General features: G+C 36.2%; 11 protein-coding genes and 2 long non-coding RNA genes across 13 annotated transcripts; 7 read left to right on the top strand and 6 right to left on the bottom strand.

The window, feature by feature from the left end:
• The first annotated feature begins 15,837 nt into the window (after positions 1 to 15,837).
• LOC130720747 (kinesin-like protein KIN-14I) lies at positions 15,838 to 22,525 on the top strand. Its single transcript, XM_057571440.1, has 19 exons — positions 15,838 to 16,357; positions 16,880 to 17,046; positions 17,137 to 17,280; positions 17,467 to 17,703; positions 17,803 to 17,874; positions 18,143 to 18,211; positions 18,348 to 18,422; positions 18,512 to 18,643; positions 18,732 to 18,813; positions 18,945 to 19,040; positions 19,146 to 19,319; positions 19,401 to 19,507; positions 19,589 to 19,767; positions 19,895 to 20,056; positions 20,155 to 20,408; positions 20,510 to 20,673; positions 20,776 to 20,949; positions 21,544 to 22,106; positions 22,204 to 22,525. Exons 1-19 carry the CDS (start codon positions 16,252 to 16,254, stop codon positions 22,334 to 22,336), a joined length of 3,090 nt encoding a protein of 1,029 aa, XP_057427423.1. The 5' UTR covers positions 15,838 to 16,251; the 3' UTR covers positions 22,337 to 22,525.
• A 3,746-nt stretch (positions 22,526 to 26,271) lies between these two features.
• Positions 26,272 to 30,026, bottom strand: LOC130720748 (probable polygalacturonase). Its single transcript, XM_057571441.1, has 6 exons — positions 29,813 to 30,026; positions 28,644 to 28,955; positions 28,034 to 28,154; positions 27,752 to 27,926; positions 27,589 to 27,659; positions 26,272 to 27,259 (listed from the first exon to the last, which is right to left on the bottom strand). The coding sequence occupies exons 1-6, from the start codon at positions 29,822 to 29,824 to the stop codon at positions 26,577 to 26,579; spliced, it is 1,374 nt and encodes a 457-aa protein (XP_057427424.1). The 5' UTR covers positions 29,825 to 30,026; the 3' UTR covers positions 26,272 to 26,576.
• Positions 30,027 to 37,528: 7,502 nt separating this feature from the next.
• On the top strand, positions 37,529 to 43,530 carry LOC130716949 (fumarate hydratase 1, mitochondrial). Its single transcript, XM_057567011.1, has 17 exons — positions 37,529 to 37,825; positions 37,908 to 38,025; positions 38,100 to 38,249; positions 38,340 to 38,450; positions 38,611 to 38,694; positions 39,731 to 39,829; positions 39,945 to 39,995; positions 40,091 to 40,140; positions 40,563 to 40,644; positions 40,773 to 40,867; positions 40,963 to 41,029; positions 41,156 to 41,206; positions 41,366 to 41,461; positions 42,056 to 42,154; positions 42,254 to 42,283; positions 42,363 to 42,428; positions 43,208 to 43,530. Exons 1-17 carry the CDS (start codon positions 37,671 to 37,673, stop codon positions 43,295 to 43,297), a joined length of 1,494 nt encoding a protein of 497 aa, XP_057422994.1. The 5' UTR covers positions 37,529 to 37,670; the 3' UTR covers positions 43,298 to 43,530.
• A 5,267-nt stretch (positions 43,531 to 48,797) lies between these two features.
• LOC130716950 (60S ribosomal protein L19-1) lies at positions 48,798 to 50,834 on the bottom strand. The gene is made up of 5 exons (XM_057567013.1): positions 50,673 to 50,834; positions 50,159 to 50,281; positions 49,364 to 49,677; positions 49,154 to 49,212; positions 48,798 to 49,069 (listed from the first exon to the last, which is right to left on the bottom strand). Exons 1-5 carry the CDS (start codon positions 50,782 to 50,784, stop codon positions 49,045 to 49,047), a joined length of 633 nt encoding a protein of 210 aa, XP_057422996.1. The 5' UTR covers positions 50,785 to 50,834; the 3' UTR covers positions 48,798 to 49,044.
• Positions 50,835 to 56,063: 5,229 nt separating this feature from the next.
• On the bottom strand, positions 56,064 to 57,697 carry LOC130717248 (ethylene-responsive transcription factor ERF071-like). Its single transcript, XM_057567412.1, has 2 exons — positions 57,217 to 57,697; positions 56,064 to 57,127 (listed from the first exon to the last, which is right to left on the bottom strand). The coding sequence occupies exons 1-2, from the start codon at positions 57,398 to 57,400 to the stop codon at positions 56,358 to 56,360; spliced, it is 954 nt and encodes a 317-aa protein (XP_057423395.1). The 5' UTR covers positions 57,401 to 57,697; the 3' UTR covers positions 56,064 to 56,357.
• Positions 57,698 to 61,260: 3,563 nt separating this feature from the next.
• Positions 61,261 to 63,099, top strand: LOC130716765 (uncharacterized). Its single transcript, XR_009012147.1, has 2 exons — positions 61,261 to 61,350; positions 61,748 to 63,099. It is a non-coding gene; the product is annotated as an uncharacterized LOC130716765 (long non-coding RNA).
• Positions 63,100 to 65,514: 2,415 nt separating this feature from the next.
• On the top strand, positions 65,515 to 67,058 carry LOC130721318 (proline-rich protein 3-like). Its single transcript, XM_057572083.1, has 2 exons — positions 65,515 to 66,176; positions 66,458 to 67,058. Exons 1-2 carry the CDS (start codon positions 65,567 to 65,569, stop codon positions 66,790 to 66,792), a joined length of 945 nt encoding a protein of 314 aa, XP_057428066.1. The 5' UTR covers positions 65,515 to 65,566; the 3' UTR covers positions 66,793 to 67,058.
• Positions 67,059 to 68,749: 1,691 nt separating this feature from the next.
• Positions 68,750 to 69,573, top strand: LOC130718409 (protein SEED AND ROOT HAIR PROTECTIVE PROTEIN-like). Its single transcript, XM_057568992.1, has 2 exons — positions 68,750 to 69,001; positions 69,109 to 69,573. The coding sequence occupies exons 1-2, from the start codon at positions 68,788 to 68,790 to the stop codon at positions 69,420 to 69,422; spliced, it is 528 nt and encodes a 175-aa protein (XP_057424975.1). The 5' UTR covers positions 68,750 to 68,787; the 3' UTR covers positions 69,423 to 69,573.
• A 4,714-nt stretch (positions 69,574 to 74,287) lies between these two features.
• On the bottom strand, positions 74,288 to 76,590 carry LOC130721483 (polygalacturonase-like). The gene is made up of 4 exons (XM_057572285.1): positions 76,272 to 76,590; positions 75,587 to 75,907; positions 74,990 to 75,499; positions 74,288 to 74,886 (listed from the first exon to the last, which is right to left on the bottom strand). The coding sequence occupies exons 1-4, from the start codon at positions 76,449 to 76,451 to the stop codon at positions 74,653 to 74,655; spliced, it is 1,245 nt and encodes a 414-aa protein (XP_057428268.1). The 5' UTR covers positions 76,452 to 76,590; the 3' UTR covers positions 74,288 to 74,652.
• Positions 76,591 to 87,555: 10,965 nt separating this feature from the next.
• LOC130718314 (sucrose synthase 2-like) lies at positions 87,556 to 93,477 on the top strand. The gene is made up of 15 exons (XM_057568887.1): positions 87,556 to 87,678; positions 87,891 to 88,023; positions 88,812 to 88,957; positions 89,031 to 89,223; positions 89,453 to 89,571; positions 89,693 to 89,909; positions 90,051 to 90,146; positions 90,249 to 90,422; positions 90,570 to 90,686; positions 90,794 to 90,960; positions 91,557 to 91,781; positions 92,143 to 92,464; positions 92,544 to 92,788; positions 92,864 to 93,002; positions 93,182 to 93,477. The coding sequence occupies exons 1-15, from the start codon at positions 87,581 to 87,583 to the stop codon at positions 93,218 to 93,220; spliced, it is 2,430 nt and encodes an 809-aa protein (XP_057424870.1). The 5' UTR covers positions 87,556 to 87,580; the 3' UTR covers positions 93,221 to 93,477.
• Positions 93,478 to 94,517: 1,040 nt separating this feature from the next.
• LOC130718465 (endoglucanase 17-like) lies at positions 94,518 to 102,215 on the bottom strand. The gene is made up of 8 exons (XM_057569059.1): positions 101,866 to 102,215; positions 101,573 to 101,779; positions 101,272 to 101,472; positions 101,103 to 101,195; positions 100,834 to 100,995; positions 100,467 to 100,572; positions 100,213 to 100,376; positions 94,518 to 94,992 (listed from the first exon to the last, which is right to left on the bottom strand). The coding sequence occupies exons 1-8, from the start codon at positions 102,118 to 102,120 to the stop codon at positions 94,660 to 94,662; spliced, it is 1,521 nt and encodes a 506-aa protein (XP_057425042.1). The 5' UTR covers positions 102,121 to 102,215; the 3' UTR covers positions 94,518 to 94,659.
• Positions 102,216 to 116,133: 13,918 nt separating this feature from the next.
• Positions 116,134 to 118,403, top strand: LOC130719821 (protein FAR1-RELATED SEQUENCE 5-like). Its single transcript, XM_057570426.1, has 3 exons — positions 116,134 to 116,203; positions 116,485 to 117,212; positions 117,327 to 118,403. The coding sequence occupies exons 1-3, from the start codon at positions 116,134 to 116,136 to the stop codon at positions 118,401 to 118,403; spliced, it is 1,875 nt and encodes a 624-aa protein (XP_057426409.1).
• Positions 118,404 to 120,833: 2,430 nt separating this feature from the next.
• On the bottom strand, positions 120,834 to 121,593 carry LOC130717023 (uncharacterized). The gene is made up of 3 exons (XR_009012236.1): positions 121,465 to 121,593; positions 121,308 to 121,380; positions 120,834 to 121,219 (listed from the first exon to the last, which is right to left on the bottom strand). It is a non-coding gene; the product is annotated as an uncharacterized LOC130717023 (long non-coding RNA).
• Between the last annotated feature and the right edge of the window lie 3,805 nt (positions 121,594 to 125,398).

Consider the following 125,398-nt stretch of genomic DNA (forward strand, 5'->3'; position numbering starts at 1 on the left):
ATGATGTGTGGAGAATTGTTCGAGATGCGTTCGCTTCTGGAACTATTGATCCTTCTATTGCGGAGGCGTTACTGGTTCTGTTACCCAAGATAGATGTGCCAACCCAAATGAAAGAGTACCGACCCATAGGACTGTGTAATGTAATTTACAAAATCATTACTAAAGTCTTTGTGGGGCGCCTCCGTCCGTTTATGGAGAAGATTGTAGGCCCGCTACAATCTAGTTTTATTCCTGGAAGGGGTACTACTGATAACGCTATTCTTGCTCAGGAAGTTATTCATTATTTGGAGAATTCTAATGCAAAGAATGGCTCTTTAGCTATGAAGATTGACTTGGAAAAGGCGTATGACAAGCTTGATTGGACGTTTCTAGAAAACACCCTCAATGAATTTGGCTTTCCGCCATTAATTATTAATTTGGTTATGTGTTGTGTGAAGTCTTCTCGGGTATCTATATTATGGAACGGATCTCGCCTCCCTAGCTTCCATACGGAAAGAGGTCTTCGTCAAGGGGATCCAATGTCACCGTATTTATTTGTATTGTGTATGGAGCAATTATCAATCCGCATTCAGAGGGCAGTTGAAGAAAAAGTGTGGCAACCTATCGCTATCTCTCGTGGAGGACCAACTTTGTCGCATATTTTCTTCGCGGACGATGTGATGCTCTTCTGTAAGGCCAAGGAGAGCCAAATTCATGGGATTGCTCAGTTGCTGGAGGAGTTTGGACGTAGTTCTGGTCTTGTAGTTAATACTCAGAAGTCTAAAGCTGTTTGTTCCAAAGGAGTTCCGCGTGGGGTTCAGAGGAGGCTGAGGGATGTGTGTCCCATTCCTATGGTTCGTGAACTTGGCCGTTATTTGGGATTCCCTTTAAAAGGAGGGCGTGTCACTCATGGAAGGTTCCAATTCCTGCTCAATCAGATTACTCGTCGGCTCTCTTCTTGGAAGTCTCGGTTACTAAACAGGGCAGGGAAGGTGTGCTTGGCAAAGGCAGTGCTCACATCGATTCCTACATACGTTACTCAGACAGTATGGCTACCACGCAAGACAACTCAATTGATCAATCAGTCGGTGCGGAACTTCATATGGTCTTCTCGCACATCAGATAGAGGGTGGCATTTAGTGGCATGGGATAATGTTCGTAGAGCAAAGAAGGATGGCGGTCTTGGTGTGAGGGACGCGAGTTTAGCTAATACAGCAGTGCTTGGAAAGACAATTTGGTCCCTTCTTCACTCCCCCAGAAACTTTGGGTTCAAGTTCTGTCGCATAAGTACTTGTCTACTCACTCTGTCATGAGTGTTTCTACTACTCCCTCTGCGTCATCGTTGTGGAAGGGTATTCTGAAGGCCAGGGATGTGCTTCGCGACGGTTTTGTGTTTAAATTGGGTGCAGGGGAAACTTCGGTTTGGTTTACCGACTGGTGCGGGCGAGGTGCAATGGGTAGGGAGGTACCGTTTATTAATATTGCGGATACAGCGCTGCAGCTGAGGGATTTAATCCGGGATGGGCACTGGGATTTGAACGCGCTGTACACTCCCATGCCGCAGGAGTTCCAAGACGCGTTGCATGAGGTCCATCCGAGACTGAATCCAAACTTGCAAGATGTGTGGACTTGACAACCTTGTCCCACAGGAATGTACTCTGCTGCTTCAGCGTATTGGTGGCTTAATAAACCAGGTATGGGGCCTCACTTAGTCTATGATTGGAACCGGGTCTGGAAGTTACGGGTGCCGGAGAAAATAAGGATGTTCATGTGGCAGCTTCTACATGATGCGACTCAAGTTAATGCTCATCGTTATCGCTGTCATCTTTCGCTATCCCCGGCGTGTGTGCGCTGCTCTCATGGCATGGAGGATAATTTACATTGCTTGCGTGATTGTCCACATGCCAGGGAGGTGTGGCTTCGGTTTCAAGCTCCAGTTTGGCCAGGTTTCTTCTCTAACACGATTCAAACTTGGGTTCAACGTCAGTTGCAGGGTGCTCATGCAACGTTGTTCGCAGCTATCCTTTGGCGTCTTTGGAGATGGCGCAACGAAGCTGTCCTGGGTGACGGATTGTGGACGGTGCAGTCGGTGTATGAGGCAATAGTTCATGATATGAAGGATTATGCTTCATGGTTGGAGGGTCAGGTATTGCATAATCCGTTAACAACTGCCAGGGCTAAGTGGCGGAGACCGTCACCTGGTGCAGTTTCGTTAATGGTTGATGGCGCTTACAGCTTGGAACACAACCGAATGGGAATGGGAGGTTTAGTTCATGATGAGGATGGAGTGTGGATAGGCGGATTTTATGCTGGTGCAGGTGGTGGTGATTCTCTGTTGGCAGAAATCCAAGCGCTGCTCATGGGATTAAGGTTCAGTTGGAAGAAGAGTTGGAAGAAGGTGAGCTGTGGAGTGGACTGTCTTGAGTTGGTGCAGGCGTTAGGGAAGGATAAGTTCCAGTTTCATAAATATGGGAGTGCGTTGTTGGAAATTCAATTGATGATCTCAAGGGCTTGGGAGGTTTCGATTGCATATGTCCCTCGTGAGGGCAATGCGCCAGCAGATTGTCTAGCGGGTTTGGGTGCGTCTCTACAGTGTCCAGCTACTGAGCTTGCTGCTCCCCCTAGGGTGGTGTTGCCTCTCCTGTCTATGGACATGGAGGAGCCTTAGTTTTGTTGTTTAAATTTCATATGTACCAAAAAAAATAATATATTATTAAAAAATATTTAGATATTACCGCCCAACCACAGTTTAATCATGGTTGGACAAATATATTGTAAAATATTGGTAAAACTGTTGGTAATTTTTTCGTCAGATCTTGATGCCATTTATGCTTCCCGCCAACCATTCTCACCCCATTACCGATGGTGTAAGCGGTCCAACTTATATTTTTTCCACCAAAAACCCTTACCGACGACATGACTGTCGATAACTCATCCATTTACTAACGACTTTATGACCTTCGGTATTTGCCAATTTTCTTGAAGTGAGATTTACGTTGATTTCCAAAGAGGATTAACAATGAGAGTGTAAGAAGGTGAAATGAAGCTCAATCTCATGATTTAAATGCAATGAACTAGGGGGAAAGTGACCTCTCATTCCCCAAGTGTGGACAAAGACATCCTTTCACGCATCATCATTGTGTCACCTTTAGAGAATAATGTTGAATCAATCATCACCGGTCGAAATGTCAAACGCGTCCCCTTACTCCCATCAATGGTCAGATCGTGACAGACGCATCTCTTTCCACTCTAGGAAATCGCAGTCTCATATTTTAGCTAAAATCTATGACAGTGCAAACTCGGCTAAATCATTCGGGCACATGCCTTGAAGCTTTTAAGCTCATCCTACATCATGAGTATTCTATAGGATTTAAGCCAAGTACCTCATTGCTTTAGACCTGAGTCTATCTCAAATCTTAACATTTCACATATTCTAATGCCTCGAATACTTTGACTAACCAATACCTTGATCCAATAATTACGTCATATATATATATATATATATATATATATATATATGAGAATAATGATTCCTAATTGAGATAGTATCAACTATTACCGAATAATATATATTATACATCGATATTATATATATTCTCACATGATTTCCTCTAGGTTTGCTGCGCCCTTGTATATAAATACATGATAAATGGGCACTCCTTACTTACACATTATCTTCTAATTATAATCTTTATTGCTCCCTCGGCTCTACTAATTTAATTGCCCCTAATCGCGTTGGATATAAGAATATGAGAAAAGTAAGATCCTTCCAGGAAGGAACAATCTCACGAAGCAGCTCTTCAAATTGCCACATGTTATACTCCCTTACTCAAACGAATCTCTACTTCAAAAATAAATCGACCCTTGGAAAAAAATCTGCACCCTTTTATACTACTCCCTCCGTTCCTTATTAACTATCCACTTTAAAGAAAAAAATTTATTTCTATATATCTGTCCACTTAGAGTTTTAAAAGAGCATTAAATGATGTTTTTCCAAGAAATGCCCTTGTAGGAACAATAAATGAGTAAAGATAATATACATTTTAAAGGGTGAAATAGGAAATCAAATAATATTTTTATGAAAAGTAACAAAATTAATTGCACTTCTTAATATATGTGTTTTTTTCTCTTCCTAGACAGTTAAATAGGAACGGAGTGAGTATACTATAAGCACACATAATCATCAATTCTATTCTATTTCACTCCACTCAAGCTTTGGCATCAATTCACACAGTTGGACTTTCAAGACTCCCAAGGTTAGGTCCTATAGGGAGCCATGCCTACAATGTGGGAACTTAATTGTCTTGGATGAGAAGCCACAGTTGATCAGTTTCGTTGCACTTCAATTTTGGTTTTTAATTTTTCATCATCAAAACCAGAAACCCTACACATTAACATTTAACATTAACCAGTTGAGTTGCAGAGGCAACTGTTTTCCAACAACCACTTCACTAACCGACAGAGACGTTCTGTCTAACAAACGATGTACATTCATTCTTTAACCTTTTAAACTTGTTCAAGCCACAACATTGGTACGTGGTATATGTAGTTGTTTCACTAGTCCAACCATAATCCACTTTCGTGGCTTGGAAACTGGACTGGGCGGGACATAAAGAAGATTATGTCCCGCCCAAAATGAACAATAAACCATTGACGATAGCCAAGGCGGGAAAGGCAACATGACGAGCTTCATTGCCCTCCCTTAGGTGATGGACCCACAAGCCAGCTGGAAGATTCCTTTGGATTTGTCTTATGTGTACGGGGATTTGGGCCCTGATTGTCAGGCCCAAATATAGGAAAGATCCATATCATGACCACCCCCTCTATAAAAGGGGAGGTCATCCACTTGTACGAGACCAACTTTTTCAGCATTAATGAGAATATTCCTTTTATGGTAGTTTTGCTATTTTAGTGCTCTGCTAGGGTTTACCTTTTGTCTTTCTCTTACATAAGCTTGCCCTAGTACAGAACATTGGCGCCGTCTGTGGGGAAGACTCAGCTCTTCCGGTGACAGAAGGAGGAATCGCGAGCCATGGAGACTCGTTCATACGGCGTAGGTCGGCGCGATCATCGCCGGCGCGGTGGTGGTCGACACGGCGGTCGCGCCGGCGGACGAAACAACAACCGTCCCGTACTGGACGACCAAGAGCAGGAAGCTTCCTCGGAGGGGGTCCACTCAGTGGCGCCGTCGCCGGCGTCATTGGTGAATGCAGCTCCGGGAAGACCTTCAGATCTGATCGCTAAATCAGATCCAGGTGTCCGGCGGCGTTCAACGCCGCCTGACTACGTGAACTTGGAAGATCTTAAAACAACTGCTCCACGGAGAGTGCAAGAGGCAGTGACAGGTATCACGCCTGCGGCTTTGCAACAAATGTTAGATACCTTGCAGAAGGTGCAGTCCCAAAACGAGCAGTTGCAAGCCCAAGTTGAGTATCTTACTCAGCGGCAGAATTTTAAGCAAGAACAACGCCTGGAGGCGGAGGATGTAGTTGAATTCCAACCTTTTGTTCCAGCCATCACTAGGGTGGACATTCCAAAGCACCTGCAAACCATGGCATTAGACGCCTTTTCGGGCGAATCTGATCCTATGGAGCATCTTAGATACTTCAATACTAAAATGGTGATCGGCGGGGCGTCGGATGCGGTAAAATGTCGATTATTGCCTTCCACGTTCAAGGGCATGGCGATGCAGTGGTTCATTCGACAACCGCCCTTCTCCATTGATAATTTCACTGATCTGTCCACTAAGTTTCTGACTCAATTTTCCGCCAATAAAACCACAAAAGCAACAATGTTTGATCTTATCAGCATACATCAGCAACCAGGCGAGAAATTAAAAACCTACATGGCACGCTTCAGCAAGATGGCGGTGCAGTTGGAGGATGAAAATCCAGATGTCTGTTTGGCGTCATTCAAAAATGGCCTTCGGGCGGGAGATTTGAATAGAGACTTAACAAGGCGACCGGCGAAGGATATGATGGATCTTCGCGCTCGTGTTCAAGAGTTCATATTGATTGAGCAAGATGACCAGAAGAAACAAGAAAGAGAGGAAGGACGTAAGCAGTCTCAATCTGGCGGTGTTTCACAAGACAAATCTAAGGCGGGGAAGGAAACCAGGATAGCGCAAACCCCCCGCGTACCAAGACCGGGACCATACCACAACTCTAAACCTGGCTTTCAAAATACATGGCACAGAAATTCACAAGGTCCCGCTGCTGCCACAGCTGGTCAGCCTGGTGCTTCGCCAACGCCAATCCCACTTACTAAGTTGAATGCACCCTTAAGTACCATTTTAAGGGCGGTTGGACAGACCAACGTTGTGCAGTACCCACCACCCCCACGGCGACCGCCAGCTAACGTGGACACCAATAGGTGGTGCGAGTACCACAGAGCGTTGGGGCATACGACAGATAATTGCTGGAATTTAAGGCGGGAAATTGATCGCTTGATTAAAGCTGGCCATTTGGCAAACTTTGTCAAAGACACAGCAGCGCCGGAGGTAGCTAAAATCACTCAAGGGGACAAAGGTAAAGGTAAAGAGATAGTTGAAGAGTTGGGCGATCCTGCTGGGGAATGCTCATCTATTGCAGGAGGATTTGGCGGGGGTGCAATTTCAAGTAAGGCTAGAAAACGCTACGTAGCGGCAGTACACTCAGTACAGGAGTCGAACGAAGGCGAGTGTTGGGTGAATCATTCCCCTATTATATTCACCCCTCAGGATTTTGCGCATGTAATTCCCCATGACAACGATCCAATTGTGGTAACAATTAGGGTTAACAATTATGTGACAAAGAAAGTATTCTTAGACCAGGGATCTTCGGCAGACATCATCTATGGAGACGCCTTTGATCGCCTGGGACTAAAGGAATCAGATTTGAAACCATACAGGGGAACTTTGGTGGGATTCACAGGAGACCGTGTCAGTGTGCGGGGATACGTCGAAATTCCGACTGCCTTTGGAGAAGGAGAGTTTGTCAAGAAGTTTCAAGTAAAGTACTTAGTATTGGCGTGTAGAGCCAATTACAACGTACTCTTGGGGCGAGACACCCTCAATAAGGTCTGCGCGGTCATCTCAACTGCTCATTTAACTGTTAAATATCCCGCCTGCAACGGGAAGGTCGGGATATTGCGTGTAGACCAGAATGCAGCAAGGGAATGCTATTTGAGGAGCGTGGCGCTCTATGGGCGGAAGGCCGCCAAGGAGAGCCACCGAATTACAGAAATCTTCCCACAAGAAGGATTTAGCTTGGACCCAAGAGATGATGCTGATGATTTTCGCCCACAACCGCTGGAAGAAACCAAGCAGGTGCAAGTCAAGGACAAGTTTCTAAAGATTGGCAGTGGGTTGACAACAGAACAAGAGGACAGACTAATCACCCTTCTGGGTGATAATCTAGATCTCTTCGCATGGACCATCAATGATGTACCAGGGATTGATCCCAAGGTGATCACCCACAAGCTAGCCATACGACCAGGGGCGACCCCGGTCATCCAACCAAGGCGAAGAATGAGTGAAGAAAAGAACAAGGCTGTGCAAGTAGAGACTGAAAAATTGATCAAGGCCCGCTTCATCCGTGAGGTACAGTACCCAACGTGGCTCGCCAATGTTGTAATGGTCAAGAAGGCCAATGGGAAATGGCGAATGTGCACGGACTACACGAGCCTGAACAAAGTGTGTCCCAAAGATTCGTACCCACTTCCCAATGTTGACAAGCTTGTGGATGGAGCTTCAGGGAATGAACTTTTAAGTCTCATGGACGCTTATTCGGGCTATAATCAGATTATGATGCATCCCTCGGATGAGGAAAGTACAGCATTCATGACCAATCAGGCGAACTATTGTTACAAGACAATGCCTTTTGGTTTGAAGAATGCAGGAGCTACGTACCAACGGCTCATGGACAAAATTTTTTCAAAGCAAGTAGGCAGGAATATGGAGGTGTATGTGGATGACATGATTGTAAAATCCGCCAGGGCTAGTGATCATGGCGGCGACCTTAAAGAAGCGTTTGATCAGTTAAGAACATATCAAATGAAGTTAAACCCTGAGAAGTGTTCTTTTGGGATCCAGGGAGGAAAATTCTTGGGATTTATGTTAACATCAAGAGGAATAGAAGTAAACCCAGATAAGGGAAGGGCGATCTTGGAAATGAAAAGCCCAACAAGTATAAAGGAGGTTCAGCGTTTGACAGGGCGAATGGCCGCCTTGTCACGTTTCTTGCCAATGGCGGGTGACAAAGCGGCCCCGTTCTTCACATGTTTAAAAAAGAATTCAAAGTTTCAGTGGACAGAGGAATGCGAGCAAGCTTTTACCAAATTGAAAGAAACATTGGCCACATTACCGGTACTCTCCAAGCCAACACCAGGCGTTCCATTAGTGCTCTATTTGGCGGTTACTGACAAGGCGGTAAGTACGGTTTTGCTCCAGGAAGAAGGAAAAAAGCAGAAAGTTATATATTTCGTGAGCCATACTTTACAGGGGGCAGAATTGCGGTACCAAAAAATTGAAAAGGCGGCTTTGGCGATTCTGAAAACTGCAAGGCGCCTCAGACCTTACTTCCAAAGTTTCCAAGTCAAAATTAAAACTGATGTTCCCTTAAGGCAAGTACTTCAGAAGCCTGATTTATCAGGGCGATTGGTTAGCTGGTCGGTTGAGCTGTCCGAGTATGACTTACAATATGAGCCAAGGGGCCAAGTCACAGTCCAGAGTTTAATTGACTTCGTGGCGGAATTAACACCCACTGAAGGAGAGAAGATTCAAGGAGAATGGGTCCTGTCTGTGGATGGATCCTCTAATAACACTGGAAGTGGGGCGGGAATAACAATCGAAAGTCCAGATAAAATGATCATTGAACAGTCTCTCAAGTTCGAGTTCAAGGCGAGCAATAATCAATCTGAGTACGAGGCTCTAATTGCCGGCTTAAGGTTGGCCATTGAATTGGGAGTCCAGAAGTTATTTATCAAAGGAGATTCGCAGTTAGTGGTTAAACAAGTGAAAGGTGAGTACCAGGTGAAGGATCCGCAACTGTCCAAATATTTGGAAGTGGTGCGCAGATTGATGATGGAGGTCAAAGAAATCAAAATAGAACATGTCCCGAGGGGACAAAATGAGAGGGCTGATGTGTTGGCAAAGTTGGCAAGCACAGGGAAATTGGGCAACTACCAGACAGTCATTCAAGAAACCCTGCCTCGCCCGAGCATTGATTTGGTAGAAATAAAGTTGAAAGCTGTAAAGTCAGTCAGTGAGGGCGAGGTATCTTGGATGGAATCGATTAAAACCTTCTTAGAGAACCCACCAAAGGAGGATGATTTGAACACGAGAGCAAAACGAAGGGAAGCCAGTTTTTACACACTGGTGGATGGAGAGTTGTATCGGCGAGGAATCATGTCTCCTATGCTCAAATGTGTCGATATCAAGGACGCCCTCGGAATAATGGCGGAAGTCCACGAAGGCGTGTGTTCTAGTCATATTGGCGGGCGATCCTTGGCAGTTAAGGTGATAAGAGCAGGATTCTATTGGCCAACGATGAAGAAGGATTGTTTGGAGTATGTTAAGAAATGTGAAAAATGTCAAGTCTTTTCTGACCTACACAAGGCTCCACCAGAAGAATTAACAACCATGATGGCGCCTTGGCCGTTCGCCATGTGGGGGACCGATATTTTAGGACCATTCCCTGTGGCGAAGGCACAAATGAAGTACATCATCGTCGCGGTTGATTACTTCACTAAGTGGATAGAGGCTGAGGCAGTAGCAACTATCACGGCCGCTAAGGTCAGGAGCTTCTTATGGCGAAGGATTATTTGTAGATTTGGGGTTCCCAGGGCATTAGTAATGGACAACGGAACACAATTCACAAGTAGTGTTACCCGAGAATTTTGTACAGAAATGGGAATCGAGATGCGATTTGCCTCTGTAGAACATCCACAGACCAATGGGCAGGCTGAATCGGCTAACAAAGTTATCCTGAAGGGTTTAAAGAAGAAACTGGATGAGGCAAAAGGGCTTTGGGCGGAGGAACTACCAGGCGTTCTTTGGGCATACAACACCACGGAGCAGTCAAGCACAAAGGAAACCCCGTATCGTCTAACTTATGGAACTGACGCCATGCTCCCAGTGGAAATTGAAAATCAAAATTGGCGAGTGGCTCGGTTTAATGAAAATGACAACGGAGAAAACTTAATAGCAAATCTAATTATGCTGCCCGAGGAACAACGAGAGGCCCACATAAGAAATGAGGCGGGAAAAGTGAAGGTGGCAAGAAAATTCTCAACAAAAGTGGTGCCAAGAAAAATGAGGGTAGGAGACTTAGTGCTCCGAAAAAATACAATGCCCGATAAACACAACAAACTCTCACCCAACTGGGGCGGGCCTTACAGGATTATTGGCGATGTTGGAGGAGGAGCTTATAAGTTGGAACAACTAAGCGGTCAAAAGGTTCCACGAACATGGAACGCCTCTCATCTAAAGCAGTATTTTAGTTAGTAGAAACAACAAATGTGAACAAAGTCGCACTCTTTTTCCCTTTCTTTGGAAAGGTTTTTAATGAGGCGACAATTGTAATGAAGGGACAATTGTTCCCATACGAAAGAAAATTAATGAAAAGATCATTTCAACAGAATCATATATGTTTTGAATTTTTATTACGAGTTCATGCAATGCAAATCGTATCAAGGTATGCAATACCGCGAGTAAACCTTTCGGAATAAGAAAGTATCGCCTTCAAAAGTTAAAAGCCTTGGCAATTCTAGTGGCCACTAGAAACCAAGCCTCGTCGAAAAATCGGCTAAGGTATATAACAACGAAAGTTGGGAACAACTAAAAACAACGAATGAACTTAAGATGATATCCATTTAAAGTAGAAAAAAGGGGGCGATGCCCATACATGATTTGGAATAAAAATAAAACAGGGCAATGCCCAAAGAAAAATTTCAACTTCGTAAAATAAAAACAAATTCAAGCCAGGTTCTCGTTGTTGGCGTTGTTGCCCTGGCTTGTCCCAGCTTGAGGATCTTCCTTCCCTTGATCCTCATTCCTGTGCTGCTCATTCCCATCCTCGCCATCTTCCTCAGGCTCACTCTCATCATTGAATTGGGGAAGGAGATCGAGGCTAATGTCATCATCACCAACTACTTGACCATCCTTGATCTCCTTCAGCCACCCAATGCGGGAAAGATCAAAGCCCGGCTCAACTACACTGATCTGCTCTTTGGCCGCCAGAAAGCCTTGAGCATATTGGAGAGAAGCACGCCCTAGGATGGAAGCATTCAGGCGATCATGTTTCTTCTCCAACTTTTGATATTTGGCTTGAATGGCAGTGTGCTTGTCATTTATGGCTTCTTTAAGAGACTTGGTCTTTTGAAGAAGCAGGTCCGAAGCAGCCAAGTCTTCAGTTAATTTAGCACACTTCTCCTCAGCAGATTTCAGCTTGTTGTTGGCGGTCTCAGCATCAGTTTTAGCCCGTTCATAGGCTGTCTTGTAATCAGCTGCCTTCTTCTCAAAACGGTTTTTGGCTGAGATCAACTCTTTCACACACTGAGCCATTCCCGCTACAGTACTGGCGGCAGACAGTGCGTGATGGATCGCCATGGAAGCAATGTTGGGGGGACCCTGACCGGAAATGTCCTTGTGAATCCGGTTGTCAAAAGTACGGGTCATGAATTCCAGCCCATTGAAGTGAGGATCCGACAAGCTCAGCAAGGGGGGAGGAGCTTCGCCACCAATGGCTGAACTAGGCCCAGCCTGGCCAAATGGAGTTGATGGGCGGTTGATCAGCGTGCTTGAATCTTGTTGAGGGGGCGGGACATTGTCATGTCCCTTCTTTTTCTCAGCGGGACGACTTTTTGAATCAAGAGTTGATTGGTGGAGAGGCTTACCACCAGCAGCACCTGAAGTTTTTTGACGTTTAGGGTCCTTGACGTTGTCAGAACCCGAGGTACCTTCATTCTTCTTCTTCTGCTCAGTTTCGGCGGCCCTCTTTTTCGCCGCCGCAGCAGACTGGGCGAGGTACTCCTTCATCTTGAGTGGGTTCGCGTCAACCTTGCCTTTTCCCATCGTAGCTGTACGGAAAACATCAATTAGACGAGATACATGAACAAAAAGAAAAAGAAGTTACGTACAAAGATTATAAACTTACTAAAAAATTGATTTAAAGTGCCGGATTTCGACGCCTCAATCAAGTCGTGACCGGAAATTACTGGTAGTGTGCGGAGGTAATCGGCGACGCCTTGTTCAGATTCATCCAAGGCGTCGTATGAAACAGATATTTTTCGGCGAGGGTTCTTTGTCCAGTAAAAAGGGAAGAGGGGGTTATTGTCAGAATCTCGGAACAAGTTCTTTATTTCGGGCGACTCCACAACTTTAAAGTATTTCTTCTGCCATACTTTGTAATGGCTTTTAAGGGCGGTAAACCGACTCATGTTCTTACGGGCTAATAGTGGAACCCATTTCACAGAAGTAGGTTTAGTGGTGACTGATTTATAGAAAAGGAAGAACAAGGGATAGGTTGGAGTGAAACTCAAGTGTTCACAAAGAATTTCAAAGCAGCGGAGGAAACCCCAGGCGTTGGGCTGGAGTTGGCAAGGCGCCACATTCAGAAAAGAAAGAACGTGACATATAAACGGCGAGAAAGGAAGTTTAATGTTTAAATCTAAGAAGAAGTAGCCATAAACAAAGAAAAAATCGGGCGATCCATCGTCTGGTTCTTTACGCAACAGAACACAGTCATCTTCGCCACATGGGAGGACATTCAACAGATGATCTTCATTATTCGAGGTGGCGGGATCTATCTTCGTGAACCCTTGAGCAGAAATTCGAAGCGAACTAATGCTCCCAACGCTGCTCCAGATAGAATGCAACAGACATTTATCTTCAACTAAATGCACGTCAGAGCGCCATTCAGGTGAAGACAAATCTCCGTTAGAGGAGAGAATTGAGTCTACAGAGCCGGCGGGACCGGAATCATCATGGGTAGAAGGCGAGGAATGAATTTCAATTATAGAAGGGGCGACAACTTCCTCCTCCGTGGAGGGTGAAGAAAGTTCTAGGGAAGAAAGGCTAGCGTTTGGTAAAGACATGCGAGGCAGTTTCATAAAAAGAAGATGAACAGAGTTAAAAGTAAAAAGAAGATGAACAGAGTTAAAAGAAGAAAGAAGATGAACAGAGTCAGAAAAAAGAAGTAAACGAAGAGTCTCAAGAAAGAGAAAAACTAACCAGAGGGAGAAACGTGAATTTGAGAAAGGAGAACGTCGGCGATAGGGGAGCACCGCGCAATGACGACGGCCGGAGGAAGAAAAGGTTCACCGGAGTTCAAAGAAGAGAATGAAAGCTGCGGTGAAAAGGGTTTTCAGAGCAAAAGTGAAAAATGAAAAGTGAAAAGGGGATTTTATAGAGAGAAAGGAAGAGAGAGAATGAGTGGGGGAAGATCGTGGGATCGTGGGATTTGAAATTCGAAAAGTTAGGAAGCGAAAAGACATTACTCCTCGAGACGCGCAACTGAAGATTGCATTTATAACAAATGATGACGAAATCCCGGAAAATAAGGATACGTGCGTCAGTTGAAAAGACGTGGTTGACGGTTATGATTAATGGCGACATATCTTTGAAACGGCAACAAAGGTGGCGAAGCGTGAAAATGGCGATGTAACAACGAAGGTAAAATGGCGATGAACGAATAAACAATAGAGGCGAACTACTAGGTAACATGATGAAGACATTTCAACTCTTTACTCGAGTCTCATGTCTTGGGGGCATGTGGACTGGGCGGGACATAAAGAAGATTATGTCCCGCCCAAAATGAACAATAAACCATTGACGATAGCCAAGGCGGGAAAGGCAACATGACGAGCTTCATTGCCCTCCCTTAGGTGATGGACCCACAAGCCAGCTGGAAGATTCCTTTGGATTTGTCTTATGTGTACGGGGATTTGGGCCCTGATTGTCAGGCCCAAATATAGGAAAGATCCATATCATGACCACCCCCTCTATAAAAGGGGAGGTCATCCACTTGTACGAGACCAACTTTTTCAGCATTAATGAGAATATTCCTTTTATGGTAGTTTTGCTATTTTAGTGCTCTGCTAGGGTTTACCTTTTGTCTTTCTCTTACATAAGCTTGCCCTAGTACAGAACAGAAACTTAACCACCTTCACACCCATGATGTATCAAAATGTTGAATTGCACTCTTATGCACGTTCTGTCGTTGCTAATAACTTATTCACAAAAAAAAAAGACAACAATGACGTGACAAGCTGAACTGAACACATTGTCACAAAATTCTAATTCTAATCCATCAATATGTAGGAGCATCTAATCTAAGCATTACAAGTTCATCATCATCTTAGTAAATAATTGTAAAACCATGATTAATCTGAAATTCCAACGGCCAGAGAGGGACCTACTGAGGAATTCTTATATTTTGAATCAAGGAACAAACTAGTGCTTTTGAAATATAAAGTTGATTGACCAAATCAACGTGGTAGTTTGTGGATGAGCATTAGGGAAGTAGACAAACCCAACCACCTCCATCTTCTTAAAGAATTTTGAACATTTTTTAAACAACAAAGGCGGGGGATTTTATTCTAAGTTAAGTTAGGCAGGACATAGTACTTCATTTTCATTTTTCCCCCTTTGATTTTATTATTAATTTTCTGGGTTGGCAGCAGAATATAGAATAGGGGTGGGTTATGTATGGTCATGGGATTAAGTGACTGTAATCATATCATGGCTTAATTTATACACTTCAATTAGCTTAGAAGAAAAAAAATACAGATAAGGTTCTAGTAACAAAGGAACAACCAATTAAGCTAAAAGTGTGTTTGGAATCATTTCTCATCGAGTCCAAAACCACTTCTTCAAAAAACTAAAGTATGTGTAACATTAATGTACCATTAGCTTATTAAGTGAATGTTTGGAAATGATTATACAATTGATTTTAAACTCTAAATCAATTCTGAAGAGTATGAATGTCAAAATTAACTATGAGAAGTTGATATAAACATGTTATAAATCTCAATGCATGCTTAAATACACGTTGATTCAGTAAAAGCTAAAATGACGACGAATAAAAGTAACGTTCTTTAATTTTTATTATTGCCGACCATAATTTTAATCTCACCGTAATTTTATACCGTGTGTTCAAACATTCACAAAACAGAGTCAATGACAAGTCATGGATTGGTGGCCACTTAAGAATCAGCAAGATAAGCGTGTCCTATAAATGCATTCGTTCCATACATGGCATTCTGTGCAAAGTAATTTCATGATTTTAATTTAATTACAGTTACTATAATTGATAAAAAAAAACTTAATTGTATCTTTTTTGGTAGACAATGAGAAAGAAAACAAAAACTCCAGCCCCAAAATCTTTGTACCCATAGCATCCACCAGCAAAAGAGGAACAACGCCAAAAGGAGGCATATGCCAAACATCTATAGTCAAAGACGACGAAGTTGTCAAGTTTAGCAAAAAATAATCCGTCGAGGCGTTCCCTTCTTGAAGCAAGTAATGAAAATAAACCACCTAATTACACTTGAGCAAATTGACAACAATCAAAGTTTGTATCAAATTATTTATGAAAAGTTTCACTTAGGAGCAATAATAATAACTAATAAGTAATAAATAAATTAATGGAGCCCAAAATTTCCCACTTTCTCAAACGGTGTGATATTCACCAACAGGTAGTTCTGTCTACTTTCCCTAATAAAAAAAAGTAAAAATTCTCTGGAAACTGAAGTTCACGCGCCTTGAAGCGAAGATGAAGAGCACATTATAGAAGCTACGTGGTTAGGAAACAAAACAAAACATTAAAATCCACAAAAAACTATGTATTAAAGTTGACAAACACAGAGAGGTTTGGAAACAACAACGTGAGAGAGAGAGAGAGAGAGAGAGAGAGAGAGAGAGAGAGGTTCGGAGCTGAAGCAACAGAGTAGTGGGGGTGAGAGTATAAAGCGGTTAGAGAAAGGAAAAGGTTGAGGTATTTGTGCTACCACTCTGTATCTGTACAGTGAAAAGAGAAAAAGCGAACAAGAACAAGAATCTCTGTGTTTGAAATTGCTAAAACAAAGATAGAAAGAGAGAAACCTCAACAACACTCAACATCATCACCATCATCAATCATCAAATATAAAGATCAAACAGACAGAGAGGGACTCTCATTCTTCTGAAATTTAGCTCTCTCTGGTGAGGACTGAGGACAATGTTGATGAATTGAATTGTTGAATTGAGAGGTCAACTTTGCGGTTTGGATAGTAGTTTCTCTGGTGTCGTTTGTTATGGCGGCATTGTCGTTTTCAGTGGCGTCAGTGGTGGAGAATGTGCTTCAACAGCATGGTCGCCTCAAGGATCTTGATTTGGAATCTAGAAAAGCAGAAGAAGCTGGTAAATTCTCAATGCTTTTCTGGGTTTTTGGAAAAAATCAGTTTTGGATTGAGGGTTGGATGCAATTTTCATTGTGACAAGCCTCTCAGTTGTGTAGCTCTATCTTCCTCTTCATCCATGGTTTTAAATTGCCCTCCATAACTGCAATTTGTACTGTAGTATCAAAGGAATTTTGAGGTCTGCAACTGCTTTTGTGGTCTTTCCAGAAATTTTAGAGGATCATAGCCGCAATCTCAACCACGACCGACCGCGATTTAAAATTATGCAATCTAACATGTGAAAAAGCTATTTTTTGATTGTTGAATATGTTGGGGAAATTTTTGGAAACTGTTCTGGGGTCTAACTGTGATAATTTTCATGAATGTGTTTGATTACCATCTTTTTCTCTCTTATTGATTTTACTGAAGATTGATTGGCTATTTGGCTTGATGCATATCAATTTCTTGTGAAAAAAGCTATATGGAATTCTGGATTTTGTATCAATTATCCTGAGTCTGGTAAATGATAATCTTTGAAATGCAGCATTCAGAAGGTATGAAGCGGCAGGGTGGCTGAGAAAAATGGTTGGAGTTGTTGCTGCTAAAGATTTACCAGCAGAGCCCTCTGAGGAAGAGTTTAGGCTTGGTTTGAGGAGTGGGATCATTCTCTGCAATGTTCTAAACAAGGTTCAACCAGGTGCTGTACCCAAGGTGAGCTTGGTGGTTGGCCCTAATTTGATTAACTCTTGTTTTTTTTGGATATTGTTCATTTGTTAATGTAAACTCTATATGATGTTTAAGGTTGTGGAGAGTCCTGTTGATTCTGCACAAATCCCTGATGGAGCACCCTTATCGGCATTTCAGTATTTTGAAAATGTGAGGAACTTTCTGGATGCTATCCAGGAAATTGGAATTCCTACCTTTGAGGCTTCTGATCTGGAACAAGTATGTGAAGGACTAGATACTTATTATTATTTCAATTTTTCTGATTTAACAAATTTGTCATGGTGAATTGAATTGTTAATAACACAACAACAGATAATACCTTGGCACTTTAAAACATTACATGCTATGGAAGTTTAATAACATTTTATTTTTCTATTGTGTTTAATCATATGTTTATGTTTTCAGGGAGGAAAATCAGCCTGGGTTGTTAACAGTGTCATGGCCCTTAAATCCTATAGTGAATGGAAACAAACTGGTGCTGATGGTGTGTGGAAATTTGGTGGAACTATCAAGCCAACAATATCTTCAAAATCTTTTGTGAGAAAAAACTCAGAGCCATTTACTAATTCCTTGTCAAGGAACTCGTCCTGCAGTGAAAAATCTCTCACTGCTTTTACCTCTGATGTTGAGTCTAATAAAATGGTTGGTAACATTTAATCTTGATATTTATATGTGCTCTGGTTTTTTCTAGTTGATCAGAAAGAATAACTACATGGAATTTTTTCTTTTTTGTGGTTGCAGTCTGGTTCTTATTCTTTGGGTATGCTTGTTCGTGCAATACTGTTAGATAAGAAGCCAGAAGAAGTTCCAATGGTAAGGGGATATGTTCTTCTTTGTTTTACAAAAGAACTTCATTAAATTAGAGAAATGACTTTAAGTCTATTACATTGTTGTGTGTTAAGTATTTACTACATCTACATTATAATGCATCTGAAAATTGCACAGCTCAAACCATAATTTAATTTAATTGAAACACTAAAAACCACATCCTAAATGCAGAATTGATAGTCCTATCTAGCTCTACTGCACTAGCCTCTGATATTATTCGCCTAAAGTTAAATTGTTCTTCTGCGTGGAACAGTTAGTTGAATCTGTCTTAAATAAGGTTGTAGAGGAGTTTGAGCATCGCATAGCAAGCCAAGGTGAACAGGTACAACACTTTTAACCTCAAATTATATGCCTTCTATTTTACTCAATTTTTAGGATTAAAAAAGTAACTTGTCCTGGGTAAAATTGATTTTTATGACAAGCTGTATTCTTGGTTATATTTATCTCATTACTTACAGCCAAAAACAACTTCAAGGGCTCCTGTGTCCCAAAGCAATGGATCTATGTCAAAGTTTGTTATGGCAGATAAAAAGGTAACAGTACTTCCCTCACATTTAACAGATTCCTCCATGAAACTTGAAAATTCTTGTATTCCTAAAGTTACCTGGATTTTATTGGTTAGGCGAATAACAAGATTCCTGTGGTAACAAAGAAAGATGAATTCAGCCATAAAAAACATGTTGCTGACAAGGATTCGCAAAGACAACTTCTGAAGCAGAAAATGCTCTTTGATCAACACCAGAATGATATTCAAGTAGGGAGCAGCAAAGATATAATGAATCATTTTAGCTTCTCAATTTTCCAATTTATTATTAAAATATTACCAACTTGTGTTTCTGTAGGCACTAAAGCATACAATTCACACCACCAAAGCTGGAATGCAGTTCATGCAGATGAAATTTCATGAGGAGTTCTCCAATCTAGGTAATACTTTGCCTACGTTTTTTATCAATTTATTTTAAGTTCATTGCTATACTGTTTCTTTCCATTTATTTTTGCCTTATCAATGGCGCATGAGATGCTGCACTGTATTTGATCTCCATTTTTCTTCGCAGGCATGCACATTCATGGCTTAGCTCATGCTGCTTCTGGGTATCATAGAGTTCTTGAAGAAAATCGCAAACTATACAATCAAGTCCAGGATCTTAAGGGTAATATATAAGATTACTGTTTGACTGATTTGCTTATTATCCATTCATGTCTTGTAAGGGTTTCATGCCAAAACAAAACTAAGGTGGGCTATTTTGTGTGATTAGGAAGTATTAGGGTGTACTGTAGAGTAAGGCCCTTCTTATCTAGGCAATCAAATTATTTGAGCTCAGTGGATAGTATAGAAGATGGAACTATCACAATTAATGTTCCTTCAAAGAATGGGAAAGGGCGCAGATCCTTCAACTTCAACAAAGTCTTTGGACCATCTGCAGCTCAAGGTTGGTTTAGTTTTCTGTTTCATTTATCTTCAGGAACACCCAAATTTAGTATATATTGATTTTTTTTCTTCTTTTGTCCAGCGGAGGTCTTCTCCGATATGCAGCCACTCATTAGGTCCGTTCTTGATGGATTTAATGTTTGCATATTTGCTTATGGCCAAACAGGATCAGGAAAAACTTACACTATGGTAAGATACACTTCAAGTTGTCACCTGAGAAAACTTGCAATTTTTTATGACAATTTTCTTATTTATGTTTTTCTCATGTAGACCGGACCGAAAGAGATTACAGAAAAAAGCCAAGGTGTAAATTACAGGGCTCTGAGTGATTTGTTTCTTACAGCAGATCAAAGAAAGGGCACTTTTCGCTATGATGTGTCTGTTCAAATGATTGAGATTTATAATGAGCAAGTCAGGGATCTGTTGGTTTCTGATGGAACAAACAAAAGATATCCTTTTAGCTGTTACCTTAAAATTATAGAACATATTAGTTACTTCTGCTTTTTTTTTAAACATTGGTTAAGCTTTAGATGGAAACAGCTTTTACTGATGAATTTTTCCCTTAACCATTCATACATTAGAAATTCGTAGTAATTCTCATAAAGGACTCAGTGTACCAGATGCAAGCCTTGTCCCAGTATCATCAACACATGATGTTATTGAACTGATGAACCTGGGCCAAAGGAACCGTGCAGTTGGAGCAACAGCTCTTAATGACCGTAGTAGCCGATCTCACAGGTATTATATCCCGTGCATTGTTTATCCATTCTTTGTTTCTATGATGGTACTTTTTATGATACAGTTAACCATTGACCTCTTTACTTATCATATGGCAGTTGCTTGACTGTTCATGTTCAAGGAAGAGACTTGACATCCGGAGCGGTCCTACGAGGATGCATGCATCTGGTTGACTTGGCGGGAAGTGAGAGGGTTGATAAATCTGAGGCCACAGGAGATAGACTGAAAGAGGCACAGCATATTAACAAATCTCTTTCAGCTCTGGGTGATGTCATTGCTTCCCTTGCTCAGAAAAACAACCATGTCCCTTACAGAAATAGCAAACTCACACAACTACTTCAAGATTCACTTGGTAAGGTTTAAGAAATCGGTTTGGTATATTCCTCCCTATTCCTGAGTTATGCATTTCCCTCATATTTGAATTTCTCAATATGTTGGTTGGGTTCATTTCAGGAGGACAGGCCAAGACACTAATGTTTGTGCACATAAGTCCAGAGGTTGATGCTGTTGGAGAAACAATTAGCACCTTAAAATTTGCAGAAAGAGTTGCAACAGTTGAACTTGGTGCTGCTCGAGTAAACAAGGACGGGGCAGATGTCAAAGAGCTCAAAGAACAGGTTGATTTTTAGCATTTGACCTATGCCGTTCTTCTTAATAATCCTAGGAAGTCTTACTACTTCATTAGCTCATTTTAGTTAAATTTTTGAATTGTGTTTCAGATTGCCAACCTTAAGGCTGCATTGGCAAGAAAGGAAGAAGAATCAGAACATTCTTTGTCTGGCAGCTCTGGAAAATATGGGAGAACAGCTAGTGAGCTATCACCTTATCATGCAAACCAGTGGGGTGAGGATATTGGGTGCCAGCAACCTATGGTTGGTGTAGGCAACACAGAGGTATGTATGAGTTATCGTCCGGTTATTTTCTTATGTTGATTAAGAAAAAAAATAGTCTAACTTCCCATATTTAGCAAAATGTCTTTGATGTAGCAAAAATATAATCCCCTTTAATTTTCAGAAATTTTAGAATGGAAATTCTGATATTACTTTGGAGCAAAAATCATGGTGTACAGAAGCAACTTCTCTTGGCTTTTGTGGTTTTCCACCGTGATTTTGTCTTCACCGTGGTATCCAAACATGCAACTAATAGAATGGGATCCTCAAATGGAGTTTTATGTACTCAATTCCCTATCATGTTTAGGAAAAATTCAAGCTTACCAATAAAATCGATTGATCCTCAAAATTGTGGATTACTAGTTATATTTCAATGCTGAATGGTTTCAAAATTTTCCACCAACTGGCGCAGTGAACTAATTCATGCACGAATTAGAGACCTATAGCATTATTGCAGCCATTTTACTTACTGGTTGGAGAGCATAGTTAATAGCATTCACTGTTATGATATATTCAAGAAAAATAGATCATGCAAACTTGTGGATTATTCCTATAACTTGTAGAAACCTGATGGGATTTTGACCGTTGATCCTGCAGCTTCACCATAATACCCCATTAAGGAAAAAAAATCAGAGCTTTGATTTTGATGAGATGTCAACAAATTCAGAGATTCACAGTAATACCACCCCATTAAGGAAAAAAACTCAGAGCTTTGATTTTGATGAGATATCAACGAATTCACCACCCTGGCCCCCAGTGAAAAGTCCAGGACAAAACTCTGGGGAAGATGATAAAGAAACTGGTTCTGGAGACTGGGTTGATAAAGTCATGGTAAACAAGCAAGATGCAGGAAAAACCGCGAACATCTTAGGGTGTTGGGAAGAAGATAATGAGCAAATGTCCGAGGTCTTTTATCAGAAATATCTCCAAGATTCTTCCAAAACTTACTCGGAACGACCATACAACACGTTCATGGGTGGCAACAAGTTCAACATTGCGGGTTCAGATGACATGGATGATCTTGATGCTGCAACCAGTGATTCCTCAGAACCTGACTTACTTTGGCAATTTAATCATTCCAAACTTACCAGCATAGCCAATGGCAATGGATCAAAGGCTAGGAAACCTATCTCAAAGTCAGCAAAAAGCCCAGAATTGAGGTAATGCAAAATGCTCTTTTTTACAGCTTTTGTTTACTCATAGCTTCATTGCATTTTCCCCTTTCTGATATCAATAATCTTTTTGCAAAATTTGCAGCAAGAACAGTATTCATTCTTCTTCTCTTGGTCCTTCACCTTCACGCAAACAAACAAATGGTGGTGTCTCACATCGAACAGGAAGGCATCCAGCTCCAATTGACATGAAACGTAAGACTGGAAGTAGAAAGTAAAAATGCTTACTTGTCAGGCACGTAAAAAAGAGTGATTTTTTTTCTTTTTTCATTTTTTTCCCAATCTTTTAGATAGAGAACAGAGAGCTTGTGCAGTATCACTTTTTTTGGGTTATGTTTGTAAGTTTTGATACTTGTATTTACTATTTACACATATAATGGATGGAGCAATAAGGCCTGTTGCTTGTACCAGGTTTCCCTTTATTTTTTGTTCGATAATACCATGTGTGCATCACTCATCATGGGTGTTTAATTAAGATATTAGCACCTTCTGGATTATCTTCTCTTTTCTCAAAATCAGTTTTGAAACCCAATAGCTACTCACAAAAGTTTCTCCCATGAATTGATTATAATTTTAGAATCAACTGTTGAAGGATTTACAGACAAAAAAAGTCTAATTTGCAGCAAAAAAAAAAGTCATCCCAAAATGCAATCCAAACAGTCTAAAGCCTGCCTTCATTCATCAAAAAAAGAAAAACAACCGAACTTCTTTCAACACTTTGCTGCAAATTATTGATAAAGATAAAATTCTGGCATCAAAATTGATAGGATTTGCACCATGTGTGGCGAAAATAATTTGGCTATCGCCTTTTAAACAATTTGCAAAGGTGATTAAACAGTTTGTATTCTCTCACACCTGATGTCCAACTGCAATTTTTAGTATGTTTTGTTGAATCCATGGCCTCTTCTACCAGGCTTGCAACTGCTGTTAGTTAAAATAAATGGAAAGCTTATTGATTTCATTATTGAATCTCAGTTATATACACTCTTTAAATTTCTGAATTGGCTATAGTGGCTGAGATCACCATCGGAGAATTTTGGTTAGCCTCATCGTCTCGAATTCTTCATTTCTAAAGGTTTTCACTAAGTTGTCAGCATGATTCTTAAGATTTGAATTATAGACAACTTTGATCATTGCTTTCAAGTGCTTTTTCCGACCCTTCGTGGAATTTCCTCCACCAGCCAAGCAATAAAGTTAATATTCTGTTGAGATGACCGGATTTTCATCCATTTCAATGTATTGTGAAGCTCTAGCACAAAATTCCCACAGACTTTGTGGGAATGGTCTTGTTAATGAAGTATGAGAGTGTCTCACGCCTCATGCTTCATATAACAGTCACAAAATTGTCTTTGCATCTAAATTAAATATTGCTATAATTAACCTCATTGTGAAACCTAACAAGGAAATCACTAAACGTTTTGTCCTTGCCTTGCTCCAATGTCTTTTCCGACTGAGGATGGTCAAGAACAAAATGTTTGGCAAATTGTGTTGAAAACTCATTCCATCCTTGAATAGATGGAGGAGGAAGAGATTGGGACTAGGACTAGCATAAGGCTTTCTCTTTCAAGGTGAGCAGAAAGATTCTACAAGGCGTCATGGGCTCCAATAAACACAATAAATGAGTAAAAAAAGGGACAAATGTTCTTTTGGATCCGTTTCCCCAATATACGGTTCTATGTCGACAAAATTCAATAGCTTGAGAAAATGGAATTTTCTCCATGTTGATGGGAACTAATTTACAAATTCATCGCATATAACGCCAAATGTTCTTCTAGAGAGTATGAGGAATGTCCCTCAGGCCAAGAAATAGCGGTGCATGGTGGAGAGTGCGATGGTGAGCAAAGAGGAGTGATGTGTCCACGACAGTGGACGTACTTGCAAATAGCACTCCAACACTCAAGTCAATGAAGGCACCAAGAGAGAAAATTCTCTAAGAATGAAAGAATTATGTATGAGCACATGAATAATGCTCACTTACAGAATAATCAAACCTATATTTATAATGTATGAATAACGTAGTAATGAGAATTTCCAACCTTTGCTAGCTTGTATTGTAACTAGCTTTTGGTAACTTAGTCATTTATTTAGTCAGTTAGCCTTTGGCCGAGCGCTAGCTTTGCCTTTTGATTGTCTTGACCAACAAACACGATGCTCACACGTGCTTGTGTGCCTTTTGGGATGTCCAAGACGACTGTCGTCCGTGTGGCTGCTTGCGCCCGCCAAAACAAATAATGACACTATAAATTCTCTGTTGGAGAGTGTTATTTTGTCACTTGGCTAATAATTATTCTTTTCAGGCACCAGCTAACAATTCCAACTCGAACGAATTGAATTATTTGCTATCCTTTGTGGTCGCACATTATATGCTATCTACAATGTTGGTGAACTGAGTGACCATGAGGAAAGGAAACAGTTGGGCATGCTCCCTTGCCAATATCCCATAACAACAGTTAACAGTTGAGGTGATTAATATTTTGACATCTGCCATCTGATTTGGTGTGAGATGAACTCAGAAATATTTGTTGCTCATGTCAAGCAAACCTAACACTGGGTATACTTTTATTACAAGCAGAAGTATAGCTATGAATATGTAACATATGCAAAATTTGAAACTAGTATGGTGAAAGTTAAAGCAGGGGACATATTTATATGCATCTTAACATGCTGCCAAAACTTCTGACAGCAAATTGTTTGATTTTTTTTTGCATTACATAAGTTACTAGTTCAATAATAAATTCTTGGAGGCTGTATTTACTTTGGAAAAGAAAAATGTTCAGGTAGAGTTGCAGACAAATTGGGTGGCAATGTTTTTTATTGTTTTAACAAAATGGTTGGATCAATCATTCAATCCATCTTTGAAAGATTCTCTGAATAGCTCAACTTCGCTTAGATTCGCTTAAAGGATTGGCCACCTGTCTTGGCTGTGGTTGGGAGCTCACAATCATAACCCGTCATAGTTATATGATTATGATAAAGAATAAGAATGTCTTATCAGGGGTTGAGATTCCTTTCAAGTCACAAGATGTCTGAAAAATTTTGGTACCATAATATTAAATGTGATGGAACGTGTCACCAGCAGATTTGGTGATAATGATCAGTTGATCACCAAGTTTTGCATGCAAGTTTAGTGGTGATTCCATAACAAATTTGATGTGAGTTGTTATGGGGTTCCCCTAGCTGGGTGGGAGTGGAACAATGAACTGCCATTGATATAATTGGAGGTGACAAGGAAACAAGGAAATGCTTGGTTCTGTGAAGATGTTGAGTTAAGTTAGGAATAACTAGCTGTCTAGCAATAAGGAAATGCTTGAAATGGATCAACACCACTTACCCATTTGGACAGGAACATGGAGCACTCTACGATTCCTATCCTTGTTAATTTTAAGAATGGTTGTACTTCATCATGATAACAGAATAAACATCCTAGAATTCAATGCTAATAATTAGCATGTTTTGAAATCCTTCTGTAATTGATTCTAAAACCAAAAGAGGCTTATGGCTGTCAAAGTTGACACTAAGAAAAGATAAGTTGATCCAGTCATGCAAAATATGATCTAAATGTTTAGTTATGCAATGTCAAGAAAATCAGGAAAACCAATGAACAAAACAATTCAAAGGTAACAATGAGCATGTTCGGCAATTCTTCTGTAATTGATTTTAAAAGTAAAATCAATTCTGGGAAAAACTTTTGTAAGAAGCTTCTAACTGTCAAAATCGATTCTGAGAACAAATAAGTGCATGCAATAATGCTAAATATCATCCACATGTTTGGTTATGCAATATCAAGAAAATTAGGAAAACCAATGTACAAAAATTCAAAGTTAATAATAAGCATGTTTCATATTCTTCTTTTGTAATTGATTCTAAAGGCAAAATCAACTATGGGAAGAAACTTTTGTAAGAGGCTTGTAACTGTCAGAGTCAATTCGAGATAACTAGATCCATTCATACTAAATATCATCCACATGTATGGTTATGCAATATCAAGAAAATCAGGAAAACGAATAAACAAAACATAAAACCACATTATACATGATGGACAACCATAGCTAAGTCATTAATCGAACATAAAAACTATGCAAAGAAAACTTAGTTTTGTCAAAACCAGCACACTACACACCCTCTCAAAGCCAAGCCATATGGACAACCAAGCAACATAGAACTCCAAATTATACATTGAAAGCAAATAGTCTTAGGCTGTACACCAACATCAAAAATTTCTTGTACATGAATGAAGAAATTGAGGCTGTACACAAATGTACTATTTGGAATTGACACCACTCTAGACACTTTGCATAGACAGACAAAGGAAGGTTCATTGAAGAGAAAGAACAATTTTAAATCAAGAATTTCCTTTTATTTGGAAAATTGTAATGAAGTAGTTCTTGATGAAATATGAATTTTGTGTCACATGTACAGGTTGAATCAAAGGAATGACTAGACTTTGAGACGGTGATCTCACACGCTCGAGACATAACTAGATGACGGATGATGCTGGTAGGAATAGCAAGAGGGAATGTTTGTTGAATATGAGCTCTGCAGATCAGAACATGGCTTAGGAAACACCTCTTCAGAGAAACCCATTACATTAGAACAGAACCATGAAGGTGATGATGACTCAGAACTGATAGAAAAAGTCACATTTGATAGGCAGATAGGTGCGAATGGCGAATCAACTATCCCTGAAAAATTCCCAGCAATAGAAACATTTCCACCAACCACATTCTTAAAAGTAATGCTACCGACAACCGGCATTGCATTAGGATCATACTTGTCATCTGGATGGGAACCGTAGTCTCCTATCATGCCGATACCCAAGTGAATGTTTTCCAATTTTGTGTCGGAAATCAAAATGTCTTTCATGTAGCCACCTCTACCCTTAGTTGTCTTCAGTTCAATACCAATTTTTGAGTTGATAATATGAACCTGCTCTGCAATTATATTGGATATGCCTCCAGACATCTCGCTTCCGAATGCTAATCCAGCACCTGATGATGATTGTAGGTAAACGCTACTAATGTGGACATTCAAGGTTGGTTTGCCATATGCAACTCCATATTCATCCCAACCACTCTTCAACGCGATTGCATCATGACCGGTGCTAATATTGCTTTTGTCAATGCAAATGTACTCAGAAGAATCTGCAAATTGAAAATTGTAATGAGATGATTGAGATCCATAATGCACACAATGAAAAAAGAAAAAGAGCATCCTTGAAGCAAATCAATGTACATGAAACTATCACTACAAGACTAAACCACATGTTGATCATGAACACTTGAGTTTCAAAAAAATCAGAAGATTTGTGAAAGGGAACGAGAATTGAGAACGGTATTCTTTCTTTAATCATACTTAGAACCCTTAAAGCTTGCCAAATAAAAAATTCAGTTTGCTAAAAGGTTCACAGTTCAAAGATACAGATTGTGTTATAACAAACAGTAAAGTAGAAACTAACAACTTCTGAATTTACCTGGAACTATTCCGCTTGTGTGAGGGGATTCAGGCGGTGCATGCACTGTTATGTTATGAATTTGAACGTACCTGCATGGATTGTGTAAAGAGGATTCATATAAAGCAGAACACTTCCATTTTTAACAAGTTAGTCAGGAACCACAAACATGAGCTACATGTACCTGCAATATACTGGATGGATTCCCCAAGAAGGAGAGTTTAAAATTGTCAAATTTGAGATTGTGATATTATCAGAACCAATAAGTTCTATGATATGTGGTCTGCTATAATTTAGGTCACCAGTACTGATTAGGTCCCACCAGACAGAACCCTGGCCATCAATAGTTCCATCATAACCTGATGCATTAATTAAATACATGAATTTGAGTATGGAAACAAAGCAATGCGCATCCTATGAGAGAAACTTCAAATAAGAATCTATTGTAATGAAAGAATATCCTTGCCTGTAATTACCACATCAGTTAAGTTATTTACGTAAATCAAGCTACGATATCTCCCACCTGGGATATCAATTCCTCGGCCATAAGAAGGTAGGGGATCCGCTACACTCCAATGCGCATAATCCTAAAATTATATAAAACAAAAGGCATAAGTAAAAACTTTTCCATAGTGAGTAAAATTGGTGTTTCCATAAATATCTTCATAGATAGTTTTGCTTCTGTAGGTTGCAGAAAAATCACACAATTTTCATGCTCCAGAAGTGAGACAGGTGACTGATAGGCAGGATAACAAGAGTAGGCAAGGTTTAGAGACCAACAATAAAAGTTGATTCCATTTTCCCTTCTGCATTACTTGTATATACACGCTATTGGTTAGGATGCAGATATGATTAAGGCGAACCTTATCATTCCGCACAGTTTGTATGGCATAAATTTGATTGAAAGTAGTAAATGATGCCAAATAAATCGACTACATGAATTTCCCATCATGATTGAACTTCTCTTGACACAGTTGTGAAAGGGTGCAAGAAACAAATTTGTATGGTATTCCTTGGAGTTTCTTATAAGAAATAAGCAAGTTAATTGAAAGAGGACTAAAATTAAATATGAAAACCTGTGATGCAATGATGGTTGCGCCTTTCTCAAGGAAGAGAGTGAGGTGACTTGTAAGGTTAAAACTTCCAGTAAGCCATTTTCCAGATGGAACATACAGTTGAGCTCCACCTTTGTCAGCAAAGGACTTGGCATAAAAAACTGCATTCTGAAATGCAACTGTATTCAATGTTTTTCCATCCCCAACTGCCCCGAACTCCAATATTGACACGCTGTGAGGCCTAGGATCCAATGTAATTTTCTTACATGGTCCATGATCATCCCCATTGCTTTCCAGAGCAGTGCTGAATGCTATAAGTAAAAGCACAGTTACCTGAAAAGGAAAAAAGAAAAGGAAAAACTTTAAAGGACTTCATAAAAACTGCAAGACATGCAATCTGGAGACCAACACTGAGCATGTAATCAAATTTAAAATCAGGCAAATCATAAAAACTTCCAAACAATAAAAAAGTATAACAAATATTCCATTTCAGCCTTGGCTAGAAGAGATTTTACCTATGGCCCAGAGAACCAACTCATTGCTAGACTCTAGAGAGGAAAATAAAATAATTTACAAAAACAAACAGACAGAAGATGCAACTTGATATCAAAGGTGTGAAAACTTCACATTTTCCCAAAGGAGTAACCAGGAATACTATTGAAACAACATAACAGTTAACCAGCTATACTCAAAGCAAACTAATTAAGCTTGATATAATTTCCCAAAACATGTTCTAGAGATACTGAAGGATAAATACTAGAGTTACAAGAATCATAAACAGGATTATCAAAAACCAAAATTAACATGTAATTCAAACTAGCAACCCATTAATAGAAGATTTCCAGTTAGAAAGCCAGGAGAATGCAATAAATCATGAATGTTACTAAAAAGATCCATAGACCCATTTTGTGAGACAGGACAATGTCCCAATCAACTGGCCACAGCTTAATCCCTATCTAAATATGATCCTACAAAATTGTTTGCAAGATTTGATTTCAGGGAGGGTGATGCCATTCATTTATGATTAAATCTCAGACATTATAACACAATATAACTACAAAAACCACATCAACATCAATCAATTGTGAGGGTTGGAAAAAAAACTTTGCAGGCTACAACAGAATTTGAAAACAAAAGAACCCCACAGTGAAAAATTGTCTGAAAATTGTAGTAGAGAACGTACTACTTACTAGCCTCTTCATGGTATCTTACCCTCTTCTTCAGTCCCAGCAAGGTGAAAACAGCAACCTCGAGAAGAAGGGAAGGAACGAGGGGCGAGGAGGGAGTGAAGAAGAGGGAAGAGAACTGGGACTAGGAGTAGAAGAAGAACATGAGGACAGAGCAAAGAGAAAGAAGAGAAGCAGTGGTACTTGGTATAACAATGCCAACCAAACCAAGTACTAGAAAACAAGAACATAAACGGGGGAGGTAATTGAAAGCGACGGCTATAAAGGAAAAAGCCAGCTCGGCATTTACCTTACTAAGTTCCTAATCATGTCAACACACTCGATAAATACTCGAACTTCTTAAACATTTAGTTAAAAATTGCGTGTATAAAAAATAATTTGTTAGGTTTATCGGAAGAAATCTACCCACTTTAATATCGGAGAGAGATTAATCTTATCACTAACACTCCTGACGGTAATCCGATAATACCCTACCATGTGAAATCCAAGGCATAAAATAAGGACACATAAAATGTAAAATTAATGATAATCATAACAATAATTTAAACTCAAAAAATAATTCGAAATCTCAAATTTTATTAATTTGTTTGGTGCCGGGGTTGTCGTCGTTGCTCGCAGAGGCTCAGGGGCTGGCATTGGGCTATGGTTTTGGCCTGTGAGCTTGGTTTCCGAAGTACTTGCTTTGAAACTGATTGTCTTCAGCTCTTTAATGGCGGGAAGACTCCTTCCAATGACGCTTCTTATTTTTCATCTATTTTAGCGGACTGTCGCATTTTAGTTTCCCAGTTTAATAATGTTTTTGTTGCTTTTATTCGTCGTTCGGGTAATATGATCGCAGACTTTCTAGCCCTACATGCATCTTCTTTTCTAGGGTCTGCCTGGATTGAGGAGGTATTAAAGAAGGTTGTTTCGCTAGTGTCTACACATGTATTAGCGTTTATGTCTTCAACCGTTTAATCAATATATTTGGTCTTCTTAAAAAAAATGTAATTTTTAAATTTTTTGAAAACATCTAATAAACTAGTATTATAATTATGTACAAGTTTTCGACTTAAATTTAATTATTATCTATGAAGAATCCATGTGGTTGAAAAATAAATATGAACAGTTTTTTTCCATAAAAATCTCAATTTGAGGTTCCATCTGGACGTTGCCGACACATAACCCTCTATGGCTATCACATGGAGATTATGGGGGTCTATTATATGCTTTGGAGTATTGAGAGAAATAAGTCAATAACACTTGGTACTCATGATTTGGTTAAATATAAAAACCAATTAATTACGTAATCCACACTTAAGTGACATGTGAACAAGGACGGGTCTGGTCAATTCATCTCCTTCCCTCAATCATTGCTCTTATATTATTTTAGAAATGCTACTTGTGAGTTGTGAATATCACATTTGGTATAGAATTATTTTGGTTGGAAAATTTGACTTGACATTTCGCATTAAGCCATTAATGAAAGGAAACATTTATCTTGTGTAGTAGATGAGATTGAATATTTCATATTTATCTTGTGTTTTGTAGCTAGAGTAATTTTCCTTATAGTTTGAGATATTCTTTATTTTAAAAGTATAATAGTGCCTATCCTCATACCTTGTTTTAATAAAATGTTTTCACACATCCTCAAACCTGCAACGCATGGGTGGTATTCTTTGGAGATAGAGTTTAAAGTACTTCTGATTTATTTATTTACAGTTTTTTAAAATGGTTTTTTGTTTGTAAAAACTATTTGAGATAGATTGTTTTGTCAAAAACAGTTTTAAAAATAAATCATATTTTTAGTTTTTAAAACTTAAATTTGAAAAATATGTTAGAGGTGTTTTTTTTTGGTATTTTTAGTTTTTTAATTACAATTTTTTTAATGTTGCAAAATATCTAATTCAAACACTTTTTTCATGTTCGGGAGCAATTATAAATAGTAGTTTATCACTTTGTTGATAGTCATAAATTACTTTGTCTTATCACGACTCTTACAGTTTTTAAGGCTGCTATTGAATGATCTATTTCAACAATTAAAATAATCAAGACTACGTTAAGAAACAAAATAGAAGTTGATTTTCTAACCTACGGTACGATAGTTCAAAATTGAAAGGGTGATAGTTCTATTCACTTATTGATGATTTCAAGTCACTGAAAGCAAAGCAACACCTTGAAAATAATCAATACTAGGTTAAGAAACAAGATGAAAGTTGATTTTCTAGCAAACGGTTTAATAGTTCAAAATTGAAGTGGGGGATAGCTTTATTCGCTTATTTGATGATTTCAAGTCAATGAAGCAGAGCAACACTTTAATTGAAGGTAGCATTCAATATTTTTCTTTAATGTTATGGTCAATTTTATGTTAATATTGCACTTAAATTTTAAATATATAACATGATATTACAAATTTAAGCTCATGCATCAAAACCTTACTTTCAGCCCTTCAAATATTATGTTCTAGCTTCATCACTTGTAACTATAAACTTTTATCATAAATTAATATAAATAACTTATGAAAATAAATTTAAAATAGTTTATATATAAGTCATTTTTTTACAGCAGTTTATATATAAGTCTTAAATTATTTACAGAAGTTTTATTAAATATTGCACAAACTTATGTTAAATAGTTATTTCAAATGGGTCAAATTCTTTTTGTATGTATTTTCAAACATAATATATAGACGCGAATTTACATGTTCACTTCATTTCTAATTTTTCATATATGTCATTTTTACTTGTCAACTCATTATTGGGCTGTAGTTGGTATAGCTTTGTGTATTACTTAAAAAATGTGATATGGAAGCTTTCATAAGTAAAATCACAAATATTCATTTTCTTCATAATTACTAAAAAAATATTTACTACCTAGTACCAAAGAAATGAATCAAATGATGCTCGATGCCCGTATGGCATCAACCACAAAATAATTGAATGTTCTTTACATCACATTCTAAATAATCAGATTTCTTTTTATGTTTTAACGTTTTTAAAATCTGATATTCTGAAATATTTGTAATTATTTCTGACAATTTTTTTTCCATAAATAGCTTAAACAATTTAAAAATTCATTGATTATTGTAATTTTAAACTATCTTTTAGTGCATTATTCAACAATTACTTAAGAATATTAGCTTGGGACCCACAACAATAATGTGTTGAAAATGCTAGGCTGGCATTACTTGGCTTTCCAGATCAGAAGTACATGGGGTTTCCATTGGCGGCACCCACCAAACCCATTATTTATCATTCTTAATCTCTTATTTATACTCCAAAGTCCAAACTGTTACATATAAAATTGATACCCATAATTAATTTTCAAATATCTAAATAAAGTTTGATTAAAATAAAGTCTTAAGAAAATGTAATCACTGTCACGTTAAGTTCACTCTTGCTCTATATATCTTGCTTACTTTCTGTTTTTCACTTCGCCTACCTCTTAGCTAAGTATAATCAGGGGACAAAAAAGAACAAATCTATAGAGTTTACAATTTATTGAAAATAGGTTATAGGAGTGTCCAAATTAAACTCGGCCCAAACCATTAACACATTATGATCTATGTACATTCAGTACTAAACTAGCACATGATCAATTTCTTCAAGTTTAGAGATGATCCATTTTTTTAAAAGATAGTCCGAACAATATTTAAGGTTAATATTTAGGGTCGAGTAAAAAAGAGATTATGAAACTTTTATTTACAAGAAATGACTGTGCATGTTACATAACTTATATCCCTGAGGCTGAGGCAGGTGAAGCCAGAAGAAGAGACAGAGAGAAGAAGAAAATGAAGAAAGGAGAGTCCTTATGATAATTGACAGCTGATAACTGATAAGTGGGTGCGGTGATGATAATTTGGCAGAGCAGACAGAGGAAGTGAGTTTCGTTTATTTGAGGAGCAGCAAGTGTAGTACATCACATGTGCACCGTTTAAAATCTGGCAGTACACGGCAGCATTTAAAACACATTTCCTATTTATTTATGACGTGGTTTTTTAATTTGTCCTGTACTCTACTCACTCACTCATTTAAAGGTGCCATTGCATTTGCATCCAGCAGCAGTGTCCAGGACCAGATCAAACATGGAGCAGCAGCATCCAAGACACTGCATTTACTAAGGACAAATCACAAATGTGAGACACGCATTATTAACCGCATTTTTTATTTCATATATTATTGAGTAAATTACACTCCCCTCCCTTGAGGTTTGCCAATATGACACTCAGCCCCATTCTTAATTAAAATCTACACTCCACCCCACCTATTCTACCAAGTTAACTATATCTTAAAAGATGCTCACGGAATATTCTCTTTAATTCCAAACTAATAGATTTAAATTTTCAAATAATAAAAAAATCTTTTATTATTATTTTTATTTAAAAAAGTTTAAGAAATTTACGATTAATATTTTTATAATAATCTATTTTAAACTATTTACTGTATTATAGGTTGACGAAAGCTACAAATATTCTCACAATATAATTTATGATGTTATATGACTTTTTTCTTCATAAAATTCATCTTGGATTATATAATTTCAACATATATGAATTATATTTTAATTTTATATTGGTACATTGAAAAGATAAATTGCAACTGCCCATACCCAACTCATATATCCCCAAACTCTTACCACTTGAGCTATCATTGGAGGACATACAACATCATGTGATTGAGATTACTAAGAATTTAAATCCATTTTTATGAGATATGAAACTATACCTCATTCAGTTATTCTAGTAGACCAAGCACCTCACGTAATAATCATCTGTTATTTGTTGCATTTCGCATTTTATTTGCTAAGATAATATTGCATGTTGCAAGTGCAACCAATCTATGAAGCTAATAATATACTAATTGAGAAGGTGACTAGAACAATCATAAATTTGTTTTTGGGCTTTTCATTGGAATAAATATCATCTAATTAATCATGAAATTTTGTTAGTACAATTAATCATGAAAATAAGTTAAAAGAAAAATAGAAGTATTTGTTTAGTCTAAATTTATATTTGTAAACTTAAATGTTATTGATATTCCTATACAACATTGTAAAAATATTTAATTGTAAATATCCTAAACTTCTTGAAATAAAAAGTAATAAACGGAATTTTTTAATTTTATTATTATTTAAATATTTAAATTTATTAGTTTGGAATTAAAGAGAATATTCTGTTAGAATTTTTTAACATGTAGTTAACTTGTTAGATTGAGTGGGGTGGAGTGTAGATTTTGGTTAAGAATGGGGTTGAGTGTCATTTTGGCAAACCTCAAGGGAGGGGAGTGTATTTTACTCTATATTATTTTATCATAAATAAGATATAAGTAAAACAACTATCATAAATTTCGTGTTTACTATATACATACATTTTGTGCTCTCTTTTTTTCTCTATCATCCGTTTAGTACGTGATTTTCTCAATTGTTTAAATTTTATGAAATCATTTTTTTTTTCTGGCGTGTATGATGAAGCACCTCATTATGCAGGAATCTAATCTTTTAGATCATAGTATGGAGAAGGTGCTTTGAATTTTCCATCGTGTGTTGTTGAATTCTCCATTTTGGGAAGGATCGAGCAAGAATGACTACATCTCCTACAAGAATGCATGTTGGATTGGATAGGGTGTCGCGCTCTATGTTGGTATCTTAGCCAAGGGGACTAGTAGGAGGCAAGGTGAGACCTTTAGGGTTTAGGGTGAGTCGCCTGTGTCCGGACCGGAGGATATAAGGCCTATGTAATAATTGTAAGACGTACCCATGATGTTTGTTTTACCTACTTTTAATATTAATATTCACAATTAAATCCAACAATTATATCTACCAAAAAAAATCCAACAATTATAATTTATAAATGATTTATTTTTATTAAGAAATAGACTATTATCATATGATATATATATTGTAGCTGACTAGCTGGGTACAATAATGCTCACACTAGCCACTTCGACACTATCAATTTCAAGCATACGTACAGCAGGTAGCTAGCAATGAGTTGTGAGAGTTGAAACTCATCGAGTTATAGGTTTGGGCAAAAATGTGCAATAAGTGCAAAGAATCCTATATAAAGTATATCAAGCCAAGTCATGATAACTAGGCACGCCTTATATAGTCAAGTGTCTTGACGAACTGAATAGAATAGAATCCTATACAAATAAAGACAATTCATAAGACTACGCGTTTGCATAATTATGTGAAATTAACCAAAGCGACAACGACCGATCTAAGACAGAAAAGAGAGAGGGAAAAAAGGGAACATGAAGCATGGTAGGAACTGCAAAAGAATGAATGGCTGATGTGTTTCAGTGATACAAAGGTGATTTTTAATTTATCCCTGCAAGGTTGGCTAAAAATACCATGATGAATAAGAATACGTTCCTAAATTCCTAACTTTTAATTTATTACCACCTGAAGCCCTCAAACCACTACAATTACAGAAACACACATTATAACTTATTATCTTTTCATGTTTAGAAATTAGAAGAATTCCAAAATACAACTAAAATATGAGCTCCACTAAAATATGAGCTCCAAAATATCAATTATTTATGAGATTAATTTCTATGCACCGACGGTGTAAATAAGTTTTACACCATCATTTAATCACATCCCTCCATTTTGTTAGCTCACAATTAATTTTGTATTTAATAATATCTAAAATAGAAAATGAAAGGTTGTGATTGAATGATGGTGTAAAACTTTTTACACCGTCAGTGCATAGAAATTAATCTCATTATTTATTAGTGTCATAACAATGAAAAGTAGAAACTAGTAGTATTATTGAAGTGTATATATCTTAAAAGAGAATCAATATTTTTTTTACTGGTTTTAATTCATTTGTACCTCAATTTTCCTTTCATCTCATTTTCATTCATCTTTTCTATTTAATTACTTTTCTCATCAATTCACTTATATTTTTTTATTTCTCTTTCTTTTATTTTTCTCTCTCTTTAAGTGCAGGTGAGATTGAGATGCAAACAAACACTTTCCAGCTTCTTTGGCCTGTCAACTTTTGCTATTATTTGATATCATTGTGCACTCAATATTATTTAAGAGGTTTTCTTGAAGGTGTTTAAGTGTGAATGCCATGCATGATGAGAAATGAGAAAAGTGAGACATAACTTTAAGTTGCATCCCTCTTTTTTTTTCTATCTCATTTTCAATCTCTTTCCATTTTGGTTATCACTAACCATCCATATCTCTCATGTCTCACTCTTCTATTTCCATTTCAGTGTGAGTGTGGCATGGAATTGAGGTGTGTAATGTAAGTATATTTTCTTTTTTCTTGGACTCAGCCATGGGCTTATTTTGGCCACTCAACTCAAAATAAATAAAACTAGTCAAGATTCCCATGGGCTTGCTATCTATTTTATAAGCAATAATTATTTATTCACACCTCAAAATGAGGTGGAATGAGGTGGAGGAAGAGAGAGATAGGAAGAAAAGAAAAAGTAAGAGTGAGAAAGTATAAAATGTGATAGATGATAAGATGAGAGAGATAGAAATAAAAAGATGTGGAAATGAAGTGTATAAAAACAGAGGTGTGTATATATCATTACCCATTTTATAAGTAGTGAGCTTTTTTCAGCCATTGGTTGTTACTAGGTTGAACTAGCCTCAGAAAAATAAAACAAAAAACTTGTTGCCCATTCTCATGTTTTTCATTTGACCAAAAATCAATAATTTCATATTATTCATGGACATAATAGAAAAATGAGTAACCAAAAAAAATAATTTAACTCATGAGCTTAATGAATAGTAAGAAAAAGAATAAAATAGTCCTAGCTACAGGCACATCTTCCAAGAAGACTGCGGCGGCGCGTGTCATTGGCTACTTGAGCATATTTCACATTATTCTCGTGCTTCGTCTTCATCAGATTGATCAACAATGGCGTTGTACGTTTTGTCACGTCGTTTATCATCTGGATCAACCTCCACGACGGCGCTCGCCTTGCGTTTCGTCTCCGCTTCCAGATCCTACTCCTCCTCCTCCTTCCGGGAAGAACGAGATACCTTCGGACCCATCCAAGTTCCCTCCGACAAGTTCGTCTTCCTCCTTTTCCTTCATCTCCTCCTCCTTCTCCTCCCTCTTTCTTCTGACACTGTTCTATCCCTCTTTCATCAGATTATGGGGAGCACAGACTCAGCGATCGTTGCAGAACTTCGACATCGGCGGCCCCCGCGAACGCATGCCGGAGACAATCATTCGCGCCTTTGGCATCTTGAAGAAATGCGCTGCCAAGGTTGGATTTCAGCGTGAATTGCCTGTTCTGAAGTGAATTTCAATTTGAATTTGATTTTCGTTATTCAATTGCAGGTGAACATGGAGTACGGCCTTGATCCCACGATTGCGAAAGCGGTTATGCAAGCGGCGCAAGAAGTTGCTGAGGGAAAGCTCAATGATCATTTTCCGCTTGTTGTGTGGCAAACTGGCAGTGGCACTCAGAGTAACATGAATGCTAATGAGGTTGGTACTTTGTGCTGAACTGAACACTGTTAGTGTTAATCCATTTGATCACTGCAGTGAGTGAGTGAAGTTTTGTATTGAGTTTTTCAGGTTATTGCTAATAGAGCTGCAGAGATTCTTGGCCATAAGCGCGGGGAGAAGCATGTGCACCCCAATGATCATGTCAATAGATCTCAATCTTCAAATGATACTTTCCCAACTGTAAGACTTTTGTATATCTATAGCAATAGCAATAGCAATAGCAAGTTCATCTTCTGAAGTTTCTTGTTAAGTTGGTTCGCTATCTCGGGTAATTTCTTAGCAATTTAAACTTATCATGGGTCAATTTGTTTTTAATCTGTATTTGTTTCCATCTTTTCAGGTAATGCACATTGCAGCTGCTATGGAGATAAACTCAAGAGTGATCCCCAGCTTGAAAACCTTGCATTCGACACTAAACTCAAAGGTTAGGATTCTAATTCGTAAGTTTGATATAGCATGTTGGATAGATACAGTCCCTCTCCTGCTAATTAGGGGTTGGCATGGTTTGGGTTCGATTAAGAAAAACTGAACCAAGCCTTGTTTCTCCAGAAATATGGTTGTAAAAGCTTAGCCAAACTGTTTTTCTTTTGTTGTGTATGTGTGTTATCTTATCTGAACTGAAAAGGAAAAAGAAAAAAAAACTATACCAAACTCTCTCTACTACCATCTTCCATTGCTTGTGATACTATGTCAGTTTCAATTTTTAGCAAATTATTTTTTCTGTAGCTGCCCGAGGGTATAAGAGTGTTGACTTACGATGCTATGGTTGAAGGGATCTATGAATCTCTGATGTCTATAACTGGTTCAGCTAATTGCATTGTTTGTGCATCAGTTAGTAAACCATTTCAAAATACGAAAGTTGGACTAAGTATAAACTAGTTCTAATTGTTAATTTTATTTCAGTCTGATTAATTCAGTTTAGTAGTTCGGTTAAGTTTGTGACTTTTTTTGGTTTGCCCCTATTGCTAAGTCATGTCACATCTTGGTTAGAGGGGAATTTGAGTTATTTACATTATTAAACCTGACGTATTTTTTGCCATGCTTTATTAAAATATGAAGTTTGTGGCAGGTTAATATATGGTTCTGTTTTGCCGTTTATCTTATGGTTCTGGCCATTTAGCAAAACCGATACCAGTATTGTCAACGTAGGGTTCCCTTGGTTGCTTTCTTGCATGATAAGTTTTGAAGTCCTGTTACGAGCCTGCGGTTTTGTCTGGCTCTTTTTCTCAACTTTCTTTTTGGTCTATCATTACGCAATTTGCATTTTCAAATTACTGAAGAGTTATTGTGACAGGGAAACATGTTACAGACCTTTTAACTTTATTGAAACTGTTATTTTTGATGGCCTCTAATGTGGAATTTTAAACTCAAAACACCCATTTTGGTAATTGTTTTTCTTCTGCGAGCATTTATTTCATCAGTATTAACTTTTTTGTTTTTTGTTTTTAATTTTTTTACAGTCAATTGAATTCAAAGATATTGTCAAGATTGGACGCACACATACTCAAGATGCAACGCCGTTGACTCTTGGACAAGAGTTTAGTGGGTATACTACACAAGTAAGCTTGCTTTTGTTTGGCTTATGCAGTTGTGGATTCTGTTTTTCATTCGTATGTTGTAACATCCTGACAGTTGCGGGGAGTGATATCTCATTACTTATTCCTTCATTGGCAGGTGAAGTATGGTATTGATCGAGTGATTTCTACTTTGCCGCACATGTATCAGGTTAGACACTCAAGTGCAAATATTAACAGCTTGTTCATAAGTCTAAACTCACGTGCTTTAGGAGTTCTAACTGAGTAGAGTTGTTGCCTGAGCAGCTTGCCCAGGGTGGTACCGCTGTAGGGACTGGATTGAATACGAAGAAGGGGTATGTATGCTTTCTGAGAGCTAAGTTTTTCTTCTTTCATATTCTTTTTTAACCCATTGGTGTATTGTTTTATTTTTGTATCTTGCTATTTGACGGCTACTCATCATTCCTTTTGGCATTTTATTCCATATAATTTGAGCCTTTCATCAGGCATTTATTTCTTACTATCATACCAAAAAGTAATGGACATTGCATGGACAGATGTGCATACAAATTTTCCATCACTATCCTTTGATTTATTATGCAATTGTTGACAAATATGATGATATTGCACTAAAGATCTTATGGATATGGTATAGGTTTATTTGATTATAGAAATGAATACCCAAGGCCTGCCGCTTTAAATTGAAGAAAACACTTGTGGTTTAACTTTTGATGAAATAAATTTGATTCTAAGTGATAAATTTTTGGTTGATATTTAGGTTTGATGTTAAGATAGCAAATGCAGTAGCTGACGAAACACATCTGCCTTTTGTGACCGCAGAAAATAAGTTCGAGGCCTTGGTTTGTTACTGAAACTCATTTATTTTCCGTGTCTTTAATTTTTCATATGCTACTTTCATTATACTAGTTTCTTCCATGAATCTTGCATCAGCTTGCAGCGTGCTCATGGATGTGTTCTTCTTTTACAGGCTGCCCATGATGCTTTTGTTGAAACTAGTGGAGCCCTCAATACCGTTGCAACTTCTTTAATGAAGGTTGCTAATGATATACGGTTATTAGGAAGGTATACTGCTAGTTATATGACAGCGACTTATAAATTGCTCTCTTTTAATAGAAAATTATTATTTCATGGCTTTTCTTAATGATTTCCTATTATAGTGGTCCCCGTTGTGGTCTTGGTGAACTCATTCTACCTGAAAACGAACCAGGGAGCAGTATTATGCCTGTAAGATCATCATGCTAAGTGAATATATATTTGTTATAACCAGTTTCATTGTTACTTGCTTTAGTTTATTATTTTACTTGTCTCGCATCTGAGATTTGGCTCTGCCACAACCTTATTCTGTTTCAGGGGAAGGTTAATCCTACCCAGTGCGAGGCTTTGACAATGGTCTGTGCACAGGTAGACATCTTTCGCTTCATTTTGTTAAAATACTTCGATATTATGACTTATGGAGTACTGATTGGCAAACTGTTTCTATAACTTGTAATAAGGTCACGCACTTTGAATTTTATGGTGACTGGCTGTTTCTGAATTTGTATTATGATTCACGTCTTTCAGGTCATGGGAAACCATGTTGCAATCACAGTGGGTGGATCAAATGGTCATTTTGAGCTCAATGTGTTCAAGCCAATGATGGCCAGTTGTCTTCTGCATGTATGTCTTGCTATGTTATTTCTAATTTATAAATCACACAAATGTGGAGCTTCTGGCTAGCTTTTTATTTGGTTCAAAGATATCAGATAAGCTGAAAGCTCAGTTTGACTACTTTAGCTCTTCGGATAATATTATCGATAGGAAGTTAAATCCTTTTTTGTTAACCATTATTCGTACTTTTGAACTGGTCCAAGCACGCTGGTCATAGAAACAGAGAGTGTTGATGCAGCACTAAGCTTGGTGCATAGGAGCACTAAAAATAAAATTCTGTACTTTTCCTGTCAGTTTGGCGTAAAAAATAATAATTCTACAGGTCAGATGGACTTGGCTGAAAAGTTAGAAACTCTGCACTATGTCAGTAGAGTAGGATATTGGGATGAAAAATACTTTAGACACACTGTTCTTTTGTTTCTTTTAGGCTGCTTATGTATATCTTTGTGATAACGTATATGTCCCAAAAGAAGATAAAGGCTGGGGTGTGTGCACAACATGTTGACTTTTAATCTTGTTGATTCTATATTTATTGAATATGGAAAAATATATACATTACCTAAACGATGTACTAAATGCGAAATCCTTATTTGACTATGATAGTCACTGAGACTGCTTGGAGATGCATCCGCTTCCTTCGAAAAGAATTGTGTAAGAGGAATTCAAGCTAATAGGGAAAGAATTTCAAAATTACTGCATGAGGTGAGTTGATTACTTATTTGAAACATATCTCACATGATGCCAAATGTTAGATCCCTAACCTAATATACTCTGTTGTTTCATTTTGCATTCACCTTGCAGTCACTAATGCTTGTCACATCGTTGAACCCAGTAAGTTTCCGTCTGTCTAATTTTGCCACTCCTTAAATTTCCCATTCTTTTGAACCTGACATTAGTTTGTTCGTTCCAGAAAATCGGTTATGACAATGCAGCAGCAGTTGCCAAGAAAGCCCACAAAGAAGGGACTACTCTCAAGGTGATAATGCCTTCTTTATCTTGTTTTTCTGTTTGTATGTCTTGCATATGTTGTCCTCTCTCGTGTTAGAAGTATGATATAAACTATTCATGTGTCTTCAAAGTTTAAACCAAAAACTTAAAATTTTGGTTGGGATAATTAGTTCATGACTTGTATCAAACCCAGTGGTCAATAGTTCGATTATTATTGCCTCGCATTATTCTAATAGAGTTGAAACTTAGCACAAGATGACCGAGTCTGTGCATTGTTAACCTTCAAGCTCATTAGGCTTTTGCATGAGGGGGATGTGTGTTGTCTTCATCCCACAACTTTAGATTTTAGGATAGTTGTTCATGAAATCCGGAAAAAAATGATAGACTTGGACCCCATATTACTAAGGTTGTAGGGAATCAAATCCCATGTAGTTAGTTATAACTAACTAATTCAGTGGGCCAGTGTGTGTATCTATAACTAGACTGGTCGGCTTAGGGTAAGCATACTCAGTTGTAACAGTTTTGGGAAAGGACTGGCCTCTCGAAAGCCATTCCCATTTTCTGTGATTTTAGTTTCTGCCTTACTCTGTAATTCTCTTCTCCACATGTGAAGCAAGGGTATTCCAGTGTGATTCTCTTCTCCATAAGTTGCAGAATCCTTTCAACTTGCATTGGTTTATCTGTCATTGATATTTGATAGTGAACGTTTATATTAATAAATTAATATCTATTTAAGGATTTCCATGTGCTGTTCCTGAACTTCCAATAAAAGTAGTCTGAAATATCGAAATTGAAATGATTGTGTAGGAAGCTGCATTGAAGCTTGGAGTACTGAGCTCTGAAGATTTCGACAATCTTGTGGTGCCTGAAAAAATGATTGGCCCATCTGAGATCTGATTGACTAGCATGTGATGCTTAGTTCCTATTAATTCTTGGTTCATCCATCAGCTGCATTGAATTAGTATTTTTGAAGCGTGCCCTTTGATTAGATTGAGCAATGGCAATCCGAATAACCAATAATTTTGACTACCTCAATTGATATTTTGAGGGAAGAGCTCCTGCAATTTGTAACGAGACACTAAATTTACTGACCCAAAATCCCAAATAAGCGGAAAAGTTTTTGTTTATTACTTTATACTTCTCACTACTTTAAGAGTTTTTTTTTTGTTTCTATTTATCTACCACTTGTTTTTTTTATTTTAAGAGAGCGTTAATTAAATTTTATTAATAGAATTTAATGGTATATAATGCACCGTCACACAGACATTCAATGATAGGTTGTCAAGTCAGAAAATAAGCTTTTAATTTAATTAAAATAAAAATGATCATAAATGCATTTAAATACGTGTCATTCAGTTATTAGACGTTTGTGAAAAAAAATTTAACACTAGCAGTGCACAATCATTAAACTCTATTAGGAAGTTAGGAGTAATTTTAGAATAACAAAACATTAATATTATTTCTTAACACATGTTAAAATCTTAACAAGTGAGATATATATAACAACAGAATGCGTAATTCCTAGTTGTTGCCTAGTTCTTTCAACTATGAATTTGTGTCAGAGGTGAGGGAAAGGAGAGGTAGAAAGGGGAGTGTCTTTTTTCTCACCATAGGTGGACCTAGAATAATCTTGCTCACAATGTGTTGCTGACTTGCTGCCACTGGCCAAACTTTAACAACGCCAGAAATTGATATTGTGAACTCCATTTTTACCCAAAGTTGTCCTAATGCCCGCCTTATACTTTATCTGTCCCTATTTATAAGTCACGTCTACTTATTTACTAGATTTAAAACTTGTGCAACGCACGGGTGTTTTTACAATTTTATCAACATTATATAAAATTTATTATAGTTTAAATAAAAATATTAAATGTATATTAAATATTTTTTACTTATAAATTATAATAAAATAAAAATAATTGTGTTAAAACATTTCATTGTGAGTATTAGAGTTTTCTTTGTGTAAATAATTAATACTATTCAAATTTAATAATTAGCATTGAAATAATTTTAACAATTTAAAAATGTATTTATTTAGACGTACAATAAATTATAAAGTGCATTTCAAATATTTTAAATCAAGTAAAAGTTTTAATATATTTATTGCAAATGAAATTCTTTAATGTATTTTAATGTAGAGGTAGGAATTATTTGATGTATTTAATGTAAAACACTCAAGTGTCCTTTATTTATTTATTTATATATATATATAAAAGAAAAATTGTTGGGAAAAGAGCATTATAGTAATCAACTATGTCACCACTCACTACTAAGTAAAAGCACCTTTTTCGGCAATAAATACCTTCTTTAACGGTAATTAAAATAGTCGTCGTATATTTTACCTGCAACCACATTTCGGCTGGTGTAATGGGGTCGATAAAAGGTTTTCCAACGATTTTACAAGTCGCCAACAAACCTTTAGGAACAATAATTCATAACCAATGATAGCATAATTTTAAAACAAAAATGAAAATGAACCGAAAAAAAATTACTATTTTATATTATATCTTATGAAATAATGTAATTGCATTTATTATATTCTTCAATAGAGTTTACTATTTCTTTCGTTACATAACGCTTATGCAGGAATACGTGCAACACAATCTGTGAAAACTTTCTTACTTCTTTGTGAAATAAGAATCCTTTTGGTCATGATCTTTGGTGACATCAAAAGAAAATTGGTCAAGTCTTCATGGCAACGTGGTCCCATGTCATTCACGAGATCTAAACAGCAAGAAACACTAACAGTTTGATTACCATAAAAAACACTATTGAAAATCTGATGACCACACGTCTGGTTTATTTTTCCTGCACAATTTTTTATGTACTTTACGTAGGATGACAATGGCCCTGGTGCATAGTCGATTTCAGCTGAAAGCCCTGTTTGGACTACCAAAGCAAAACTTGTCATGAAAATCACCAATAAACTAAAAGTGTGGAATGAGGCCATGACTCAAAGTTTAAAGATTAACTATTGGTGATAACAAAAAAACTTTGCTTCTGATTTTTTTAGTGGTAAGCTACATTATATTTATATATTGGTAATATTAAACATTTGTAGTTACAACTTTTTAAAAACCGTAAAGTAATTAAAAACATATATATCATGGTAAAAGTTTCGATTAGACCATGGTTCAATTGAAATAACTATTATGTTTAATTATGATTATAAGTTTCTAATTAAATTATACTTCAGCTTTTTTAATGTATATGGAGTTACAATAGCTACAAATTTTTGTGTAATAAAAAAATAAACATGAAATTAAGTTATTTGTAATGTACATTTGAATGGAATTAAAGAATGTTTCATATAAGTTATAAATGAATTTCTTTATTATTGAAATCATTAATTGATAACTAAAGTAATTTGAGCCGCTATATTCTTTCTAAAATGAGTTGATTGTAATGTGAAATTAAATTAAATTCTTTTCAAATAGAAATGAGCTTTTCTATTTGTTACGTTTAATATATTCACGAAATGTAAGAATTGATTTTCAGCCAACCATATCACTTTGTTCGACACATAAAATTTGTTTGTTAGAATTCAAAGTATGAGTGGTTATTAATTAGGAAGTTATATATATATATATATATATATATATATATATATATATATATATATATATTTGTTTGTTTCGTCTTTTACTAAATACTAGATATAATACCCGTGTTTATTTACAATATTTTTTAACATTATATAAAAATTATTATACTTTAAAGGAATATTAAAACTAATTTTTAATTATAAGTATTATAAAAATCTTGAGACAATTTATAGTTTTCTTTGTGTAAAAAAATACATACTCAAATTTAATAATTTATTTTAATAATTTGCATTGAATTAGTTTTTTTTTTTTTGGAAAAACCAAATCAATATATTAATAATAGAGCACCAAGCCTGGAATACAAAAGATAGAAAAAAACAGTAAGGATACATACGAACAAGAAATAGAAGTTAAAACAATAACAAAAAGAAAGGAAAAGAAAGCAACAAGAGTAGCAGAACAACAAAGCTAGGCACTAAACAGCAACACAAGGAGGGTAAAGGCAAGCACAAAACAGCCTTCAACCAGCAGTAGAATTATCAAAACACACCCAGAGAAAATCTGCCCTGTTACAACCATCTTTGGAAGCTTATCGGCCTTTTCGTTCCCTTCCTGAAAGATGTGTTGAATACCACACAACATTGAGTTAGTTTTAATAATTTAATAATTCATTTATTTTTTTATATGAAAAATAATTATGTAAGTTTGAAATGTTTTATATGAAATAATAAATTTTTAATATTATCAAATAAGTTATAGTAATAACATAATTTGTGTGTTTTTCTCAAAAAGAAAATTTATTTTAAATTTTAAATTATAATAAATTGTTTTTTTTTGTTACATCGGAAAACTAACAACAACAAAAGAAAACTAAGGAATAGCCAAACGATCTCTCAAAATTATAATAAATTGTAGCTTTAATAGCTCTTTTAAAAAAATAAATAACGTAAATTTTTATGTTTTAAATTTAAATTTATTCACTTTTTTTGTAATTAGTTTCCTCCTTCTCAAGTCATTTTCACTAATATATAATAGATCAAAAAATATAAGTTTTTTTTCATATAATACACAAATACCTTTTTGCGAAAATTTTAATTTTAAATTTATTTTTTCTAAATTATTTATTAATAATTTAGATTTTATTAATAATTTTAATTCTTGATATTTGTTCATATATAAAAGCATTACCTAGTTTCATTTTATGAGTGCCTAATTTTTTTATATAGGCAAATTTGGTTTTTTATCATGTAGGATAGTGAGTAAGTAATATGGAAAATGAAAAGTCATGAGTTTGAATTTTTTTTTTCAATGAGATAAATAAGGGTCTTCATTTCTACTATTGTATTTAATGATATGGTTCAAGTCTCCTTTACATATGTATAAAGATATGATTAAGAAAAATACGTAAACATAATAATCTATGAAAAAAAAAATTATTATCCTTATTTGCATATTTAATTAAATTTTTTTTGATAATTGTAAGTGTCGTTTGGCTCATCATTAATCAATCTATTCTTTTGACGGCAAAATAAATAGCAAAGGCATTACAACACAACACTAAAAACACACTATAAATCAAGCTTGTTTGCTCATACATTAAACAACCGAATTGAAAGTTCCACTGGTAAAGCTTAACCAAAAAAAATCAACAAGTAAAATAATCGGATATATAAACATACATGATAGTAAAATTCCAACTCCAACACTTTTTATAGCTTGTAGAGAAACTCCAGCATTATAGTGTGTGCTACCATTTTTCTTGTTAGCATAAACCGTCAAGGCCTTCTTTAAGAGTTCTTTTGCAAAATTGCAGCTACTAGACTCTGCTCTCTGAATCAGTGAATCCCATAGGTAGCATCAGTCGGTAGCCCTAGTAATGGGTGGTACCGTGGTAGACTGGTAGTGGAGAAGATGTCAGGTGCTACGAGGGAGAAGGTAGAAGAAGAAAAGATACCCAAACAGAGATAATCCCCCCCCCCCCACCCCAATCTTTACAATCAGAGTGAAGTTTTTGGAGCTCATTGTTATGACGTTGGAGCTCAAAAATCTTACAATTGAGTTTAAGTTTTTAGATTAGTGAAAGTGTGTTGAAGGGTGAGAGTAAAGGAAATTAATAGAGGAAAAAGAGGTCTGATCATGCCCCAATCAACCAATCAGGTGAAAGAGGCCTAGATTATAGCGTGTATAAACACACCAAATCTAGGACATAACACATCAAGTTATTTGCAATGATCTACTCTATGTATATATCCATTTGATCCAGTATTCCAGTACCCAACAGCTGTGATGAAACTAAACTCTATTTTTTAGATAAACCCAAAACCCATGCTTGAGTATGCTTCATATCATCTCTAATTCTCCTTAAGGTGCAATTGTTCCTACGGAGAACACCAAACTAGTGCTCCTGGACAATAATACGTTGAAAGATGAAAATTTGACTCTTCGTGTACTTAGGTTAGGAAATCCATTAATTTTAGGTCTATTTTCAAGGGCAGATAATTTCTATATGCACAAAACAGTTAATCTGATAGCACAAAGGGTAGGTAGCAGTTGATAATTTAGGCAAGAGACCATGAATAGTGGGGAATATATAAGAATTAGATATTTAGATGTGACAGTACTCTTTCAAGAGTAAAGTACACAAAATTAGATGTGGCAGTAGTCTTTCAAGAGTAGAACTTCACAAGGGTGTTCGTGAGCATGCAGACAAGTTCTGCGAGAAATCCCTCATCTTAATGAAACCTCACCAGAAACTCAATATATATTACTGTCAGGATATTGCACATTAGGCATTTGCATCTCGTAAAATTTTATGGAGGAATTATTATGGGTTTTGCAGGGATGATTCAGAATTTAGACAAGAAACTTCATAGCTGAAATAAAAATAGCAAGTATTTCACAAAAACAGGTATAGCAAAATTACCAGGTATAGCAAAAACAAATTGCCAACATACAAGTTGTACATGTACAACTTAACATAAAGTTCAAAATTAAACTAACACGGTCTAAATCAAAAACTTTGTCAAAACTACATAAGCCCAGTAACTCAGGGTGCCAGCCTCATAAAAGATTCTACACCTTCAAATCTCCGGATGTGACTTACTTCTTGGATTTCTTAGTTGCTCTGCACAAAAAGATATTTATTTAGACCACAACATAGTGAAAATTTTAAACAAAAATGTGAAAAGTAAACCCAAATGTTACTCACTGGGCTGGCTGGGCTGCTGTTGCAGCTGGGGCAGCCGGTGCAGCCTTCTCTCCAGGACCCTACAAATTTTACAGAGGAAGGGTCAAATTCCTCAATCCAGACATAAGTTACAATTCTTCTTAGGGTTGTAAATTGCCAGGTGCAATTAAGAAAATGCAACAAAACCACTATATCAACATGTATATATTCTCAAAACATCCCCAAACTTACTTGGGCAAGGCGCTCTTCTCTCCTAGCATTTTTCCTTTCCCTGCTAGCCTTGTTCTTTGCTCTCTTAGCCTCAAACTGGTCAGATAAAGTCTTTTCTCTTGCCTTCTCAGCCTTGGACTTGTGAATACTCTCCATAAGGACTCTCTTGTTCTTAAACACATTACCCTTCACCTTCATGTACATATCATGGTACATGTGCCTGTCAATCTTCTTTGCCTCCCTGTACTTGCGAAGCAAACGCCTGAGGACACGCATCCTCCGCATCCAAAGGATCTTGGTGGGAAGCCTTGCCTCTCTGGTACCCTTGCGCTTACCTATTAAATGTAAGCAAAAATTATAGTCATCATATCATCATCTCCCACAACAACCACATCACAATACATGCCCTGACCATAAAGCAATATTTTGTGAACATTTTAGACTCCATAACAACTTGAGCAGTATTACAGTGGACTACTGTCTATTCCCATTGAAGTTACAGCTATCAAACCATCATTTCCCACAACAACCACAGCACAATACATGCCATGACAACATAAGCAATATTCTTCTGGACACATTTTTGACTTCTTAACAACCTGTGCAGCCTATACTATCTTCCATAATAATTACACTGGACTTTCCCATTAAAAGTGGACTTAGAAGAGTGACATAAATTCTTCGATGAGTAGTGAAAATAGAAAAAGCTAGCATAAAAGCATCAGCTTAGGAGCTAAGAGTTGTTTATGCAAACATCAAACAACTGCATATTCATCTCATACGAATATCCTTATAGGGTAAAAAATAGTCAAGTACCGTATCCAGAGTGACGTCCCTTCCTCTTAGCCTCCTTCATCCTCCTAGCTCGAGAGCGAGAGTGAATCTTAGTTGGCTTCCTGATAATGAAGCCATCCTTAACTAACTTCCTAATGTTCTGGCCTGCAAACCAAAATCCACAAAGCTAAGCAGTGCAATTGCAAAAAATCATATAAAGTGAACATGACTAGCCTTCTACCACAGTATGAGCAAAAATCATCAAATGATTCAACAGCAAATTCAGATATCACAAATAACCCAGAAATGATGAAAATTCAATCATTATTTACAGCATAATACAAAATCAGACCACAACCCCAAAAAACAATCATCAATCCTCGATCTAATGAAAAACCTTAAACATAGCTTAGAAACCAGAAATGAAACAAACATGTTTTTGCTAGAAAAAACATTTCATGATCTATCGAATACTATGAGCTCATGAATCAAACGGTTGCAAACATGTTGAACAGTAAAAATGAACATAGAGAGAGGGAGAGTGTTGAGTGCTTACGAGAATTGGCCATGGAGATTTCATTGACCTCATTAGGGTCAAGCCAGACCTTGCCCCTACCACACTTGAGAACGCTGGCGGAGAGCCGCTTCTGAAGCTTCAACGACACCATCGTTCTCCCTTACCTTACCTTCACTCCCTCCGGTTCGATACGCGTTCACTGGAACTTGGCGGCACCTTATATATCTCCCACTCAACAAACCCTAGGTTTTGTTTCTGTGTTTTTTTTTGTGTGCTTGCAGCCCAAGATAATTTGACTGTCTTGCTGGGCCTTTGGCTGCCTGGCCTACTTGTAAAGCCCAAAAAAACATTTTGATATATTAACATCTTTTGCTTTTTAACAAAAACAAAATAAGCTTTTGCTTTATGCATCAAACTATTAGATAAAAAATCGAAACAATAAACATCAATTGTTTTGAATACACTGGATTAAATGTTTAAGGAATCTACCTATTTATAGGTTGTGTTGAACAGTGTAGATCATAATTTGATATTTTCCAGTCTCATATAATTGCTTCATGATTGATGACAAATTTTTACCACGAGTCCACGATTCTTTTCTACAACGAAATTTTTTACAATGACCCTTTTCACAACGTATAGTTTAACAACGACTCTTTTCAAAATAGATATTTTTACATCAACAAATTTTACATTAGAGTAATAGGATGACAATATTGATATAGTATTAGAATAGTAAGATTACAATATTAATTTAGTACATTCGAATAATAGGATTACAATATTGATCTGGAACACAATGAAAATTTAGAATGATGACATTACAATGTTGATCAGTAAAAAAATTGTGTGAAAAAATTACAATGTATGTGTTATCTATAGTGTAAAAATAAACATTTTTTAAATTTATTTTGGTGCCAAAACATCCTTTAAAATTGAAAAAAATGGCCTCAATCTACCCATAAAAAAAGGCGAGGAAAAGTTCAAAATAGCTGAAAAAATATATACTTTTTGAGACTAAAAACAACGGTAAAAAACTCGACCATCATAACCGATCATTTTGAGCCTAAACAGTCTCGAAATCAGCTGAGCGAGTCGTAAGTCTATCTCTCGTTTAAAAGGACGACTTGTTGATCAAGTCATAATTCACCAACTCTATCTTCAATCTTCCTAAAATCTAACTCTCCCTTTTCTTTTCACTCTCTTCATCCTAAGACACACAAAAATCGTAGGAAAAGGGCGACGGTGGCTCACCCTCCCTTTTCTTTTAATTCTCTTCATCCTAATACACACAAAAACCCTAGGAAAGGAGCGGCGGTGCCTCACTCTCCCTCTCTGCAGTTGCCCCTTTCAGCCTCAGCCACCACCCTTTCCGCCTCTTTTCTCATTGTTTTTGCCTTCTTTTCATTGTTCCGGCCTTCCTCACCTCAAAGACTCTCCCTTTCTATCTTTTCCACTCATTCTCAACTTTCTCTCACATATCAGAGGTTCATAGCCTTCACTTAACGGTGGCCATAGCATGAGATCAGAGGTTCCAGCCAGATCAAATCATATTGTTGGCGAGCGATTCAAAGTATATCATAGCGCACAACCACCGGATCAGAGCTTCCAGCCTCTCGTGTCCTGATGTCTCCTTTTGTTTCACAGGAGAATTTGTAGGATGATAAATAGTTTGTTCATGATATCCCACAGTTGACAGTATGAGCTAATCGTCTCGAAACTCATCAAAGACCACATTAAATGATAGGTCTCTCCTAGTAAATCATTTTTCATAGCACCGTCCAAAAAATCACACTCTAAGCTAGGTGTTTAAAGAGTCATAGAGTGCAGATCCTAGGAATCAAACTTTCAACCTATGAGTGTTATATTTATTTATAATTCTCTTTTGTTATGTGGATTAACATTATCAATTAATTATAATATATTTTGTTTGGTTGTTAATATGTATTATTGTAACATCCCGATTCGGCGACTGACCTCACAGTCACATAAACAACACGAGTTTTTTCGGTGTACTTTGTCCTCACTCGCGCACTTCTTGGGAAAACTTCCCAGGAGGTCACCCATCATAATATTGTTGCAAGGCAAGCACACTTAACCTTGAAGTTTTTATGAGTTGGGCTCCCGAAAAGAAGATGCATCTTGTTGTTATGAGTAGTACCAATCAAATCTTTTATGCACTCCTCAACTGCATAGTCTCATACATATACAATTTCAGAATACCTCTTGTTCGGGAGCGAGATCGGCTCATTCATGTGTCCCTCCGCCTAGAAGCCTGCCAAGAACCGCTCCTTGTCAGTGTCTCACTGCACCGACGATTACTCCCCGCCCTCGTAGGCCCCGAGTGTCACAATTATGTTCATGAAAATCCTCATCCGAAGTTAGAGACTTCATTGCTTAAGGACTTTGTAGGAGTGCCTTAGTTTTCTTGCTTTCTTATGTGAATTATTAATTTAATTATTTTACATGTATTATGATGGATGATAAGTTAGACTTTTATTATTAACTAGACTATGATGGGTTGAACCAGTTAACCATGCTTAGTGAGAAGACTCTGGTCTCATCCGATGATATATAAATTGTTTTCATATTAGACAGTTTACCTGGACTACCATCCGATAGAGAGCAGTTTCACCCTTATTCCGTCGAATTAAGAGGTGAACCAAAATCATGAGTTCCTCAATACTTCCAGGTGCATAATTCTTTTTAGGGTTAAGCGTTATATTGGTCCCTGTCTTTGTCTCGCCGTCTGATCTAAGTCCATCGCCGGAAAATTTATTGCATTTGGTCCTCATCTTTGAAATATTTTTAGGGCAGATCCTCGCCGGAGGGCGGAGCTCCGGCGAGTGCTTAAATGGCATGATGACTGTGTTAATAATGCCTACGTGGAATTAAAAAAAATAAAAAATAAATAACACATCATAATATTAAATTAAATTTTCTTATTATAACCCTAATCTAATCAACTAAATTAAATCCCCCCAAACTTATCCCAATTTACCCCATCGCTGAGTTTCAAACCCAGAATCAAAATCTTATTCAAAACCTTGTTCTTTACAATCTTCTACTTCGTTCTATGAAACCCATAAATTTCCACCATGGTTCTCCAATTTTCCCTTTTTCCCCAATCAATTTCTCAACTTCACCACCAGAATTCTCCAACTCTTCTCCACCATGCTGTTGCTTAACAACCTTCACCCAAACTCCGCTCAACAACAACAATCCTCATTTCCAATCACCAATTTAAATCCCTCAAACCCAAATTTCCTGTATCAGATTTCCAATTTCTCACAGGTTCTCAACAAAGCAACCACCACCATCACCCATGAACCGGAGAAGAAGGTAATGGACCACCACCGACTACAGGAATTGGAAAAAATAGCTTCTGGAGGACAGTAATGATGAAGAAGGTGATTCGGTTTCTGTAATCACAAATTCTGAATGGTCTGATACCACCTCCTCTGGCACTCAGTAGGATGCTGCAACCTCACCCTACCCCCAAACCTCACCCTCACCTGCACCCCCTCAACCCCAACACCCAAAAATAAGCCAAATCAAAACACCCACAAATACTCAAAGATCAAAAACTTAGGAAGCTACTAAAACCTTCACCAAATCATCCATCATGCACTCGAAATCCACTCAATATTCTCCATCGCCAGACAAGATGTTAAGGGGGAATAGACTTCAGACAGAATCAGCAGCAACAACAACAATCATGGCATTTGTTCTGCTTTGCAGTGCCCATATTTGAACCTAATACTCATAACCCCCACCCACCTCACCGAGATCTAAAACAAGGTTAGGGTTTGCGTTGAAGATGGCGAAGGAATCGTCCTCAGTCGCACCCAGCCGTCGCACTCTAAAACCCGTGCTATCTCGCTCTCATTTTCTTCCTTCATCCTCCGTCGCACTCAGATCCAGATCTTCCTTCGAGTTCCGGTTGCAGGGGGTTGGGCCGTTGGGGTTTTGGTAGGGGTGGGCATTGGCTAGTGGTTGGTGGTGATGAGGAAGAAGCTGAAGTCGAAGGAGGAGGTGATGAGGAAGAAGCTGGATGGTTGGTTCAGATTTAGGGATTTTGGGAGTTGATTTTGATTTTTGGGTTTATTTTGATTAGGGAGATTATTTTCAGATTAAGGGAATTGTTAATTTAATTTTCTTAATCAAATTAATTTTTCTGATGTGTTATATTTTTTTATTTTTTATTTAATTCCACGTAGGCATTATTAACACAGTCATCATGCCATTTAAGCACTCGTTGGAGCTCCGCCCTCCGGCGAGGATCTGCCCCAAAAATATTTCAAAGATGAGGACCAAATGCAATAAATTTTCCGGCGAGGGACTTAGATCAGACGGCGAGACAAAGACAGAGACCAATATAACGCTTAACCCTTCTTTTTACACTATTAAATTACTATTAAATTACAACATGTTATAATATGTATACATGTCTATATAATCTATTGTTTATTTGAGTCAATCAAATTTATCAAAACAATTATTTTTTACCACTGCAAGACGGTCCGACCAAGTGACACTCGTTAGGTGGTATAAAATATAGATCATTACTCTTGTCCTAAAACAATCACGGGTTTTGACGTTATGTACTAGGATACATTCCAATCCCACCGCGTAAAACACCGATATCACAGTAGTACTACAACTAAGCAAGCATGAGTACAAAGTTTGTTCAACTCAAAATCCATATGCGCCCACTGTGTGCCGCGTCGGTTGTTTTGCTCATCTTCTAGAATTGAACACAAAACGTGCTTCATACTTGAAAACCAGAGCCAAAACCAGCTGCGCAGTACACTGGTTTCTTCTCACACTTCCCATTACGCTTCCGGCCACCCATCACCATCATGCATTCAATCATCCCAAGAACTACTTCGTTATCCACTTTAATATACCAACATATTCTCAAAAAAACAATATTTAACTTTTTAAATTAATAATAACGTCCTTGACCCCGTTTCATCATCTTATGAATAACTTCCTTAACAACTACACAAAGGGTTACATTATTTCATCTAAACCCTAATTTGATTTTTGACATTTGCAACAACTGGTTTGAGGCTTTGCTACATGAATTTCATCAAGTAAAAATTTAGTCAAATTGAAAATAAGAAAATTCTTAGGCTTGCTACATAGAATTTCATCAAGTAAAAATTTGGTCAAATTATAAATTAAGGAAATCCTAGATCCAATACTAAAATAAAAGTAGCCACCGCCACCACTCTTGCTGTATTCTGCAAATTAGAAATGACATAATTTAACGTATATTTGAATACACGATAAAAAACCTCAATAAACAAGGATAAGCAACCCTAAAAATTAAGGAAAATGAACGTGATTTCAGCTCATTGTGAGCTCGTCCCCTCGGGGTAAGTATCGAAAATTATTAAAGCTAAATCAATAAAATTCACCATAAGACCCTGCAAAATTAAAATTCATAAATTATTGGAATTCGAAATTGTTAACTTCATCCTGCAAAATTAAAATTACAATTCAACATAGCACCAAAAAGGAAATTGCAATTCAAAGAAACTAGATGATGATCCTAAGTTCTAAAAGCAAATAAACAAGAGAGTCGAAGCTCATAGCAACAATTATAACCAAGTACCCTATTTACAATTCAATCCATAAGGTAAAAAATGCAGTGAAAAAAATGCTCAGAAGCAAGTCATGTCATGGTGAGGATGAAGAGAAAATCCTTGAAAATTCTCACTCATCGAAGCTCCAAAGATCCCCTACCTCACTTTCCTGAACACTATTATTCTCTGCCACCGATTGTCCATCATAGTACGGAATCTGGTAGAATTTCATGTAATTCTCGTACGCCATCAGCTCATCCGACAGCTCCTGCACTTCGTTCTTCGCCGCCGCTTCAGCTTCTTCAACCACCTCTGTTTTCTGCTCTGTTTCTTTCTCCTTTTCCTTCTCCTTCAAACCACCGCCAAAGTAACCGTTCCCGATCTGCTCAGAGCCCATGAACTCCATTGGTGAGTAACCACCACCCTCTGAGCCTGTTCCGGATCCTAATCCAGACCCTGACCCTGAATTTTCATCAACAGATACCAGAACAGAGTCAGTGCTGATTCCACCCACGTGGGGAGGAAAAGACCCTGTTTGGTTCAGATCATAACCAAACTCAAAGTTCAGATTCTTATGGTTATGATTCTGATCGTGACGGTACTGTTGTTGAAACAGGGGAGGGATATTGGGTCGGAGTGGAACCGGTGGGTTGAAACGACGAGTTTGAACAGAGTAGCCATCATCGTCTTCGTTGGGGAAATTCACCTTAGCTTTCTTGCCACGGATTTTCCGAGCTTCTCGATCGTAGGCTCTAGCAGCTTCTTCAGCGGTGTTGAATGTGCCGAGCCAAACACGAACCCCTTTTCTCGGATCACGAATTTCTGCAGCCCATTTTCCCCATGGACGTTGCCGGATTCCTCTGTAGAGGTTTTTCCTCTGTCTTTTCATTGGTTTCTCAGCTGTGAATAGTAGAAAATGAAAATCTCATTCAGAAACAGAAAACAAAACAAAAATGGTGGAAAATGAGTGAGGAAATGAGTACACTGACCTATGTGAGGTTGAGATCTTTTGAAGGTGGATGGTTGTTGTTGTTGTTGTTGATGAGCAATGGGAGGTTTTTCGATTTGTGAGTCATTTTGCTTGCCGAATGAGTTTGGCCAGAGCTCGGAGGCGGTGAGGCGGCGGCCTCCACGGCGGGGGATGAAGTCAGCGATGATAGCACCGCCACACATGGTGGTTGTTGGTTACTTAACTCAGGTTGTAGGTGGTGGGTGATTGAGGGAAGAGAAGGAAATCAAAGGTTTAGTAGGAATAGGTTTAGACAAGTATGATGAAAAGTTTGTGAAGATTTCTGTGGGAGAGTTTTTGTTTGTGTTTGTGTTTGTGTTTGTGTGAGTGTGAGATTGACAGGACGTGAAGAATAAAATTGGAGGCCAGAGGGTTTATGTAGTTGGAAAATGTGGGAGGGAACTAGTGCATGGATAGAGACTCAGGAACCTTCCTGGTACACATCACCTACCCTATAAGTTATGACAATTCGATTTTGTTTTCTTTTACTTTGCTCACCATGTTGTAGCTTGCTTGGCTGGCAAGCAGCTGTCTAGACTCTAGAGTCTAGAGTATGGTATGGTTGAATTATGAGTAGATAACGTTATTGAGCTAAGAGTAACGATAGGTGAAGGGTCATGGTTCAAAACTGAAGAGAGATAATTTGTATTAATTTACAAATAACTAATATTTGTCAATAAAAAAAAGAGTATGGTTGAACCATTCTTTTTGGTGCACAACCAAAAGAAAAATGTGTTTTGTGATGAGTACAGGTCTTCTGTCTCTGAAGCCTGTCTTGCTCCCTGTCCCATCAATTAAAATTTGACACGTAGCTTAACATTACACATAAGCTTCTAATACTAACGTTTCCCTAACGTCTGAGATATTCACTTAGTCAGTAGCCACCCTCAGTTATATCACAACACCGCCGTGCAACCGTCGCTTGATGGCCTCATCGCTGGTCGCGTCGTCTGGGCTCACTACGTCGTCCCCACCCCCAACGCCACCCTCCTGGGCGCTGACAACCAAGGGACCCTCATCGTTTTTAACTTGGATGATTTTTGAACCTTTCTGTAAATTAAACCCCCAATTATCCTCCTCTTTCACCTATGTGAGATCTGAAAGCAGCGTGTTTCTTTTGCTGCGGCCAATTTCTTATATGTGTTTGATTCTAAAATAAATTTTCTCTATCTCATTCTTCTCTCTCTCTCACTCTCTATATTTTCTCTTCTGGTGATTTAATTTATAGGTCCAATGAAGGAGCTAAGAGATACACTATGGAAAAAGAAGCAGATCTTCGTTGAATTCTTTTACATGAGAGACACAGCAAAGACTTAACAGATGAATAGAATTCTCAGAGGCTCTCGGCCTTGTGCCACCGCTTACTCATTCACAGTGATTTGATTGTGCCACCGTTTTTTTGTTGACAAAAAAAAAATGAAGATAGACTGTGTTAAATAGTGACGTGGTCATTTAATTGACGTGTCTAAATTTGATTTGCAAGACAGAGAGGGAGACAGAGAATGGAGACAGATGATGAATTTTCGTTTTGTGATATGTTTTAGTGGCACATTTTGTAATGGTTTAAAAATGTTATTATTGTATAAAAATTGCTCTAAAATATTTTAGTATCGAGTAAAATCAATAATTCGGTATTTTAAAAGGATAAAATTAATAAAAATAGATTAAATCAATAATTCACTATTATATGAGAACAAGAACACAATTAACCTAAAAATATTTTTAAATTATAAGGGAAAATTGCACTCACATAATCTGAGATTTAACATTATTACACTAACCTCTCCTTTAATTTATAAAATGCATTGACCTTCCCTCCCTCATATATCATTTTAAATAATAAAGGGGTGTTAAGTAGGCATGGCATCTGGTAGGGTCTGTGCGAGTTTCACCATTCTCAAACCCGAACCCAAAATAGCAAACCCAAACCCACTTTGGATGCAAGACAATACCCACACCCGCACTCAAAGGGTTTCGGGTTTCCACACCCGAACGTGAAATTCGTTGAGAACATGTGCAACATTACATTAAACCACATTTATAACAAAGTTTTTGACAGTTAAAATTAGATAACTAATGTCCAATAGCAAATATCAACACAATTCATGGTTCACAAACACCTCAATTACATTAAAATTGGGATTGAAAGGAAAAAAAGGAAGAAGACAAGATTGAAGCTTGGACTTAAAACTTAATACATTTTCAAACTTTTATATATATATATATATATATATATATATTAAGGTATTTATGTAAATATAGGCATATAATAAGGTTTCGAGTAGGGTTTGAGTGCGAGTTTTTAACCAAACCCGAACTCGAACCTGAACAGAGGTTCTAGAATCGGGTGAAACCCGAACCCAGTCAACGCTGGTTTCACCCATCAAATCGGGGTGTGCCGAGTCAGGTGCCTGCGGGTTCGGGACCCACTGCCATGCCTAGTGTTAAGAGTTATAATGATAAAGTTTAAAAGGGAGGCTAGTGCAATAATAATAAACCTCAATAGAGGTTAGTGCAATATTTCCAATGAAATAAGGGAAGTTAGTGTTTTATTAAATAATAAAAAAATATCAATGTTACCATAATAACTTTTAGGTCCCCGAATGATAGCTTAAATGATAAGAGTTAAATGATATATGAGTTAGGTGAGAGAGATTTAGGGTTCAATCTCTGAAGGGTGCAATTTATCTTTTCAATAATGTAAATTTTTTTTTAAAGAAGGTTAGTACAATTTCTTCAAATTATAAAAGAGGAATTTCATTGATGATGATAATGGTCGAGAACAATTGTTACTACTGAATTAGCTCATGCTCATTTAATGATGATGCTATGCTCAATAATAAATGTTTATGTGCATTTTGGATATATAAAATTACAATGAAACCAATATTGTATTATTTTTTCTTTGTCTTGATCAAGGTATCTCCACAGCCGACAGCCGTGAGACTAGTCTCTCGCTCCACGGTCAGCGCACTAAGCGGTAGGGGGTTGACCAAGAAATTTTCTCTATTCGCAAGAGTTGGAATTTAAACCCCCAACCACTTACTTAAAAAATGAAGTGCTGAACCACTACACCAACCCACTTGGTTACCAATATTGTATTGTGATAACCTGTTAAATAAATTGCGATAAGCAATTTCAAAAGTCAAGAAAATTTATTATTCCTTGTGATGATTTGACTCACCGTTATTTTTAATTATGTAGCAAAAGCATGTTACTATATAGATGTGATGAGAAACGTCAAGCACATCGTATGGCCAACTCGTGGGCAAAACCGACACGCTGTAGCTAGCCCTACGACGAAGAAGAGAACAAGCAGCCTTTTGATTTTGAATGAGAAAGGTGACGAATCTATTTCTTTTAAATTTTTTTGGAAGGGGATAAGGGTTGCTAATCAATATATTAAGAGGGAATTATATTATCTTTTATTTCCTTTGGTAATATTAGTATTGCATCGAGTCGCAACGTAAGCATTGTACTAGCTAGCTAGCCAGTATATAATTCTCGTGTCATTGACTCATTGAATATTTCATTATTAGTATTTAAGTAAGAACATGTTGGCAGTCTCACAATAAAGATGACATAGCTAGCCTTTTGACTTTCAATTAGTAGAAAGGTTGCCATTGCATTCTTTTTTTTTTTGGTTTAATGGTTAGTAAGTTAAGCTTTGGTAAATCAATATACTTTAAGAAAAGAATACCCTAACTGGTGACGTGTCATGCTCTCCTTTTTTTAGATTATTTTAAGTTCTCTTCCCTCTCTTATTTTTTTGTCTTATTCATGTTGCTTTTCATTTCACAGTTTCTCTTTATTTTCAATTCAAACCAATTTGATGTACTCTGCACTTTAGAAAAAGAAATAATAAAAATATAGGAAAAATCTTATCTATTCCAGATTTCTCTCTCACTTTTTACTCTGGATTTTGCCATTTCATCATATCTCCTCTTATTTACATATTTCACCTTTTTCACAATCTATTCACTTCTCTCCTTTAAAGAACCGGTGAATGCATTTGTTCTTTTTGGTTCCCTCTACAAGCATACTCCTGCTGCTGATTGGAGCTTTGTTTGGGTTCGGTGAAGCTCCTTCGACAAACTCCTTTTCCCTCTGCAAGGTTAGTGTTGTTTTGGTTATTTTCCTGGGATGTTGGTGCTCCTGTTTGTAGCCTATAAAATCTTTGCCTTGATTCCAAGATTTTAAGTCAGACATATTTTTTTAATATGTTGATTTTCTTTCATTTTACTAGGTTTCCTTCAATATGTTTCCCCCTTTTTCTACTCTCTAAAGATTTGACTTTGCTTTGCTTTACACTTTTGAGCTGTGCACATTGTTCACCATTTCACTTCTTATATTTTAAAAAAAAATTCCCTTCACAAAACATTGTGCACACTTTTGAGTCAGATTTTGAAGATTGTGAAGATTTGAAGCCAAATATGATTTCCAAAAAATATTATTCTTTTATTTGGTTTTAGATTTAGAAGCCTTATTTGTGTTGTCATTCTCCCTGCAAGGTATGGCACGTAAGACTAGCTTGATTGCTGAAGTTGATGATTCAAAAGAAACATGGAAATTGGGAGTAAGAATAACTAATCTTTGGGTTGTTGAGAAGTCATCGAAAGTGAATGCTATGGAAATGATATTTATGGATCAAAAGGTAGTTTCCTTAACTGAGGCTTCATGTTCATTTTGAAATACTACACTTATTGACTATGAGATTTTTATGTTCCTACTAAGAGAGTCTTTAAGAAACTTTATTACTAAAATTTTCTCTCATGGAGCTAGAGCTCATTAAGTTTGTTTGAACTTTCCAAAGCAACATTATACAAGTTGCACTTTCCCTATTATTAATATTCATATTTGAATATGATATAGGCTTTTTGGTATGTTTACATATTGTGGAAGAAGTTTTTTTCTCATCTGGGAGTTCTCAACTTCCTCATCATGTAAGTGATTCTAAACCCATTATAAACTAGCATATTAATATTGAATGGCAAATTAATAACCACATTTCATATTATTTGCAGGGCCGATGCACCATGTTTTGTTGTCCAAATTTACAACTTGCTGAAGTGTTACTTTTTGGAGATTTGGTTTGTACTTTGGTCTCATTACAGCAAATGCTTTGTAATTTGGACTAATCAGTAAAATATTATTGCTAAAAAGTTTATAAATATGAGCTGACATTAAGTTTAAAGCTACTCCTTCTGACTTAAATAATTTATCTTATGTATTTAGCTTGCAATGGAAATACAAGTTTTAGCTCTTGATTCTACAAAGTCACAACAAATCATGTGAAATTCAAAATATTGTGAGTTATTTACTATTTCACTCATTACTTTATATCACTTCAAATCTTCTACTCTTTCTTTTGATCTTCTTATACTAGAAGTGTACTAAGTACTAACTCATTAAACCATAAAAGCATTTCTTTTGTTGTTGCTTAATCAATTCATGGTTGCTAGCATCAATTCTACTTTACAAGTATCACTTGACTTGGGAGATTTATGTTCTAACATTGTTCAATGTTATCCCTTAATTATCACCTGCTTTCTTGATATTGTTTTTACCTTAGTTTAATATTTCTTTGGTTATTGTAGGGGCTGTGGATGCTCCAATCATCTGCCAAGGTTCAACCTTTGTGTCGTCACTACTCGATTCAAGAAAGGTTCTTCTCAACGATTCAAGTGGCCACCGTATGCATATGGTGTTTGGATTTATCAAATCTAAATCAAAATTACAATTATTTGTTCTTTCACACATGTTTGCCTGGATTTTTAGTTTACATGGATATAACTGTTTGTAAGGTTATAATGTATTCTGTCATCAAATTTGGATAACTGACCTCATGGGTGTTGTGATTCAATCACTTTTGTTTCACGCAATATTTATAGTAGTAAGGCTGAATAGCATGCTTTTGCTTTAGAAGCAATGATTGTTAGTTAAACTATTCTAATTTATTATGCTCGCTTATATTCAAGAATATCATTAGAAATACATATTTGAACGTAAAATTTACTTATCTTTTACAAATAAATATTTTTACAAATAAATAAATTTATGTATATCAATAATTATTGTTGGTTAAAATCACAGTGATCGTCGTGCAGACCCGTGCAACGGCACGGGTACCTTACTAGTAACAAAGTATAAGTTTAGATTTTGTGAAAAATGTTTATTGGAAGAAACATGCAACTGTTTCTTAAATGGCGGAAGACTACCGCGAAACCCCTTTCTTGAGGCTCTAGTGTTGTAGTCGTTTTTGCTTTTCTTTTAGCAGCCTTGTACCAAAAAATGGACAGTGACATCCGTTAAAGCTTAAAAATATGCTTCAAGTTCAAATAATTTGTAGAGTCGAATTAAAATTTCTCTTTAAATTTTTTCACTTTTGATAAGTGATGTCACATAACTTACTTGACCCAATTTTACGTCCAATCACAATCCTCCATTTTTTTATAAGCCAATGAATTTTATTCAACCTTAGCACGTGCCAAACTCAAATACAAGAAATGAAGAAAAGAAAACAAATCTATTAGTTCAAAGACATGTAAATGACAAAGTCAATGACCACTCGCTAAAACACAACCAACAAATGAGGCCAAGACAAAAAAAACCACCAAACATGACCAAGCCCTATAAGATGCAAGACTTCACTAGCTCAAACTCCCCACCCAGCAAGCCACTAGATTTTTCTTCCATTCAAACAAAGAGTTTCGAAAACCTACTGCCTTTGCTTTAATCCAGTGCCAGGAGTGTGTCTGAATGAAATCCACAATATGATCCTTATCCCGTTCTCCATCTCTAAATATGGTAGCATTCCTCAGTAACCATAAAGAGCAAACAGCAGCCATCCACGCCACCACTTCACCCAATCTCCGAGATTTTCTGCCAAGTGAGGGAAATTGATTGAAATGCACATTTGTAGATGATGACAGAGCAATTAAGACACAAAACCAGCTGTAAACCTCACGCCACACATCCAAAGAAAAAGAGCAAGAAAATAAAAGATGGTTTCCACTTTCCTTAGCCTCAAGACAAAACATACAAGAGGAGTCTTCAAGACATAGAGCCACTTCGCGCCTCCGCAAATTGTCCCTCGTCTGGATGCGATCCAATAGCAGGCGCCATGCAAATGCCTGTTAGATATGGTTGTGGGAGCTTCTCATAACTTTTATACGGGTAGTCTAAGGTCTCTAATAAACATGTTTAGTATAAGCTCTAATCAGGGTTGTCAATAGCGCGCGATTGCACTGCAATCGTGGTAGAGCATGGCGGCACAAAGATTGGGTGCGAAAAACCCCAATTTGCCCCCAGATCAAAACATTCCTTTGAATATTTAAGGGTATTTTGGATTTTTTGCACCATTAATTGAAATTGTGCGTTTTGTCTTTCTTCCACCTTCAGCCTCATCAATCTCCTTTTTAAAATAAGCTAATATGGATCACCTGCAACTGGTTATTCTTGCATATTCCATGCTCCAGATATCCAGCTTTTGGCGTGATGAGAAGTCTCCCATCGACTAGTGAGATGACTAAAATAGTCATTACATAGGGTAGGGATATGTTCACATTGATCAGATTGGTTGGGTGCTCTGGATAATATTGATGAATGCACAGCAGAGATAGTTGGACAAATTCTGCAGGTTGTGGAGAGTTAGAATTGGAGACAGAAAGTTTGTCTGAATTTGTAGTAGAGATCTGAGATGGTATAGCTCATGGTCTAAACTCTAAATATTTCAAGGAAGGATAAGTGGTATAAAGGGTGTTGGAGGTAGACTGTTTGTTTTTAGCCGTGGTAGAAGGAGAAGAAGAGTAGGTGCATAGAGCTCAAGGAGAATTGTTACCATCTGATGAAATTAGAAAAAGAGAGAATCTGAGATGGGATTCACTAATTTGATGGATCAATAGCAGATACAACTGTTTTATATGAATACAACCAAATGGGGTACACTAACACAAAACTAATACCAATCAACTACATGGATGAGACATACATTACTCTTGAAAGAAAGCACTCTGCCAATGACACCTTATGCCTTGTACAATGTACAATATCTAAAGATGTGAAAAGCACGTTCAAGGACTCAAAGTAAAGGCTTCCCACGTTTTATTCAGTATTCACATACAATTATGTGGATTCTAACTCCATGACGTGCAACCAACTATATTTGCCAAATCATCCATATACTATATTTTTCTCCCCCAATTCCATAATTTATTATAAGCATATATAGTTAGACAATCATTTAAGATCTCTATAAATACCCAAGGCATTGGTGAATCAGTAGCTCACCACTACTTTGAAAGCCTTTCTTTATTACAAAGAAACTCACAATGGCTTTTCTTCAATCCACCTTTGCAACCTCCATCTTTCTTTTTGCATTACTAGCCATTGCTTCTGCAACTGATTATTATGGGGATGGTCAGACACAAAAGTTAGAGAAACCCAAACCTGAAACAGATTACAAACCACAGCCAACAAAACCAGACTATGAAGTCCCCAAACGAAAAGGAGAAGGTGAAAAGCCACACTTACCAGCAGCACCAAAGTTAGAGAAACCCAAACCCGAAACATATTACAAATTACCACACCCAACAAAACCAGACTATGTCATTCCCAAACCAAAAGGAGAAGTTGAAAAGCCACAGTTACCAGCACCCAAGTTAGAGAAGCCCAAACCAGAAACATATTACAAATTACCACACCCAGCAAAACCAGATTATGAAATTCCCAAACCAAAAGGAGAAGGTGAAAAGCCACAGTTACCAGCACCAAAGTTAGAGAAACCCAAATTCAAAACAGGTTACAAAGCATACCCAACAAAACCAGACTATGAAGCCCCCAAACCCAAAGGAGAAAGTGAAAAGCAATTTCTGCCAACAGTTATTGGTGTCCAAGGCATTGTTCTGTGCAAATCAGGCTCTAATTACTTCCCAATTCAAGGTAACTTTATTAAAAAGGCAGTATAGTCCACCTATGAATCATGTTATTACAACTAGCATTTGGTAAATCTTCTTTACAATATGCTTTTCTTATGTGCTAAAATTTATTTGCAGAGAAACTCTTTTAATCTGTGAACAATGTTTTTCTTGGTCTGATCATGAAATGATTCTTCCTATTTTTTTTTCAAAATTTCTCACAGCATGTGTTGTCACCTGTGAATAATGATCATTATAGTTTTAAATTGCGATTGCGATCCTTTAATAGCATTTAACATGTTACAGGAGCTGTGGTACGAGTTACATGTGGATGTGTTAGTGAACTTGGATATGAGTCAGGCCCTATATCAGTATGGAGTCATGTAACAGATAGTAAAGGCTATTTCCTAGCTAAATTGTCACTTGCTGAGCTTGGGTCTGAATTGAAGTTTACTGAATGCAAAGCATACCTAGAGAGTTCTCCATTAGAAAACTGTAAAGTTCCCACTGATGTGAACTATGGAATCAGTGGTGCTCGCCTTTCTTCTTATCGCCTCATTGACAATAAGACCAAGTTGTACTCCGTGAAACCTTTCTTCTACACATCTCAACCTAAAGTACCAGTCCCCAGTGGTTACTGAAACAGTTTCTATTGACATGAAATGGCTGCAAAGTTGAAGAATGCTGTTTTCTTGTTTTTGTTTTCATTTGTTGTGTTGTTTTTTTTTCTAATTCTTTGCTATGTATTGATTTCACAATTCGTTGGTTGGAGGAATTGGTGATGGCTTGAAGCCTCCTCCCCTTTAAGAGATTTACTATGTCATATTTTAATACATTGTTCTGATATTGATATCAGCATCAACATATATATATAAAGTAAGGTTCTGAGCCAACCGTTATTCCTTCAGATCATATGTAAATTTGATCTTAATTAGATTTATGTCAAGGTTCGGTAGGGTTTTAATGTTATATTTATTTAAATCAGAACTCTTACTTTTTTTTATTAGCAACTAGAATTCATATGTTCCATGATGAGTACAGTTGGTACTCAAACTCATTCATCGACTTACATCCCAATGGAATACAACACCACTACCTGTTAAGCCTTTTAAAGACAACAAACTCGCTATAAAAACTCAAGGCCAAAAAGGTCACATTGTTTCTACTTTCTACCAATCCAGGTTTCCCAAAAGACAGCAAAAGCAACATAAAGCTACACATAATCTAAACAAGGAGTGCCAAACATATATGTATTATTAAACCAGAACATGTGAACACAAGAACAGGGCAGAGGAGCACTTAAACCCTACCATTTGATGCATTCATACCAGATTCTTGAGGCCGTTGGGACAAATTAGAACTCTTAATACTAAGCAGAAAATGATAATCAACATGGAACTAAGAATAAATAAATCACAACGGCTATTTTATACAAAGGGGATTCTATAGTAAATACCAATATAAACAAAAAATACTCAAAATATTACTTGATGAATCACAACTTTCTTTGATAGATTTTGTGGTGAAAATATATAAGTTCAATGCGTTGCATAAATAGGTCTGGACTACTTAACAAAATTTAGCTCTATATCATAAACCTTTTTTTTATTAGGTTTTGACTTGTCTTCTTGAAAGTCTAGTTTTTTTTTGTTACACTTGAAAGTCTATAAGGAATGTAAACCCTCAAACAAAAAAATATAAGGAACTTAACAAAAAAAAATATAAGTATATCATCTCCAATAGTTCATATTGCTCATGCAAAATCTTAACCCTCAATTTATCTTTTAACAGCTAATATTATTTCATGATTATTAAACATATAATTAAAAGCATGTAGAGTTACTATTGCAGAGAGATGCAGAGAACATTCATATGCAGAGGATCCAAATTCTGATTCAATAAATGAATAAGGATCTTCTTCGGCAGTGCATCATTCTCTTGCAAAATCTTAACTTTAATAGCTAAGAATCTTAACTAAGGATCCAAATTCCGTTTCAACGAATAAGGATCCTCTTCAGCAGTGAGGATCCAAATTCCGATTCAACGAATAAGGATCTTCTTCAGTAGCGCATCTCTTTCATGCAAAATCTGAACACTCCATTTTATCCTTAATGGCTATGATTATTTTATGATTATTAAATGTATTTTGACAAATAATTAAAAACTTATAGAATTATTGTTGCATTGGGATGTAGACAACATTCAGCTGCAGAGAATTCAAATTCATAGTTCAATGCATGTAAGTGATTATGAATGTAAACAGAGGTTAGCATTTTTCATTTACTAAATGTATAGAAGCAATACTTAAAAAAGTATGAAAGTAATGAAACCACACTAATTAGCTAGAATTGGCAATCAACCAAAAATATGAAAGAGAGAGAGATTCTTCTCCATGCACTGCACCTTAATATCTTTATTGAATAATATATTGAAAATATGTTAAGCTGTCCTTGTAGCAGTAATATGTAATCCAATAATGTACCCGTCATGCAGTTCAAGTATTGATCGTGCATCCATGTCACATCCTACTTCCTATAAATATTTATTGTGACACATTATTGAGAATGACCTCTATATAAGGCCGTCTTCCTTTAATTTGAGAAATCAATCAACCTGTTTTCAACGTTACATTAGACATGAAAATGGCCTCTATCCATTTCTTCGTTCTGTCTTTCATGCTTTTCACATCCCTGTTTCTCACAGGTAGTTTTGCAACCGTTGGTGACTATGGCTCAGAAGAAAATGTCACCAAGAAACCAAAATTGGAAGATGGAAAACTTCTATCCAGCAACATTGCAATTCAAGGCCTTGTTTATTGCAAATCTGGCTCTAAACTCATCCCACTTGAAGGTAATTATTTTCTTAATTTGCATAGTGTGTTGTACCACATAATTAACGTAACATAGCCATAAACTAATAAACATGATTATTGGTGTGTTTGTTTGATATTCATATAGGGGCTTTGACGAGGATAACATGTGTGGCTGCTGACGAATATGGATTTGAAACGACACCATTGTCTTTCTTAAGTGAGGCAACCGATGCCAAGGGCTATTTCCTTGCAACGATGTGTCCATTGGATGTTGCAGAAAAACGGGTACTGAAGGAGTGCAGAGCTTTCCTTGAAGCCTCTCCTTGGAACAATTGCAGTGACCCCTCAGACATAAACAAAGGAATTAGTGGTGCTGTGCTTCATTCCTATCGCTTCCTCCATGACAAGAACATGAACTTGTACACCGTGGGGCCTTTCCTTTTCACCTCTTCCCCTTAATGAATCAATTTTAGGAAGAAAGCATATAAATATGTATTTGGGAGAGACTCAATATTAGATTATTGATTTGGAAAATTACAAGTGTACACCATTAATTAGGTGGTTATATATCTACCTAATTTTAAAGTGAAATGAGATGCAGGTTTGTTTACCCTTTATTTCAATCATTTCACTTATATAAATAATTTTGAGTTAACAATATGGATGGCTTTGTGTGTGCAATTTCGTTTGGCTTTAGTTAAGATCTTATTTCAAGCCTTGGTTTAGTAGAGATTCCTTTTCAACCATCCATTTTACCCATAATTTGTTCTCTAATCTAAGAATGTGTATCGGCTTTCAGTCCATAACATGTTGATTTGACATTGTCTTCACGGTAACAACCTCCGAAGCTTTTAAGCATATTTTGTCCCCACTCACGGACTTATTTAGAAAACTTCTTAAAAGGTCACACATCGATCTCATCATAGATTGCTCCAAGAAAAGTATGGTGAACCTTGAAGTTTCTACTGACTGAGCTCCCGAAAAAAAGAGCGCACCTTGTTGTTATGAGTAACACCTATCAGATCTTATAAAATCTCCTCAATTATATCGTCTCATACCTATACAATTTGAGAATATCTCTCATTTTGATGTGCAATTAGTTTAGTCACGTGTCCTTTCACCTAAACGCCTTACTAGGAATTCCTACTTGTTTGTACTTTTTCATGCACTGCGATCACTCTACACCCCCTGGAAGAGCTTTTAGCCAATGTGTAAGGATTGATGGCGATATACACCAAACTCGTAAATAAAAATAAAGTTGCACTAAATTCATAATTATTGGTGATAAATTGCACCGGTGGGGTAAAAAACCGACAAACACCCCTAGTTATTTATAAAATAGATCTCGCTGAAGTGGTTTGAGACAAGTGTTCTCCTTTGGGGCAATCCTTCTAATTAATATATATAAAAAATAAAATAACATAAGCTCGAATACAATTTCGATATATTCATACACATGCTTTCTCTTTTATTTCATTTTTTTTTATCTTTCACTTCTTTTTCTACCACACTGTTCATGGTGTCTCACATTGTGTCTCTTCTATTATTATCTCTATATTGGTGTAAGTGAAATCTAATGTGTTTTCTTTCTCTAGTGTAAGACACATCCTTCACGCGAAGTAATTTTGTTCAGATCATAAACATTTACAACTTGGTGGGGTCTAATTCTCCCTATGAGAGACTTTTCTATTCATAAGACTTAAATTTAAAGGGGTTGTCTAAATAACCAATGCCAAAAATTGGGTTAAATCACCCATTGTCCAAATGTACCAATCATGTTATAACATGTGTTTTATATTATCCACCTCACTTAATTAAAATCTTTTATTTTATGTTTTCATAATATTTAATTTATTAGATAATTTAATTACAGAATAAACCGATAATTTTAGATAACAGCATATCACTCCTTTTGTAAAAATACTCAAAGAATACATAATCATATATCACTCCTTTTGTAAAAATACTCAAAGAATACATAATCATATTTTGGTCCACGCTTATCTCCTTTGAACGCTTTCTCCAGGATAAAAAATACCCAATTTTCATTGATGTCGAACTGTTTGCTTTCGTATGCAAACAACACACATACTAATTGGAAACAACAATATAATAAGATCCTATCAATCCTAAATCAAACAGCAAAATAGAAGTATTGGTAATCAATCGGTGAGGCTTTCGAGGAAGTTGTTCATCCTTGCATAAGATCTGACAACAAACATGCCTTTGCTTCCTAAATCATCAATGATACCTATGCTACCATGAAGCCACGAATACAAGGTGGTCGGTCGCCTATATATGAGGTTGTAGCAGGAGAGGAGGCTTAGAGGAGATGAGCATGGAAGAAAATAGGATTAAGGATTTCTTTAGGTATTTTATTTTACAAAAGGAGTGATATGCCATTATATAAAATTATAGGTTTATGCTGTAATTAAATTATCTAATAGAATTAAAAATTACTAAAATGTAAAAATAAAAGAGTTTGATTAAGTGAGGTGGATAATATAAAACACATGTTATAACATAATTGGTACACTTGGACAATGAGTGATTTAACCCAATTTTTGGCATGGGTTATTTAGACAATCCCAAATTTAAATCATTGTTTAAGGAGAATTAAATATGCAACACTTGAACCAACTCCGGTTCATAGTGAAATCGAGGTGATAACAAACTATATTTTCCTCAGAGTACTCCAAACTATGCCGTTTTAGTGCAGGATACTAGGATCTTCGGGATCCGAAATGATAGATACACTTGATATTCGAATGCTCATCTTTTACTATCAAGCCTGCTAACTGGGATTGCCGTGAAATGTGGCATATGCAAAGTGCAAACACATTCCTCTGGAGTGTGTCTATTACAAATTCTCCTCAACACGTGGAAGGGCCACCAGATAAGGCCAAAGTAGCTAATTATATCAGTAAATAAAGATGAATCCATTGTTAGTCTACATTAACCAAACATTTTTAATCAATCTTTGCATATCAAACTAGTTTACACTTTACATTGAAAATGAGGTGGACCTAGCTACTTCTATTAATTCACACAGAACTCTCCATATAGTAGCAACACAACTATGGGAAAGGAACAATTGAGAACCGGAAACAAGCATGAAAACAAGAACAGTGAAGTCACACGCAGCAAAACTAGTAATAGTGGCGGTAGAAGTGGAAATGGGGGATTTGCCATGGGTTGTGGAGCCTTGGCAGTAGCAGGTTTCATTGCGGTAGCGTCTTTTGTGACCAAGAAAAACAAGAAAAAGCGAGTCCAAATGCAGCCTAGTCCCAATTTCATACCCCAACCCCAACAAAATTCATTCTCCAAGAGCCAAGAAGATCAAAAAATTGAAACTCAAGGTCTACCCTCTCATCTTCAACATTCAACAAACCCAACCAATGATGAGGATGTTCCATGGTAACATAACATCCCTTTTATTTAGTGGAAAATCACGGTGAGCCAAAATTACAGTAAACAGAACTAACTTCGTCATTTGTGGATCGTGAACTGTGATTTTGACTTTACCGTGTATCAAACATTCACTTACTTTATCATGTCTTTCTATTGTTCAAGGTTTTCCTCGATGTATTTTGTGTCTTGAGTTTAACTTGTTCATTTGCAACAGCCATGAGACAACAAATATGAAGAACATCAACCAACCTTCTTCTCCGGTGATTCAAATTTCTCTTGCTGTATATATATATTACTAGGTACAAAACAAATTGAATTAAAGCTCAATTTTGATTTTTTTTGTTTTTGTTTTCAGGAGGAAAGTATTGACCCTGTTCCTGACCATAACACCACTATTGAAGTGGTCTGCCCATCATGCTTTCACCGCCAGGAAATTGTGCTATCCGATGATTTCCCACCAGAGAGTGCAGCCTCATCAAACGATAGTGGAACTGAAGAAGAATGTTTCAATAGCTACGCTTCCCAAACATTAGACATGGAACCTCAAGAGAATCGAAAATCCTTTGAAACAGAGACACATGATGATGATGATGATGTTTTTACACCTGAAGAAGCAACTTCAACTGAAAATGGAAATTTCTATTCCCCTGTGGTTGTGAGGGATCATCAACAATGGGCATCATCGCACTCGGTTAAACTGAAAAGCTGGGTTATGCCTATGGTGTTACTTGCGTTGCTCTTGCCTCTGCTTCCGGTCATCCATTGCACGTGTCGAGTGATGAAACATTTTCTTGAACGAGTTTATGGAGATAGAAGAACTGGGCCAAGAGTACCATATCAAAATGTTTAGGAGCTTCATATATATCAGCTTTCTGCACTACTTTTTGTATTTTTGGAACCCATATTGCAATCTATTAGAACTAAAAATGTTCTTGAGAAGGATATATAATCGCTTTGAGACCAGAGCACCCCTGTTTCCATTATGAGTAACGTCTATTAGTGTAAATGTTTTGTTTCTGCACAATTACCTTAACCTTGGTTTCCATCAGTTTGGCTAAACCAATAGTCTGGGACACTGAATACAAGCGCATTTGCAAGTTCCTTGTTGAGTTTTGGATTTAGACTAGAAAGAAAACAATCCAAATGGGTAAACCCACAACATGATTTGAAACCTGTTGGTGTAGGCACCCGTGAAATTGTTCAGAGTTACAATAGATCACAACGAAGATTGTTGGAATCGAGTTCCGCAGACGGGAGGACTATGGGTGCAGCGGGTTCCGTTGGCAGCGAACGACGGTGCAAGGTGGATAGCTTCCGCATACGGGAGGACCATGGGTGATGTGGTTGAGGGACTCACACTTGAGGGGGAGATTGTTGGAATCAAGTGTTGGAATCAAGTCCCACATCGGAAAAGTCAAGGTGAGAGGGAGAGTTTATAAGGAGAGTTTCTCTCAACTACCAAATTATCTCACACATCTACAATAACAATTTCTCTCAACTAACTGATAAGATATGAGCCAATCCAAACAAAACCTTCTCAAATTTTGTTTGAATTCAACTACAAAAGAGGTTTGCCTTGATTTAAAAAAAGTATGTTCATGATTTTCATAAGATTTAGTGCCGATTTGACTTTTAGTTCACCTGAATCGAATGTAAATTTAAATGAAGCTCAAATGTTTCTTTCATGTTTATTGTATTAGGATGTGAAATTTAGAATTCCCATATGTAGCAAATGGATTATTTAACTGAAAAACAAACGCAAACCTTAGACGACTTTCTAACAGATTTGTTTAAAAACATTAAATCAATCATATATTTGATATTTGTAGCGACAATTTCACGAACGATGGAAGCACAATATAGGGTTACTAGAGCGAGCTCAGGCCCTTGTAAATGAAATGAAAAATGGAGGATTCAAAAGAAGACCTTAATTAGAAGGTCATAGTTTCAATATTTTAAGGATGACATTACCTCCACGAGGTCCAAGCTATATACACATCAACAAAGAGTGTCATATCTACATACTTGACATCAAACAACTAGCATCCCATGCTGGTAAATGGAACCCATATTACTTCGTAAAAAAATCAACGCTGATATGTGAACTACAATTGGCGACGTCCACTTTTGTCGCGATCAAACCGCTACAAAGTGACACAAAATGGAAAGTTAAAAAAAAACCATCAAGTGCGGTTTGTGAAGGTCTAAAACTGCTACAAAAGCTGGTGTCGCCGATGTCATTGCGGTTTTATGGTTCACGAAAAATTAATGAAAAAAATTAGCAAGCTGGGGGGTTGAGTTTCCCTCCAAAAGTAGCTTTTGCATTCAAACAAGACGATACGAAAGTTGTGTTTCCTGGACGGCCGGCATAAGCCAAATCCACGTCGGCTACCTCAACACCTTCGCAGGGGTTCTTTGAGCTGCATTGCAAAGACACTGCAACGTTTGATACTGTAGTTCCTCTTATCTTGCGGAAATGAACATCACTGATCTTCCACACTGAAGTTGATGGCTGCACATTTACACATAGTACACATTATAAGAATATTGAAAAAGCTAAAAAGGTCTCAATAATAAAATGATAATCATCATCTTTGTATAGTTAAGTTGATTACCGCTCTTTTCTTCTTGGAACCATAACTTTGGTCAATAACAATGGGATTCTGAACACCGTCCAAGATGATGTCTTCATAGACAATGTTTTTTGCCTCAGCTGGGTGTGTCCCAATCCATGTTTTGATTCTAGCACCGTTGGTTGTGTTCACAAAGGTGCAATTTGTAACGGTGATGCCATTCACACTTTGTTCATCCGGCCTCTTACCTAGGCTTCCAACGCTAATGCCATGACCAGGACCACATGTGATGCGGTGGATAGAAATGTTTAAGGTGCTGTGTCCAATGGAAATGCAGTCATCGCCGGTTCCAATGGTGCTGTCAGTGACTGTGATCCTATCGCTTGTACTGATGTGCATGCCGTCTGTGTTTGGACTGTTTCCGGGGGCTGTTATGGTGAGGTTAGTGAATGTGACGTTGCTGCAGCCATGAATATGATAGTGGAAATACATGCTGTTTAGCGACGTGATGTCTCTAACGATGGAATCGTTCACCTTAAAGAATTTCAGTGACTGCATTCATAAAATACAACATTGCATAAAAAACGTGTTAGAAATATAATATAAGATTATTAATATATGTTCGTGCAACAAGCTTACCGCAGGGAGGGGAGCACAATTGCCCTTGGTTTTCTTGCAGTCATTGAGCGGCCAAGTAACAGCTCCTTGGCCATCGAAAACTCCTTTACCAGTCAACACCAAGCCATGAATGTCTTGAATTGTGAACCATTCTGGACTAACATACTCAGATAGGTCAGTGGTAGCTTTAACTGTTCCTTCAACTTCAATGGTGATGGGGCTTGGGCTGGTGCATGGTCCTGCAAACATAGTTGGACCAGCACGAAATGTTCCTGCTGGGATCAAAAGCTTTGCTTGAGTTGTGCTTTTTTTGCATGCGTCTGCCCATGCAGCTCTAAATGCCTGCATAAATATCATAGATTATTAAATTTTCATCAAACATGTTTTTTCCTATTTCCTTACATATCTTCATTCATTTTTTTTCATGTATTTTTCTTTTTTCACCATATTTATTATTCTTTCACTCATAGTACTCGAACCTTAAACCTTACTTAGAGAGTTAAGGGAAAAAATTTAATTTGTAAACATATATATAGATTCCCATAACATACAAACATAAATATTAGCACGCAGCAGTTAAAAAAACCGTCGCAAATGTTTGCCGCGATTGAAAATTGCACTTAATATGCATGGCGATTGTATGTCAAAAGAATGATATCTTGGAATGAATTCATTGAATCTAGGTAAAAAAATTAATTTAACTCACATCAACATTGTCCGTCTTGTCATTAGCAACCGCACCATATTTCATCACATTGAAAACTGCAGGACCACCGCCGCCACCAACTTGGAGGAGGGTACGGTGAGCCCCATGGCCACGGGATGCATCTATCATGCTGCAAGAAAGGAAAACAATGCCTAAGAAGTAAATGATCTCCGTAGCCATGGTGAATGCAGCTAAAAATTCAGAATATATAAGGTTTTAAATTGCAGCTTTCAATGTGATATTGTGGTTGCTGTTATTATCGCAACCAAACTGCAATTTAGAACCCCCTTTTCCTATGTATTTCGATGAGTCAATATGTGACTCCAACCTTCACATTTATACCTCATACCCAGCCGGTTTGTGAAATCTATCTTTGGTGACCATCCTCCTATGAATCAGGATGGTGGAAGATTTTTCATTTTAGCTTTTCTGTATTTAGTATTGACTTCCTCCACAATTAGCCATGCATATAGTTATCACTTTGATGAAAGAAAAAAATCCATTAAAATTAGCGTGCCTAACTGGCCTCTAATTATGAACCCTTAGTTTTCTACCAAATGTTGAAAATGTATAGAATGCAAAAAATATATATAGGATTACATATTTATATTATATCATTAATTGACACTTTTGCAAGCAACATTGCATTCACATTTTGATTTAAATGTGCTTATTCAAAATCAATTTCGGTAACGATAGAGGAGCATCTAAGAAACGTTGTAAAGGGGAATTTTTCCATGTGGGACATTGCTTATAATTAGGAGGTTTAACATGTACCAAATATCTTGAAATTTCAGGTTTTATCTTATAATAAAAATGTATATTAAGCTAGAAATTATGTATAAAAGTTATGCAAACTCATACTTTTCTTTAAGGGTATCATCAAGAGTGTCACTACCGTTATAGTAGAAGTTGTTTAATATTTTTATTATTAGAGAGATGCTATTTAGCACGATAAAATTTCTGCACAACACGCACGACTCTTGTGATTTTTATCTTTTACCTTCCCTTCTTTCCTTTCTTTTATCCCAGCTTTTGCTAGTATCTTTTTTGTTTACGTGTGTAGTGCAACTCGTATGAATAGAGGTGGTGTCGTGGTTAATTAATAGCAACACTCTTATTATTATTAGAAAAAAATTCACAAATTTGAATATAGTTTTTAGAGAATCTTAAGACAATTAATTACACATGAAGAACATGTAATGACGTTAATAATGAAATTAGTTTTTAAAAAATATTACTAGTGTGAAAAAATATTAACAATTAGTGGTTAATTAACATTTTGGAATTACAAAATTATAATAAATACGAAAAAAATAATAAATATCTCTAATTTTTTTTAATGGTTTTTACTAAATAGACACCAAATTTATTGATGGATTACACACAAAATATATATATATATATATATATATATATATATATATATATATATATATATATATATATACCCCAGCCCCTCCGGTCACTATTATAAGCAAAAAACAAGTTTTTAAGTTAATTCAATAAATGATGTATCTAGTCTATAATAATGACTAGATACATCAATTATTCAAAGAATCTAAAATATGTTGTTTTTTCTTATAATAGTGACCGGAGTGTGTATATATTATTGTACTAAACTTCAATCCTTATTAATTATCAATTTTGAAGAAAAAAAATTATTCTTATATATCTGTCAACTAGTCATTTTCACCCATGCGTGACACGGCGATTACGTTTATTGTGTAGATATATTTGTAGAATATCAAATAACAGAGAATAAGTTCAAACATGTATGTGAATAGATCAACTTAAAAATGTTAAATAGAATTCGTTGTATGGCCTACCGAAGTCAACACATGAACAATATTATAAATCCAAGTTTTTACGGAATGCGTTGCAAAAACAAACAAATTAAAAAATCACAAAAATGTCAATAGCATGATCGCTTAATAGAACTTGCTGTCCATGTTCAGTGATAATGACTTAAGACTTGAAGTTGAATTTTGCTACCAATTCAATATTTGAGCAACATAACCTACAATGGACAAAGTAGATATCAGAGTAATAATTAGTAAGCAATACAAAGATGAACTTGATATATCATTTGAAAATTAAAAACAAACTTTATAGCAACGAAATTATCCTTCAAGTTAGATGACCAATAAGCTGCTTGACATTTATTTATACTGTCAACAATTAAAACAAAGACATATCAGATTTGGTATTTAAAAAAATATAAACCCAACAAAATTGTAGTAAAAAACAGCACATACATATCAAATATTTTCAAAGACTTCTTGATAGACAACGCTGCGGGTAGTGTTAGATGAATGCTATGTCATTGAACTTAAATTCATACATAAGTTTCAAGCAGATCTGAACATGACTTGTTCAGCAGTGCAGACGCCTCCTGATCAAATAACACAAAGGTAGCTGTGTCTTTTGAATCCATAACCCTTAGTTGAATTCTAAACTTGTGAGTTGGAGAAACAATGTGACGGTTACATGGCTTACAAAAATACATGCCATCGACAGGATACACTTTCTTGCTACACTTGCACGCAGGGTAATGCCAGACCATACCCTCTGCAATATACTTAACAGTACCAAGTACAACACAAAATGATTTCTATAAAAAAAAATGCATTAATAAATAACTGTAACATATGTTATTAGGACGGACATAAATAATATTGTGGAGTTATGAAGTAAACAATATACTTCAGCGAGATCTTTGAGTTGCTCGATGGTTTTCCCATCATTCTTTTTCAGAAAATCTTCTTCTAGGGATATTTTTTTTGCACAGTCTTAAAGCAGGCTAATGATGTGTGCTGCAGGATCATTTGACTCCAGAAACCTAGGGATTAGACATACATATGATTAATTGAAACAACTCTATTACAAAAAAATTGCAGATTATCTGGTTGGAAAGAATGCAAGTTTTTATCTTGCAAATTATTTTTCTTTTTAAGACAAAACATATCACATTAATTGATTCTAATTTATTTTAGAAATTAATTCCATAATTGTTTACATTAATACTTCCATTATAAATTTACAAAAGTCAATCATGGCCGGATTTACATCATTCTTAAAAGGTGGAGTCTATTTTTCCCTTAGATTTAGGATTTTTTAATTGTGCCATGATCAACTTTGTAAAAAACGTGGAGCATCATTACCAAAATTACTAATCTTCCAAATTCTGTTTCAAATTAAATAGTATTTAATGACAAAATTAATTTCTGACTCGTTGTGGGCTTTTGCTAATTGGAAATTCATTTATAGTGGGCCGTGTTTGACTCATAGCTAACTGAGGCTCACGGTTTACCATAATTAAAGTGTGTAGTTAATGTTGATTGTTTTAGGGTTAAAAGAATCAACAACATTAAGTTCGAAATTAAAAGTTTGACTTTTCATCAGCTAATTCAATTCTGACAATTTTAAAATATATTTCCAATTTATTTCAAAAATAGTAATTCACATGCAAATTGGAGATAAAACATAATTATATATTGTGATAACTTAAATATTAAAACAATTGTTAAAATAAATCAACAATATTTGTGATAACTATTTCAGAATATAATTTACCGAGCAAAGAGAGGGGCAGCTTCTTGAATCTGAGGATTAAAAAGAACCCTAGTAGCACCATAAACGTTTTGAATGCTAGTCTTACCTGTAAAAAAGTAATTAAAATTAAAAATAAAACACGTTTAAATAATTCAAATCTTAGTAACTTCTGAAAAATTATTAACACCTTTGAATGACTTGATCTTACAACACTGTACAACCACGACAGCATTGGTTGCATCAACCGATGAAAGATAACCAATGACCTCAGAAACATATGATTAATTGAAACAACTCTATTACAAAACAATTGTAGATTATCTTGTTGGAAAGAATGCAAGTTTTTATCTTGCAAATTATTTTTCTTTTTAAGACAAAACATATCACATTAATTGATTCTAATTTATTTTAGAAATTAATTCCATAATTGTTTACATTAATACTTCCATTATAAATTTACAAAAGTCAATCATGGCCAGATTTACATCATTCTTAAAAGGTGGAGTCTATTTTTCCCTTAGATTTAGGATTTTTTAATTGTGCCATGATCAACTTTGTAAAAAACGTGGAGCATCATTACCAAAATTACTAATCTTCCAAATTCTGTTTCAAATTAAATAGTATTTAATGACAAAATTAATTTCTGACTCGTTGTGGGCTTTTGCTAATTGGAAATTCATTTATAGTGGGCCGTGTTTGACTCATAGCTAACTGAGGCTCACTGTTTACCATAATTAAAATGTGTAGTTAATGTTGATTGTTTTAGGGTTAAAAGAATCAACAACATTAAGTTCGAAATTAAAAGTTTGACTTTTCATCAGCTAATTCAATTCTGACAATTTTAAAATATATTTCCAATTTATTTCAAAAATAGTAATTCACATGCAAATTGGAGATAAAACATAATTATATATTGTGATAACTTAAATATTAAAAAAATTGTTAAAATAAATCAACAATATTTGTGATAACTATTTCAGAATATAATTTACCGAGCACAGAGAGGGGCAGCTTCTTGAATCCGAGGATTAAAAAGAACCCTAGTAGCACCATAAACGTTTTGAATGCTAGTCTTACCTGTAAAAAAGTAATTAAAATTAAAAATAAAACACGTTTAAATAATTCAAATCTTAGTAACTTCTGAAAAATTAATTAACACCTTTGAATGACTTGATCTTACAACACTGTACAACCACGACAACATTGGTTGCATCAACCGATGAAAGATAACCAATGATGTAAGGCCCAAGTTTTTAAACTTATGCCAACTAAATAGAATCCTATTCACGATTAGGGTTGATGTATCGTGAAGGGAAACCTGAACTAGAGTTTACCAAATGAAATAAATTTATGAAGGAGAAAGTTCAGGAAAAGTCAAAGGATTGTATCGAAGTCGATTTAAGTTATTGACCGATCGTTAAACGCTTAAACCTAGGTCAGAAACCCTAGTATATAGCTAGTTTTCACTTATAGGCATGATGAAAGTTAATTCCAAAAATCTTCAGAGAAATGTTAGAACTTCTCTTTTTCCATATATCACAATCGTTTCAAGGCGAAACTCTAGGATCTATGAACGTCCGATTCCAATCATCGGAAGTTTGCCGAAACTGAAACCCTGGTATTTCAAAACCCTAGAATCACCCGACTATGAGGACTTTTTCTATTCGGAACATCAAATGAAGATTCTACACGCGTACACCCATTTCTCTTGATGATTTCAATCTTTCTTCAGAAGGAAGTTTTCTATTCCGACATCCGATGCAAAAAGTAACTTATCGGGTAAAATAGTTTTACACCGACTTCGCATTAGTTACCAAAAACACAAGGAGACCTCATTTTAGTTTTGGAATTCTTTCGCCAAAACATATCTTAGAATTCACGGAGAATGAAGCCAGAAAAATCAGATTCGCGAAACTTTCATTTTACCGCGTTTTGCCAACCTCTATATATAGCCAAGAATGAGAAAATATCACAAAATCTTACCCATTTCCACCAAGAGGGCCGCGAGTTTGCATAGGGGAGGAGGATAAGAGATTTTCTTCATTTCTTGCTTGATCGTTGATTCGACAGTTGCTACTTCAAGGTTTCGAGGTATAGTCGCTAATCCTTACCTCTGATCGCTTTTTCCATAGCTTTTCTATAGACGTTTCTGAGCTGATAGTTTTGAGGTTTTTGCAAAACTATCCTGAATATTTCATTTTTGATTCTAAACATCTTCCTTACGTGCCCAAGATCACTTCTGTCGGATTAGATTTTCCGTTATGCCGCCGAAATTCCGCCGGAATCAATTTTAGCCTCAAATACCCATTTTTGGAGTAAAGCTTCAACCTTTAGGTTGAAAACTATCGCCTTAGCTTAGTGCTAGTAGGATTAGTTGTCATAAACGTCGTTAGTGACGTCCCTGTCAAATTTTCTTTTTGGGATTTCAGTTTTGAAATTCTAAGTTAAAAATCATGACCAAAATACCCCTGCGACAGTTTTCGATCCGATAATTTTTCCGAGTTTAGAATACCCTTAGTTACGGCTATTGATAGCATAGGAACCAAGTTTGATCGAAGAAAAATCGAGCCCCACAATTACCAAAAGTGGCCGAGCCCTATAGGGGGAGGGAGGAAAATTCCTTTTTCGAAAACTTGTCCTTTCGCGCTAGGTTATCGTACCTCGGAGTATGTACTACTTCGTGTAACCTTAGTGAGTATTGATAGCTTAGTTTCCGATAGATTTTGATGGAATTATGTGGTTTACTCTAAAGGTTCTTTTGAAGAATTTCCTGAAGATCAAGGAGCTCATTGTGAAGGAACGTTTGAGGAGAACGCTGGAATAACTAGAGGTAAGGGCAACTTACCTTGCTAGTTAATGCTCTAGGTGTCGATGAATTCGACTTGATTTATTGTTTATGCACTTGTTTGTGTTTGACTGGTAAAATGTTTTCTGAGGCTTCGGCTGACAATGTAGATGATTCATCTACTGAATGCTTTTGAGATTGAATTTCATGCTAAGTGCTAAGTGCTAAGTGGGTAATTTAGGATGTGTGGTGCATGCTTTATATGCTAAGTGCTACGTGGTTATTGCATAATATGTGGATATATGACATGCTGGTTGACTGTACTGATTTAACTATGCTTTCACTCATATCTGGGATTCTGAGGAGTGAGAATAGCGGGCAGGTCATGCCGATTTTATTTTGAGTTTTGAGGAAGTTTGATAGGACGAACGAGGATTCGGGCCTTGTATGGTTTTAGTGGATCGAGACATTCTCTGGAGTCATTTGGGATTAGGAGATCCCGAGAACTTATAAGATTTGCGATAAGATAAAGTGGAAACTATTTGGTAAGGAAAACTCATAAGACATTAAACAACCTGTAAACCTTTTAATAATGATAATAATCTCGAAGGAAAGCTTAGGAGTCAAATCTTAGTTTTTGGAAAACGAGAAGTGTCGTCGGATCCAAGTGTCGAGATATTGAGAGGTTTTGAGTATGTTGATACTCTTGTGCTCTGGGAGCAGTTGTGTTGTTGGGCTATCTGAGAGATAAGCCGGGAAACGGGTAGTTTCCGAGCATGTTGATGCTCTTTGCTCGTTGAGCAGTGTTGACCATCGGATAGAGATGAGTCAGATGATTTGGAGATCATCATGAGATACAGTTTATGCCTTCGGGTACAGGTTATGCCTTCGGGTACAGTTTATGCCTTCGGGTACAGTTTATGCCTTCGGGTAATTCGGACATCGACGGGGGATATGATCGACCGTGAGGTTAGGATCGACCTGTTGATTGTCGGGCATAGCGGAGGGAAAAGTCGACCCGCAGGGTTAGGACTGATCTGGCTATGTCAAGGTTGTAAGTGACACCCGAGGGTTATGGTCGACACAATGCCAGTGTTAGGACCGACTCGATCGTGCCCAGCCTACTTCTTCCGGAATCGTCGACATTGACGTTGCATTGACATATCATGCACTCTAATTATATTCGTTGGGGATTTGGATGAGTTGATGTTGATGAACATCGTTATGTGTTTATAGGAGTTGATGTTGATAAACATCGTTATGTGTTTTGATGAGTAGATGTTGATAAATATCGTTATGTGCTTTGATGATTGAATTGTACTAGAGATTTGATAACATGCTATGTTTAAACCTTAGGGTAGACAATGCAGAACTTATATGTATATATACAACATATATATATATATATATATATATATATATATATATATATACCCCTTATACTTTACCTGATGTCTTGTATTCTCCATACTGTATTCCGTAAGTTGACCCTTGCACGTGCTACCTGTGTTTGGGGGGCTATGTATGCCCTTTTTGTCAGATGTCGTCGGTGGATTCTTTCGTGATTCTTCGTCGTTCGGGGAAGACCCGGAGCGAAATGACTACTACTGAGCCTTCGACGTGGACCCGGACTTCATGCATGACCAGATGAGAGTCGATGATGGGAGTATGGGGGATGGGTGTTTAGAGTCTACTAAGGTTGGGTGTTAGTGTCATAGCTCTGACTTATTCTTATTTTTGAGGGCTTGTGTTGCTGACACTTGACCTATCATTTTGGGATTGTACATCTTGCCTACGGGCGTTACATTTTTCTACTTTCCGTCACTGGAGGTTACTCGTGACGAGGTCGCTACTTACAGCGGGGGATGTTATATATATTGTATATTAGTTCTGTTGCCTTTCGCATTTGGGTTTTATTTAATTCAGTCTCGTCTTAGTTATTATCAAAAAAAAAATATATTTATTTACGTCTTTCCGCATTAAGTTTATTTTGGTTACTAAAGTGACGCCACCGAAATCGGGGTGTTACAAATGACCTCAGAAACATATTTCCAGAAAAAAGCACATTCAACACGAACCCTACTCACAAAAATAGTTTTATCATTGAATTTTCATAATGGTAAAATTAGGATCGATCATTTTAATAAACAAAGAACATGAGGTGTACCCATCTTGATCAAGTTCTATAGTTATCCTCTTCTGTTTAGTACCATCCTTTTCGAACTCTTGTTCTCCACTTGCGCCCGTTAGAATTCCAATTACATCTGGTGAAAAAAGTAAACAAAAAAATGCTAAGACAAATTAATTACTATTTTTGAAAAGATCAAGAGGATGCAGAAGAGTAAATACCTATAAGGAATGATGTATCAAGGTCCTTATACATAATGTCAGCAAGTGGAACGAAAGAGTACGACGTTATGTTGATAGCCTTGTTAGGTAGTAGTCGTACAGAAGTCTGAATATCAAAGTTGATCTTGAATGGATGCTCGGTCGGGCGAAAATCACGTCCGCTCTCGCCCACACCAAAGTAGGAAATCTGGTATACTTTTCCCTCAGTTAGGGAAGACTGAAATCGATATATCAAAGTCTTCCTAACAGTAGCATGAATCTTGCAGCCTTGACATTTTAAAAATAAACAAACTAAGCAATTTACGAATGCATAAGAAAAATTACATTAAAAAGGTTTAAATAAAAAAAAAATAAAGTATACCTTGTCATCCATAAGTATCATGTCCATTGAAAAGGGTAGTTTTGAGCCATATAGGCTCGGACTAAGCCATAGATGACTTACTTTGGCAACAATTGTCCAGGTTTCTTTGGAGGCATCGACCTTTGCTAGATCCTCGATTCTTGAAGCCATCAAAAAGGAGGTTAAGTTGAAATATGCAAGGAATGATGGAAAATGCTGGGAATGATGGAGGAGAAATGTGCCATGAGGGGTATATATAGTGTGAAATTAGGGTTCACACTCTGATTTTATTCCCTACGGTATTTTAGTAATAAACGGTGCGGTCAAATTATTCCTCATTTATTTCTGATTCTATTCACATGAAATCACCGTGTTATTTTCTTACAAAATCGAGACTTTTTTTGAAAATAATTGTCATCATATATTTTGTTGTAGGCACGGGCCAATCAATCAATTTTCCGTAAAAAATTAAAAAGATTCTTTAATTGTCCATAAAATTAAAAAAGTCAAATGCATTGATAATGCACACATGGAATTGTGGGATTATGAATGAAAAAACATGGATTTCAAATAACAACGCACAGGTGAAAATTAATGCATTTATTGTTTGAAAAAAGTCATGCAGAAATAGCGTGTAGTTATGTTTGGACCAAATCAAGCATTTATGATTGAAAAAAGTCTTGCAAAACAACGTTCAAGCCTGGAGGTAAAAAGTCAAGCTATTTAAAATTCAAATATATGATTGGCAAAAGAATAGTAACGCTTTGATTGGATCTGAATGTTTTTGGTGTATCAAACTGTTTTTTTGTGTATCGTCATTTAATAGGTGTTAATTTAATAGGTGACAAATTAGAGAGAAATTGATGTTAACAATTAATATGCGAAAGTTTCTCTAACGGTGACACTTGTCAGCCAGAGAGATGAGTTTGAGGAGAGTCATTCTTAGAGTGTCATGTGTTATAATTTAGTGGATAAAGATTTTCTTTTATAAAGTATATAGATTTAGAGTTTCAAGAAAGTATTAAATGATGTTTTTCCAAGAAATGTCATTCTAGGAATAACAAATTAGAAAAGATAAAATGCATTCTAAATGGTGAATTGGGAAAATAAATAATATTTTCATAAAAAATAACAAAATTAATTGCACTATTTAGTATAATATATGTATTTCTTCTTTCTCTGTAATGTTATATATAGGAACGAAAGTAGTATAATTTTATTTTAATGTTATATTTTGCATTGAAGAGATGTTTCTAAGTGTTAAGAATATGAATAATGTATAAATTATTAGAGTTTAATTTATTACAATTTATTAAAATTTCTAATGTGGTTTTTAATTTTATGTTTCAAAATTAAGAAAAATTAAAACTACTTTTTAGTTTCACAAATTTAATTTTAGTTTCTCGTGATTCTTAATTTTAAAAAGTTATTGTCAACTTCAAAATTGTTACTACTATACATAAGGCATCTTCTATCAACATTACATCCACTTAATGTAGTATAGTATAGTGTACGTAGTGCTGAAATTTCGCAACCATTTGAGTCAATAGTTATGCTGATGGAGGATGTTGGGTGGTTGTGGATGCGCGAGGATGGTGATGACAATGGTAGATGTACTAAATGGTTGAGCTGGTGACAATGAAAACGATTGTGGAGATACTCAAAGGTGGTTGCGATAGAGTGTGATAGTGGCAGCAACAACGATGCATATGGTTGTTGGAGGGTATGAGTGGCAATGGCGGCGGAGACTGATGGTGACAACAACGGTGATACATTGAAATTAAAAATCATAGATACAAAACATTGTAGGCTGAAATTATTTTGAAATCAAATAAAAATTCATTTCAATTCTATTTTTGTGAAAAACCTTTATTTTCAATTTACATTTGAAAATAATAAGTTCGCCCCCGTATGAGTAGGGGAGGTCGAATGATCGATTCATGACGGGTACAATTTATCTTTACCATGTAAAAAAAAAAAGAATAAGTTCATTACGACCCGGATCTAGCTCTTAGATAGTAACAAATATTTTTATAGTCATTATCTGTAATTTTTCCCCAAGATTTATAGTGATTAACAAATAATCTCTGACCATGAACAACTCGAAATTACCGGGTAGCTAGGTGTTGAACGTTGAACTCATAACATGGTGAAAGCTAAATGTGATCAACATCGCGTGAAATGTGCATGCTTATGAACGATATAGAACAATGAACGAACCATGAACACAACTAGTGAAAGAACAAGATAACTCATCATCTTTTGTTATTACCATCAATCATGTCTCAACCTAAGCTTACTAGAGCTTCCAGTATCAGAGACCGAGTGGAGGGTACCCTCTCCGCTCACCGTAACGAACTCGTTTCTCTTCTCTCCAGGTTTTCCTTTTACTCCTTCTTTATCAACCTCATTCATTTACCTCAACATTTGGATTTTTGAAAATTTCTTTGTTGCATGTCACATTTTCTTGTTTGTTTATGTGTATGTGTTTGGGTCTTTTAGGTGAGAAGTGCTAATTTACTATCAATCATCGTTTTCAGCATATTGATTTTTAAGTTTTAATTGTTGGTGTTGCGTTTTAACTTTGAAGGTATGTAGATCAAGGGAAAGGGATTTTACAGCCCCATAATTTGATTGATGAGATGGAAAATATCCATGTTGAAGGTCAAGCAACTGAGGATCTAAAAAATGGCCCCTTTGGTGAAATCATGAAGTCCGCACAGGTAAATAACCAGGGACCTATGTGTTACATAAATCAATGCATTTACAAGTTCAAGTGTCTAATTTTGGGTTTTAATTTCATTTTGAAGGTCGAGTGATTTTTTATGCTTTAACGAAAAGGTTCTGATGAAAATCAGCATCTTGATGTCCATAACATTCAGTTTGAATTAGTAGCATGTTTGCTTCTGCAGTAGGAAGTATCATAATCACTTATGGGAAGAGGTTACAAAGTGTATTTTCAGGAGTTACCGTGTTTTGTGCTATGTGTTCACTGCCGATCCAAACACACTATAAATATAGTAAATAGAAGTGTGCTTGCAAATGGTTTATCCACCAAAAAACGATCGGCATACCCAACTCTAGAGCCTAGAGACAACAAAATAGCCTCTTCACCTTAAGGAACTCTGAGTTTCAATTATATTAACTACATTGAAAGTAAGTTGGAATTGCATTCACCTAACTGAAGATTCTTAGCTCAACAATGATGATTTTTCAAGTCAAATCTCATGCTTCTTTCATAGTTTTCCTTTGGAATGTGTCCCTTTTTCAATCTACCAGGGAAATTCTCACTAAAAAATGTCTTGAGTGAAATTGATGACAAACATTAACATTGACATGAAACCTTAATCTTTTCAAACTTAAGAAAAACTCATCTTGCTTGCCCTATTTTTCACTGAAGGTTGTGTTGTTTACAATAAGATTTGAAACTTGAGTATTTGGACCAGTCACTTCCCATCTCAAGATTTAACTAGTGTGCTTAAATGTGTAGCATTATTTTTCATTTTGACAGGAAGCCATCATTTTGCCTCCTTTTGTGGCTATAGCTGTTCGTCCACGGCCTGGTGTTTGGGAATATGTCCGTGTTAATGTCTTTGATCTCAGTGTGGAGCAATTAAGCGTGTCTGAATACCTCCGATTCAAAGAAGAACTTGTGGAGTAGGAAACCTTTGCTCAGCTTTTGCATTAGTAATAAACTCCATGACAATTTTTGTTTTATTTTACACTACAGGGTTAATGATCCTTTTTTATTAGAGCTTGATTTTGAGCCATTCAATGCCTCGTTTCCTCGCCCAACCCGCTCATCATCCATTGGCAATGGTGTTCAGTTTCTCAATCGCCACCTTTCTTCAATTATGTTTCGTAAAAAAGATTCATTGGAGCCATTGCTTGATTTCCTCCGAGCTCACAAATATAAAGGCCATGTAAGTTTGTTGTGATATGCACCTTTTAGTTGTACTACAGTTTTGTATTTAATATTGTGCTAGATGGCAGCAGTTGCCTGCATTTTTCTTTTTTAGTTTTCAGAACTATAGTCTGTTTTTTAGTGCTGAATCTTACATTTCTATTTGGTGTATGTGCGCGCGCGTGTATGTGTGTATTTATGTGAGGAATCTAGAGATAATGAATATTCCCTTCATGATTATGGTTCAGGGATTAATGATAAATGATCGTATACAAAGCATTTCCAAACTTCAGTCAGCTTTGGCTAAGGCTGAGGAGTATCTTTCTGACCTTGCAAGTGATACACTCTATTCTGAGTTTGAATATGTGTAAGCTTATCTTTTGATTAGCAGTTCATATGTGAAGCCTTGCAGAATGGTTGACGATGTGAGAATTTGTGTATTTTGTTGTAGTGACATGTTTTACTTTGTGATGCTTGTCTATGTGTAGATTACAAGGAATGGGTTTCGAGAGAGGTTGGGGTGATACAGCTGAACATGTATTGGAGATGATGCATCTGCTCTTGGAGCTTCTTCAGGCTCCTGATCCTTCTACACTTGAGACTTTTCTTGGAAGAGTGCCAATGGTGTTTAATGTTGTTATATTATCTCCTCATGGATACTTTGGGCAAGCTAATGTCCTTGGTTTGCCTGACACTGGTGGGCAGGTACTCTTATTTACCATATATGTTATGCCACAAGAACATTGGAGCTGGAAATGTGAATTTTGTTCAATATTAGCGCTCTTTCCGAGTTCTCTTTCTTTTATGTGGCATTTCTGGCCCTTTGTCAAAAGGCTTTGTCTGCAGGTTGTTTATATACTGGATCAAGTGCGTGCCCTGGAGAATGAGATGCTCCTTAGGATCAAAAAGCAAGGACTTGATTTAACTCCTAGAATTCTAATTGTAAGTGTAACTTTTTCGATCATTCTTCATATTTGACTGTTTTCCTGTAGTTAATTTTCTTTTTTATTTCAAACCAAATTTAATTTCTTTTATGTTATGAAGGTTACCAGGTTAATACCTGATGCAAAAGGGACAACATGCAACCAGCGGCTAGAAAGAGTCAGTGGTACTGAACACTCTCATATTTTGCGAGTCCCTTTCAGATCAGACAAAGGCATTCTCCGTGAATGGATCTCAAGGTTTGATGTATGGCCTTATCTGGAGACTTTTACTCAGGTAAATGTCAGTCTTTAGGTGGAACAATTCCCCTCATTATGAACTTTTATTTATGAGTCAATGATTTCTTACTTTCAGCATGTAAAGATTTTTAATGATGACAGTTTGCATTATGTTCTAACGTCGACAATTTCATGTATCAACAAGGATGTTGTCAAGGAAATTGTTGCTGAGTTACATGGTTATCCTGATTTCATTATTGGGAACTATAGTGATGGGAATCTAGTTGCTTGTTTATTAGCGGCTAAAATGGGAGTTACGCGGGTAATGTTCTTTCTTCTTTTTCCTCTTACTTTACCGTGGAAATGCAGATCTCATGTTATCTTCTACTGAGAATGCAACTTACTAGATTTAAATGTTCCTACTTATAGTGCACAATTGCACATGCACTGGAGAAAACAAAATATCCAGATTCAGGTACATATTGGAAGAAGTTCGAAGATAAATATCATTTTTCATGTCAGTTCACTGCGGACCTAATTGCAATGAATGGTGCCGATTTTATCATCACCAGTACATACCAAGAGATTGCAGGAACGTAAGTTTCTTTTCGTGATATACAGGGTAATTCATGGTATGTGATAGTTCCACTTTGTGAGTCTGGCTTATACCTTTTTATTTTGCTCATTGTTATTATCCATTAGATGATTCCATCATTTCATTTTGTTTAAAAGCCCAAGATTATTTTGGAGATAAAATGAATATCTAGGTGATTCCATGTTGTTCCATCTAGGTGATTTGCTAGTTCTTACTTGTGGTACTCTCCTCCATACCCATGGGGCATTACATCTGCAAATATGCTATGACTGATTGACTGTCCCGAGAAACTTATCGATCCGTCTGGTCATTGGTATAACATAGTTGTTTTGATATTTAATGATTAATGTAGGTGATACTAATTATTGCAGTTACCTATTCCTTTCTAGTTTCTATAGCATTGGACCATCTCATAAAGGAATATGAGCTAGTCATCGTTTTTCATTAGTATATTCTTTTTAATCTTTCACTTGACAATCCCTATTGCTAGCTTAAATTTCAGTCTATTTTCCTATAACTTCTTTTATTATATTTTGGTTTTTGGTTGTGCTTATGCAAGTCATGTGATTTTCTTAACTTGAATTATCTCTCTTTCAGGAAGAATACTGTTGGCCAGTATGAGAGCCACACTGCTTTTACTCTTCCTGGGCTCTATAGGGTTGTCCATGGCATTGATGTTTTTGATTCTAAGTTCAATATTGTCTCTCCTGGAGCAGATATGAGCATATATTTCCCATACTCAGAAAAGCAGAATAGACTTACATCTCTACATGGTTCAATTGAAAAACTACTGTATGATCCTGAGCAGACTGATGAATACATGTAAGTCAATTGAACAAGTTCAAAATTCGGGTTGTATGCTTTGTGAAGTAATAGGTCCAATGATCAATTTGATGATTATAGATTACCATCCTTTGTCTAGAGAATCAACATGAATGAAGTTTGGTTTAATTGTCTATGAATGTGATGCATCGTGCAAGAACTTATACAGCTATTAGTTCTCGTTACTTCACATTCATTCATGGGACTATGCTATGCTGTAAACTATGATCAGTTGTAAATAATCATTGTATGATGAAACACTTCATATTTTCATATATGAATATGATGTAAGGTAAATAGCTCATAGCATTTAGTTTTGAGTTTTGAGTTAATGTGTTGATATTTTTTCCTATGGTGGCAGTGGTACGCTGAAAGATCAGTCGAAGCCCATAATTTTCTCCATGGCAAGGCTAGACCGAGTCAAAAACATATCTGGGTTGGTAGAAAGCTATGGTAAGAGCAGCAAACTGAGAAAACTGGTCAACCTTGTTGTAGTAGCTGGTTATATTGATGTAAGCAAGTCCAAGGACAGAGAAGAAATTGCAGAAATTAACAAGATGCATGATCTTATAAAAACTTATAATTTAAATGGCGATTTTCGATGGATTGCTGCTCAAACAAATAGAGCGCGTAACGGTGAGTTGTATCGCTACATAGCAGACACAAAAGGTGCTTTCATTCAGGTACTACTCTTTCTTTACTGCTAGAATTTTGAAATTGACCCCTCGGACATCATTTTTAAATGTTATTCTGTTATTGCAGCCTGCCTTCTATGAAGCTTTTGGGCTTACAGTTGTGGAGGCCATGACTTGCGGCCTTCCCACATTCGCTACTTGCCATGGCGGTCCAGCTGAGATTATCGAGCATGGAAAATCAGGATTCCATATTGATCCTTATCGCCCTGATCAAGCTTCTGAGCTGGTGGTCGAATTCTTCGAACGATGCAAGGAGGACTCGAGCCATTGGAATGAAATATCTGATGGTGGTCTTAAAAGAATTTATGAACGGTATGTGATTTTGGCAAAGATTTGTAGTTTTTACTTTTTATAGTGAGACTTGTGCTAAACAAACAATTAATTCAGGTTCACATGGAAGATCTACTCTGAAAGGCTTATGACCTTGGCAGGAGTTTATAGTTTCTGGAAGCACGTCTCCAAATTAGAGAGACGAGAAACTCATCGATATATTGAGATGTTCTACATCCTTAAGTTCCGTGATTTGGTGAGTGATATAACATTTATTCACATGTTAGTTTCAGGAAATGATAGGGATTCTATATTGCAGGGTAATTTATGAGTTTACCATCTTAATGTCATGTGCCTAATATCAAGTATAGAAAACAAAGTTATTACTAAGACTTGACATTGATTTCAATTCTGTGCTCTACAACTTCCTTGCAGGCCAAGTCTGTCCCACTAGCAAAGGATGATGCAAATTAACAGACTGGTAATGTAATAGTGGTGTTATCAGCAACTGTTTATTTTGCAAAGGTGTGACTACTGACTAAGAATAATATTAGTCTTCCAAGTTTTAGCTGTAAAATCTTATTCTGATCTAGCCTATGTTTCAGATAATTGTATCCTTCTAAGATTATTAAAACTGGGTCATAGGTAGATAATATGGTTAAATAGGTGAAAGTTTATGCATTATACACTTTTAACTGTGTGGAATTGTCTATGGTACGTTGTGTGTTTGCAAAAACCTGACAAAACGTACATTATTTTCAATCCACCCTTTCACTTCCATTAGCTTTTTTGTACTGGAATAATGCAAATGGACTTTAAGCATGAAACCAACGGGAAATCAAACACTATAGTGGCAGTATGAATAGTCATTCGCTGAATGTGAACGAACATTCAAGCAAGGAAGCAAGGTCATTTTCAGTTTTTCACATTTTGTTTTCTGTCTGCTGAATGGGCATTGACATTCGGGAATCTTACATGTGAGTAAAGCGATTGACCGACTTACATCAACTGTTGTAGGATAAGGGGTCAGTCTCACAACTACCGGTCATGATGATACATTTGATAAGAACAAAAAAAAAAGTAGCCATTTGATTTTTAAAAGTTAATGATCATTCACATATTTGTATCTCTATCATCTCATTTTTACTCGTTTTATCTTCCTATCCCTTTATTTCTATATATTATCACCTATCATATCTTTCATTTCCTTCTCATTTCTCCATTTATCTATTTCTCTCTCATTTCACCCTTATGAATAAACAGTATTCATTTTTAAGATATTAATTCTCCCAAAAATCTGGGGAATATTTGCTCCATTCCGAAAAAAGGGTTGCATTCCTACATCTGACATTTGTGTCACTATCTTAAGCTAGTTCTTTAGGTACTTCACATGTCTCTCAAAAACGTCTCTCTCCATCACCCTCACTTTCAACGGTCAAATACCCCCCAAAATTAATTAGTTGCTCTTTCTTTCCTCTTGTTCAACCTCACCTCAGCAAAGCTTAAAGTAGCTAAAATGCACCAATAATAGCACACATAGTTAAAGTAACTACCAAATATAGAACATGAATTCCAAGGTAACTTAATTTCTTCTTGACCATCTTGATTCGCTGGTGTAACCATCGATCATTTCCAAGTTTCTAGGAAAAGGTTGCACCATTAAACTTTTTTTAATTCAACCATACCTTAATTAATCCATTTGCCTAGCCCATGTTGAAAATTGTTAAATAGTACTCCCAAAATGAAACCTTAAATTCTTAGATTTCCATCAATAGTCATAAACATTACTTTCCCAAATCATACACAGTTAAAGCCAATAAGTTAAACTAGGTAGGTACAATTAAAACATCATCAGAGAATCAGATACACCAAACAAGTTGGAGATGATGCTGCATTCTAGTAGTAATAGACTTCTAGAGTTGACCAAATGAGTGTGCAAGATAAGCCAGTGCTCCCACAAGGGGTGCATTGGTGTAAGTAGCAGGCTCTGATTGCTCATAATCTGACCGTTCATCTGGGAACCTATCATTCTGATCAGGCCCACCAACAACCGCACCCACTAGAACATTCGGGTTAGGGGATTGTGAATCCATCACACTGAACCCTGCTGAGCATTGGATCTTCCCTGGGTGCATAGCAACGGACGGCAGAGATGAGCCCCTGTGGTGGATCCTCTGTGGGAACCTTGGACCATACCCCACCATGTAGGACATCTTCAAAGGGTTATCTCCTAGCAAATAATCCACCTGAAAAAAAAAAGGATATTCAAAAATTATAGTTTTATTTTGGGTTAAATATGTTTTTATAATAAAGTTGAATTATATTTAGTCCCTCCAAAAAAATTATATATTTTAGTCTCATTATTAATGAATGAAATAGGTGAAGCTAATCTATGCAAATTGTAGTGCATTTAATCGACACTGTTAGAGATAAATAGACATAATATCCTACATGATATTTTTTTATTATTATTTGTTATATTTTGTAATATGCCTCAGAATATTCCTTAGCATATTCTGTACTTTTCTAATATAAATAATATTGTCTGCCTCACACACAATTTGTGGTGAGAGTATCCAATCTTACATGATATCAGGTTTAGGTTGAAACCCTAGCCTCCAACCCTCCCTGTGCCGCCACCGTTTTCCTCCCTTTCTTTTTCCGTTTGCTTCATCTCGTGCTTAATTACTGCACTGCAGACAACATTGCCACTTTTATTTGGCTTCCTGGGATCCACGCTACATCAGTTTTATTGGCTCCTTTTGCAAAAGATAGCTTTCTTTTAATTTTATACATTTATTATTTCTGGCCAATTTTCCCCTTTGACCAGCGTTGAAGTTTTTTGGTCTGGTTTGCTTGTTACTCACAATTTTGTCGTTTTCTTTCTAATTGGCAATGACAATGGGAGATAATATTATTCCTCCATCCCTCTCTTTTAACACTTTGATGCATATGATTACAGTGAAACTCAAACCAGATAATTTTCTTCTGTGGCGTAAACAGGTTACTGCTCTTCTCCAAAATCAGAACTTGTATGATATTGTTGATCCTACCGTCGATCCTCCGTCATAATTTATTCAACAGACTCTTGCACAAATTGATACTCAACCGTTACGTAATGGTGCTCCTTCTCCAAATCCTCTTTATGCTCAATGGCAGGCTCGAGATCGTAATGTCAACAGTCTGCTTCTTTCCTCCCTCACTGAGGAGGCCTTATCTGAGACTCTAAGCGCACCCACTGCTCGTGATGTTTGGCTTGCTCTTCACTCTGCTTATGCCTCCCGCAGCAAGGCCCGTGAACTACGTCTCCGTGATGAACTCCAACTCATGAGCCGTGGTTCTCTCTCAGTTTCTGAGTACGGACGAAAATTTCGCACTATCTGTGATCAACTGGCTGCTATTGGTGCACATGTGCCTAATGATGACAAAGTTCACTGGTTTCTTCGTGGTCTTGGCCCCTTATATGCAAATTTTTCCACGGGTCAGCTTGATCAGGTACCTCTACCTCTCTTTACTGACATTCTTTGTAAGGTTGAGAGCCATGCTATTTTTCAGGCTTCTCTTGAGGATTCAGTGACCCCTCAGCCTGCTGCCTTCCATGCGAGCAATCAGACTCGCTCTTATGGAAATGAGTCTTCCAATAGTGGTAACCGTGGAAATTCTGGTGGAGGTTCTCGTGTTGGAAATCATGGCTACTCTAATGGTGGTTTTCGTCGGCTTCGCAACAATGGCGACTCTGGTCGCCGTGGTTCTTATACTCCTCGCTGTCAAATTTGTCATGAGCAGGGTCATTATGCTGATAAGTGTCCGGTTTGTTGGGATCGTTCTTCTGAGTCTGCAAATTTGACACAATCATTTGTTGCGAGTTGTTCGTTGGCCAACTCAAACCGTTCTGACTGGTATATGGATACAGGTGCCACCTCTCATATGACTCCCTCTCTATCTCAGCTGACGGACTCTCATGACTACTCTGGTAATGATCGTGTTCTTGTGGGTAATGGTGCTGGCTTACATATTTCTCATATTGGTTCTCGTTCTGCTTCACATTTTGTTCCTTTATCTAATGTTTTGGTTGTGCCTCAGTTAACTAAAAATCTTGTCTCTGTTAGCAAATTGACGCGTGACCATAATGCAAAAGCTATTTTTCTGGATGATTCTTTTGTACTTCAGAACCGAAAGACAGGGGCCGTTCTGGGAAGGGGCCGATGTGAACAAGGACTTTATGTGTTGAATCAAGGACCGCAGGCGTTGCTTACTACCAGTTCTCCATTACCCCGTGCCTCCTTTGAATTGTGGCACTCACGGTTAGGCCATGTTAATTTTGACATAATTAAACAATTGCATAAACATGGTTGTTTAGATGTTTCCTCTATTTTGCCTAAGCCCATTTGCTGCACTTCTTGTCAGATGGCTAAAAGTAAACGTTTAGTCTTCTATGATAATCATAAACGAGCTTCTGCCGTTTTAGACCTTATACATTGTGATTTGTGGGGACCGTCTCCCGTTGATTCCGTTGATGGTTTTTCTTACTTTGTTATTTTTGTGGATGACTTCTCCCGGTTTACTTGGTTTTATCCATTGAAGCGCAAGTCTGATTTTTATGATGTGCTTGTTCGATTCAAAGCATTTGTGGAAAATCAATTCTCTCGGTCACTCAAAGTTTTTCAAAGTGACAATGGCACTGAGTTCACAAATAACAAAGTACAGGCTCTATTTTCTTCCTCTGGTGTGCTTCATCGTTTTTCATGCCCTTATACTCAGACACAGAATGGTCGGGTTGAACGGAAACACAGACATGTTCTTGAGCTTGGTCTTGCTATGTTGTATCACTCACATGTACCTACTAGCTATTGGGTTGATGCATTCAGTTCTGCGGTATACATTATTAATCGTGTCCCTTCTAAGGTGCTCTCTAATCAGATTCCATATCAGCTCCTGTTCCAGGTTGCGCCTGAGTATGCTAATTTTCATCCTTTTGGATGTCGGGTGTTTCCGTGCTTGCGTCCCTACATGAAAAATAAATTTAGTCCTCGGAGTACTCCTTGCATATTTATGGGATACAGCAGTCACCACAAGGGATTCAAATGTCTCGATCCGGCTACTTCTCGCACTTATGTGTCACGTCATGCTCAATTTGATGAATTTTGCTTCCCTTTTGCAGGTTCTAACTCTTCTACCAATGACTTGGTGGTTTCTACATTTTCTGAACCAGTTGCCCGATCTTCTCCATCTTCACAACCTCCTTTTCCCGTTGTTCTAGAGAGTTCATCACCGACTGCTTCTTTGTCATGTCCTTATTGTGATGACCCAGATGTGCAGCCGGTTCCTCACGATGATGCCCCACCTTCACCGGTTCCTCACAATGACGCACCACCTTCGCCAGATCCTACTTCCCCAACACCGTCGGCCACCCCTACTGTTGTGGCTCAGGCTCTGCCTGCTTCACCGCCAGCTACTTCTCCTGTTGTGGCTCAGGTTCCTCTAGCTCCTATTGCTAATCGTCCGCGGACTCGATCTCAGAATGGTATTGTTCGGCCGAATCCGCGTTATGCCTTGGTTCATGCTCAGCCTACTGGTCTTCTCACTGCTTTGCATACTGTTACTAAGCCTAAGGGTTTCAAATATGCTATGAAGCATCCTCAATGGTTGGCAGCCATGGAGGATGAACTTTCTGCTCTTCATAAGAATTGCACTTGGACTTTGGTTCCTCGTCCTTCCACTACCAATGTTGTTGGAAGTAAATGGGTTTTTCGCACTAAATTTCATAGTGACGGCACTATTAAGCGCTTAAAAGCGCGTTTGGTTGCTCAGGGTTTCACGCAGATTCCAGGGTTTGATTACTCTCTTACGTTCAGTCCTGTTGTCAAAGCTACTACTGTACGCCTGATTTTATCTCTTGTCGTGCTTAATGGTTGGCAGCTTCATCAGTTGGATGTCAAAAATGCTTTCCTTCATGGTCATCTCACTGAAACTGTTTATATGGAGCAGCCTCCTGGATTTGTTGATCCTCGTTTCCCCACTCATGTGTGTCGGTTGAACAAGGCCCTCTATGGCCTCAAACAGGCGCCTCGTGCTTGGTTTCAGCGCTTAAGCTCTTTTCTGCTGCGTAATGGTTTTTCGTGTAGTCGGGCTGATCCTTCCTTGTTCTTTTTCTACAAAGGACATACTACGCTTTATCTTCTTGTGTATGTGGATGACATCATTCTCACTGGTAGTGATCCCTCTCTTTTGACTCAGTTTATTGCTCGCCTTAACGCTGAGTTCGCCATTAAATATCTGGGTAAGCTTGGCTACTTCCTTGGTCTTGAGATCACTTATACTCCTGATGGTTTGTTCTTGGGGCAAGCCAAATATGCACATGATTTGCTTTCTCGTGCTATGATGCTTGAGGCCAGTCATGTTTCGACGCCCTTGGCTGCTGGTTCCCATCTTGTCAGTTCTGGTGAGGCTTACTCAGATCCTACGCATTATCGCTCTTTGGTTGGGGCCTTGCAATACTTGACTATTACTCGTCCTGACTTGTCATATGCTGTTAACATAGTTAGTCAGTTCCTTCAGGCTCCGACTGTGGCTCATTTTCAGGCTGTCAAACGCATTCTTCGTTATGTCTGTGGCACGCAACATTTTGGTCTTACGTTTCGTCGTACCTCTTCCCCCGCTGTTCTTGGTTATAGTGATATTGATTGGGCTCGCTGCACGGACACTCGCCGCTCTACTTATGGCTACGCTATTTTTCTTGGTGATAATCTATTGTCTTGGAGTGCCAAGAAACAACCCACTGTTGCTCGCTCTAGTTGTGAATTTGAGTACCGAGCTATGGCTAATACTGCTTCCGAGCTCGTTTGGTTGCTTAATCTTCTCCATGAGCTTCGTGTTCAGTTATCGGCGACTCCTCTTCTACTCAGTGACAACCAAAGTGCCGTTTTTATGGCTCAGAATCCTGTTGCTCATAAGCATGCCAAACACATTGACTTGGATTGTCACTTCGTTCGTGAGCTGGTTGCTTCTGGCCGTTTAGATGTTCGTCATGTGCCTACTTCTCTCCAGCTTGCTGATATTTTCACTAAGGCATTGCCTCGTTCGTTGTTTGAGCTTTTTCGATCCAAGCTTCGAGTTGGTCTTAATCCAACGCTAAGCTTGAGGGGGGGTGTTAGAGATAAATAGACATAATATCCTACATGATATTCTTTTATTATTATTTGTTATATTTTGTAATATGCCTCAGAATATTCCTTAGCATATTCTGTACTTTTCTAATATAAATAATATTGTCTGCCTCACACACAATTTGTGGTGAGAGTATCCAATCTTACAGACACAAATGTATTTGTGGCAGTTAAAAATTGTAATTAAAGTATAAAACTGCCGCAAAATGAACATTAGTTAACTAATACCATCACATATTTAACCTTTTTATTTTTCATTGTTAGTTAAAAAAAAAAACTTTTATTTTTCATTGTTTTTACCTGTTTCTTGGCTATTGTCCTGAGCTTCTTTGGGGTTACTGTGATGCCACCACAGTTCACAACAGTGTGGGATGAGGTCAAGTATTTGGCATATGTTAACAGTAGGAACGTGGTGGATGTAACATACTGCATGTTGCTATCACTCATCTTGAACAAAAGACCCCCTGCAGTGTTTTTTCAAGAGCATAAAGCCGTTGCAGATTGGACCACAGTGAGAGAGTGTGATCAAAACAGTGAAAGAAAATGGACCTCACCTGGGGTGTATTGGGCAGAAGAAGCTCCTGGAATCAGAGAGCAAACGAAATTATCTGCATGACCCTTGTAATCATGGAGGGACTGTACCTTCTGAACAAGAAATTCCTGAGATCAAAAGCACAAAAAAGTTTGAGATTCAAACCAATTTTGTAAATTACTAGTTTAATGGAGAACTATAGTTTTAAAATTGTGGTCCACAATCGCAATTGGAGCCGCAACATAACAGTTTCTCTAGTCCCTACATTGGCATCGCGGCTGCAATTGCAACTGGATCGTATCGCAATTGTTCAATGCACCGCAACCGCAACAGCAATTTAATTAAAACCCTCTAGAGAAAAGAATACATTTGAGATTTAGATTTTGGACCTTGGAAAGAAGTATCCTTGCTCCAACATGCTTGTTGTCCCACCCAAAAGTGTTGTCAAACTCAGCAGCACCAAGAATTTGGCCATTAACTTGAATGTAATTTAGGTACATTGGATTCTTGGTAGCTTTGTGCAGCCAAGCAGCACCCCACAATAGCTCATCCTTTGAAATCATCAATACAACATCAAGGAAATTTTTTTTTTCAGCATGTGCTTCCCACTAACTGAACAAAATCAATTGGGCACATGGAAAAAAAAATGAAACTTTACCTCATATCCAGAGTAAGAGCAATAAAAGGGGCACACAATGGGCTTCAAGGCATTGCTGTAGGATCCCCTGTGTTTATCAGCAAACTGGAACACCTGCATTCAGAAAACAAACACAATCTTAGATTTTGCATAACTTGAAGAAAGAAAGAAACTTGAATCCAAGCCTTACCCTGATAGCCCTCCTGATCAAAGTGTTGGAGTATGAAGGATCACATCTTCTGAAGACAATGGAAGCAGATGCAAGAGCTGCAGCAGTTTCTGCTGCAACTTCTGAACCAGGTGCATTTGCATCTACCTTGAAGACACTTCTTGGAGTGTCCATGTCTTCTGGTCTCTCCCAGCAAGCATGATCCTTCTTTGCATCTCCTACCTACAAACCAAACCAAAATCAAACTCCAAGTTCCAATCATTTCTCCCTAATATTCACACTCATACAAAATCCAAGGACTTAATAAGAGAGAAAACTGAACCTGAACATAAATGGTGTCTGGATGTACAGTAGCTTTGAGAAGATAATCAGTAGACCAGCGAATGGCTTCTCTTGCAGTCTGCAACTCACCTTTCATCAACCCACCAAACTCAATAACACTCCATGAAAGCATGGTGGTGGTAAAAGCCATGGGAAAACCAAACTTGACATTGTCCCCTGCATCATAGTACCCTCCAACCAAGTCAACCTGCATTGCATTTCAACACAGAAATAAGCAACCAAACACAAAAAAAAAAAAAACATGGTTAACAGAGAGGTCTAATCGATTATTACATGCATGGCAGAGCCATCAGAGAGGCCAGAGTCCCTTCTCCAAGACATTCTCTGATTTGGAGGGAGCTTCCCTGACCTCTGGCCTTCAAAGTAGAGAATAGATTTGGTGAGAGCATCTCTGTAGTTGTGAGTGGCAAAGTGAGGGTGGCGATGGTTGTGATGGAGTGGGAAGGCATCCACACCAGTGTGAAGCAGAACAGAAGAGAGAAGAGAAAACAGGGGAAACAGAGTTGTGAAGGAGAAAACAAGAGTCATTTTGAAGTGAAAATGCAGCCAACCAAGAACCAAACTGGTTCTACCTCTACCTGCAAGCCAAAACGTGGTCTCTTTACTTGTTGAAGAAACTGTGGTATTTATAAAGCAAAAGCTGCCACTGTAACGTCTTGCTTAGATACCATACAACAGTAATTAACGTCCATGTCCTACACTCCTAGGACAGGGTTATGGCTTTCACGCTTTTCCATCTCCTCAATAACTTCTAACTAGAAAGGGTTTGGACTTTGGAAGTTATCTAGTTCTCCACTTCCCCGTGCAAAGGTAAAACCATCTTTGGTTGATTCACACCTATTTTTGTTTCACCTTTTCCTTTATCTTTTCTTATTTTTCAATTATTCCTAAATCTTAACCCTTTGGGAAAACAGCTTAACTAAGCGCTGTGGTCACATGTCTTATTTATAAGATATTTTAAAAAAATTATTAAAATAAATTGACACACAAGTCATTGTGCTATCAAATAAGTTCTTCCAAACTGTCGGGAGTTTGTTAAATGATCCTAAAATTTTTGGATTAAATCACCTAAGTCTCCTAGGTGGATCAATAATATTTAAAATAAGTGAGTTATAATAAATAATTTGTGGCAGTTAAAAATCGCCGTAAATATAAAAAAAATTACAACATAAACTAACTTCACCTAATTTAATAATGCAGGTAACTAAAAGCTATGGATTTTTTTGGAGTAACCAAATTCAATTCACTATTGTTTTATATGGACTAAAAACACATTTAATCCAATTAAAAAAATTAATAAAAAAACTTGTGAGAAGTGTAATTGTAAGTGTAACCTTATTTTTTAAGAAGACAAAAAGGGAAAAAATGCCATAAGTTTTTTTTTATCAACCATTGATCCTTGGACTTTGATGACTCTCAACTTTTGTTAATTGAGGTTATCATTCAAGGATTAAAAAATATTGCATTTGTTTTTTCACTTTTATGCAAAGGAAATTATTTCGATTCCTGATGGGTACAATTTATATTTCTGATGTACAAAAAAAAATTATTTATTTCATATGATTTAACGATTTTATTATTTTACCATAATTTTTCCTAAAAAAACTAAATTACAAGAATTAAACAAAATCTAATTAAAAGTTAACTATGAATATTGCATTCATTATTATACACGTTTTTATTGCTTATTGATTTTATTCATTAAAAACTTTTAGCATTATTTTGGTTTATCATAAAACATGAGGAAAAAATAAAATTTATAGTGGGACTCTCATAAATTATTTTTATCTCAATTTTGGTAAGAAAATGTAAGGAGTGGTGTATGTGTTACTTGCCAAAATACCCCTCACTTTATATCTCGTAATAATAATAGAAAGATATAAATAAATATTAATATTATACAATAATAAACATCCTTAACTATATTTCTTATAAAAATTTAATTAATAAATGTAATTTTAATTAGTTTATGTTATTTTACCAACATATTAACCACAAGGGGTGGCACAAGTGGTGAATATACATTTCTTTAAGGGATTTCGCATAGGCTTCTAACCCGGGTTCGATCTCCTCTGAAGTAAAAAATAATACATTTGTGGTCAGGGACATCACTACCGTATCCCGAGCCAGATTAGTCACGTGAGAGCCCTTTCCTCGTGGAGACTGGTGGCCAAAGAAAAAAAAAACCAACATATTTTTTTTATTTTTTCTCCAATTAATCAACCTAAAAATTATCTCAGTTTATACTCTCTTTCTATTTTCTTTTCTCTCACCCTTCTTTTCCCTACCAAACATACTCGTACATGCATGTGCATCCATCCATTCGGATAGATTCAATATGGCATAATTGGGGTGCAATTAAATTGCATTATGCACTTCAAGCGCATTTCTCGTTCTTTTGTTGTTTTCAATTCCTTTCAGCATAATGAAAATGTCGCTGTATATACTTGAAGTGATCGATATGGTTAGTCAGAATGGCCATATTGTTTGCATAATTGTCATGTTGCATGAGTACTACTTGTTTACTTTGCCTTTTATTTCTTTTTCCCAAATGGAGAATTATCAATTCAATCTCCACTACATTTATAAACAAGCTAGTCTTGGTATTTGTTAAAAATATATTTGGTAAACAAGCTAGTCTTCTACATCTTTAAGCATCGTATATATTATTGAGTGTTTGAGAATTTACTTTCCACTAATTTTCTGACTAATGATTATAATATGGTACAAGCTAGCTCTTCTATTACTTTATTTATATATATTTATTTACTGGTATGGATAGTTTAAATGGTATTTGATGGTTTAAAATTTTTTAAGTACAAGTTCAAATCCTAATAGTATTTATATACTCAAAAAAAATTTCACATTTTCGAATTATATTCTTTTCATAACTTTTAATATAAGTGATCATTTTCACCCAAACGAAACATTAAATAATTTTTTTCACGCTTAACTTAATATTTAATGCCATATTACTATGAAAATATATGGTGATATGGCTCGAACATAATTAGGTATATTTAATTTAAAAAGGCTTAATTAAATATGTATTTATTCTATAAATGTGGCAAATGTTGGTTTTTAATCTTTGAAAATATACAATGTTACTAGTGCTTTTACCCGTGCGATGCACGGGGATATTCATTTTAATTTATTTTGTGGGTTTTTATGATTTTTACGTTATTTTCTAAAATATATTTTCGTATTAATATATTATTTTTATATTAGAATTTTTTTTGATAGATGTGTTTTTTTTTTTGGTTGTAGCATGATAATAGATTTAATGTGTCTGTGGTGTCTTGTCTCCCCTAAGACGACATAACACATACTTTTAACTTGTCTTGTTTTACAACCCTTGTCATGTATTGGGTTGAAGTACCCCTCTTACTTCTTTACAATACAAATTTGGCTTATAAAAAAAAAACCTTGTCGTTTGTCGTTTGTGTGTTGCTTTGGTAATATATATATTGGATTGTATTACCTATATGCAGGATTTTATATGTTTTTTTTACTTTGGCTGATGTTGGTAGTGCAGGTATTCTCATGTCTTTTTTCTACACTATTCGGGAGGATCCAAATAATATGTTTCGTCACATTGAGTTTTTTTGTTGTGACATGCTACTGCATTGTGTCCATATTTGGTGACAACAAATACCTCATATGCGCCAAAACTTCCAGGGAGCTTCCTCCCCGGCATGTGCTCGACATCCTCCAGATGTGGTGAAAGTCAATTTTGATACAATATGCGTCCATATTTTTGTTTTGAATTAATATTTTGTTGAAATTTGTGTTGAAACTTTCAGTTGTTCTTGTCATTCCACAACAACAACTTCTCCTCCAAAAGGTTGGTTGAAACTGTGCTTATTAGTAAATATTATAATATCTCCGGGTATTCAGTCTACAACTTCAAAATAATGCTTGTGAGTAATGGGTTCTTCGTCCTTTGATCTTATAACTGTTGTTAATGTTCTCCAAATAAAAGTTCTCTCTGTTCTCTCCGAATAAAAGTTCTCAATTTGAGTCATTCAGGGGAAGTCGTCTAATGACATGTTGTTGCTCTGCAATAAAGTGGTTATTTTTGCAAATACGGAAACTTTTATTTGCTCCTAAGTAAGTTTTAAATCTACAACATTATAAATGATAGTGTAAGAAAACTATTGCATTATAAATAGTGTTGTTTTTATATAATCTTTGTTTTAAATGCACTTATTTCTACGTTACATAGTAAGTTTCTATCTTGCAAAGTAAAACACCATTATAAGAATTGTTTTTATTTTATTTTAAAATGACATTGTTTACTTTTTATTGGATCGTTTTTTATTTATTTTAAACTCATAAAAATATTATTTTTTATTTGGTCTATGATTATTAAATGATATTGATGCATAATATGGAACACTGTTTTTTTTTTTTGAAATATATGTAAATATTGCACATGTTATATGGAGTTATGGATGTGAAAAGTTTTTTGTCTCATGAATTTAATTTATTTTTTTTATGATTAGACACTTTGAAGTGAGGTTTAAATTCATTTTTGAAGGTTACAAATTTCTTAATTTCTATTTAAATCCTAAAAGTTTTTTTATATAACACTTAAAAGGTTACAAAGAACAACAAAGATGAAAACTAACGAACGGTCATGATTGATCTCCTATAAAAAAATCTACACGGTTAGAAAGATATACATGATAAAAAAACATTCATGACTCGTAGTTAACTGAATGACTACTATATCCTTCAATTTTTCAAACTACCTTCTCTTAAGACTTTATATAAGAGAGACGCACTTGTGTGTTTTGATCCCCTCTCGTATTTCCTACAAATCTTTATGTACAAAAATAATATAATTAATTGAATTCTGACACTATATAACTAAATTTTAATTTGATGATTTTTTATTTGAAACATATCATTAGTAATATTAATTTGTTGAATGCTTGTATAGGCTTGGAAATAATGTCAAATTTTAATGAAGATATTAAATTGATAAATAATTTATATGAGAGAAATTTTTCCAAAGAGCACGAAGTTTATACGTACATTGAGATGGATGAACAATCTCAGTCATTTATATAGTATGCAAATGGAAATGAAGATGTAAAAGTGATAACGTTTGCCCCTTGGACTTAATCCTTAAATTTGGTGTCATGATTTGATACTTTCATGTGAGATTTAAATACAATCTTGAAAGTTATAAACTTCTCAACTTCTATATAACTACTTAATGACATTAATTCATAATATGTAACCGTCCTTTTTTTTGTAAGTAAAGTAAAGAATACTTATTTATGTTTATGATAATGATGTGTAGCCAATATATATTGTTTAGATGAATTTCATAACCATTTCAATCTATATTTTTAATTTTAAATTAAAATTTGAGATTAACTTATTGTTCAATTTTATTTTTTAATTCACAAATAAAAGGAAGTACCACGTTAAGAATATATTTTAATTTTATGAATTATGTATAATAGTAAGCACATGTAAATGGACTTGTAGAAGTGGAAAAGTTTTTACCTCATGAATTTAAATGTTAAATTGTGTCATGATTAAGCACTTTTGATTTAAATTCAATCTTTAATATTTTTACCTTTTGAGCTTCTACATAACTCCTAAATGATATTAATGCATAATATTAACCATTATTATTATATATTGTAACCAATAGATATGTAAATTTCTAAAGCCTTCACAATATTAAATTTTAAGATTAATTTTAATAACATTTTGATATATTTTTCATTTTTTTACTTTTCAAATTCATAATTTGTAACTGTTATTTTTTTTTTATAATTTAAATTAATAGATATGTAAAAAAATATGTATTTTATGTTTGTTTATCCACGAACATAAATGAAGTACAATTCTATGAAATTTTCCTTTTGTTATGTTTTAAAGTGAGATTATTTTTTTAATTTGTTAATTCTTTTTATTTTACACTCGTCAGATTATAATGTTTTTTAGATATTAATTAAATTTATGTAAATGTTACACATGTTTTATGGAGTTGGACAGAGAATTGTTTTTTGCCTCATGGGTTTAGTTCTTTGTTTTTAATGATGTATTGACACTTTGAATTGACATTTTAAATTCATTCTTGAAATTTACAATTTCTATCTAACTCCTAATTGGTTTTTTTATTAAGGTTACAAAGAACGTTCAAGATGAAAACCAACGAACGATCATGATTGGTCTCCCATAAAATAAATCTACACAATTACAAAAATATCCACGGTAAAAAATATATTCATGAGTCATGGTTAATTGAAGGACAATTTAAATAATTTAACTTGAATGTCATTATTCCTTCAATTTCTTTAAAAAAATATTAAGGATTTGATTTCAATAGGAAGATAAACAAAAATTAAGTACACTCATTAAATAGTGTTGATAGATAAAAGGAATAAGAAGACATAACAAAATCAAAAATTGAAAAAATAATGTAAAATTAGTGACCACATTCATAGTGTAAGTGGCACCTAAAAATGTCATAAGTAGAAATAAACTTAATGTATTAGAAGAGAAGAACCTCGCTGAAGATGACAACACCACATAAAATTGTTAAATAAAATAAAGATGTCTCTCATTGGTCGACCAATTCGACAATGAAACAATAAAAAGTAAAAAAAATGCAAGAAACTTACATGTTTTCAAGATAGTATATACATTGGAAGAACGGAAACATTAGCTGCAAAACCTGCAAGAAAAAAAATGGAAACGAAATCAGTTAAATGTAAGAGGATAACATAGATTCCATTGAACTACATTAGAAGAAAGGACAATCATTTGATTGATTAAGTTGATAATAAAATAATGGAAAAAAGGCAAGAAACTTACATTAACTAAAGATTAAATTATCAAAACATGCATCAATGACGAAAGTGACATAAAATGAGTAACTTTCACCGATTGAATGAGCAATATCAACATACATATTACGAATAAACACTGAATCTCTTACCGTAGTGAAAAATGAGGAATGCGAAGAATGAATGGAAAAAGAAGACATGTTGAGACAGAACAAATGTGAAGAAGAAATGATGTTGAAATCATAATAAATAATTCAAAAGTGAGAGAGAAAAGGAAAAGAAAAATGAAGATCTTACCGGATGGACGATGATGTTGAAGAACATCAACCCCTATAATATATAGTTATAGATATTGATAGATAGATGCATAGGAGAAAGATGAAAGACTAACAAAGATTTTTTTATTTCTTCTTCAGTTCAAGAGGAGCCTGGACAAAGGATTACTTTGAGCATTTGAAAAAATCAAAGCAAATACCTCAACACACACTATGTGAAGTACACATTCTAAATGAGCTTTATGACTAATTTATATAGTTATATAGGAAAAGGTTAGTGGTGTGTTTTTCTTTTGTTTGAGTGAAATAATATTTAATGTGTCCTATGGAATTCCATAACATATAATATTTAAGTAATTATAAATCAATTTAAATTAGTTGCAAGGTGAATAGTAAATAGATATAAGATGATATTGATGGAAGAGGAAAAGGTTAGTGGTTTTTTAGTGAAATCATAATATTTAATCCATTCAATAAATCAAAACTAACTATGTTTTCCCTATGGAATTAGTTTTTTTTTTAAGTTTTCTTTTTCCTCTTGTAACAAAAAAATCCTTCAACTTCCCTTGAAAATGATTATTAGTATTTATATTAATATTAATTTAGATTGAATTAATAATTTAATAAATAAAAACTAAGTATGTTTGTCCTATGGAATTCCATAACTAATAACATCCCATAATAATAAGTTCATTTAAAATTGTAAGGACGGTCAAGATCAAAACTAATCAACGGTCATGATTGATTTCCTAGAAATTATTCTACAAAATTACATAAAGACCCATGATAAAATATTCATTCATGAGTCATAGTCTATTGCATGACTATTTTATCCTCCTTGTTGCCAAACTTTGCTTTTATATATTATATAGATATAGATAGATATAGATAGATATAGATATATATATAGATATAGATATAGATAGATAGATATTTTTAGTCATTCTCGTTAATTAATTTTGCTTATGAAACTAACAAAATGATGACATATCCTTTCTACTGGGTGTTTTTTTACCTGATTAGGTATCGTGGACCTACTCATTTACGCAACCGTCTAGACTTTGCACACGAAAAACATATGTGAAACACGTAAGCAAAATTTAACAATATTGACAAGTTATGTAAATGAGTGAGTCTCATAATGTCAAATCGGTTGAAAAACACTTGGTAATAAGGGTGAGTCATCATTATTTGAGTCCGTGAGTAAAACTTAACGACAATAACTAAAACAAATAACCACTTATATTTTCATGGATTAAAAAATACAAAATATTTCAGAGATTTAAACCAACATTTTCCGAGGATAAAAATAAATATCAGCCTTTAAAAAAAATACATTATTGCGAAAAAGAGTGCATTATCACCATGTGCAGAAGAATAACTTTCCACCATGATTCTCCAATATATGATTGGAGTGCAGTGTGTAGCATATGCCATGCTGCATGCATTAGTTGGAGTGTTGGACCAATATATATTTTCTATATATTACTGTTTCGTCACAGAAGAAGGGTCGCTCTCGAGAAGGGAAGGAAATAATAGCAGTAGATGGACCAATGGTTATGGATAGGATCATAGAAGGATGAAGGAGCACTAAAGAGAGAAAAGAAACACACACATGTATTGTGATTGAATAAGTGTTAGAATGTGTGTTGTATACCAAATTTGCTAGCTGTTTTGATAGTATTTTGTTAGAACCTATTATATTATTATAAATCTTTAAGTATCATCTATTATGTAAGCGGGTTTATAGCATCTCTTATTTCTTTAATTTATTTTAGCTTATAAAAAAAAGGTGTTGTTAGAATTGATGATAAATAGAAGTAATTAGGGTAATATTAGTTTCAGTAAAAGTGAGTTGAAAATAAAATGGCTTAATTAATGTTAATAGAAATGATATTTTAAAATGTGTTGAAATTCAATTGTAAAATATCACATAATTGATTGTGTTCCGCCAAAATCAATTAATTAAATTTTATAGTTTTGAGCTATAATTAATTGTAAACGTAAAATTGGGCTGCCACTGGCCGATTTGGACCGGGCTCAAGGTTGTCTTCCTGAGTCAAAACTGATCAAACATAATTAGGTAAGATTGAATCTATTTTAAGCTAAGTGTTCAAATTAGGGTACAAACCTGACCCGAACAAGGTAGAGTTTGGGTTGGTTAGGTCACCATAAAAGAGAGGAACAACGACATGTTTTTCCCATAAAAGGAGAACTTCTAAAACCATATTATTTACTAATCCTATCAAGCACCTCTAGACTTTCATCACCATCTTCCATCTTTACTCATGTACTCTTCTCTTAAAACTCCCAACACATAGCTCCAAACATAAATCATGAGGACCAGACATTTCTCCGGGAAAGACAAAAACTTTGCCCCACAATTTCTTTCAAATCGGCGCATTGGACATCCCCGCCAGTTTTCCAAGGAAATCTCTATGCATGAATGACGACACGATGAGCGCAAGACGCTAAAGGTGCAGCAGAGATGACATGACGTGAAGGGGGAGGAGAAACACTAGTGACATTGAAAGTGTGTTAGGGTTTGTTTTCAGATAGAGAATTTTAATTAGATAAATATGGATAAGGTTTTATAATACTCAAGAGCTATGAATTAATGATATTCCTAAAAATTTAATTAATTAGTTAATTAATAGTTAAAATGAAAAATAGTTTTGTATTTAACACAAAAATTAACAATTTCAAAATCTTAGGCTACCCTATTAGCGTGTGATAACTTTAGAAAATTGTTAATATGTATAAAGAAAAAATGAAATGTATAAGAGATGATCGCATTGTTTGGATATCTAAGTTTACTAATTTCATGTGGGTGCCTATATAATGGAGTACTTCACATGATGATAGTTCACTCCTTTAGTTTTTTGTCCCCCAATCATAATATTCACTTTATTGATTAAAGTACATCCTCATTCTTCCTCTGAATCTGAAAAGAGAAAATGAAAGTCTGTACGAAGTTGAAAAGGCAAGAAAATTAGCTGGGAAAATTGAACTTTTATTCGTTTTGTAGTCTCTTTTTATTTATTTTTGCTGGCTTCAGAAAAAGAAAAAAGAAAATAGATGTAACCCTTTTAGACAGAAAACGATTGCACGGATTCATAATTGCATTATGGCACCCCGTCATGTGATCCAGTTGTCCTCCCACATGCAGCAGTGTGCATTTCACGCCCATTTCTTCGTCTTTCCCTCTGCACAAAAATCAGGACTCAAGGAAGGAAAAAGATTCACAGTTCACACCACGTTTCTAGTTCCCATTGGCCTGGAACTGGGAAAATATACAGAACCTCCAGCTTCATGAGCCAGGATATATATGGATCAATGACTCCTTGCAAGTTGCAACTAGTACATGACTTGCGTGTTTGATTTTCCGCATTCATAACATTAAAATTTGAGAATACACGTTATAGGGTACGGTTTCATAAACACGAAATCCATTAAAATTCACTTGAATTTAACTTAAAATTAAACATACACTTAATTAGGTTTGTTATAATGTTTATTAGAAACAGCCTATATAACACTACTTAGTATGCAGATCTATTAATTAGTATAGGTTGATTTTAACTTAATTAAATTTCAGATTTAAGTATGCACTCATGCTAAATATTCAGAAGAGGTTTATGTATATTGTTTTTTTAGCAACTTTAAAATTTTGCTTAAAAGAAATTAGACATGATGTACCACGTCAAACAACCATCTATATATGTATTGTAGTTCTTCTGATTTCATTAGTAAACTAGTGTTCTTTACCCGTGCGTTGCACGTCGATTAAATTTATCGTAAAGATGAATCAGTAGAAATATGTTTTGACTTAGTTTAAACTCTTTTTAGTAAGTAAACGGATATGGAACCGAACATATGTTACAAATATGTAGATGAATGGACCACAAATAAATATATTAATTTGATGTGGTTGTATAAACCTCACAATATCAACATTTGAATAGTAATAAAACAATTCATCTACATTAATTATGGTTGATTGATTTTCATAATAGATGGTAAACTTGAAAAAAAATTAAAAATATTTGAACATTCCTTATCTGATATTCATTAAGAATAATACTTTTTTTTTTTGCATAAATACGAATTAGGTTTTAACTTTTAAGTCATAACCTAATTAATTGTTTAGATTGATTTCGAAAATCTTATTTTTTTCTTCATTTTTAAAAAACCAAATTCTTGTTTGCACTTTTAATTAGCTGACACAGTAAAATTTATAAATATATTTGAAAGGATTTATCTTGGCACACTGCACTACAACGACAACATTTGTTGCATCACCAGAAGCAAGATGACCAACGACTTCAACAACATATTTTCCAAAAAAAGCACATTCAACCCGAACCCTGGTAGCCCAATTTGGAAATTATAAATTTAATTACACATAAAATTAGGGGGGAAATTTTGAATAAGTAAAGAACATTGAGTGCACCCATCTTGGTCAAGTTAAATAGTTATCATTTTCTGCTTTGCACCATCTTTCTCAAACTCTTGTTCACCACTTGCTCCGGTTAGAATTCCAATGACATCTGCTCAAAAAAACAACACACATTTAAGGAAAATTAAGAACTATATTTTAAAAATCCAAAGGTTGCAAAAGGCTTAAGTTGATAGCCTTGTTAGGAACCAATCATACAGAAGTATGTATATCAAAGTTGATCTTGAATGGATGAGAGGTTGGGCGGAAATCATGACTGCTTTCACCAACACCAAAGAATGAAATCTGATATACGCGTCCTTCACTCAGCAAAGACTGGAATCGCTAAATAAGAGTCTTTCAAACTGAAGCGCGAACCTTACAACCCTGAAATTAAATAAATTGAGAAGATCAGAGATTGTCCAACAATAAAAACACGAAATTCAAAGTTGGTGATTAAGAAAAAAATTGTCATACCTTGTCATCCATGAGAACCCTATCCATCGAAAAGGGCAGCTTTGAACCACATAAGCTCGGACTTAGTCATAAACGATTCACTTTTGCAACAATAATCCAAAAGGGCAGCTTCGAACCACATAAGTCATCCATGAGAACCATGTCCATCGAAAAGGGCAGCTTCGAACCACATAAGCTCGGACTTAGTCATAAACGATTCACTTTTGCAACAATAATCCAGTTCTCCTTGGAGGCATCGATTGTTGCGAGATCGTCGATTTTGCCAGACATCAAAACATAAGTTATTTTAAAGTTATCAGAGGCTGGTTAATGGAAGGAATGATGGAGGTGAAGAATAATATAAGGGACTTTATATAGATGAATCACAATTTGGGTTGATGACTTTTTTAGGTGGAAAAGGGAAGGAGATTAATGCTGCAAAAATAAAATTCAAAATTTGAATTTACAGATTGTCAAGAATTAATACATTTGAATTTGAATATTGATTTTTTTTTAACGAAGCAAATTTAAATATTTATTTCAGAAATGTAACTTCTATAATTGGAGCGAAAAACAGTTTGAACAACATAAAAAAAAATTGTATAACAAATTTTTTTTTTGAAATAAGAATACTAATGAATTAATGCAATATACGTATAAGAAAAGGGAATATTAAAAACCGTATAACAAAAGCCAAAATCTGTTTTTAGCATTAAAGGATAATTTTAAAAAAAATATACGAAAAATAATAATATTTTGAATAATTATTCCATAAGTAATTTGTGATGGGTGGACACTTTTGATTCAGCATTAATGAACGGTTTAAAAAATCATTAAACAACAATTAATGAGTTATTTTAAGATTATTTGAATGCTTGACAATGATGGAACACAAAACTAAAATCAAGGAGAAATTAATCTAGCCATAAATTAGTCAAAATAAATTAGAGTTTGACACTTGTCAGCTAAAGAGGAGTGTGGGTGAGAGTGAACTTAAAAGTGCCAACTCATCTAAGGGGGGCTCACAGAGTTCTTCTTTTCTATAGTATATAGATGCAACTTCATAATAATTGACTATGACTTCCATAGTGGTGATTTTGCACCTTGTTCACAAAAAATATCTTAAGAGCTAGATTAGCCTGTCACCTCTCTTGTTTCTCTTTTCTTCCCACGCTTCATCACTTGTATACACTAAGATCTGGTCGTTGCGCCATGAAAGTTGTTCAAGCGGCAAAGGGCTATTGATTTGCACATTTGTTGAGGACCGACTTGCGTAATTGTATTAACATCCTAGAAGGGCTGCAAGTAAGTGAGTATCGTGCTGGTCCCTAAGATGACTAGGATCAAATTTTATGCTCGAGGCTAATTAACTAGCTAAATAAATGACTTACTAAATAGTTAGTTACAAGACAACCTAGCAAAGGCTTAATACTCAGCTCATTACTACTCGAACACTATAAAATGCATGTTTGACCATTTCAAAAATTATCTCTTTTTGTAATTTTACGGACTTGAGTATTGGAGTTCCATTTGCAGTACTTCCACTGAGCTCACCACCGCACTCATCTCGTAAACCACCATTCCTTAGTATGTGATACATTCCTCAAACTTTTGAAAGAACAAATATGAACATGTTATGACTGTTGATTATAGAGCATCTTCATCCTACACAAATTAAACCAATGTAATTTTTTTTTTTGATCGAATCTATGACTTGATGTCACATGCCCCTTGCAGGATTACAGGTGTTTGCTAGTTGGGCTTAATAGCCCAGACCCAAAACAAATACATCTTCAGTTGTTCACATCAACTCTGTGCCAAGGATCCGTTTACTATGGACCACTTTTTTGTGGTCATGGTTACACCACCTGCTTTTGACCTGTTAGTGCAGGTCCAGCAGGTTTTTTGTAATTTTTAAAAAATAAAATACTTAATATATAATATATAATTAGTTATATAGTTAGTAATTTTGTTAATAGGATTTGCATTAATTGGGTTAGGTAATTGTATCAGTAAAAAATTAAAATTGGGACATAATTAATACAACTTAAACAAACTACTAATTGTGTCAGTTACTTAATACATTTTAAACAAACTTCAGTAAATTATCTTTATTTCTAACTAAAATATCCTGATTCATTCTCATTCATCATCAACCAGCTTTCTTTCTTCCTCATCAACAACTCCACGACGGCTAGGGTTCGTGAGCTTTCTTCGTTCTTCCTCATCAACAACCCCTCCTCTGTAACTTTCTTCTTTCTTCTTCATCAACAGGTTCGCTGTAGCTTTCACCTTCTCATTACTCCATCTGAAGCACCCCTCCTCTGTAGCTTTCTGAATGATGTTGTAGAGTTTGTAGCTTTCACCTTCTAATGAATGTGTTCTATGGTGGTTTCCTATGCAGTAGTGTGAGCTCGGTTTGGTTCGCCGGTGGTGACAGGTTGGTTCTGCGGTGGAATCGGGTTGGTTCGCCGGTGGGAACGGGTTTCGTTCTCTGTTCGCGTTAGTTGGTGGGAACGGGTTCGCTGGTGGGAAAGGGTGGGTTCGCTGGCTGTTGAACATGTCTTCCCATACCCAGGAGTCTAGGTCGAACCCTCGGATTGATGAAGCAGCACTTGATTCATCTGCACGTCAGGTAACAGTTAAATTCGCATAATATGGTTTCCAGTGGCAAAGTGTTTCATTCCATGAGAATTGTTGTAGCAAAGATAATGTGTGATTTTAAATTAAATTATAGCATATTGTTTTCTTAGTATATGGGTTGTTTGATTTGGGGAAATTTATTTAATTTGACTGCGCCAGGATCCTCAGCATGTTATTAGATTAATGGTTGAAGGAGGGGAAGGAGATGTACATGGGGCTGATGAAGAACAGGAAAGTGGAGATGAATAAGGGACTGATTCTGATGAAGAAGAAGGTGAAAAAGAGGCTGATGAAGAACAGGAAAGTGGAGATGAACAAGGGATTGATTCTGATGAAGAAGAAGGTGAAAAAGAGGCTGAAAATGGGCAAAGTGAAAATGTTGATGTGGAGCCTCCAAGTGAGATTGCTATCAATGGTCTAGAAGATTTGGGGATTGTAAATTTCAAACAACTATCTGTCAATGACATAGTCACCTATCACTTTCCGGATCGTGAGGTTGCGTACTTGTTCTACAGTTGGTATGCTCGGATGCATGGATTTGCTGCGAGGAAGGCTAAGGTCCTAAAAAACAATCACAGAGATGTAATCCAGCAGAGATTTGTTTGCTTCAGGGAGGGTAAAAGGAAAGAGAAAGCTGAGCCAGAGGTTGATGGTCATGCTGGTGAAAAGAGAAAGCGTTTTCCGAAAAAGTCTACAAGATGTGAGTGTAAGGCTTATTGTCAGGTCCATGTTCATAAGGATAACAAGCGTTGGCATGTTAGATCTGTTTGTGATGATCATAATCATGTACTTGTTGAAGAAAAATTGATTGGATTGGCACCTACTCATAGGAGAATGAATGAGGCCGACATTACTCAATTGAATTGCTTTAGGAAGTCAGGCATTACAACTCCACAGACTTATGGTGTGTTTGCCAACCAGATGGGTGGATATCAAAATGTTCCATTTGGACCAAGACAAATGTACAATGAGAAATTTAAAAAGAATAAGGTGGACGTATGTGATGCTAGAGGAGTGATTGGTTTCTTACAAAATTTGAAGGAAAAGGATCCTGACTTGATGTGGAAACACACCTCTAATGAGGAAGGAAGGTTGGACAAGTTGTTTTAGAGTGATGGAATCAGTCGGGACAACTATTTATTGTTTGGGGATGTGTTGGCATTTGATGCCACATACAAGAAAAACAAGTACAAGCGGCCACTTGTGCTTTTCTCTGGAGCTAATCATCACAATCAGACAATTATATTTGCTGCAGCTTTAGTTTCTGATGAGAAAGAGGAGACATATGTTTGGTTGCTTCACAATTTGTTAGATGCAATGCAAGGGAAAGCACCGGTATCAGTAATCACAGATGGAGATCTAGCAATGAAAAATGCAATTAAAATTGTGTTTCCAAATGCGCATCACAGGTTATGTGCTTGGCATCTTCTTCGGAATGCAGTGAGCAATGTTGCAGAACCCAAGTTTGTTCAAATGTTTTCAAGATGCATGCTTTGGGATCTTGAAATTGTGGAGTTTGAGGACAGGTGGGCTCAAATGGCTATTGAATGTGGGTGTGAAGACAATGTTTGGGTTCAGGATTTGTATAAGCGGAGGAAGATGTGGGCTGCTGCATATATGCGGGGTGAATTCTTTGTGGGCTTTCGTACAACCTCTCGGGTTGAGGGATTACATGCCCAAGTTGGGAAGTTTGTAGACTCATGGAACAATTTGACTGATTTTATGCATAACTTCTTTCGATATATGAGTTATCAGCGACAAAGGGAACTTGAAGCATATTTTGCATCAATGCACGGTGACCATGTGCCGCAAACACAATTGAAGAGGCTTGAAAAGTCAGCTTCCAACCATTACACGGACAACATTTCCAGGCTTGTCTCTAAGGGTCTTCACCGGTGTTTGATGCTCAAGGTTAGTCTTTTCAAGGAGACTTCAACTTGCATCATTTACTTTGTTGAAAGGTTTTCTCTGTCTAGTCGGAGATGGAATGTGACTTTGTGCAAAACAACCAGTGAGTTCAAGTGCTCTTGTATGAGGATGGAATCATATGGCATTCCATGCGACCATATTCTTGCTGTTTGTAGATATCTAGACCTGCCTGAAATTCCCTCATCATTAATTCTGGGGAGATGGACCAAGGATGCAAAAGAGGGGCTTGAGTTGTGTGGGGAACAATTGGGTGCATGAGACCCCATGGATCTATGTAGATTTACTGTATTGAGGGAAAACTGCAGGCGAATGTCTAAAGCAGCATGTAGAGCACCGGAAACATTCCGGGACACAAATGAACTGGTTCTAAAGCAAGCAAGGAGGTTGGAGAAATTGGAGAAAGGTGATGGAGTGAAACAAACTGTACATGTGGTGGCCAATGATCCTGAACAGTACTTGCGTGACTCACTTAAACCCATCAAAAGGCGCATTGGTAGTGCCTCTAGAGGTAGTGGACCGGGGAGGCGTACTTCCCACTGTGGTCTTTGCGGCGGGGCAGGGCATAATCGGAAAACATGTCTACGGGCTACACAGTGAAGTGAGTATTTTGACTTTCTTCATGTTTTTCATATGCATTTATGTACATGGTTCTGCTAGTGGCCTAGGCATTTTGACTTACTTCATGATGTTCATGTGCAACAAATGTAAAATTACATGAACAAAACATATTTTGCTTTCTACCACTTACTTGTAATTGGCCTCTGTTTTTGTCATCTCACAGGTTGAATTGTGCAATCTTGGAAGGGAATCACACAGTCTATCTTGGAAGGGGAACCTCGCATGTGGAAGTTGGATGCTCTTTGTAATGAGCTTTAGTAATATGCAATTCAATTCATGGATTTGTAATTTTCCTATTCACAAACTTGTGATACTTTGTGGGGATTTGTAATGTTGTTTTATTTGAACCATCAGTACTTTAAATGGTTTGTTTTCAAATTCATTCATGGTACCATACGCATGGTTATGATAGATTCATTTAATTCGTGACTTTTGGTTATAAATTTTGGAGGTTTGAAATTTACCAGTATGCAATATATATTTGCCCACCATTAAGAACTAGTTATATTATATGGATAATTACGTCCATCTCTAGCTGCCAAAGTGTTGAGTCTAGCTTTTTTTTTATTTAGCTGCCAAAGTGTTGTAGATATTATACTTAGAACATCCACAATCATAATATTTATCCACAATCGTAATGTAATTTTGGATGTGGATATTTATTTAGCTTTTAGGGAGAGGTCTTTTTTATCATCTTTTTGCATATTAATATTAACTTAGGTCCATTAACTTAATTTGGGAGAGGTATTTTTATCATATTTTTCCTTAACCGTGGTTGTTAAGTTGTTTTCCTTGTAATGGAAAGTATATGTAATGGAAAGTATATGCCCAACACAACGTGAACTTCATTGAAATAGTAATGGCCATACTTGGCTAGAAAATGGAAGAGGGAAGAGGGACACAGGGGATGACAACAAAAAGTACAAAAAGAGGGTCATGGGGGACTCACAAAAGTACAAATTATTTTGTTCACACGGGCAAAGCTTCCGGCAAAGCATGATACGAAATCATTCACCCACGGCGGTCAGCTGCGCGCGATATCGAGATGGCAAAAACATCTTCAAAAACTGTTGGCATGCAATAGAGATGGTCTCCAGGCCCAACATGATTCTCCACCTTGAAATCATACCAACCCTTTGCAAATGAACACTGGTTTCCAGTGGGATAGTGCCACGACACCTTGACAGTATAAAGCTTCACATACTCACATACTCATATACCCAAATAACCTTTTTTATTTCCTATCTAACCACATTTCCGCAAACCATGCAGGAACAGCCTACATGAAGTCACAAAATTAACATTGTGAAAATTAACATGTAAGAAAAACAAGTGTAAAGACATAATAGTAGTGGTGGAAATTCATGAATGGGTTTAACAATGGTTGTAAGAAAAAAGGCTTACCAATGCTTGGCCCTTTTTAGCTTGAGACTTTGTAATGGGTTTAACAAAGCCTGGACCAAATGGAAGTTCACCTACCCTAACCTCCTTCCCAACAAACCTTGGATCATTGCTTCGAATCCATCCATAAGGGTAATCATCAGAACCATCAGAATCACTTTCATAGTAAACCTCATCCTCAGAATCAGATGAGATGTCAATAACCTCAGATTCGACTAAGGGGGGGAATCGACGAGAGCTTGCCATTGAGGGACAATTGAGAGAAGGGGAGCAGGAAATAAGAAGAGAGAAAGGGGACACGGCAGCTGCTAATTGAGAGAGCTAGTTGTGGTTTTTGTGGTTTTGCTAGATGGGAAATATTGACCTTTATAGATAAAGTTGTGGGGGGAGGGGGGAGGGGTGGGTGAGGACTTTGGGAATGATGGTGTTGGGAACCTATACATGCAACAAAAAAGCTGGGAAAAAGAAAAAGTTGTTTCAAAAGTTTGACATTTGACCACACAGAAAACAGTAAAATGATTTATGACAACATTGATAGCATTGACAGTTTCAATAGGGGAGGGGAGTTATTTTTCATAGCATTGACAGCATTGATATCATTTAAATGCAAAATATTGAATGGAAAAATTTAAAAGAAAATGTTGTTTCAAAAGTAAATGCATTCAACACCAGATCATGTAATTCAACCAAATAGTCAATAGTTGGGGGTTAGATCAGATTCCAACAAAAAGGTGACAAAAAATGGTAAAACAATGCATTGCCTATCATAGGAAATTCAATGCATTGTGTTACCACCACCACCAAACGCATCATTGTTGTAAAGTTATATTTTACAGAACCAAAATCTGTGCAACATAAAAATGCAGCCAAAAAATAATACTTGCCCTGCCCTACAACCACATACTTCACAAAGTCGCAGCCACCCCTTCAACATCAGCGGTGTGACATGCATTCCAGAAGACAGTGGCCTTCTCCTCCAAGCTCCTCCGAGTGTCATTGTGCTCACCACATAACAGAGAGGTTGCAGTGTTCATGCGAACAACCCTTTCATTTGGCTGGGATAAGAAAATAAACAGAAATTAATTCTAACAACAAACACAATCACAAAACAGCCATAAACCATGAGGAGGACTATTTACTTACACAGCCAGATCGATTGGGATTAAACCTAGAACCCAACTCAAGCCAACTTAACAGCCACACAGCTTAATCATGGCTGCATAATAACATGGAAGAGTTACCGAAACTTAGACAAAATTAAGAAATTAAATGTATGCAGTTCAATTTCAAAAGGGACTACCTGCTACCAGTATTGAGGATACCCCTTGCTTTCTTTAGCTTCCAAGAATGAAAGTTCACAATTTTCCGGTAAAAGTTAGTTTCCTCATATTTGTCCTCTGTGCTCATCATTTCCACCAATGTGTTGCACTGAAACAATAAGAGCAAACAAATTAAAGTAAGTTGCTAGAATGTAAATAGTATTCAGATTCAAGTGAAGTATCATATAAACATTACCAATGTTTTCATGGATGCACATCTAACCGTTATGTCCTCCTCATTAAGATGAGAATCCAAGTGATAAATGGTGTAATCCCCAATGGAAATGATGCACAAATACCAATGGTCAGATTCAGTCTTGATAGGAATGTAGATCTACATATGCAAGTAAATGTGTTAAAAGGTGAATCACAATCATTAATGATACACAAGAAACTTAAACAAAGCTTACATATTTCAGAGTGTTGTATGGATACATGAATGGCCTCAAGTATTCCTTACACAATTTCTCAACAGAAAAGCCCTTGTAAACATCCTCTTATTTTAACAATAAAAACATATAAGAATTCAATAACATCAATAATATCATGCAGATCAGGATCAGTAACTCTTTCAAATCTTACCACAAAACCTGGGGGGAAGCACCAGATAGTATCATCCATGAGATAGCTTTGTTCACGCATGATCTTGACAGCAACCAAGGTTATAATCTGTTTTGCAGATTTATAAACAAATCAAACACCGATGAAAATAAAGCAGTAAAGCTAAAATAATGAATCACAAACCTTGTCAGTTATTTCCTGCCCGGGGATGAGGCAATCAAAGTCCCTTCTCACAGCTTCATAACGACCCATACTCAACAACAGCTCACTGAGCAAAGAATTCAGCTCATTAAAATATCACCATAATACAAAATACAGTTATAACAAATAGGAATAAGTATTAAACACACTCTGGGTCGCTATCCTCTTCAAATAAGTATGTAGCAACCTGAGTATCAGTCAATAACAAGTCCAACTCTTCAGGGACTGGAAACTTTGGCCTGGCACTCTGACATTAAAACATGAACTAAACTTAATCAGCTTTTGCAAATAAAAAACAAATAAAAAGCAAAATTTCCTGTGCATAAACAGAAGTATACCTTTGGAACAAGTGGAGGAGGTAGATGGCGCATGTAGAGCCTCGCTTGGGTCACTGGATTGATCGATTGGGGGCCAGTGATAGGACTTCGAAAAGTAGCTGAAGAGCTAGAAGCTCTTTTGGATGAGGGTGGTGTGACAAACAGCCTAGACCTTGTTTGCTCTACTTCTTGCCTAACAAAGACACCAACAAGTCCCTACAATATAGCAGATCTTATTAGTTACTTAAGAAAAATTGCAGATAGAGGGGTAAAAAATTTATTAATGAACATACCTCTACAGATGTAGCATTTCTGAAACTTTTTTGTAGCCAAAGGTGTAAGTATGCCTTTGCTTGGGTTGGAACCAGCTGAGTCAGTATTTTTTTCTTCACATTCATTCTTCTCAAAGTCCAAATCAATGTTGATTACATCATTTTTCAGGATCTCAGATGTTGCCCTTGCATTTTTCCTTTTCTTTTTGGAACCAGCAGACTCAGCAGGAGCTTTAGACTTAATACCACATTTTGGGGTTTATTCTCCAAGGTTTGGTTTGTCAACCATGCTGAGAAACTTGTCTACCCTCTCCATGTTACCATGCATCACAGTCTGAATCTGGTGAAATTCCTGTAGACGGTGGTCCACTTCATGGCTACCTTCACAGAACCAGCAAGATCCATCACAGTAGCGGTCAGCTGTTTAACATCAGTAGACAACTGAGTTTGATCAAGAGCCTCCTTAGTCAAGGTATCAAGGCTGAAATAAAAAAAAACAGAAGAAATAATGGGGAAAAGTTATTTGGGGAAGAGAAGAAATGATGGACAAATAACCCAACAATCAGAATATGCAGAATAACTAGCCTTCCTTCCCCTCCATTCAATGGAGTATTCAGGCTAGGTTCATCATTGGGTATCTTTCTAGGGTTAGGGGAAGACATCACTAACATGAAGAAAACTTACAAAAACCCCAAATGTTAAAGAGGACATAAGAGAAGAGTGTGAATAGCCTTCAACCGAATGTGGGGGTGAATAGCCGAATAGTCAATTTAATAGAACAGAAATTAGGGTTTAGTATGTCAACAACTCAAGTCAGGTCACTTCCAACTGGGTTGGGTACCCCACACGTGAGCTAGGGATATAAACTACATCATTACATAGTACTAAGATTTTCCTTAAAAAGTACTAAGATTATAACTAGAACCAAGAACCAAGTACCCCACATTCAGATTACTATATTATGTGTGAATAAAGGACCCCACAAACAGGAAATTGAAAATTTAAATTAGAATAGGTCAAAATACATTAATACAAGTTATATTATAAATTCGAATACAACATACAACACTGGGGTCCCAACAACGGTCCATTAAACATAGGAAAGACTTAATACAACATAAATAAAACACTTAAGAAATTTACGAAACCACATAAAGAGTGGCCATGATTCCAATGAAAATACCAAATAAAACACAACACATGGTAACCCACAACCAGTTCATTGCTCCACCATCCCTCTTTTTCTCAAGCCCACAACCTTTGAGAGGCTCACAACCTCCATAACCTCCATCTTTTACAGCCTCACTCAATGTAGGACACATTGAGGCTGCAGATGGAGTTGTGGTTGAAGGGGATGGACGAAAGTGTAGATCACCCTCCCAGTAAACATGTCCCAATTCCCTTACTGCTGTCCGAGGAAACTTTCTCAACGATTCCTTGGCCAGAAATTTCATCCACGCGCTGGCAGCCTCCTCACAAGTGAAGTATTTTTCATGAATATTGTCAGGGTAGCAATAAACTTGGCGATTTACTTCAGCCCAAGTTCTGTAAATGTCCGGTTCTCTACCCACAAACACAACGTATTTCCCCATTCCCTCACTACTTGGTGTTTCCATTTTTTAGAAGTTGTATGTAGGAACCGTTGCTTATATATATCTAAGATATTAATTACAATATTTACTATGTACCTAACCGTAACATAACATATTATATTCTGAAAGTGAACCACATAGTGACAAGCCTCCGCACGCTGACAGATAGCCTGCGGTGGAGCGGCAGAGTAGGCTTTAACCTACACCTGACGGGAAGACAGGTGAGGACAACTGTACTAGTTCAAATTCAAGTTAAAGCACATCACGTGCTTAGTTAGCTGAACACGCATCATGCGTGTCAGCAAAATGAGGGTAGAAGAGGGTAGAAGACAGGTCTGATGGGACAAATGAGATAAGTATTAATAATTAATAAATATTTATAATTACATAATAGTCTATTAATAAATATTAATAATTAATCTATCTTTTCTGATAAAAATTAATTAAATATTGTTTATTATTTAAAAGAATATTTATAATAAATATTTATTATGTTTATTAAATATTATTAAGTATTAATTTTTTTTAATAATTATTAAGTAATATTTATTATAATTAAAATATAATAATTAAAATATTAAAAAAATTATTGTAATTACAATATAATAATTAATAAATAATATTTATTATAATTAATAAAAACAAATTTAAATACTTAATAAATTAATAAATGTTTATTATATTTATTAATATGTTATTTTTTAAAATTCAAATTTCATAAGCACGGACCTGGACCAGTTTTTGTTGGCCCAGATGGGAGACGCAAACAAAAAAAAACCCATCTGGCCCATGAGACGCAAAAAACGAATACTTACAAAAACTTCTTGGGCCACTTCGCTCAACCCGCTCCGCTCCTTCCTTCTTCATTTTTTTTTTTAAAAATATACTCTTCCTTCAAGCATACCCAGATAAACCTGGGTTTCATGTCTTCACCATGATCCTCCTTCAAGCATACCTTCAAGCACACCCAGA

This window comes from Lotus japonicus, chromosome 5, assembly GCF_012489685.1.
Source record: "Lotus japonicus ecotype B-129 chromosome 5, LjGifu_v1.2".
In the NCBI taxonomy this organism is placed as follows: domain Eukaryota; kingdom Viridiplantae; phylum Streptophyta; class Magnoliopsida; order Fabales; family Fabaceae; genus Lotus; species Lotus japonicus.

Excerpts from the sequence above, each read along its gene's own strand:
- LOC130720747 (XM_057571440.1), top strand. The coding sequence starts at position 16,252 with ATGGCGGCATTGTCGTTTTCAGTGGCGTCAGTGGTGGAGAATGTGCTT. Across the intron at positions 18,814-18,944 it reads TGAGGAGTTCTCCAATCTAG|GCATGCACATTCATGGCTTA; the intron begins GTAATACTTTGC and ends TTTTCTTCGCAG. Across the intron at positions 19,320-19,400 it reads TGGACCATCTGCAGCTCAAG|CGGAGGTCTTCTCCGATATG; the intron begins GTTGGTTTAGTT and ends TCTTTTGTCCAG.
- LOC130720748 (XM_057571441.1), bottom strand. Across the intron at positions 28,155-28,643 it reads CAACCATCATTGCATCACAG|GATTATGCGCATTGGAGTGT; the intron begins GTTTTCATATTT and ends ATATAATTTTAG. Across the intron at positions 27,260-27,588 it reads CACAAGCGGAATAGTTCCAG|ATTCTTCTGAGTACATTTGC; the intron begins GTAAATTCAGAA and ends TTCAATTTGCAG.
- LOC130716949 (XM_057567011.1), top strand. The coding sequence starts at position 37,671 with ATGGCGTTGTACGTTTTGTCACGTCGTTTATCATCTGGATCAACCTCC. Across the intron at positions 38,695-39,730 it reads ATTCGACACTAAACTCAAAG|TCAATTGAATTCAAAGATAT; the intron begins GTTAGGATTCTA and ends ATTTTTTTACAG. Across the intron at positions 41,207-41,365 it reads TGACAATGGTCTGTGCACAG|GTCATGGGAAACCATGTTGC; the intron begins GTAGACATCTTT and ends CACGTCTTTCAG.
- LOC130716950 (XM_057567013.1), bottom strand. The coding sequence starts at position 50,784 with ATGGTGTCGTTGAAGCTTCAGAAGCGGCTCTCCGCCAGCGTTCTCAAG. Across the intron at positions 49,678-50,158 it reads GGGACGTCACTCTGGATACG|GTAAGCGCAAGGGTACCAGA; the intron begins GTACTTGACTAT and ends TACATTTAATAG. Across the intron at positions 49,213-49,363 it reads GAGAAGAGCGCCTTGCCCAA|GGTCCTGGAGAGAAGGCTGC; the intron begins GTAAGTTTGGGG and ends TAAAATTTGTAG.
- LOC130717248 (XM_057567412.1), bottom strand. The coding sequence starts at position 57,400 with ATGTGTGGCGGTGCTATCATCGCTGACTTCATCCCCCGCCGTGGAGGC. Across the intron at positions 57,128-57,216 it reads AAGATCTCAACCTCACATAG|CTGAGAAACCAATGAAAAGA; the intron begins GTCAGTGTACTC and ends TACTATTCACAG.
- LOC130721318 (XM_057572083.1), top strand. The coding sequence starts at position 65,567 with ATGGCTTTTCTTCAATCCACCTTTGCAACCTCCATCTTTCTTTTTGCA. Across the intron at positions 66,177-66,457 it reads TAATTACTTCCCAATTCAAG|GAGCTGTGGTACGAGTTACA; the intron begins GTAACTTTATTA and ends AACATGTTACAG.
- LOC130718409 (XM_057568992.1), top strand. The coding sequence starts at position 68,788 with ATGAAAATGGCCTCTATCCATTTCTTCGTTCTGTCTTTCATGCTTTTC. Across the intron at positions 69,002-69,108 it reads TAAACTCATCCCACTTGAAG|GGGCTTTGACGAGGATAACA; the intron begins GTAATTATTTTC and ends ATATTCATATAG.
- LOC130721483 (XM_057572285.1), bottom strand. The coding sequence starts at position 76,451 with ATGGCTACGGAGATCATTTACTTCTTAGGCATTGTTTTCCTTTCTTGC. Across the intron at positions 75,908-76,271 it reads ACAAGACGGACAATGTTGAT|GCATTTAGAGCTGCATGGGC; the intron begins GTGAGTTAAATT and ends ATATTTATGCAG. Across the intron at positions 75,500-75,586 it reads ATTGTGCTCCCCTCCCTGCG|TCACTGAAATTCTTTAAGGT; the intron begins GTAAGCTTGTTG and ends TTATGAATGCAG.
- LOC130718314 (XM_057568887.1), top strand. The coding sequence starts at position 87,581 with ATGTCTCAACCTAAGCTTACTAGAGCTTCCAGTATCAGAGACCGAGTG. Across the intron at positions 87,679-87,890 it reads CTCGTTTCTCTTCTCTCCAG|GTATGTAGATCAAGGGAAAG; the intron begins GTTTTCCTTTTA and ends TTAACTTTGAAG. Across the intron at positions 92,789-92,863 it reads CTTAAAAGAATTTATGAACG|GTTCACATGGAAGATCTACT; the intron begins GTATGTGATTTT and ends CAATTAATTCAG.
- LOC130718465 (XM_057569059.1), bottom strand. The coding sequence starts at position 102,120 with ATGACTCTTGTTTTCTCCTTCACAACTCTGTTTCCCCTGTTTTCTCTT. Across the intron at positions 101,780-101,865 it reads CTGATGGCTCTGCCATGCAT|GTTGACTTGGTTGGAGGGTA; the intron begins GTAATAATCGAT and ends AATGCAATGCAG. Across the intron at positions 100,996-101,102 it reads GCTCTTACTCTGGATATGAG|GATGAGCTATTGTGGGGTGC; the intron begins GTAAAGTTTCAT and ends ATGATTTCAAAG.
- LOC130719821 (XM_057570426.1), top strand. The coding sequence starts at position 116,134 with ATGTCTTCCCATACCCAGGAGTCTAGGTCGAACCCTCGGATTGATGAA. Across the intron at positions 116,204-116,484 it reads AGCACTTGATTCATCTGCAC|AAGAAGGTGAAAAAGAGGCT; the intron begins GTCAGGTAACAG and ends ATTCTGATGAAG. Across the intron at positions 117,213-117,326 it reads TTAAAAAGAATAAGGTGGAC|AGTGATGGAATCAGTCGGGA; the intron begins GTATGTGATGCT and ends AAGTTGTTTTAG.